The 110,069-nt window shown below is 39.7% G+C and overlaps 1 long non-coding RNA gene and 1 pseudogene across 1 annotated transcript; both read left to right on the top strand.

Annotated features, from left to right (window-relative positions):
* Window positions 1–16,485: 16,485 nt before the first annotated feature.
* On the top strand, window positions 16,486–91,730 carry LOC148522673 (uncharacterized; annotated as a pseudogene).
* On the top strand, window positions 84,081–90,751 carry LOC148522674 (uncharacterized). Its single transcript, XR_015878531.1, has 3 exons — window positions 84,081–84,163; window positions 87,722–87,880; window positions 90,673–90,751. It is a non-coding gene; the product is annotated as an uncharacterized LOC148522674 (long non-coding RNA).
* Window positions 91,731–110,069: the final 18,339 nt, after the last annotated feature.

Raw genomic sequence — 110,069 nt, 5'->3', positions numbered from 1 at the left:
GGCTGAAGGAACATCCTTCTGCATTTGCATTTTAAAAGGACAGAATTGTACAGCCGCTTGCATGCGGCTGTGCAATTCCGTCCACCTCTGAATCGCTGTATGTCTATTGTGATTAATTAGTGTGTGGTGACCAGTATCACATATTTAATAGAATCAGTAAAAACACAGGGTGACTGGTCAGGAACACCCCAAAAACCAAAATATTTTTTTTAAATGATTAATCAATTGCATTATTTTGATTTTACACTATATTAGTGGACAGTGTTTAAATTGCAAGTTAACTGTCCTTCATATTTAGCTATCACCTGATGTAATATCGAGTATCTTTATGCCTGTTGTCAATCATAGATCAGTCTATGGAACAGGAGCCGCCCAGTACTATCACTGGCAGTAGTAGCAATGTTCCACCCTCTTTTATTTAAAGAATATATTTTTGTGAAAATTTCATAAAGTGCACTCCAAATCAAAACAGTGTTGATAATCTCAAAGCAGATCTTAGCTCTTCATTTAAGTCATCAGTTAAAGTTACTGGTTAATGTGTTGATTTGTTACAGAAATGAAAATGGCTAATATACCTTACACCATTGCATTGGGATGGTGCGGCAGTTGGAAACATAAATTTGGACTCATGTGCTGGTCTGATGACCACAGCCTGTGTTCCTTTGACTAAGCAAGTCTTTTCTTATTTCTGTCCTACAGTAGTACTTTCTTTGCAGAAATTCTACCATTAAAATCAGATTTAGGACCCTTCGAATAGTTAAAGGTGAGATCTGTATACTCCTTTTCCACTGCCTAAAAATCCAGTGTAATTGCTATGGCTACTGACCCAGGATTTGTTCTCCGCTATTGAGCAGGGTTTTAGCAGGTAAAACTGGTAACACTGCAGTGGATATGGGAAATGGACCTCAGACTGCACACCTTGAACATATATATATATATATAGTTGGAGGTGCTACCTGTGGAGGCAATTGATATATGCACAAAAAAATAAGTACAGGTGCTCAACTCCAAAATAACTTAGTGTATATAAATAGATACATTTTGCAATGAATACAGGTTTTTAGCATAATCTTGGCCAAGGTTATGGGCCTACCCATCGCATCTGGGTTACCTCTGTCGGGTAGGTCCCTTACATACTAGGATTCAAATCCAGAGCGCAGGACACCCTCAAACTAGCCAAGCTAAGCTGCCCCAGGGCACCGCCATAGTAAGAAAAGTGCAGTGTAAAAGAGATAGTTAAGAGCAGACTAGGTTGCATATAAAGAATGAAAATAAAAAGTGAAGTACATATATAATAATCAAACTGTGAAGGGTTAAAATTTGTTATAAAGGAAAAATTTATTATAATGTGGTGCCCTGAAACAGATCAGCCAAAGCAATCCAGGGGGACCCACGCCCCAAAAATGAACCAAAGCAGCAAAACACAGTCTAAATATTTGCAGGACTTACCTATATTGTGCCTCTGACTTGTGTGCATATTACAATGCCAGACTCCACGCTCTAACCAATGTAATAATGGTGCTAGTCTGAGTGGAAAGTGTCTCAGGCTTTCCAGGTGTGCAAAACAATGCACCGATTGAGTTTATATCGGAAATTTGCCTCAGACTGCTCACCTTGAAAACACACACACATATATATATATTTGGAGGTGCTACCTGTGGAGACAAATGATATATGCACAAAAAAAGAAGTACAGGTGCTCAACTCCAAAATATCTTAACTATCTCTTTTACACTGCACTTTTCTTACTATGGTGGTGCCCTGGGGCGGTTTAGCTGGGCCAGTTTGGGGGTGTCCTTTGGTCTGGATTTGAATCCTAGTATGTTAGGGACCTACCCGACAATGGTTACCCAGATGCGGTGGGTAGGCCCATAACCTTGGCTAAGATTATGCTAAAAACTTCTATTCATTGCAAAAATGTATTTATTTATATACAATCATTTATTTTGGAGTTGAGCACCTGTACTTTGTTTTTGGGCAACACTGCAGTGGAAACAGCTCTTACCTGGGGTTTTTGACCCAGGTAATTGCATAAACTGCTGATTGGTCCTTTCAAGGTGCTGGCTGCTGATGTAATCACCCAGAGACCAAAGGAGATGCCTAAATACATGATGTCATTAAAAATGTAATAAAATAAAATAATTTATAATAAATAAATAAATAGAAAAAAAAATAATAATAGGAAGAATTTAATTAAATAAATAATACAAATGAAATGCAAATAATAAATAATAAAGGATGTCATTAAAAATGTAATTAAATGTGAATGTCATTAAAAATTTTCTGAATAAAGGTAATTTTTAAAGACATCCATAGATTTTGCTAGGCTTACAATCTTTCATTTGAAATGTAGATGACCCGGGAAAAAACCCAGGATGAGGATGCAGTGGAAACAGGGTCTAAATCCTTAAACAAACAAAGGATTTTGGTGGAAAAGGGGTATCAGTTTAGCATTTGCTTGGTCTATAATCTATGATGCTATGTGATTTCTAATTGTGGTGAAACTAATAAATGTATCTACTGCTCTGGTGTTTCTCATGGGAACTTGTTACTAGAGATGTGCGCCGACCCCTGTGTTTTGGTATTGAATATCCCCTGGTTTTTGATCCATGTTTTGTTTTCGTGTTTTAGTTTTGGATCTGGATTTTTTCGTAAAAATTTAAAAAAAAACAGCTAACATCACATAAAATGGGCCTTTTTTGGTTCCTAAAGTATAAATAACCTCAATAACATTTATTTCCACTCGTTTCCAGTCAATTTTGACCACCTTTCAGCTCACAATATTGATTTGTTCATCTAGTTTAGGCCCAAACTTTGCACCAAGACAGCTGGCTGACTAAGCTAAGCTTCAGCAGTGGGCAGCACAAACACATGGCAGTTCAACTTCAAACATGGCACATTAGGATACACTATTATTCAGCAGAGGCCTGAGGGAGTTGGAGTATGTATGTAGTTGAAGGTAGGGCAGGGACAGGAAGGGTTGATTGGTAGTAAATTTAATTTCATTTTTTGATTCCAAAGAAAATGTATGATTGAGAAGGGGAGGGGAGGAGGCATTTACAAAAAAATGTGATACAGTACTTTTACATCAGTCCTTGCCACAGAAGAATCCTTGAGCATGGCTACTGCTGCTTGGAGTTGTTTTATTTCATCCCAGAAGGGGACCAGGAAGCGTGCTTTCCAAAAATAAATAAACAATTGACTTAAATAATGCTTTGCAAATCTTCTCTAAAGGCATTTCCCAACCTGTACATGGACATAAAAAAAACATAGTTAGTTAGTGGCCTTCAAACTGCCATTGTTCCCACTGTCCACTTAACCATATGAGATATTGTGAACAAGCGAAACAGAGCAGCAAATGCAACATTTCAGACTTAAGATTTAAGTATTATGTTATGTCTTTCTTGGGAATTCTTTCTTGAGCACCATGCCTGCTTGCTAGTAGTTGATTTTTTTCATCCCAGAAGGGGACCAGGAAGCGTGCTTTCCAAAAATAAATAAACCAATGCCTTAAATAGTCCTCTGCAAATCTTCTGTTCTGTAATGGAATTTCCCAGCCTGTACAGGGACATTAAAAAAAAGTAAGTTAGTGGCCTTCAAATTGCCATTGTTCCCACTGTCCACTTCTTAGATATGTGAATGTTAGAATGTAGAAGGCCAAAAATTGGGTGGACCACACATGGTTGATTGATCAACCATGGCGACTGGGTTAGTGTCATAAGGAAGAGGAGGCTGCAAACTGGGTGTCATGTTATGAGTTGCTGTTAATGGATCAGGCTGGTTATCATCAGTGGACACATTATTATAGTTGTTGTTATTTTGGGTTGCCATCTCCTGATTGTGTTTACCAACAGACAGAGACTACCTACCTATCAGCTCAGGCATAGACACTTCCTGAGGAACAGAGCTCTGTTCTCTGGAGGGATGCCAAATAGGTGGGAGACCCTGTTCCAACCTCTGAAGCTCTTATCTCTACACATCATCTATTATAGAAAAAAAAATGTCATCAGGGACATCTAGCTCCTCTTTCTGTACCCTGCTCACCCTTTTTGGACAGGAAGTCCAGGATGGATGGTTTAGAAGAAGAAGGCTTAGCAACAGATGGGGATGGTCATTATCAATACCTGGTCCCCCAGTGGATGTAGTCTGGGAGGTATTGGTTGGCATGCTGGCAGCAGAATAACAAAGGCCTCCATGTTGTCTGTGCTTACTATTCCATATTTCAGTTTGCGATTCAGGTAGGAATAAAGTCAGCTACAGAACACAGTGACAGAATCACTGGATGTCTTAGTGCATTCAGGCCAAATACGATCCATGAATTCCCAGACAGATTCCGGACAGATGAACCCTTTGCTTGTAATAATCTTTGGTAATTCCTGGCAAAGGTGGGTGTTATAGCCAGACATTTTGAAGGCTGTAACTTTGAACTGCTTTATAGAAAACATGTGAATGAAACCTTTCCACACTGCAGAGCATGATGGAGAAATCCCTTGAAGTTCAGCACCTAGAGCATCTTTTTTCATGTTCTCTGATGCCTCTCCTGACTTTTGTTTTCATTTCTGAATAGAACAGTTTTAGAATTTATGATGTCTACTCTATATAGGTTTGTAAATAAATATAGGCTTTAGTTTTTTAGAGCATATAACTTTATAATCTGTTAGGATAAAATTTCTGCTATGTTTAAGATTAAAAAAACAACTTTTTGTAACCCAATAACTTAAAAAAAAGTTTTCATTGCAATATTCATGCAGCCCCTTGACAGACAGCAGCACAGCACCCCTGTGCAGCTACACCAATGACAGGTGTGGCTAACATGCATACAATAAAAATTGTTTATTTATTATTTTGGGCAGCAGCCCCTCGACAGACAGGAGCACCGCACTCCTGCACACCTACACTGATGACAGTGAAAGCCAGGTGTGGCTGATATGCACACAAAATTTTTTTTACAAAAAAAGACAATATATTTTAATTTTTTTTTACCACCAGAACTTGGGCCCAGAGCACAGATTAATCACAACTGGAGTTGGGCAGCACTAGGTTTCAAGTTGCATTGCTGGCTGGATACATGCACACACACAGACAGTTAAAGTTAAAGATAAAAAAAAGATAATTGATTTTAATTTTTTTATGCTTAAGAACTTGGGCCCAGAGCACAGATTGATCACAACTGGAGTCAGGCAGCACTAGCTTGCATTGCTGAGTTGCTAGATCTTGTGCGGCTAAGCCTAACGCGCACAGACACAAACACAATTATTAGAAAAAACAGAGAATTGATTTAAATTTTTTTATGCTCCAGAACTTGGGTCCAGAACACAGATTGATCACAACTAGAGTTGGGCAGCACTAGCTTGCAACTTGCATTGCTGGCTGGATCTTGTGTGGTACTGCGGTTAAGCCTAACATGCACGCACACACACAGAAAAATATAAAAGACACTTTGATTGATTTTTTTTTAGCATGACTGGAGTCGGGCAGCACTAGCTTGCAACTTGCATTGCTTGCTGGATCTTGTGCGGTACTGTGGTTAAGCCTAACATGCACGCACACACACACACAGAATAATATAAAAGACACTTTGAGTTTTTTTTTACTATATATATTTTTTTTTTATTTTTTTTTTCAGTCCAGAACTTGGCCCCAGATGGACACAGCACCAGCCCAGATGTATCTACATTTCTGCACCAGCCCAGATGGACACAGCAGACTAGAAAACCACCAGTCCAGGACATAGCAGACAACACAGATAGCCCAGATGGATCATCAACAGCCCAGGTGGACACAAAAGACAGCACAGTGACAGCACCAGCCCAGAATGGATCAGCAGTCACCAGCCCAGGACACAGCAGACAGCACCAGCACCTCTCCCAGTCCTTCACTACCCAGCCTCCCTGTTCAGTCTCCACAGCCGGAGTGAAATGGCATCTGTTGCGTGGTCCGTCAAAAACATTGATCATAGAGACAAAAGCTCACGAACCGCGAGATTTCAGACTATCATTTTGGCTCGGTTTCGAGATCCAAGTCAGGTGGGAAACTCCAAGCCTACTTGGATCCGACTCGGTTCTGTTAAATTCGGGTGGGTTTGGATCTCTGGAAACCAAACCCGCTCTATCTCTACTTGTTCCATGACATTGCTTTATGCAGTTTGCAGCTGCACTTGATGAAACTTGATGAAACTTTCAAAGTTGTTGCAATTTCCCAGATAGTCCAACTTTAATCTTTTAAAATAATCATGGATTATCTACAGTATCTGTGCTAACATGAACTGTTCTTGACATATTATGGATGTCTACATCAAGAAAATATGGTGTTATACAAATTTAATACCCCAAAATCCCATTCATAGTACTATTAATTGGCATTAGGCTTTAACAAACAAAAGATATGATTAAATTAGTGGTTCCCAAACTTTTTTGAACTACGGCACCCTAGAGTATCAGCATTCTTCTCACCGTACCCCTAAGCCAAAGTTTTTTATTAAGAAATTCAGAAATAAATTAAGTAGTAAAGTGAAGTAAATTGTGCTGACCTGTCATCCTTAGGTTCAATTATTTGGTGGTGGATAGGTTTGCACTTCTGTTTATCCATATATTTAAATTACATTGACCATCAATAATTTGATTTGGTGCTGAACCACCAACCTGAGGCATCCCTGCAAGTGTCCTAATGCACCCCAGGGTGCCGGAACACACAGTTTTGGAACCACTAGATTAAATCATTGTGGCTCAACGTTTTCCACCTATAAATTTGAATCATGTTCTAAATAAAAACTACTTGTTGGGGTGCATTTGAAAAAAAATGAAATAAATGTTTACATAGACACACCTTCACTATTTATGTAATAAAGTTATATCAATTGTTTATATCACAATGTCTTCAATAATCAAGTTTATGCAAACTTTTGACTTATACTATACATATATCTATTGATATTATTTTTTAAAGAAATAAATTGTGAGGTTCCTGCTGATATATAGAACAGATCTTTCTGCTAAAACTCTTCCCAGACAATAGGTGATTCCTAAACAAAAGGTCCCTGTGGTGACATAACAGGAGGCCAGAGGCTGCTGTGATATAATTAGAATACAAGGTGTTACCCCTGCCAAGGTGCATTTAAAATTTCCAATAGAATTAAATTACTTTAGGAATATTTACACCTCATGTACAAGACAAGGAGCTAGGCACGAGAAGTGACTTTGATATATAAATATATACTGTAAATATGTTATTTTAGCCTAATTTACATGTCACCTCTAGGTGTAAGAATTCTGACTGGTCATCCTGGGAACTACTGGAGAGAGATGGGGAGGAATGACTATACATACTGTATCAGGCTACTGACAGCTGATGGAAGAGTTGCTGGTTTAGTTGCTGGTTGGAGAGCTGGATGGATGGACAATTGAGAAAGACACAGATGGGAGAATCTCCAGAGTAAGGTAATTACATCATACATCAGAATATATTGATACATACATAGGTATTATTTTGTAGATTGTTATCTTGTTATCAATACTTAAAGGGTTTGACCTAAGCAATAGTTATATAGTTAGTGTTAAAATATTTTTTTTATTTAAAGTGTTACAGTACTATAAGCTTTTTATACTGTATTTTTCATTATATAGTAACAAATATTGAATTGCAAATAAAACATTTAAAATATCCAGATATTACACTGTATATTGTATAATTTCACATTTTCCTCTGGGTGACTGATGTTAGATAAACATGAACTAATGTAAAAAATGAATAATATAATTTCGTAATAAATAAGCAAAAATATTGTTGGGCACTTATATTCTGGCACATAAATGGTAGAACAGTGAAATATTAACAGTTGCACAAGAATCATTATTTCTCAAATGAAGAGAACAATGGAACCCTCATATTACATATATAAAGTTATTCAAAGAAATCTTTTTAATTGAGGGCTGCTACCACTGACACATATATCATATATACAGTAAAAGAAGGATAGAAATGAAATGTCATATGTGGTGCACTATTTATTACAACTTAACTTTTATTTTTTATATAAGTTAATACCCAATTGGGAAAAAGGAGCAGTGAAAAATTGTTTAAAAATTAATAAAGTGTGTCACAAAGAAAGTAAAATGTGATTAAAAATGAATTGCGGTGCAAGTATCCTGACCTACTGTATCATAATAAAGATATGACTGACACCTGTATGTGACTCTGTGTCTAATTGGCTCAATACAAATGTTCAATTGCCTATTTAAAATTTATAAAGACACATACAAGTCATACATAGTCCATCTAATATCAGATGCTCTCAAAGTTCAGTCACTTGATTATTGAGTGTATTAAAGTTGCTTTCGAGGGTATTGCCATATCCTATGGTCATGTATTCACACACAGAGAATCCTTATGCAGGTTCTCTAATATATTATTTGCCCACCAAGTCACAGGGCTCATTATATATCAACACATTGGAATACATGTCTTAATTCAAATCGTTCTATTATTCCACATTAGCTTGAAATCAACTATAAGGAGTCATTTTCCTTGTACACTCTTATAATTAAAGTGTATATTATTCTAACTAGAAAAATACCTGCCAGAGCATTGTATGTAGTAATAGTTGGTTGATCACAGTATCTTGGGGAAATAACCGTTTAATAAATCAGCTATTACTATTAAATTATTATTTAAAAGGAGATCGCTCCTATTGTGGCCAGCACTTGTGGGAGATATGCAGATATGGCAGTGTCAGCATGAATGCTATCACCGTCCCTCATCAAACACACTTATCAGTCACAGTTTCTTTCCCATTTTTAGAGATTACTTCATTGTATAATTACACTGATATCAGTAATAACATCATAATAGACAAATGGTCGGATCACACATGCCGCTGCCAATGCTGCATTTCGCTAACCAGCTTTATCAAGACAAGCCGAGTCAAACATCGGGGTATCCTTATATACCCAGATGCATCATCCTGCACCAATCGAAAGATGTCCCAGTTAGAAGTGTTCAATCATATCCAGCCACGTCCCGGCAAGCACCACCCATTCCTCTATGATTGACTGCCGGGGGCTCCCAGAGAGAGCAGTGACATCTGGTCAGATCGTTCATTCATTGAGAATAGTCAGACTCAATTAAAGGATTGCTGATCCGTATATCGGATAATCACTATAAATGAGGATTAGCATATAGAAATGATCATTGTATCTCTCTCTCTGCAATACATGGATCATAATTATTTATCTCATTTAGACAGATGATTAATTATTCTATATCAAAAGTATAATATAATATTTAGATTCCTCGGTCATGTGACCTCCTCATAATATTAAGTATAGGAATTCATCCAGACTACCATAATGAATATCTCATTTAACCGATGCTCTCAATTAGCTATATGCAAAACCCTTCAAATATCCTACAAATGAACCATAATAAAGACAATGGAATATATCCAAAGTTATGGATCGATATTTATACATGTATACACATTTCCTACCTAGTCAATGTAATAGAAAAAGTTATTATTATCTTTATTTTAAAAAATAGAAGAAAAAAATAATAAAAATAAAAAAAAATAAAAAATAAAAAAAAATTAAAATAAAAAATAATTTCATATATAAATGTACATATAAACCATTCATATGAAAATGTGAATATATAATATAATTTATAAATCACAATTTCTCCATGTGCAGTGTTGTGGCAAAGAGATATCCTCATATTTCATCAAAATACCAAATACAAGTGATTATTTACTATCAAAAATAAATCTGCATGATGTAATAAAAAATAAAATATGTGCATATACATATTCGTGATTAGTGTTGCATACAAACAATACAAAACTCAAGGTGATGAAAACAAAAACTGACAAAAAAAATTAATAAGGAAAACATCTAAGAGAGGCCATAGGGGTCTCATATTAAATAAGTGTATATGATTGCAAATAGAACATGAAATTAATGTAAATACATGAATAAGACATGAAATATATAAGTTTTAGTGAACTATACAAAAAATAAAGTGTTGATAATAAATTAAATTAAAATATACTACATAAATTGTCATTATATAAAGATTAAATATAATAAATATATATGGGTACTCTCAAAGCATATTCCAAGGCATGATTTCCATAGTAAAATCTAATTCTTACATTCCCATGGGTATAATATCTAGGATGGGTTAAGACTCCATCCCTAAGGATCTTTGTACCTATATATAGGGTAGATTTATTTGTCAAAAAGAAGTGAATATGTGTGAACATAAACCATAAACAAGATCATTATTATTCACCAAAAGAGTAGAAAGAATAATTCTAAGGATAAATTCTTCATTTAATTAGTCCATAGTTTCACTTCAGAAAAACTGTATAATTGTTCTCTTCATTTAAGCCTTTAGGTGTTAAGGTATCCATGAGGAAAATTAGTCTGGTCTCTTGTTTAAGGAGTTCACAATCCGTGTCTCCTCCCCTAATATTAGTTTTAATATTCTTCATTCCATAAGTCCTCAAACCTACAGGATTACCCTCATGGTACCTTAGAAAATGTCTCATTACCGATGTCAATGGTTTAAAGAGCAGTTGGTCACGTTTGGCATTTCTTATATCTCCCAGATGTTCTAGAATCCTCTTCTTGAGAGGTCTAATTGTTTTGCCATTATATTCTGCCAGATTTTGTTATATCTGTCCCTGTATACATAAATGGTTGAAGCCAGAAATAATTCTGTTGTCCTATAATTTTACATACAAACCTTTTACTAAACAATTATTTAAATGTACCCCCAAATTGTGGGATCCTATGTGTAGAATAGCTACACATTCTCTATCAGTGCTAATGTATCCTTTGTTTATATTGTAGCTATATACAGGGGTGCTGAGAGGAGGGGGATTTAGAACTAATTAAATGGACTCAGGCTTGTTAGAAGGGTCTGGGTCTGCCACCACCCCCTTCCCTTTTACCTGTCAGCAGCATTTCTACCTCGCCCAGCACATGCTGCTTTGTGATTTACTGCAGTGGGGCCAGGAAGGCTGTTGCTGCTGGGTACAGCAGTCACCTCTGTCTGTGTGGAGGTGGGAGATAGCAAACACACTGATTGCACCCTCCCTGGATTTGTTACTGGCTAAGGGGCTCATAGCACACCCCTGTTTCGTGCCCAGCAAATCTTTTTTCTGATTTTTTCTTAGGGGATGCCTTCAGCATTTAGGTTATGCCCCACACCCCCAAAGTGTTAGGGCCCGAATCCCATCACTGTGGAACCCGCTGTGTAATATATCTTTTGTCAGTACTTAGGGATCTATCTATCATATATCAATCAATCTATTGATCAATTGATCATTATATGTTCAACGTCTCTATCATACTGTAGTAGCATGTAAATTATATCCCTTTATTCTTGTATTCTGTCAAATTACTAAATATTCTTTATCAGTATGAATTCAAGTATTCAAAATATTTCTTGTTTTATTTATATAAATAAAAATCATAACAATATCTTTGATTTAATTATTCTCAATCATCTCCCATAGGAGGTGAGCTAAATTTTTACAGAACTTTTGTATATATAAATGGGTATGTAGGAGGCAGATTCTTCATTTTTATCTTACATATTACTATGTGCATCAGGTTAGAATATATAAAGGGGTATCTAGCTGGCAGCTGCATCATAGAATCTTACATATTACTCTGTGCATCAGGTTAGTATATATAAAGGGATATCTAAGTGGAAGCTCCATCATAGTATCTTACATATTACTTTGTGCATCAGATAAGTATTTATATATAGGGATATCTAGGTGGTAGCTCCATCATAGTATCTTACAAATTACTCTGTGCATCAGGTTAGTATATATAAATGGGTATCTAAGCTATAGGCCATCTATCGGGGGTCACTCCAATAAATTGTGACTGGTACTAGTTGCCTTTACCACTGTGTTAAAAACACCAGCAATGACACCTTGCCCCCCTCATGACCCGCTCCAAGCCATAATTTGCATAATTCTGCTCAAAATCCTATGGAGCACCTCATTGTCACGATGACTTGTACCAGTGAGCAACTCATGTAATTGGATTGAGTCCATAGAATATTACAGATTACCCTGTACAAAAACAGACAAGGTGACATCTGCAATGGTTAGGAATTTAGATTATGTGATAGTATTAGAACTTACAATTTCTGTAGTACATAGTCGCTAAAATCAATATTTGTTAGATTGGTGGTAGACCCTAAAGTCAATATATTCACATTGTGTACAAGAGAGAGACTCTTTTTGTGGCACTTTCATAGTCATAGAGAATTAATCGTAAATATGTCCCTTCTATTTAATTTTCTTTTAAATAGATAAAGTAATTAGGACAGACAAGCAAAGAAAAGCACTCTTGAAATTAAAAGGGACAACTCTTAGTAAGTGAGGGCATTATTAATGTAAAAACATATTGACACTTGTATATATTTTCTTTTGAGTCAGATAATGATAGGTGCTTAATAATTCTGACACTATTGGTTCAAACACAAGGATTTCATCCTGTTACTGTGATCTTTGAAAATTCAATAAAATTATCCTGGTTTAAGTGTGTCTATATTAGTCCTAATTGGTTTAATGGTTGAAAAAATACAATCTTTCAAAGGAAAGATCCACATAAACACCTTCTAAGCTTGAACATGGATAACATCAACCAAAAGAGAAGAACATATATATATATATATATATATATGGTCCTTCTATCCCCAGGTTACTCCTACCAACTCCTACCCACTGAACCATCCCTTACATTCTCTACATTTGAGAATCATGCTATACGGCTCTTCCAACCAGTACATCTGTGAGTAGCTGTCATTTACCATCCCCCTGGCCCTCCCTCTAAGTTCCTAGACAACTTTGCTTCCTGGCTCCCTCACTTTCTCTCCTCTGACCTCCCCGCCATTATCCTTGGTGACTTCAATATTCCAATTGATATCCCCACAGAATCCTCTGCCTCCAAACTCCTTACCCCCACATCTTCATTTGGTCTCTCCCAATGGACCTCCCCACCCTCACATGTGTGTGGGCACTCACTTGATCTAGTCTTCACTCACCGCAGTAATGTTTCTAATTATTCCAACTCCCCATTCCCCCTTTCTGATCATCAACTTCTCTCTTTTAACCTATCTCTCTCTCCCTCCTCTCCTCTACCTCCAATGGCCACCATCACTAAGCGTAACATTGAGGCTATCAATGCCGTTTCTTTATCTTCCCTGCTTGACTCGCTCCTCTCCCCTATCCTCTCTCTCTCCTGCACTGAACAAGCTGCTTCCCTATACAATACCTCCCTTACTTCTGCTCTGGACTCTGTTGCGTCAGCAATTACTACTCACCCTCACAGATCTTCAATACCACCCTGGCATTCCAAATGCACCAGATATCTGCAAAAGTGCTCACTCTCTAAGGCAGATTTTCTCGTTGCCCTTTCCCTATCTAAACAGTCCTCTTTCAAGAACCTCATTTCCTCCCAATCCTCAAATCCCCAGCGTCTCTTCACCACCTTCAACTCCCTCCTCTGTCCACCTCCTTCCCGCCTCCTCTCCTCACTCACTGCCATTGACTTTGCCACCTACTTTACATCCAAAATTGATTCCATATGTAAGGACATCACATCCCACCAGTCCTCATGCTCTACACCTTCATTCCCTGATCACCCATTTCCATCCATTTAATCGACTCTGGCATCCTTCTCCCCTGTATCTGGAGAGGGTCATGGCTCTCATCTGGTCCTCCCTCCTTTCTACCTCCCCCTTGACCCTACCCCTTCACATCTCCTCTGCTACCTCTCTCCTTGTGCCTGTTCCCATCTTGCCCACCTCCTCAATCTCTCCCTCTCATCTGGCACTGTTCCTTCTGCATTCAAACATGCGATAGTCTCCCCCATTCTTAAAAAACCTACCCTTGATCCCAACACTCTCTCCAACTACCGTCCCATCTCTCTCCTCTCTTTTTCCTCCAAGCTCCTTGTGCGTGTTGTTTACAAACGCCTTACCACCTTTCTTTCCTCCCACTCCCTCCTTGATCCTTTTCAGTCTGGCTTCTGTTCTCTCCACTCCACTTAAACTGCCCTCACAAAAATCAGCAATTACCTCCTTGCTGCCAAATCCAAGGGCCACTACTCTCTGCTTATATTCCTTGACCTCTCTGCTGCCTTCGACACTGTTGACAACCCTCTCCTGCTGCAAATCCTTCACTCCCTTGGTTTATGTGACACTGCTCTCTCCTGGCTGTCATCCTACCTTTCAGACAGGTCCTTCTCTGTCTCTTCTCATGACTCCTCTTCCCCACCACAGCCTCTTACAGTAGGTGTTCCCCAAGATTCTGTTCTTGGACCTCTACTATTCTCCCTCTATACGTCCTCTCTAGGTGAACTGATCAGCTCTTTTGACCTCCATTATCATCTCTATGCTGATGATACTCAGATCTACCTTTCCTCCCCTGACTTCTCCCCCTCTCTCCTCACTCGTATCTCCAACTGTCTCTCTGCTATTTCTTCCTGGATGTCCAAGCAATTTCTTAAACTTAATATGTCTAAGACTGAGCTGATCATTTTCCCACCCTCCAACATAACCTCACTTCCCACTATTTCTTTAACAATTGATGGCACAACTATCTCTTCTAGCCCCAAAGTGCGCTGTCTTGGAGTTATCATGGACTCCTCCCTCTCCTACAAACCACATATCCAAAGCCTCTCACAGTCCTGTCATTTCCATCTCAAAAATATTTCCAAGATTTGACCCTTTCTCACCCTGGATGCCACCAAAACCCTCATACTTTCACTGGTCATATCCAGATTGGACTACTGTAACCTTCTCCTGTCTGGCCTCCCCAACTCCCATCTCTCTCCTCTCCAGTCTGTCCTCAATGCTGCTGCTCGACTCATCTTCCTCTCCAAACGCTTTCCATCTGCTTTCTCTCCTACAAACCCTCCACTGGCTCCCCTTCCCTTTTAGAACCCAATTCAAGGTTCTCACACTTGCTTACAAAGCCCTCACCCATTCCTCTCCCATTTATATCTCTGACCTCATCTCCCTCCACTTTCCAGGCCGCCCCCTTTGCTCAACTAATGCATGCCACCTCTCATGCCAACTGATTACTTCCTCCCACTCCCGCCTCCAAGATTTTGCCCATGCTGCTCCCGACCTTTGGAACTCTCTCCCTCTCCCTATCAGAATCTCCTCTTTACAGTCCTTCAAGCGGGCTCTCAAGACCCACTACTTCATCAAAGCCTTCCAGCTCCCATCCTAACTTGCAACATGCTCCTTCCTCCATTTACCCGATCTGTGTCACACCTGTTTGTCTACCCCTCCCCTTTAGAATGTAAGCTCTTCTGAGCAGGGCCTCTACCCTCTTGTGCTTCTCCTTACTTTACTGTCAACTACTTCTTAACCCCCACCAGGGCACCTAACACCTGGTTGCTTACGCTATGTTGCATATCTAGGTGTTATGGTCACTTATGAATCAATGTATATTATTCATGTGCTTGTCCAATTTTGTACTGTAAGTCAGTTGACAAATTATTTCTAAATGTACTTTGTAAGGTACCGTGGAACACTTGTGGCGCCATATAAAGAAAGGATAACAATAACAATTATATATATATGCTAAATTTCATGATATATAATCGATACTTGTGCCGTCACTAGGTGGAGCTCTTGCACAATTTGCAGGAGTATAGAGTCTGCATGTCTGAATCATAACAGGCTATTTAATTTAAACCAATATGGTCCAATTATAACTGTAAGTCTCACATGTAGAGGTAGTATTAATCCTATTTTTGTTATTTTACATTCTCCTCAGATATATATATAGGTTCATGCAGGTAACAATCATTGGTATTCTACATAGTTTTTATTTGTTTAACCCATGAACCAAAACAGTATAACCAGTAGATTGGGGATATAGCTGACTCAGCACTGGCAGGTGAGTAGGGGGGGTGCCTTTGTTGTTGAAAATTCTGTGTAATGTTGCTAGTAGTCAGTCAATCCAGGAATGGTGCAGAGTGGGCCTGGTAAGGGCAATATTTGTGTCTATTTGGGGGCCCCCAATATGTGACCCCATCCTCCCCACCTTTAATCCAGCCCTGTCCTGTTGCATCAGCTGACAGTAGGTGTGACAGAATTAGTAGCATGTGTTACCCATCTATGGTTAGTGCAGGGGATGAGTAAATAGCTAAGTCATGTTTGTTAGAGTATTTAAATATATATCATGTTTTGTATATAAAATTACACTATTACTGTCGTTTTACTTGGGTAACATTTATGCTGTTAAATATAATCTTTTTTACTTGCAGGACAAATAAAGAGCAGTATCCCCACGAAGACTATTAGAAATTATAGTGGTAAAGGGACATTGTTCTCTGAACAAGCCAACTAAAGACGCTATTTCTTCTTACACCTCTAAAGGTATCCCAAAATCTATTCTCATTTTCTGAGTAAGAGAAACCTTTTACAGCTAATTTGTTTCTCATCTAAAACATGATGAGTCTCACAGGAGAGAAACCGCATCTGTACTCTGAGTGTGACAAAAGCTTTACATATAAATCACATCTTATCTCACATCAGAGGAGTCACACAGGAGAGAAACCATTTACATGTTCTGAATGTAGTAAGTGTGTTCCTGAGCTCAGACTACTTGTTTTACATCAGAGGTGTCACATAGGAGAAAAAACGTTTAAATGTTCTGCATGCAATAAATGTTTTTCCGATAAGTCAAATCTTGTTAGACATCAAAGGAATCACACAGTAGAGAAATCATTTACATGTTCTGAATGCAGCAAATGTTTTTTCCGTAAGTCATCTCTTGTTATACATCAGAGGAGTCACACAGGAGAGAAACCATATAAATGCTGTGAATGTTGCAAATGTTTTACTAGTAAAAAAACACTTATTAATCACATGAGTAGACACTCTAAGGCCCTGAATGTATAATGTGTTTCTTAAGTATTTAAATTGTATCACTTCAATATATGTACAAGTGAGGACATATTTGTTTTCTGAATGTGACAAGTGTTTTATATAAATCAGTCCTGTAAAAGACTGGAGAGGAGAATATTTACATTTTATATGCTGCGTATATGGGAAAGATTTCTGGACTGCACAACCTGACTATATATATATAATGGGAGGTGCTACCTGATGAGACTAATTGCAGGCACATAAACAGACAAATCTCAGGTGCACATACTCCAAATTATTAATAATATATATAAATGCAATAAAATTTTGCAATCAATAGAGGTTTTTAGCATAATCATGGCCAATGTTATGGGCCTACCCACCATATCCAGGTAACCTCTTTCGGGTAGGTCCCTAACATACTAGGGTTCAAATCAAGAGTGCAGAACACCCCCAAACTAGCCCAGCCAAGCTGCCCCAGGGCACCACCATAGTAAGAAAAGTGCAGTGTAAAGAGATAGTTAGTAGCAGCTGCAGCTGCATATAAAGAATGAAAATAAAAAAGTGAAGTACATATATATTAAACACACACAGTGAATGGTTAAAATGTGTTATAAAGGAAAATGTGTTATAATGCGGTGCCCTGAGACAGATTAACCAACGCAATAAAGGGGGACCCACACCCCAAAAATGAACCAAAGTTGAACTACAGTATATAACTTTTAGGACTTACCTAGAATTGTGCCTAATACAGTATGCATATACATTACCATACTCCATGCTTTGAAACCAATAAGGAAGGGTGCTAGTCCAGAATGAGGGCATCTCCTTTCCCTCAGAAGTGCAATAAATCACAGTAAATGGAGTATATGGGAAAGATTTCTGGACTGCACAACCTGACTATATATATCATGGGAGGTGCTACCTGATGAGACTAATTGCAGGCACAGAAACGGACAAATCTCAGGTGCACAACTCCAAATTATTAATAATATATATAAATGCAATAAAATTTTGCAATCAATAGAGGTTTTTAGCATAATCATGGCCAAGGTTTTGGGCCTACCCACCATATCCAGGTAACCTCTGTAGGGTAGGTCCCTAAAATACTAGGGTTCAAATCCAGAGCGCAGAACACCCCCAATCTAGCCCAGCCAAGCCGCCCCAGGGCACCACCATAGTAAGAAAAGTGCAGTGTAAAAAGATAGTTAGGAGCAGCTGCAGCTGCATATAAAGATTGAAAATCAAAAAGTGAAGTACATATATATTAAACACACACAGTGAAGGGTTAAAATGTGTTATAAAGGAAAATGTGTTATTATGCGGTGCCCTGAGACAGATTAACCAATGCAATCCACGGGACCCACACCCCAAAAATGAACCAAAGTTGCACTACAGTATATAACTTGTAGGACTTACCTAGAATTGTGCCTAATACAGTGTGCATATACATTACCATACTCCATGCTTTGAAACCAATAAGGAAGGGTGCTAGTCCAGAATGAGGGCATCTCCTTTCCCTCAGAAGTGCAATAAAGCACATTAAATGGAGTATATGGGAAAGATTTCTGGACTGCACAACCTGACTATATATATAATGGGAGGTGCTACCTGATGAGACTAATTGCAGGCACAGAAACAGACAAATCTCAGGTGCACAACTCCAAATTATTAATAATATATATATATATAAATGCAATAAAATTTTGCAATCAATAGAGGTTTTTAGCATAATCATGGCCAAGGTTATGGGCCTACCCACCATATCCAGGTAACCTCTTTCGGCTAGTTGACAACAGTATGGGTATTTAAGAAGGCCCAGTCTCACTGATAAAGGAACAAGGGTTCGGAAACGCGTTGGCATGAGAGAGGATCATCACTGTTAAGCCAGTTTGTTTGAAGAGAGTGGATCTACAGAATTTGGGAATCTGGATCACCTCTCTGTATTTAACATCTTTGCCCATGATCTTCATCTTTCTGGTAAAACAGCCATCTGACTATATAGTCACCGAGCTGAACTTTTTCTAATACATGTGTTATATTTGATGTGATGTTTTGTTATATGTTCCATATCATTAAATAGTGTATCTATTTTTACCACTGCATTTTATTACTGCATTTTATGGTAATATACCAGACATTGATACATAGCTTGGTGTACATTCATACACTGTTCAGCTTTTTTAGGTATCAGGAAGACACCCACATTGAGCCATCCCCTATCCCTCAAAGTAGCGCTCTGCTTCATGATTTAAATTTTTGGTTTTATTGCGATACATATAATTGACACTGGGTACACTGCCGAATGAGGGGAGGAGAGTCAAAATGGATCAGCTGGACTGGAGCCATGATGGTGCAGGGGGAGGAAGGTCGAATGCAGTGGAAGTTGGGAAGGTCCAAGAAAATATATAATATATATATACACATACAATATATATATATATATATATATATATATATATGATTTTGGTGGGGGGTATTTAAATATGTCATTTTATGTGAATGCTCATTCTGCTTGTCCATGACAAGGGGGTAACACCCGAAACATATTATTAAAGGATATTTTTTACTTACTATTTAAAAGTCTCCAGAGTGCCTCTCAATTGAATTATCTACATGTGGCTGTAATTTACAACCTTGGATAGTACTAGAGTGTTTGCTGTACATTAAATGGAGTGCCGGGTTTTCTGGATTTCTATATGGGATATTCATTGCTGGAAGTTTCTGAGTGAGTACTCTCACCAAGGCACAGCATGCGGCAGTGGAGTGGAACTGGTATGTGGATGTTTAATGTTGTGGTATGTGACTCGGCATCTGTTGTTTTATTGTAGGTGGGTTTTATACCTTAATTAGGGGTGGGATGTTTGTATGGGTGGGGTATATTAGAAGCATAGGGAGCCTTTGGCTTTACATCTTGACAAAGATCCATGGGTGGAATGAAACATCGATGTAATAAACATTCCCTTTTGAAGCTGGAATAAAAACCTTTTGAAACTTTCAAGTCTGGTGAGTGCATCCCTTACACTTATGAAACTTTATGGATCCCTTGGCTACAAGGATTTGGAGCAGCACCCCTGCAGATGTTCATGGAAATGGAGTGAGTTTGGACCTGTAGGATTGTATGTATATATATATATATATATATATATAGTATATGTATAGCCAATAAATACAACATGATTTAGGATTTATCTCAGTGTAATATCAGGTGGCATCACCAGGCTTGGCCACAGCTCATGCATATAAATCAGGAGATAAGGATATGTAGTTCTACACACTACTGATGCCCCTGATATTGTAGCACAGGGTAGACAATCTTAAAGTTGCTGTGAAGTTGCCCTGGAGGGTACTATGTGTCAGTACTGAGTGTTGTGCATGTAGCAGGATGATGACACTGTGCAATGTTCATCAAACCTGCTCACTACCGCAGAGTCACAATAGATGACTGCACCAGCAACAAGATCCCTGGAGTTCTGCACCTAAGTCCCAGGTCAGCACTTTAAAGGCGGTCCCATGGTCAGCACCTACCTGCAGTTCTTATAGTTGCTCTCTCAGACTCTAGGTACTGTGCAGCTGGACTGTAGGCAATGCGGCTATGGGTGCCCGGCATTTGATCCTTCCCTCCAGCAGCACCAGCACACACAACTTTCTGCACCACACATTCTCCATTTCATTACGGAGGGTGTAGAAGATCTGGAGGTCAGCTGTTCCCCTGCCCACAATACTGCAGATGCCAGTGCCTAGAGAGGGGCTCTAGGACACACTGCCCCTTGACCTAACACCTGCTGCTGCTCCTGTGATCAGAGGTGCAGTTGTCACTAGTATTGTGTGGGAGAGAAAACCGAGGTGCTGCCAGTAATGGGGTGGGAATCAAAGGTGCAGGTGCTGCCTGTATTGGGGAGAGAATCAATGGAGCATGCACTGCCGGTATTTAGGGGGAATCAAAGGTGCAGGTGCTGCCAGTATTGCCTGGAATGCTGCTGTCTCTCTCCCTGCAGCCAGCACACAGCTCTTGCCTGGGGAAATGGGAGCTAACACAACTAGCCCTCCATCAATCCTAGCAGTTCCCAGGCCAGAATACAGAGAAGCAGCAGTAGCATTGGTACTGGTGGCACTCCAAGTAGCTATAAGAGGTGAGTGTAACAAAAGTAGGCAGGCACTGATGGCCAGTGTCTTCTCACTTATTGTTCAGTTGGGGGGAACTTTGCTCCTAAACTAGAACAATTAGTTGGAAAAAACATTTTGGACATTTTTGGTGTGTGGGAGCAAACAAATAAATATAATTTGCTCCCATACACTAGACCATAGGTTCTCAAATTTGATCCTCAAGGCTCCCTAACAGTTCAGGTTTTGAGATATCCATGGTTGAGCACAGGTGGCTTAATAAGTACCAGCCTTTTAAAATTTTTATGACATCCTTTATTTATTAAATTAAATTAATAATAATAATAAAAAAACAGTCTAAATAATAAATAATAATAAGAATAATTAAATTAAATAAATAATAAAAAGACATAAATAATAATTATGTACAATAAAGAATGTCATTAAAAATGGCCTGAATAAAGGACAATTTTAATGACATCCACAGGTTTAGCTGGAGTTACCCAGGTTTTAGAGGAAATGGAGGCGACCCGGGAAAAACCCAGGATGAGGATTCAGTGAAAACAGGGTCTAAGCTGAGTACGACCCAGCAAAATGCTGATTTAAAAATCCAAGGACAGGCCTGAGCTTTTGGTGTAACAGTATCGGTTTAGCATTTGTTTGGCCTATAATCTAATATGCTATTAATATGTGATTTCTAAGGGTGGTGACACTATTAACTGTATCGTCTGCCTCTGCTTTGGTGATTCTCATGGGAACTTGTAACATGATAGCGCTTTATGGAGTTTGTCGCTGCACTTGATGAAACTTTCAAAGTTGTTGCAATTTCCCAAATTGTCCGACCTTAATTTCTTAAAATAATTATGGATTGTATATCTCTGCTAAAGTGAGCTGTGCTTGACATACAGTGTTATGGACTTCTACGTCAATGACATATTTACGAACAAAAGATACAATTAAATCATTGTGGCTCAACATTTTCCACCTCTAAATTTTACTCATGTTCTAAATTAAAACTACTTGTTGGTGAGCATTTAAAAATAAAAATGTTTTTAATTGTTTGTTTTTTAGAAATATTTAAACAGACACACCATCACTATTTATGTAAGTCTAAGAAACTCATATTAAGTGTTTATATCATAATGTATTTAATATTCAAGTTTGTATAAATTTTTGACTTATACTATACAATATTCTATTGATGTCATTATTTACAGAAACTCGTTTGAGGTTCCTGCTGATATGTAGAAAAGGTCTTTCTGCTGAAACTCTGCCCAGACAATAAGTGACTCCTAAACAAAAGGTCCCTTTGGTGACATAACAGAATGCCAGAGGCTGGTATGATCTAATTAGAATACAAGGTGTTACCTCCTGCCAAAGTGTAATCAGCATTTCCCATTGTAATAAGTAACCTTGGGAATTTTTACACCTCATTTACAAGACAATGAACTAGGCACGGGAAGCTGCTGTGTTTATGTGTCACCTCTCAGTATAAGAATTCCTTCTAGTCATCCTGGGAACAATGGAGAGAGATGGGGAGGAATAACTATAAATAGGCTGTATCAGGCTACTGATAGCTGAAGGAAGAGCTGCTGGTTTAGTTGCTGGTTGGAGAGATGGATGGATGGAGGAGTAAGAAAGAGACAGATGAAAGAATCCCCAGAGTAAGGTAATTATATTATACATAAGAATATATTGATATATACGCAGATATTTGTAGATATTATTTTGTAGATGTTGTCTTGTTATCATAACTTACAAAGTTTCACTTAAACAATGGTTATATATAGTTAGTGTTACAATATTTTTATATTTAAAGTGGTACGGTACTATAAGCTTTATATACTATATTTTTCATTATATATTAACAAATATTGATTTGAAAACAAGGTTGTGTGCTGTCTTTATTTGTCAGTATATTGATTTAGATAATATGTGTTCTTGTAACAAGAACACATATTATCTAAAACAATATACTGACAAACAAAGACAGTACACAACCTTGTTTTTTAATCTATTTATTATTTTTTCACGTAACATTTTTCTTCTATCACGTTACTATTTTGTTTAATAAAAATTAATTTTAATATTTCGATTTTTGAAGCCCTATCTCAAGGGCATATAAGCAATTTTGTGTAAATAAAATAATATTGGTGCAATAAATAGCACAAATACAGTACAGTGATATTCATATTTAATAAGCAATTATCAGTATTTGTATATTATATGTTATAAAGCCAGATTGGTTTTTAATATATCTAATAAAGATTGAAAAATGTTATTGTAAGAAGAGATCTGAGTGCACCCACAATAAAGTTGATTCCTTTCCTTCTACGTAAATATAAGATTCTTCATAGTATCTTACATTTTACTCTGTACATCAGGTTAGTATATATAAAGGGATATCTAGGTGGCAGATCCATTTTAGTATCTAACATATTACTCTGGGCCTAATTCAGACCCGCTCGCGAGTGCTGAGTGCTTGCAAGCGGGTTGATATTGGCCAAGTGTGCATGCGCACGATGGAGGCGGCTCCATTGTGCGCATGCGCGAGACCCGAATAACAATGTCCAAGCCATCGCTATGGGTCTCGCACCAAAGGGGGCATGCTGTTGATGGTGAGTGACAGCACGCCCCCTTTGGTGGGTATACTGGGGGCGTGGCTACCCAGACGGATGCGTTCCCATGGGAATGCCTTCCATCTGGGGCTGGCCCCACTGACATCACAAGTGATGTCAGTGGGAGTGCTTTTTGCTCTGATAGAGCCAAAAGCACTCCAGGGCTTGCGGCAACAAGACCCTACTGCAAGGGTCTCGTCGCAAGCCTGATGGTTGCAATGGTCTTGACCATCGCGACCATCTTTTTGGCCACCCACAGCTTTGCGAGCGGCCAGTAGGCCACTCTAAAAACTAAGAGGGATGGCCATGATTCAGAGCGAGCTCTCTGTCAGAGCGTCCAGCTCTGAATCAGGGCTCTCTGCTCACAAGGGGGGAAAAGAGAAGAAATAACTCTCACCTTTTTTGGGGCACACTTAGTAGTTAATGTAAAATGTAACTTTTATTAAATTATGTTTAAAAATGATAAGTCAATACTAAGACAAACAACTTGAAAATAGACAGATATTAAAGTATAGGCAATAATACAGCAAATATTTAGAAATTATTCAAGTCTCAATACTTAGTGATTAAAGCAGCAGTCTTTATAGTCTATATACACAAGACATTGTATATACAGCATCCATAGTATGGTTTAGAAAAATTATACGTCATAAATTAGTGAATAATTTATATATCACTAAACATACTAGTGCTCGATGCTAATGTATACCAGCATTCCCTGCAGCCAGCATAGAATAAAATAAACAAATTATTAGTGTAAAGAAAAGCAGATAAACCAGTACTATGTGTTTTCATTAAGTGATCTATAGTCATCTGCTGATTTCCACATATGTTCATATACCATAAATAGAGTAGTTAATTATCACACTCCAATGTGTGCAATATGCAATATGTGGTTGAGAGAGATTTGTAGGTGACAAGAGGAAATTATAGTTGCCTGTCACAGAGTATTTAAGCACATTATCTGTGAAAAGAGAGGCACATAAACCAGTACTATGTTTGTATATATAAAGGGGTAATTGCATTAAATACACCAGCAATGACACCTCGCACCACTCACAGCTTGCTCCAAGCCCAAATTTGCATAATTTTGCTCAGAGCCCTATGGAGTGCTCATTGTCATTATCCCTTGCACCCGTGAGTACATCTCAGTCATGTAATTGCATTGAGCCCATAGAATCTTACAGATTACTCTGTGCAAAAACAGACAAATTGACATATGCAATGCTTAGGAATTAAAATTATGTGATAGTATTAGAACCTACAAATTCTACAGTATATAGTCACTAAAATCAATATTTCTTAGATTGGTGGTAGACTCTAAAATCAGTATATTCATACTGTGTACAAGATAAATTATCTTTTTGGGCACTCTCGTAGTCGTAGAAAATTAATTGTGAAAATGTGCTTTTTATTTAAATAATTTTAAATGGATAAAGTAATTAGGACAAACAAACAGAGAAAAGCACTCTCAAAATTAAAGAGGATAACTCTTATTGAGTGAGGGAGTTATTAATGTAAAACAATATTGGCGCTTGTATATAGTTCCTTTTGAGTCAGATAATGATAGGTGCTTATTATTCTGACACTATTGTTTCTGACTCATGGATGTCATCCTGTTATCGTGATCTTTGACAATTCAATAAAATTATCCTGGTCAAGTGTATCTATATTATTCCTAATTGGATTAATAATTGAAAAATACAACCTTTTAAAGGAAAGACACACATAAACACTTTCGAAGCAAAAACATAGATAGCATACACCAAAAGAGAAAAAAAAAAAATATATATATAGATATATATATATATATATATAAATATGCTAAATAGCATGAGATATAATTGATGTTTGTGCTTTGTGTATAGAGTCTGCATCAGGGGCATTTCTAGAGAGGATGGGACCCATGTGCAGTCTTCAACATGGGCCCTGTCATCTCCGTCTGGTGGCCAGCTGCGGACTGAGCGGTGTGCGGCCAGCGCCACACTTATAGACTGTGGGCACTGTGGGCTCTAGAGTGTGCCCAGAGTCTATAGTGCATACACAGGTCACTTAGAAAATGGTTGCGCGGCCATTTTCCCTGTATGGTGCATGTGCAAATGATGGGAAAATGGCCAATGAGGCCATTTTCAGTCATTTTTACAGGTGCAGACACCCGAGATTGTAGAGTTTCTCTCTGCCTAACTCTCCCGAGCAAGCAGCTTGCACATATCAGTGAGATATGTATAAACTGCTTGATTCTTGTACCTGTAAAAATCGGGTTAAATTAAATGAAAAAAATTATGAAGGTTCCCCCACAAAAGCCTAACCACCCCAGGACTTGTCAGAAAGGCCTGGTTCCAAAAATTTTGAGGAAAAAAATGAGTAGGGTTCCACTATAATTTAGGAACCAGTCTTGGTTTTAAATAAAGGGGGAAAAATGCGTAGGGGTATCCCTATATTTAAAACAAGCACCAGACCCAAACCATCGGGGGTATAATGCCACAACCAAGAGACAATATTACTGGTTCTCCAGGGCCAAAGCATTCTCACCCCAAGCTAGTCAGGCCAAGCCAGGGATCTCAGGGGTGTCTTCCCTCTCCAGAGCACCCCAGGTTTGGACTGAAGCCCAGGGCTATTCCCGCACCACTGGAGCAGTGGGTATGGGGGTAATACATGTAAAATAGAAGGAAACTATTGTATTTTACAGTGGAACTATAAGTGACAGCATGCCTGCCCTTTTACACTTGTGGAACTACAAGTGAAACTGGTGTCCAGCACCCATATCTCCACTTTAAAATAAATAGTTAAATAAAGACACAACACACACCATTGATAGTACAATTTTAATACACACATACTTCAATCACACATACTTACCGATACCAGCCATTACATCCACTTGTCCAAAGTAGAAATCCATGTGTATGGACCTGCAAATACGATCCTATACTCACCTACATCCTGGCGCTGCTCTCCATAGGATCCAGGGTCTTGTTAAAGCAACAAAGCGACTTACCCAAACCATGCCAAACAGAGGCAAGTATACATTGTTACATATACTTACGCCTCTCGAAATAACAAATGACCGAAATCAGCTGTAATTTTTTATGGGCTGCTAGCCAATCAGCGGCCGCTTTACATGTAGCTGCCACTCATTGGCTGGTTCGACGTGAGTTCCAGCCAATGTGGTTAGATTTGTGTATGTTTCTAATAATCTCGCAGCTTATCTTGATTCTTGGTAAATTTGAGAGATGTATATTTTAGGTGAAAAGTACTTCCAAATTGGCCCAATGGTGATTTAAGTTGATTTTGCTATCTCACCTGATTTGAATGAAATTGATTGAGACATCTCACCTGAGATGGGCAAAAGTAAATATGAGAGAAGGAAAAAAAGGACTAAATCACCCAAGATTGTCACCTTGAGCAATCTCGATTGTTAGTAAATTTATTTCTTAGACTCACATGTAGAGGTAGTTTTTATCCTTTTTTTGGCATTTCATAATCTTTTTAGTTATATATAGGTTCATGCAGGTAACTATTATTGGTATTCTGCATAGTCCTGATTTGTTAAACTCATTAACCAAAACAGTATAACCAGTAGATTGGTGACATAGCTGACTCACCACTGACAGGTGAGTAGGGGGATGCCTTCATAATTGAAAATTCTGTGCAATGCTTCTGGGAGTCAGTCAATCCAGGGATTTTGCGGAGTGGGCCAGGTCAGGTCAATATTTGTGTCTGTGTGGGGGCCCCAATATGTGGCCCCATCCTCCCAACCTATAATCCAGCCCTGTCCTGGTGCATCATCTGACAGTAGGTGTGACAAAATCAGTAGCATGTGTTACCCATCTATGGTCAGTGCAGGGTGTGAATAAATAGCTAAGTCGTTTTTATTTTATTTAAATATATATCATGTTCTATATATAAAATTACACTATTACTGTAAAAGTGATCTTATTTGTGTAACATTCATGATTTTAAATATAATCTTTTTTTCTTGCAGGACAAATAAAGAGCAGAATTCTCACAAAGACTATTAGAAAACATAGTGGTAAAGGAACATTGTTCTCTGATCAAGCCAACTAAAGATATTATTTCTTTTTACACCTCTAAAGGATTCCCAAATTCTATTCTCATTTTCAGGATAGGAGAAATCTTTTACAGTTAATTTGTTTCTCATCTAATACATGATGAGTCTCACAGTAGAGAAACTGCTTCTGTGCTCTGAGTGTGACAAATGCTTCACATATAAATCACATCTTATCACACATCAGAGGAGTCACACAGGAGAGAAACCATTTACATGTTCTGAATGCAGCAAGTGTTTTGCCCATAAGAAACATCTTGTTTTACATCAGAGAATTCACACAGGAGAGAAACTATTGACATGTTCTGAATGCAGCAAGTGTTTTTCTGATAAGTCACAGTTTGTTATACATCAGAGGAGTCACACTGGAGAGAAACCATTTACATGTTCTGAATGCAGCCAATGTTTTTCCCGTAAGTCACATCTTGTTTTACATAAGAGGAGTCACACTGGAGAGAAGCCATTTACATGTTCTGAATGTAGCAAGTGTTTTTCCAATTTGTCAAATCTTGTCACACATCAGAGGAGTCACACTGGTGAGAAACCATTTAAATGCTCTGAATGCAGCAAGTGTTTTTCCCATAAGTCAGATCTTGTTATACATCAGAGGAGTCACACAGGAGAGAAACCATTTACATGTTCTGAATGCAGCCAATGCTTTTCTCGTAAGTCACATCTTGTTATACATCAGAGGAGTCACACTGGAGAGAAACCATTTACATGTTCTGAATGTAGCAAGTGTTTTTCCAATTCATCAGATCTTGTTAAACATAAGAGGAGTCACACAGGAGAGAAACCATTTACATGTTCTGAATGCAGTCAATGTTTTTCCAGTAAGTCTCATCTTGTTTTACATCAGAGGAGTCACACTGGAGAGAAACCATTTACATGTTCTGAATGCAACCAATGTTTTTCCCGTAAGTCACATCTTGTTTTACATCATAGGAGTCACACTGGAGTGAAACCATTTACATGTTCTGAATGTAGCAAGTGTTTTTCCAATTCGTCAAATCTTGTTATACATCAGAGGAGTCACACAGGAGAGAAACCATTTACATGTTCTGAATGCAGCCAATGTTTTTCTCGTAAGTCACATCTTGCTATACATCAGAGGAGTCACACAGGAGAGAAACCATTTACATGTTCTGTGAGCAGCCAATGTTTTTCTCGTAAGTCACATCTTGTTATACATCAGAGGAGTCACACAGTAGAGAAACCATTTACATGTTCTGAATGTGGCGAGTGTTTTTCCAATTCATCAGATCTTGTTAAACATCAGAGGAGTCACACTGGAGAGAAACAATTTACATGTTCTGAATGCAGCAAATATTTTCCCGAAAAGTCAAAGCTTGTTATTTATCAGAGGAGTCACATAGGAGAGAAACCATATAAATGCTGTGAATGTTGATGCTGTGTTAGTAGTAAGAACACTTACATGAGAAGACACTCTAAAGCCCTGAATGTATAATTTGTTTCTTAAGTAAGCTAAATTGCATCACTTCAACATATATACAAGTGAGGACATATTTGTTTTCTGAATGTGACAAGTGTTTTATGTAAATCAGTCCTGTTAAAAACTGGATAAGAGAATTATCTACATCTTATCCTCTGCACCAGTGTAATGTAATAAACAATGTGTATGGTTACACCCCCAAAATTGTCTGAAATTATTATTTATTTTAAAAATAAATTTTTACAATATTGGCATAAAGCGGTGCCAGTGGCATCACTAGGGGTGTGTGCAAAGTGACACTGTCTGAGGGGGTGACACAACAATAGCAGAGCTGCTCTGATATTTTGTTGTCATGCCCTCAGATGGTGTCACCAAGCAGCGGTGATAGATGTGTGAATGCTCATGTCATCCACACTGTTCCCAGAGAGCTGCAAGCAGAAACAGACAAATGCAAGTACACACTCTACCTTGCTGAACCTAAGAATAATAATACAGCTAAATTTCATAAGAGTTTCTTGGTATAATAATGGCCATTATTATGGGCTTGCCCACCGATTCCAGGTGACCTCTATCAGGCATGTCCCTAACACTTCTATGGAACAAATACAGGGCACGGGACCCCCCAGGCCAACCCAGCAGAAGCACCCCATGGCATGTTTTTAATTAGCAAGGAGTCCTTGCACTCCAGACTGCACAACTAATGAGGCACACTGAGGGTAAGACCTAACATATATATATATATATATATATATGTATATATATATATGCTGTCTGTTAGTTTTGGGACTGTCATTGGGGTGTGGGGCTCTCTGGGCTGGTGTGGCTGGACTGCTTCATGGCATCATAATGTACACTTTTTCACTTATTTAGTTTATTTTTTATATATGTAGCACTTTATACACCATTTTTTATAACCTATGTAGAACTTAACACAAAAGCTTTCTTATTCTTTAACCCTCACTTTAAATCTCATTCTATTGTGATGCCATGGGTTGATTCTGCTTGGTTGGCCTGTGGGGTCCCGTGCCCTGTATTTGTTCCATAGGAGTGTTAGGAACCTGGCTGATAGAGGTCACCTGGATGTGGTGGGCAGGCCCATAATTATGGCCATTATTATGCCAAGATCCTCTTATTCAATTTAGCAGTATTATTATTAGGTTCAGCATGTTAGAGTGTGCACTTGCATTTGTCTGTTTCTGCTTCCAACACTACAAGTCTTAGCAGGTAGCACCTCACATTTTGCTTAGGGTGTGAAAGCTAGGGCCCCTCCCTCAATATGTTCTGTTCCCAGAGAGGCTGTGCAAGACCCCGGTGTGATGTGAACGGGGGTATAACACACTGTCATGTCCCCATAATGTCATACAACTGGGAGCATCACTTTATGAGCGTAAGGCAACACTCCCTTCTGCAAGTGCACATGCCTTGGGCCTGCACAGAAAAAGATACAGGGATGTCAGGCTGGCATAGGCACACTTGGTGGTGCTAATAATAACAACTAATACATTAGTATACAACAAACGAGAGAGATTTTTCTTGGTTTAGTGCAGCATTTCTCAAACTGTGGGTCATGGACCATCTAAGCATGGAATCACAACTCTTCCAAGTTTAATACCCCGGAACAGTCCTGAGTCCATGGCACCCACTCCTGTGATGATCCGCAGCAGTGTTTGCACCAGCAGCCCCATGCTGGCTCCTCCTACCGCCCTTCACTGTGATTATCATGCATATGATGTCATGACATCCGAATGTCATGATGTCCGAGCATCATGACATCACCCCTTTTCAGTCACAGTAAAAGGAGCCTTAGTACAGTCTGCGTTACTGTAGTAGTAGTAGTAAGACAAGAGCTGGTTCTCTGCTGCTCCAGCTACTGGCAGCTTTAAGTATTAAAAAACAAGAACATTTATTTTATAGTAAGTAAAATCGAGAACTATGGTCATATTTTAAAGTAAGGTGATGTGTATAAAATTTATACACTTTACCCCCATTGTCCATTTTCCCTTTATTTGTTTAATGACCAACATCTTTTTTATATATTTTTATTCCATAAAAATATCTAAGGAAGATGATGGACAAGGAGGGGTAATGTGCATACATTTTATACACATCACCCCCTTACCTCCATGCCCATCATTTTATATATTTTGATGCCCATCATCTTTCTTATATATTTTTATGGCATTCAAGCATAAAAGAAATATGATGATCTTAAAAATATATAAGGAGTATAAGGGCAGATTTATTATAGCAGCACGGATCGTACTGCTATAACTCTTCCTGTTTTGCCTCATTACCAATGTTAATCAGGAAGCACTAATGATAAGATGCAAGAACATCTCATCTCCTGGAGTGGTGGTGTGAAAACTCCCCCCTCCAGTGTTTCTTTCCTGAGTACACAGCAAAGCAGCCTAGAGCTGATAGACTGTGTCTCACTCCTGGCTGGCTCCAATGGGTATGTGCAGGATCTTGAAAGCATTCTGAGATCCCATGTGCAGCCCCCGGAGCTGCCAGCCCCCACTGCAAGGGACAGTGCTGTCACTGCTAAGGTGATAGGGCAACCACTTCTTCCCCATATTGTCAGTTAATCCATGTACCCCATAATGGCATAAAATAGGAGGGGGATTATGAAGCATAAACTGTATGTGTGTATTACCCCCTCCTTGTCCATCATCCTTCTTAGATATTTGTATGCCATTATATAAGAAATATAATGGACATAAATAAATATATTGAAGACGATGGGCAATGGGGGGTGATGTACATATACATTTTATGCCTCACCCCCCTTTGCCCATTATCCTTCTTATATATTTGTATGCCATAAAACTACAGAAGGGTGGTACAATAAGTTAGGTAAAAAGACCTCTTACATGTGTTATGTTCACTAATTCATTCTAATTTACCACCAGGCCAGAGCAGGTAGGCCACTGTTTCCCTTTATATCCATTAGACTGCACCTGATATCAATCATATTGTTCCAACATTAGTTGCAAGATAGTGGGGCTGGGGGAAACATGGTCAAACATTGAAGTGCATAGTGTGATCAGATTTCTTCATCTAAAAGTCACATCAGAAGATGAAACTCATCTCCAACTTGTGTACCATGATAATGTCTTGTCATAGAAACTCATCTCCAACTTGTGTACTGTGATAATGTCATGTCATAGAAACTCATCTACAACTCTGTACCGTGATAACGTTATGTCATAGAAACTTGTCTCCAACTTGTGTACCGTGATAACGTCATGTCATAGAAGCTCATCGCCAACTTGTGTTCTGTGATAACGTCATGTCACAGAAACAGGTATGGGTTTGGTGCACCATCTTTTATAATGGCAGGACAGATGTTAAAGATGAGCAATGCTGCCATTGGGAAGTACTGGACCATTCTCCCTAAAGCCCTGACCTTACACCGAGTGATTTCCATCTCTTTGGACCATTGAAGAAGCACCTGGGTGGAAGGCACTTTGCAACCAATGGTGAAGTTCTTTAAGCCGTCATGTCCTGGTTTTAGGCATTTTACACTGATTTCTTCTATACCGGGATAAAAGCATTGGTACCATTGGAACAAATGCTTAGACAAGTATGGGGACTATGTGGAAAAATAATCTGTACCAAGGCCATACTATTGATTATAGGTATATGAACGAGTTGAATGAATTCATGCAATGACAGGTTGTTACCTTATTTACTAAACCACCAGTTGGTTGCCAGTAGCAGCAAAAGATATGCTGCCAGTGATGATTCAAGAAGTAATAAAAAGGCAAGTATCCGGAAATATGATCCAAAATATTTGGAATATGGTTTTACTTGGGCTAGCTCAGAGGAAGCACCATGTCCACAGTGTATGGTGTGTGGCGAAGTTCTTGCTAAAGAGAACTTAAAACTATCCAAAATGATCATACACCTCGAGACAGAACAAAGTTCTCTGCAAACCAAACTGCTTGATTATTTTAAAGGGAAATTAAGGGAACTATGCAGCCAAAAAACTGTACTTAAAACAGCAGCTACAGTTAATGAGAAATCATTTGAGGCCTCAATTGTGGTGTCATACTGGGTAGCCAAAATGGGTAAAACACACAACATTGGAGACAGCTATTTTCTACCTTGTGCCAAGGAAATGGTTTATATTATGCTTGGGCAAAGTGCTGCTACTCAGCTTTATTTGATCCCCCTTTCTAAAGAGACTATTTCTGGGCAGATTCACAGCATGGAAAGAGATGTGACAGAGCAAATTACCACCAAAATTAAGCAAAGTGCTTTTTTTGCTATTTAGATTGATGAAATGACAGATGTGTTGGGGGCTGCTCAGATGCTGACCTACATAAAAATTAAGAATGATGAGAAACTAATTGAGGAATTTCTGTTCTGCCAGCCACTACCACAACATGCTACAGGGGAACAACTTTTTTTACTTTTGGATGCTTTTGCCTCTGATTCTGGTATGGAATGGCTGCACTGTATTGGAATTTGCAGTGATCGTGCTCGGGCAATGACTGGAAACAACAGCGGGTTAGTGACCAGAGTGCAAGCTGTTGCACCAGAAGCAGCCTGGACTCACTGCATTATACATAAACAAGCCCTAGTTGCAAAAACAAATGCCACCTGCTCTAAAACAAGTTCTTGATGAAGCTGTACACACAGCCATCTTTTACTAAGAGTAGTTCAACAAGTCTGTTTAGAGTTTTGTGTGAGGAGATGGGAACTGAGCACCATCAGTTACTTTATTACACAGAAGTATGCTGATTATCACACGGAAAAGATATTCAATCATTTGCTAGAGCTTAGGGAGGAAGTAAATTTTTTTCTTTCAGCCAGAGATTCTCTGCTGGCTGAAAATTTTTTAGATGCCAAGTGGCTTGCTATGATAGCTTACCTAACAGACATTTTTGAATGGTTAAATGCACTAAATATCTCCCTCCAAGGATAAAAAATGACAGTTTTTTTCACCCACTGACAAGGTTGAAAGTTGGATCTAGAAGCTGTCCTTGTGTACCCTCATGTGGAAAGTGGCAATTTTGAAGCATTTCCTTTGTTGGATGATTTTTTGCATGACAATGATCTTCCAAAACATGATGTGCAACCTATTATCATCAGCTATTTGGAGAGCCTTAAACAACAATTTTATCAGTACTTTCCTTAGAAGGATGGAAAAGCAGAAGGGTGGATTAGGAATCCGTTAAGTGCTAAAGCAACTGCAAGTGGTTGCTTGCCACTTTCACTGGATGAAATAATAATTGACCTCTCCTGTGATGAGACATTTAAGCTGACATACTCTAAACAACCTCTTGCAAACTTCGGGATATCGGTTCAACAGGTATTCCCATAGCTGTCATCTTCTGCTCTGAAGGTACTGATCCCTTCATGTCTACTTACCTTTGTGAAGCTGGATTTTTAGCTTTGACTTTACTGAAAAATACTTACGGATCCCGTCTTGCAGTTGAAGATGACATCTGCCTTTATCTTAGTCACACAAAGCCCTGTTTCAAGGATTTGTGTTCAACACTACAAGCTCACCCATCTCATTAACTAAAAAATATATATTTTTTATATTATATAAATATGTTCTAGTTTTTGAAAAGTTTCATGTTGTTACACATAGACACACCATGTTAGTTTACAATTAATCTGTCTGCATTGATCTGGTTATCTTGCAGTCTTGATGTTTTTTCTTCATGTACAATTGCCTGAACATTCAAAATAAATAATTATTAGAAAAAAAAAATATTCATGTTTTCTCCATATTTCATTTTGCATGGTGAGAAAAGTCACAATATCTTCAAAAAAGTTTGCTAGTTATAAATATATAGGGGCATTTTTTGGCAATAACTTGCTGGGGTCCCATAAAAAATTGTTTTGTCAGATGGGGTCCCAGTGCAAAATAGATTAAGAACCCCTGGTGTAGTGCACTGGTTTAATATATAACTTATTGAATTTTCATAAATGGAAGATTATCCAAATTAAAAAAATTTCAGTGAAATATAAAATATAGTAAGGAAAGTTACAATTAGGTATAATAATGTGATATACATATCATTGGGGCTGGTGCAAGTGATGATGATGCAGCTGATCTCTATAATATACAGCTGCTCTGCTCATGCAGGGGCTGGGACTAGTTGAGGAAAGAACATTTTATCCAGTAAAGATTTCCAGCAGCTCCTCTCAGTACTGGGATTTCTGTTATGTGGTCTATTCAATTACATGTGACTCTCTCTTCCATGAGTAAGCGCAGGTATATGCCACACTCACAGTAACACAGGAATCATGGATTTTGTTTGCATGCACTCAGGTCTGCGTAGAGAAATCGAAGAGTCCAGGGTGAGATTGGGCTGCAAGGGGGGTGTTGTGGTGCATCTGATAGAGATTACATGCTGTTGTAATGACAGTTCACAAACCTCACATCTAATTGAATTGGCCCTATGAGATTTGTGTTCTGGATATTTCTACAGGAACCTTACATGCTGCCCTGTATCACCCTACAGGTCTCCTTTCTGATCTCTATTATCCCTCCTTATTATTCCCTCATACCTTTCTATTGCTGTCTTACTGTACCTTCCTTCTACTGTATTATCAGTACTCTGCATTATATTGTAACATGGTGCAACTAAGCCTCTGGTTCCCTGTATCCCATAACAGTATATAAAATAATTAGGTATAGGCGGGATCAGAGGTTACCCTATAACTGCAGCCTAAAGAGAAAATAGGGTTTCCCAGACCCTTATGTGCAGATAGATATATAAAGAAGGATTCTATTGTTCTGAAAGACGGTCATTTATATATATATAAAACAAAAACCAGCGGGGGTGCAGCACTCCTTGCTGCTTTGTGAAATAACAAACTCTTAGGGCGGCGCGTAGTATGGCAATGTCACAGTTCCCTTTATTGAGGCACATTCTTCAGGCACTTTTCAGAGCCTGACGAAAGTGCCGCAATAAAGGGCACTGAAATGTTGCCATACTATATGCCGCCCTAAGAGTTTGTTATTTCACAAAGCCGCGAGGAGTGCTGCACCCCCGCTGGTTTTTATTGGAAATTTCATTCTGTGCAGGCACCTGGCGCCATTGATCTAAACTGGGAGAGCCGGACATGCTGGTCTATTAATATATACAGGTTGAGTCTCCGATATCCAAAATGCTTGGGACCAGGGGTATTTTGGATAACGGAATATTCTGTATTTTGGAATATTTGCATATCATAATGAGATATCTTGGGAATGGGACCCAAATAAACACACAGAATGCATTTATGTGTTATATACACCTTATACACACAGCCTGCAGTTCATTTTATACAAGATATTCAATAATTTTGTGGCTCAAACAAAGTTTGTGAACATACATGAAACATACAATGTTTCATATATACACAGCCTGAAGGTAATTTTATACAATATTTGTAATAATTTGTGCCTTAGACAAAGTTTGTGTACATTGAACCATCAAAAATCAAAGGTTTAATTTTCTTAGTCAAGCCAAAAACATTCCGTATTTCGGAATATTAAGTATTTCGGAATATTTGGATATGGGAGACTCAACCTGTATATATATATATACATATATATATATATATATATATATATATATATATATATATATATATATCCAAAGGAGGGCACTAAAATCTGGGGTTGTTAAATTGCAATGGTGCTCAGCATCAGCATACAAACAGCATTATATATCCCATGTCGCAGCATTCATCTGGACTGAAATAAACAGATCAATAAATCCTTGTTGAGCAGTGTTTCTTTCAGTCCAGATGAGTGCTGAGACATGGGATATACATATATATATATATATATATATATATATAAACATACAAATAATTGACACTGGGTGCCAAATGTGGAGAGTTGAAATGGACCAGCTGGACAGGAGCAGTGATGGTGCAGGGGGAGGGTGGCCAAATGCAGTAGAAATGAAGAAATGAAGATGGTCCAATAAAATATTATATATATATATATATATACATATAGTATATATATCTATATATATACAGTGCAATGTCAATAAAAGGACACTGCACATCTGCGCATTGAAAAAGCCGCGTGGTACCAAAAGAAAGGGACGTGGTCACATAATAGTGTTCCCAATACAAATAATGCATAAATATAATGGCACAGTCATGCCCTAATATTAAGGCTGAATCTAAGAAAATGGAAATCTCCATAGAGAATTTTGGAGGTGGGGCATGGTGATTAAGGGGCTACACCTCAAAAGCTATAGGAGGTACTGAGGTGAAATTTGGCACGGGCAGGTAGAACTATCATTCGGTGCTGCATCCAAAATTTCAGGGCAAAAAACTAAAGAGATTTGGGAGTAATATAAAGTTCCAACTGTCAGTTTTTTCTGACATTATCAGTCGGGACAACTTTTCTGCTGTTCTCTATGGGGGATTTTGGGAAGGCATAACTCAGGTTAGGGGGCAAATTTAGCCTTGGGGTTTGTTTTATTAGGTAGCTGTTGTGCAAGGTAGGCACTCTTGGGGTTTAGGTAAATTAGAAAGTTACAGTTTTAAACTATTACCTCTAGAATCTGCCTTTGTAGAGATAGGAAGTTTTAACTTTTTGTGCAGCCTCAGTAGGACCCCAAAGCAGGTGTACTCACTGTGTATTCATTTGGGTACACAAAGATAGCTGTTCTCTTCACATGGTCAAGGGGCCATGACCAGGGGGAAGATAGCCAGAGTTTGCTGTGGCCAGGACCCTGGGGGAGGTAGAGGGCCTTAGCAGTGGCTAAGACCCAGGGTGGAGAAAGCAGGCAGCTGGGGCAGCAGTGTGGCCATTAGCATCTAAGGTTGGGTGAGCAACAGGCAGTTGGGTCTGGGGGGGTAGTCAGCATCAACAGTAGATGCAGGCTTGTGAAACCTGCATCTGTGTGTAAAAAACAAAAACAAAATGGCATGCTCCTTCCAAAAGAGCAACCAGCACCGGGCTTTTAGTGTGTAAAATATGGAGGACAAATGACATAGGGGTCTCCCGTCTTAAGCACAACCAGCACCAGGCTTATCTGAAACAGTTCTGGTTGCCAGAATCTGGGGGACAAACAAGGTAGGGGTCCCCTGTATTTAGAGCAAACAGCAATGGGCTCTAAGCCAGTCCTGGTTCTGGAAATATAGGGAAAAAACTTAGTAGGGTCCCATGTATTTTCCAAAAACAGCAGTGGACTTTTTCTAGTGGGTGGCTGATGCCACAGCCAGGGGAACCCTTTCACTGGGCCCCACAGCCGAAGCATCAACCCTGACTACTAGTCAGCCCAGACTGGGTTTCCCTGAGGAGCTGGGGACCCCCTAATAAATAGGTCCCCCTCTCAAGGGCAGCCCAAGCCTAGGCTGATAGCCAGGTGCTATCCCCGGTACCCCTTGGAGGTGGGTGGTGGGTTGATTGTGTAAATGTGGTGTAAAAATAGAAGTTCAATATTGTCTGTTGCTGTGTAATTACAGTTTCCAGTAAGCATACCCTTTGCCGCATGTTGATACTTGGAGAACTACAAGTACCAACATGCGGGGCATTACGGGCCCGCTGGTACCTGTAGTTCTATGGTAAAATAAATATTAAAAAAAATACAGGACACACACCGAACAAAGTCAAAATTTATTAAATATACATGCACACACACATGTACACACATGTACACATTCTCACCTATGTATCCCTGTAGCTATCGGTCCCCTTCTCCAGTAGTTTATCCATAGGGTACTTGCAAAAAAATATCCATACTCACCTTCTCTCATGATTTGATCAGTCCTCTTTGATCCAAATCAGGCATCCCTTGGCTTGGCAAAACAAAAATTGATCAATGCAGACCCTCATACATTAGTACTGTCCTACACAAATGAGAGCTTAGTGGCAGGATTTCACTATGGAAATCCCACCACTGAGTGCTCATTGGCTGAGAGAGGTGAGCCTTCCACCTCTCAGCTAATGAGCAGTTCTAAACATTGACTTCAAAATTAAGAACCACAATGTACATTTCAAAAATGGCGCATTGGTACCATTTTTGAAATTTAAAGATGGCCAGCGTGAGCCAATCACAGCTCATGACAACATAGCCCTGCCCCCTGAACTGGCATTTATAAAGCCAGCATGAGGCTATGTCAGGTTAGTCCATCAACGGTAATGCAGCGATGAAGAGCAGCGCTTTCCTGGTGAAGTCGCCTTTGAAGACCTGGGGCAGGCAGCAGCCATGAAAAACAGCTTTAAGGATGCCGCCCCCAGGTGAAGGTGCAGCACAATTAAATAATAATACAAAATGGTGTCTGTTGTTTTTTTAAATATTTCTTTTACAGATGTACTATAGGTACCAGTGGGCTATCAATGCCCCACATGCTGGTACTTGTAGTTCTCCAAGTACCAGCATGCGGGGGAAGCTTGCTGGAACCTGTATTTCTACTGCAAAAGAATATATTAAACTTTAATTTTTTTTACAACACAGTACACTATCAACCCAGCACCCACCGCCCCATGGGTGCTAGGGATATCCTCGGGCTATCAGCCTAGGCCTGGGGTGCCCTGGAGAGGGTGACTCTTTTATTGGGTGGGTCCCCAGCTCCCAAGGGATTCCAAGCCTAGGCTGGGGGGCCCGGTGAAAGGACTCCCTTGGCTGTGGCATCAGCTCCCTGCTAGAAAAAGTACATTGTTGGTTCTGGAAAATACAGGGAGACCCTACTTATTTTTTTCCCCTGTATTTCCAGGACCAGATCAGAGCCCAGTGCTGGTTTCGCTGAATACAGGGGACACCTACATAATTTGCTCCCCATATTCTGGCAACCAGGACTGGTTCTGATTAGCCTGGTGCTGGTTGTACTTAAAACATCATTTGTCCTCTGTATTTTGCACAACCAGCACTTGGTCACTTAAAGTCCAGTGCTGGTTGCTCTTTTGGGGTGGGAGCATGCCATTTTTTTATGATACAAGTTTTACACACAGATGCAGGCTTCACAAGATTGCATCTGATGCAGGCTTCCTCCCCCGGGTCCTACAGCATGCCACTCACCCTGCCTTGTCCGCTAATGGTGGCACAGCTGCCATCTCCACCTACTTTCTCCCCCTTTGGTCTCAGCCACTGCTAATGCCAGCTACCTCCCCCAGGGTCCTGGCCATAGCAAACTCTAACTTCCTCCCCCCCAGTCACTGCCCCTGCTACAGCCACAGAGGACAGCCATCTTGATGCACTCAAGTGAAGCCACAGTGAGTACAGCTCCTCAAGGCTCCTACTGAGGCTGTAAAACAAGTTAAAACTTCCTATCTCTACAATGTCGGATTCTTGAGGTAATAGTTTAAAAACTGTAACTTTCTAGGGATACATAGGTGATTATGTGTACATGTGTGTGTATGTATGTTAAATAAACTTTTACTTTGTATGGTGTGTGTCCTGTGTATATTTTATTATTTATTTTGCTGTAGAACTACAGGTACCAGTGGGCCCATAATGCCCCACATGCTGGTACTTGTGGTTCTCCACATACCAGCAAGTGGAGGAGGGGAGCCTAGTCCTTTGGTGCCCTGGAGAGGGGGACTTCTATATTAGGGGGGTCCCCAGCTCCCCAAGGATCCTCAATCTGGGCTGACTAGCAGTCAGGTTTGATGCTGCAGCTGGGGGGCCTGGTAAAAAAGCTCCCCTGGCTGTGGCATCAGACTCCCACTAGAAAAAGTCTGGTGCTGGTTCTGGAAAATACAGGGGAACCCTACAAAAAATGTTCCCTGTATTTGCAGAACCAGGACCAGCTCAGAGCCCAGTGCTGGTTTCTCTGAATACATGGGACCCCTACGTCATTTGCCCCCATACTCTGGCAACCAGGACTGGTTCTGATTAGCCTGGTGCTGGTTGTGCTTAATTCGGAGGACCCCTATGTCATTTGTCCTCCATATTTAGCACAATCAACACTGGGAAACTAAAAGCCTGGTGCTGGTTGCTCTTTTGGGGGTGGAATGTCATTTTGTTTTTGTTATTTGACACACAGATGCAGGTTTCACAAGCCTGCATCTGCCGCTGATGCTGGCTACCATCCCAGGTCCTACTGCCCACCACTCACCCCACCTCAGCTGCTAACAGCTGCACCTCTGCCACCACCACCTGCTTTCTCCCCCCTGGGTCTCAGCCACAGCTAAAGCCTGCTACCATCAACAGGATACTAGCCACAGCAAACTCTAGCTTCCCTCCCCCAGTCAAGACCCCCATGACCATGTGCAGAGGGCAGCCATCTTGGTGCACCCAAGTGAAGCCACAATAAGTACACCTGCTGGAGGCTCCTACTCAGGCTGCGCAACAAGTTAAAACTTCCTATCTCTACAATGGTGAACTCTTGAGGTAATAGTTTAAAAATTTTAACTTACTAATAAACCTGAACCCCAAAAGCACCTATCCTTGAATATAAGCTACCTAATAAAGTAAACCCCAAGTCTAAATTTGCCCCCTACCCTGAGTTATGCCTTCCCTAAAATCCCCCATAGAGAAAAGCAATAAAGTGGTCCTAACTGAGAATGTCTGAAAAAACTAACAGTTAGAAATTTAGATTACTCCCCCAAAAAACTGACATGCAGGACCGAACAACAGTTATACCCACCCATGCCAAATGTCAGTTTGGTGCCTCCTATAGCATTTGAGATGTAGCCATTCAAACACCATGCCTCCCCTCCTGAATTCTCTATAGAGATTCCCATTTTTTCTAATTAGCATGATGCTGGTTGTGCTAAATACAGGGGACCCCTACGTTGTTTGTCCTCCATATTTTAACAACCAGGACTTGCAGTGAAAAGCCCAAGGCTGGTTGTGTTTGGGGGGGAGATTGGTCTTTTTTAATTTTTATTTTACACAAATTCAAATTTTAATACAGATGTATAGATGGATCTCACTGATTCATCCATGCATCTGTGTATTATTTTCTTAGATGCATGCCCAGCTCCAGTGAGCACCACTGATGCCCATGTGCACTGCTGCCACTGGTCCACAAAAGCTGCTGCCCTGCACTCCTGCAGCCCGCTTCTACAGCCATCTCACCATGTGCATCCCCAAAACACCTCCTGTGTGCCGGCCTTCCTACACCTGCAGTAATGTACCATTTGGTTGCCCTTCTCCCATGCAGGTGGCCCAGTTTGCTCCTCCAAACCCTGATAGCTAACACATTTAAAAAAAGAAATGAAATTCCAGAGACAAAAAAACTTATGGTTTCACATATCCCATTAAGGCTTCTTAGACATGATCTGAAATTTCATAAAACCTATTGAATTTCTGCCACTCAAACATCAAAAAGCAATGAAATTATGATCATTAAGGCTAACGCCTTAATGGACGTGTTCCTTGCATAATATATATATGGTAAGGCATCAGAGTGAGATTTCTGTCACTCACAAAATGATGGAGCTGCTTATGCACAGAATTGTGTGCTCATTGGATTACACACATGCAGTCTATGTAACTAGGGTCTAAACAGTTATATAGCACACACATCTCACTCAGTGCCCACAATATTCCCATTTAGTCACCACAATAATCCCACTGTGCTCCACATCCTTCTCACTCATTATACACATTCAGCTACTTACTTGCTAAAACTATCATACTCTGTCTATGCATTTACACTATCTTCACCTCCATGCTGCTATAACTTCTCCAATCCCTACAGCTGTGTGTTCTCCCAACTGTGCTAGTCTGCATGCCTTCGTCCACAGCAATTTTTCTTTCCCCTTGTATACTGCTCTGTCTTCCTGCATCTGTGCCACTGTGTTTGCTTCCATCTGCACAACTGCCTTGCCCCCAGCCACGTCACTCTGTCTTCCCCTCATCTCTACCATTCTCTCTTCCTCCATTTGCACCACTCTGTTTCCTCCAACAGCACCACTATGTCTTCCCACCATCCACACCAATCTGTCTTCCTCAATCCCTACTGTTGTGTGTTCTCCAATTGTGCCTGGTAATTGAACTTTCCCACCTGCAGCACCAACACACATACCTTTCTTCTCCATACATCCTCTATGTCACCTGGGAGATTGTAGAAGATCTGGAAGTGAGCTGCCCCACTGCCCACACTATTGCAGATGCTTGTGCCTGGAGACAGGCTCCTGGACACACTGCCCCTTGTCCTGACACATACTGCGGCTCCCATGATTGGATAAGCAGGGGCCACTGGTATTTGGTGGGAGAGAAAATGGAGTTGCTGGTGCTGACAATATTGGGATGGGAATCAGAGGTGCAGGTGCTGCTGTTATTGGGGGGAGAATCAGAGGCAAATGTACCACTGGTATTGAGGGGAAAGCAGAATTGCAGGTGCTGCCAGTAATGCCTGAGATGCTGCTGTGTCTCTCCCTGCTGATAGCACATAGCTCTTGTCTGGGGGGCTGGGAGCCCACAACACTAGCCCTTCAATAGTCCTAGAGGTTCCGGGGCCAGAAAACAGAAAGGCATCAGAAGCAGAGATACTGGCGGCACTCCAAGGGGCTATCTGAGGTGAGTGTAACAAAAGAAAACAGACACTGCAGAACAGTGTCCCCTCACTTATTATTCAGTTAGTGGAACTGCCCCATTTACTAGAACAATAAGTTGAGAAAAATCAAACATGTTTGATTAACCCAACTAGTATGAACACCTGTTTTGGCCACTTTTTGGTTTGTGGGAGCAAACAAATAATTATTGTTTGATTCCACACACTAGACCAGAGGTTCAAAAATGTGGTCCTTAAGTCTCCCCAACAGTTCATGTTTTGAGATATCGATGGTTGAGCACAGGTGGCTCAATTAGTACCTGTCAATTTGATTTAACCACCTGTGCTCAACCATGGATAGCTCTAAAATCTGAACTGTTGGGGAGCCTTGATTACCACATTTGGGAACCTCTGTACCAGATGATTATCATTCCATTTCATGGCTGGTTGGAACAATATTGTCCTGGTGTAGGGCCTGCATAACACTGGCAATAGGAAGCAGACTGAAGCAGGCCATACATCAGACCAAATTTCCTTCAACACTGTGTCTTAGATTTGGTTTGCTTTATTATATATGTGTATAAGGATATATACACATTTTTTGTTATACATTATGTGCCTCTATTAAAAGATAAATTACACAAGCACTTGTTTATACCTTTGTGATGCAAAAAAATCTCAAAAAATGAAATGCTTTCCTAAAAATAGCTAAGAATATCAATAAAGCTAAAAATCCAGTTGCTTCATCCTCTTTGTACTAATTATATATCTATTGTGATTGGTTAGTGTGTGGTTCCCAGTATCACATATTTAATAGTATTGGCACATATACAGGGTGCTGTGGGTGACTGATCAGGCACACAACAAAAACAAATCTGTTTAAAAAAATAATCAATTGAATAATATTGATTTTACAATATATTGGGGGACAATGTTTGTTTTAACCGTCCTTCATATTTTGCAATCACCTGTTGCAATATCAAGTATCTTTATGCCTATTTGTCAATCATAGATCAGTCTATGGAACAGGAGCATCCCAGTACTATCACTGCCAGTAGTAGCAATGTTCAACCCTCTACTATAAAAATATATATTTTTGTGAATCTACTTGTTAGGGAGCATGTGAAAAAAACATTTCTTTTAAATAATATATTTTTAAAAGAAATGTGTGCATAGGTACACCATCACTATTTATGTAAGTCTAAGGAACTCATATTAAGTGTTTATGTCACAATGTCTTCAATATTCAAGTTTGTACAAATATTTGACTTACTTTATAAATATATCTATTGATGTTATTATTTACAGAAACTCATTGAGGTTTGTGCTGATATGTAGAACATGTATTTCTGCTGAAACTCTGACAATAGGTGACTCCTAAACAAAAGGTCCCTGTGGTGACATAACAGGATGCCAGAGGCTGCTATGATCTAACAAGGTGTTACCTCCTACTAAGGTGTAATTAGAATTTCCCATTGTAGTAAGTGACTTTAGGAATATTTATACCTCATTTACAAGACAAGGAGCTAGGCACGGGAAGCTGCTGTGTTTATACTGTATGTTTCCTCTTAGTGTAAGAATTCCTTCTAGTCATCCTGGGAACTACTGGAAATAGATGGGGGAGGAATGACTATAAATAGGATGTATCATACTACTGATAGCTGATGGAAGAACTGCTGGATTAGTTGCTGGTTGGAGCTGGATGGATGGAGGCGTAAGAAAGAGACAGACAGAAGAATCTCCAGAGTAAGGTAATTATATTATAGATTAGAATATATTGATACATACACAGATATTTGTATAAATTATTTTGTAGATGTTGTCTTGTTATCAATACTTAAACAGTTTCACCTTAACAATGGTTATATAGTTAGTGTTACTATATTTTTATATTTAAAGTATACAGTACTATAAGCTGTATATTGTATATTTTTATTACCTATTAACAAACAATTGAATTACAAATAAAAACTTTCAAATATCCAGATATTACACTGTATATTGTATGATGTCACATTATCCTCTGGGTGACTGATGTTAGAAATATATGAACTATTATGAAAATTAATAATGTATTTTCATAATAAATGAGCAAAAATATTGGAGTGCACTTATAGTCTGTCATATAAATGGTAGAAGGCGGATATGTGCGTCAGATGGCAGTAGGTGTGACAGGATTGGTACCATGTGTTACCCGTCTATGGTCAGTGCAGGAGGTGAGTAAATAGCTGTCATGTTGTTTAGTGTATTTAAATATATATATAATTTTCTCTATATAAAAATACACTATTATTGTAAAAGTTGTTTTACTTGGGTAACATTTATTTTTTTAAATATAATATTTTTTTTCTTACAGGACAAATAAAGAGTGGGATCAGCACTAAGACTATTAGAAGACATAGTGGTAAAGGGACATTGCTCTCTGATCAAGCCAACTAAAGATGCTATTTCTTCTTACACCTCTAAAGGATTCCCAAAATCTATTCTCATTTTCTGGATAGGAGAAACCTTTTACAGCTAATTTGTTTCCAATCTAATACATGATGAGTCACACAGGAGAGAAACCGCATCTGTGCTCTGAGTGTGACAAAAGCTTTACATATAAATCACATTTTATCTTACATCAGAGGATTCACACAGGAGAGAAACCATTTACATGTTCTGAATGCAGCAAGTATTTTTCTAAAAAGTCAAGTCTTGTTATACATCAGAGGAGTCACAGAGGAGAGAAACCAGTAACATGCTCTGAATGCAGCAAGTGTTTTTCCAATAAGTCACATCTTGTTATACATAAGAGAAGTCACACCGGAGAGAAACCATTTAAATGCTGTGAATGTTGCAACTGTTTAAGTAGTAAAAGATCACTTATTAATCACATGAAGAGGCACTCTAAGGCCCTGAATGTATAATGTGTTTCCTAAGTAATTTAAACTGTATCACTTCAATATATTTACAAGTGAAGACATATTTGTTTTCTGAATGTGACAAGTGTTTTATATAAATCTATCTTGTTAAAGACTGGAGAGGAGAATTTTTTAGATCTTATCCTCTGCACCAGTGTAATGTAATAAACAATGTGTATGATGAAAACCCCCAAATTGTCTAAATATATTATTTATTTGAAAATAAAATATTTCACTATAATGGCATAAAGCAGTGCCAGTGGCATAACTAGGGGGGTGCACAAGGTGTCACACCCTCACATGGTGTCATCAAGCAGCGGTGATAGTTTTATGAATGCTCATGTTACCCACACTGTACCCAGAGTATAAATATAAAATATAAAATAGAGTAAGGAAAGTGACAAATAGGTATAAAAATGTGATGGAAAAATCATTGGGGCTGGAACAAGTGATGATGATACAGGTGATCTCTTTAATATACAGCTGCTCTGCTCATACAGGTGCTGGGACTAGATGAGGAAATAACATTTTATCCAGTAAAGATTTCCAGCAGCTCCTCTCAGTACTGGGATTTCTGCTATGTGTTAGATGCAATTACATGTGACTCTCTCTTCCACCAGTAAGCGCAGCTATATGCCTCACTCACAGTAACACAGGACTCATGGATTTTTGTTTGCAGACCATCAGTCCTGCATTGAAAAACCCAGGAGTCCAGGGTGAGATACTAGTCTAACAGTTACTCCTTTATTGTTTGCTATGTATAAATTGTACCACACTGACCCAGCAAGTCACTGAGTTTAGAAGGAAAGCCTTGTGTTGGTGCCAACCAACCACACATCCACATTGTAAGGGTGGTACTCTTTATATTTCTTTATGGAAATAAATATTTTTACTTTGGATATCCAAGTAAGCTGATCAGATTTCACCATTATGTTACTTTAATAGAGGGGAGGAGATTTGAAATGGATTGGCTGGTAAGGATCTGTGATGGTGTGGCGGTTGGGTGGCTGAATGCAGTAGAAGTTGGGATGGCCCAATAAAATAATATTAATATATATATACATACAGTGTATATATGTAAATGTATATATATATATATATATATATATATATAATGTGTATATATATATATATATATATATATATATAAATACATATATATACTAGCAATGGACCGGCACTTGAGCACACAATGGACCAGCACTCGAGTGCAGCAGATGGTTAAAAGTGCCTGTGTGCCTTCCTATAATGATGTATACAAATTCTTCCCTATAATAGAAGCAGGCGGCACCCCATCGGACTTATTTCAGGGAGTTTTAAAAAGCTTTTATTTAGCCATTGTTTCAAAGCCTCAATGGCTTTTTCATCAGGATGTGAAAAGTAATAAAAGTGCAAGTGCTTATCCTTTTATATGGTACAAGTGACAAACACACATAAATAAATATGTATATACATATGGCCAATAAAAACTACATGATTTAGGATTTATCCCAGTGCAATATTAGGCGGTATCATCAGGCTTGGGCCCTGCTCATGCATATAATTCTGTAGATAAAGATATGGGGCTTGTGGGACCACTACTTATGCCCCTGATCCTGCAGCACTGGGTGGACAATCTTAAAGTTGCAAGGAAGATGTGTCCTGGAGGTTACTATGTGTCAGTACTGAGTGTTGCACATGTAGGAGGACAGTGACACTGTGCAATTTGCATAAATCCTGCTCAATTCCGCATAGTCAATATCCATGATCATAAAACTCATAGTTGACTGCATCAGCAACTAGATCCCTGGAGTTCTGCAACTAAGTCCCAATTCAGTACTTGAAGTTGTTCCTGGGGTCAGCACCTACCTTCAGCTCTTATAATTGCTCTGTTGGGCTTCAGGGACTGTATAGCAGGTCAGGGGGAAATGCTGCCATGAGTGCCCAGAATTTGATCCTTCACTCCTGCAGAACCTGCACACACACCTTTCGGCACCATACATCCTCCATGTCTGTAAAAGATCTGGAGGTGAGCTAAGCCCCTCTCCACACTACTGCAGATGCTGGAGAAGGGCTCCAGTACATAGTGTCCCTTGTCCTGACACCTGCTGCTGCTCTCATGATTGGAAATGCAGGTGCCACTGGTATTGGGTGGGAGAGAAAATGTAGGTGCTGGTGCCACCGGTATTGGGGTGGGAATCGGAGGTGCAGCTGCCATCGGCATTGGGGGGAGAATCAGAGGTACATGTACGCCGGTATTGAGGGGGAATTGGAGGTGCAGGTATTGCCAATACTGCCTGGGATGCTGCTGTCTCTCACCCTGCTGACAGCACACAACTCTTCGGGGCCCACACCACTAGCCCTCCATCAATCCTAGTGCTTCCAAGGCCAGGATACAGAGAGGCAGCAGTAGCAGAGGGACTGGCGGCACTCTGAGGGGCTATCAGAGTTGAGTGTAACAAAACTAGGCAGACACTTATGGCCAGTGTCCGCTCACTTATTGTTCAGCTGAAGGGAACTTTCCCCCTACCCTAGAACAATTAGTTGGGAAAAATCAAAGATGTTTGATTTATCCATCCAGTTTGTTTTGGCCATTTTTTGGTGTGTGAGAGCAAAATTTATATTACAGTGTGATGGTTTCCTGACTACTGAAATCCTTGCGCTAGTGTAAATAAATTATTTAGTTTTCCTACTCACAGCTGCTAATCCAATCAGCCAGTACCAGCTGGCTAGTTAGTTCTCAAAACCAAATAGACCCAAAAGATTATTGGATTGTGCTTCAAAGTGAAGTTTATCAAAATTTACTACAATGTATTAACCACTTGATTTTGAAACAAAATATTTAGACAAGGCTTCTCTTTAATATACATAATAAAAATGTAGCAATATTGATACATATGAGATATAACAAATCTACCACATAATAAAACATACATGTATTAAATAGTGGACCTCATTCAGAGGCGGTCGCATGGGAGCGATAGGTCGCACCCAAAGTGATCAAGAATATGCAAAACAAGCGCTCAGTCGCAACGCACATCATAAGCGCGGAAACACCAACAACAATGAAAGCACACCTCCTATCTCTACGGCCTAATTCAGAGTCGGTCACAGGCGGCAACCTATGTCAGCATGATTAACACCTCTTAAATTGTTAATTGCCTACAGATATCGGTTGAGGCAGAAACCATCGCCAGCACTCGCAATGCTTAAGGTAGACCCTGGGTTACCCTTAGCTCTGTGAGCAGTAGCATCGTTATTGCAACGAGATGATGTGTGTGATGACTTGCTCAGTAATAAATGCATGCCCTTAAAATGCCCTTTTTAAGGTCAACCATGCCTGCGTGCACACCACCACACCCCCGTTCACAAGCACCTTCCCCTGTAACCACCCACAAATGGCACGAAATGTCAATCACAGCTATGACCTCATAGTGACTAGCGAGCAAGAGGATTGCATTCGGGAAGACAGGCTTGCGCACATGCACTGCCATGTACATGCATGCACAGTTGAAAAAAACATCTCTCGCTATGACAAATCTCTCCATGCGACCGCCTCTGAATGAGGTCCAGTGTCCCTTGGACTTAAATTGGTCCTGGTATAAAACAATGTAAAATATGAAACCAGGTAACTTGAGTATAAATCCTCACTAATGAAATGCAATTAGTCACAGTCTCCTGCATAGTTTAGTTGCATAGATATTATGTAGTATGCAATGCTCACCAGTAAGTTGAAAATCACAAATTGGGATTCCTTTAGCTTGGGTGTATGGGATCCAAAGGAAATGCTTACACCCAATATTAGTGTCTGCCTCCCGATATAACTTGTGGAGGATGGCGGCAGTACGTCTCCACTGTATGGCTCTCCTCCTGAATCTGGGGAACCACAGTGTCTCTGTTTACAGTGGCTGGTGTGGTAATCCAGCACTGATTGCACTGTGTCCTCCCCATGGGGATCACTTGCCGCTGGTTACAGCTGGTAACAGATACTTGATATTCGATGCACACTGATGGACCTTGGTAAAAATAAAGTCCTCCAAATAGTACAAATCCACACAATGTCACAGAGCAGGTATATCTGGATTGCCTGGATGCAGTTTGTGGGCACGATTATCCTTTTGACGACTGGTTTTGCTACATTCAGGGAGCTTTATCAAGACCTGTGTGGGAGCAAAACAATTTTTTATCATTTGCTCCCATACACTAGACCAAAGGTTCTCAAATGTGGTCTTCAAGGCTCCCTAAAAGTTCAGGTTTTGAGATATCCATGGTTGAGCACAGGTGGCTTAATTAGTACCTGTCAATTTGATTTAACCACCTGTGCTCAACCATGGATATCTCTAAAACCTGAACTGTTTGGGAGCCATGTGGACCGTGTTTGGGAACCTCTGCATTTGAAGATTATCAATCTGTATCATGGCTGGTTGGAACAATATTGTCCTGGTGTATGGCCAGCATAACACTAGGGTAGGAAGCAGATTAAAGGAGGCCATACATCACACCAAATTTCCTCTGTGTTTTAGATTTTGTTTTACTTTACTATATATGTGTATAATAATATATACACATTTTTTTATTATACATTATGTGCCTGTTTTAAAAGATAAAATCACATGAGCTCTTGTTTAAACCTTTGTGACATAATAAAATCTCAAAAAAATTAAATGCTTTCCTCAAAATAGCTAAAAATAGCAAAAAAGCAAAAAATCCAGTTGCTTCAACCTATTTGTACTAATTCTATCACATATTTATTAGTTTTGGCATAAATAAAGGGTTCTGTGGGTGACTGACCTGGCACACAACAAAAACAAATCTATTTTATAAAAAGATTAATATTTTTTTTTATTTTACACTATAATGGGGGACAATATTTGTTTTATCTGTTCTTCATATTGTGCAATCACCTGTTGTGATATCAAGTATCTTTATGCCTATAGTCAATCATTGATCAGTGTATGGAATATGAGCCTCACGGTACTATTAATGGCAGTAGTAGAGACTCTTTTAAAGATTCTATTTGGGACAGTCTCATAGTTGTAGAAAATTAATTGGGAAAATATCCCTTTTATTTATTTATTTTTTTAAATGGATAAGGTAGTTATTACAAACACACAAAATAAACCACTCTTAAAATGAAAATGGATAACTCGTAATGGGCCAAATGTACTAAGCTCTGAAAAGTGGTAGAGAGTGATAAATGACCAGCCACTCAGCTCCTAACTGTCATGTTATAGGCAGTAATTGAAAAATGATAGTTAGTAGCTGATTGGCTGGTCAATTATCACTCTGCAGTTTATCACTTTTCAGAGCTTAGTACATCTTCCCCTATGAGTGAGGGAGTTATTAATGTAAATAAATATTAGTGCTTGTATATAGTTCCTTTTGTGTCAGATAATGATAGGTGCGTAATAATTCTGACATTATTGGATCTGACTCAAGGATTTCAACCTGTTACCGTGATCTTTGAAAATTCAATCAAATTATCCTGGTTAAGGTATGTCTGTATTATTCCTATTTGGTTTAATGGTTGAAAAAAAGCAAATCTTTAAAGGAAAGATCTACATAAACACCTTCTAAGCGAAAATATCGATAGCATCAACCAAAGGAGAAAAACACATACATTATATATATATATATATATATATATATACAACAAATATATGACAGGCACTGAACTCTCTGAGTGACCACAAAAGTGAGTGTAATAACAGTTCACAATCAATAAAACATATATGTAGAAACACTAGAGTCCATATGAGAACCGCAGCTCCCCTTCTGTAATGGAATGATCCCGAATCCATCAGGATAAATGATCTAGAAGAAAAAGCACAGAAGAGGGCGCTCCATGGTGCATAAAACAGTTTATTTGAAACACACAGTACTGGTCATCAATGAAATAGCAACGGTATGCTCGTACCAAAAGGGATGACTCTGTGAGCTGATTACCACATGGTATAGAGATGAAACATCATCCAGACAAAACTCCCATCATCCTCTGTACACCACCGGGAACCTGCACCACACGCCATGAGACTCCAAGAGGCAGCAGCTTGTCGGGAACACCGTGAACCAGAGAGACGGGGGAGATGCTGGATGGAACAGATGGAGCATCAGTAGGCCATGCCCTAACGCATTTCATCACCAGACTTCATCAGAGGGCTGGCCTGCAAGATGCATGGATGGGTATTTAAATCAGCGGCAGCCAATCAGCGTGCAGGGGGCATTCAGTTACAAACATCAACAAAACACGCCTACTGTGGAGCCGATCTCCATCGGGCTATAACTTAATGCCATTTTGCACAGGACATGCTAGACACTGAGGCCATAGACATACAATTTTAAAAATCATATAGATAAGATAATGGTACATAAACTTAATATAAATATTAAAACATACAATTTGAATAAAGTGCGGGTACAGCAGTCAAGGACATAATTCATAAATTAGAAAAGCAAATCACAGATAAAAAATGGAAATATATAAAAAAGTAATATATAAAAAATAGCTCTTTTTTATGCTGAATGTTCAAGAAACAGTGGCAACCTGAAGAAAAAGGTTATAAGTAGATTACTAAAATTAAAAACTGAGGATACAATGGACTTTTATTCAATAAAGGGTGTAATTCCACTACTGTGTGTTTCAAATAAACTGTTTTATGCACTATAGAGTGCCCTCTTCTGTGCTTTTTCAAATTGGGATTCCTTTAGCTTGGGCGTATGGATCCAAAGGAAATTCTTTCACCCAATATTAGTGTCTGCCTCCCCATATAACTTGTGGGGGATGGCGGCAGTACGTCTCCACTGTGTGGCTCTCCTCCTGAATCTGGGGAACCACAGTGTCTCTGTTTAGAGTGGCTGATGTGGTAACCCAGCACTGATCGCACCGGGTCCTCCCTGTGGGGATCACTTGCCGCTGGTTACAGCCAGTAACAGATACTTGATATTCGATGCACACTGATGGACCTTTTTAAAAATAAAGTCCTCCAAATAGTACAGATCCACCCAATTTGACAGACTAGGTATATCTAGATTGCCTGGATGCAGTTGGTGGGCACTATTATCCTTTTGACGACTGGTTTCACTTTCTTCAGGAAGCTAAATCAAGACCTGTGTGGGAGCAACACAAATTTTTATTGTTTGCTCCCATACACTAGACCAAAGTTTCTCAAATGTGGTCCTCAAACCACCCTAATAGTTCAGGTTTCGATATATCCATGGTTGAGCACAGGTGGCTTAATTAGTACCTGTCAATTTGATTTAACCACCTGTGCTTAACCTTGGATATCTCTAAAACTTGAACAGTTTGGGAGCCATGTAAACTGCATTTGGGAAGCTCTGCATTTGAAGATTATCATTCTATATCACAGCTGGTTGGAACAATATTGTCCTGGTGTATAGCCAGCATAGCACTGGGGTAGGAAGCAGATTAAAGCAGGCCATACATCAGATCAAATTTCCTCCAGCAATGTGTTTTAGATGTTGTTTTACTTTACTATATATGTGTATAAGGATATATACACATTTTTTTGTTATACATTATGTGCCTGTTTTAAAAGATAAATCACATAAGCTCTTGGTAATACCTTTGTGACATAATAAAATCTAAAAAAAATTAAATACTTTCCACAAAATAGCTAAAAATAGCAAAAAAACAAAAAATCCAGTAGCTTCATCCTATTTGTACTAATTCTATTTCTATTGTGAATGGTTTGTGTGTGGTGCCCAGTATCACATATTTATTAGTTTTGGCATATATAAAGTGTACTGTGGGTGACTGATCTGGCACACAACAAAAACAAATCTATTTTATAAAAAGATTAATCAATTGTATTTTTTTTATTTTACACTATAATGGGGGGACAATATTTGTTTTTCTGTCCTTCATATTGTGCAATCACCTGTTTTGATATTGAGTATCTTTATGCCTATTGTCAATCATAGTTCAGTCTATGAAAAATGAGCCTCCTAGTACTGTCACTGGCAGCAGTAGAGACTCTTTTAAAGGGGATGCAATCGGGAATCCAGCTGTCTTAATCCCAACAACCAGCTTCCCGACTGCTTTATCCTGGCAAGGGTGAAATGCCCTGCATCTAGACGTAGACGCTGCTCATTTCACCGATGCTGGGAGACAGGCACCCGGCATCCCGATAGAAGGGATGCCGGGCCCTGCGAGCGGACAGCTGCGGGGGGGGGGAGGGTTAGGTTTAGGGCACCCAGAGGGGACTTAGGGTTAGCCCCCCCCGGGAGGGTTAGGGTTATGCTAGGGGAGGGAGGGTTAGGGTTATGCACCCCCGGAGGAGGCTTAGGGTTAGGCACCCCCCTGGGGACTTAGGTTTAGGCAGCGGGGAAGGGGGATTAGGGTTAGGCACTTGACAGGGAGGTTAGAGTTAAGCACCCCTAAGGAGGGTTAGGGTTAGGGGGTTAGGTTAGTTTTTATTTACCTTAGGGACAATCAGGATTTCCAGTGCTATCGGGCTTCCGCTGCTAGGAACTCTGCTTCTGACGGCCTCCCACTGCCTGTATTCGAACTGCTGGCAAGAGGGCCGGCGGTATTTCATACCGATCCCTTTTAAAGATTCTTTTAGGGGCACTCTCGTAGTTGTAGAAAATTAATTGTGAGAATGTCCCTTTTATTTATTTATTTTTTAAATTGATAAGGTAATTAGGACAAACACACAAAGTAAACCACTCTTAAAATGAAAATGGATAAATTGTAATGGGCCAAATGTACTAAGCTCTGAAAATTGGTAAAGTAGAGAGTGATAAACGACCAGCCACTAAGCTCCTAACTGTCATGTTATAGGCAGTAATTGAAAAATGACAGTTAGTAGCATTATTATAACACTACCCACAATATTGTGCTTTTTGTATTAGTGATCATATTGTATTGTTAAGTGCTTTGTCTATTGGTATGCACTGGTGTCTTCTTTTGTATGTTTATTGTTTCCATGGTGTTGCAGCGCGACTTGCGTCCCATTGCTAGGGTCACTGCCATCTGTGTGTGCACTGCGTCTGACGACATTTTCATCGGATGCGTGTGTCAAATGCATGTGCTCAGTCTACTGGTGGTGTCTGGTGGTTGGGGTCTCTGTGTATATTCACTATATAAGGTAATGTATTACTGTTATTCTCTGTTGTTGCCTTGAAGAAAGATGTAATAAACATCTGAAATGTTGCTCAGTTAAACAAGCTTTTGTAAGTGTTTTATCTGTGGAGTGCTGCCCTTATTGCCTGTGTTATTTTGAGTACCTTGCCTCTGTGCTGAGCTCCATTTGGAGTTAGTGCACCCCAACTATTGGAAATATCGATGGAGTGCCGATCCCTGGACTGTATGAACTTACCACAGATAAGCATCATATGAATTCTTTCAAGCTATTCCAATATATTTTAAAGCAATTTTAAAAAACTTTTAGAAACGTTTTCTTAAAGTGTTTAGTTGTTTATTATTGTTCATCTGTGTGTACCCTCCTGTGCTTTTATTTCTATATCTATATTTATACTATTAATTTACTCTCATTGTATATGCCTAAAGGTCGTCTTTTTAAATATTTATTAGCACCATCTTTGCACTTTATATATAATATTTGCACATATGTGTCTATATATGAGTTATTTGGCTAATCCCTGTGAACATGAATAAGACATATATGAGCAGTAATTTTTTTTGGTGTGTTTACATATTTTATTATTTAATTGAGATATTTTTTAATATATTGTCACAGTACATATTTCATACATTTTATTAATTTATTTATTAATTTGTTTATTTATTTATTTATTTATTTATTCATGCATCATTTTTTGCACGTTTGCACAACACTGGTTATAATGTATACGTCAGTCGCTTAAGACCTGGTATATTCAAACTATATATATATATATATATATATATATATATATACAGTCACACACTGACTGGCACTCTCCTGTCTGAAACAGTATAACCAGTATATTGGTGACATAGCTGACTCACCACTGGCAGGTGAGTAGGGGGACTCTATGTAGTTGAAAATTCAGTGCGATGCTGCTTGAAGTCAGTCATTCCAGCAATGGTGCAGAGTGGGCTGGGTCAGGTCAATATTTGGTTCTGTGTGGGGACCCCCAATGTGTGATCCCATCCTTCCCAACTATCAGGGGCTGGCTGGCAACTTTTAGCATGGGGGGCAAATGCATGCAGGTGGCCCTGGCAGAGGAGTTGCATGTACCCAGGGTGCCCAAAGAACATGCATGCTATGGCAACCCCTTCAAGTGTTATAGGGAGGAGGCGGGTCCATACGGGATTAACGTAAAGTAAAAATAAAGGGCAGCCCCTATCGTGGTGCCCATATGCAGTGCCCCAGGAGAGGACCCCCTTATGCAGGCATCCAGTAGTGCCCCCAGTAGTGACCCCTCTATACGGCGCCCCTTATACAGTGCCCCCAGTAGTGGTCCCCCCTGTGCAGTGCCCCTTGTGCCCCCAGTAGTAAGCCCCTTATATAGTGCCCCCAGTAGCAGTCCACCCCATGCAGTTCCCCCAATATTGATAACCCTTATGCAGTGCCCCTTAAATAGTGGCCCCAGTTGTAGTCTTCCCCCTATGCAGTTCCCCCAGTATTGCCCTTTATATAGAGCCCCCAGCAGTCGTCTCTCAATGCAGTGCCCCCAGTTGTAGTCCCCTCCCACCTATGTAGTGTCCCTAGTAGTAGTCCCCTCCCCCCATATGCAGTAGTCCCCTCCTTGTAGTCCTCTTAGTAGTAGTAGTCCCCCCTTGTAGTGCCCCAATTAGTAGTAGTCCCCCCCTTGTAGTGCCCCCAGTTGTAGTAGTCCCCAGTAGTAGTAGTCCCCCCCTTGCAGTGCCCCCAGTAGCGGTCTCCCATTTGTAGTGCCACCCCCCCCCAGAAGACATACGTAATTAAAAACAAAACAAAAAAACACTTACCTGAATACCCGCTCCTACCACCACCACCATCCGGTCCTCTGTCTGTACTCCCGGTCCGGGCCGCTCTGCATTATGGGAGAGACATCATGATGCCTCTCCCATTACCCACTGCAGGAGCTTGAAGATGGAGCGGCTCCTGCAGTGGGTGCAGCAGCAGCTAATGAGAGTCTGTCAGACTCTCATTGGCTGCTGATCAAAACAAACACACAGCTGCTGGAGCTGGCGGCTGTGTGTTAGTCTAGTCAGTGTATCGCTGATGGAACTCCATCCGGTCAGCGCTACACACGCGGTGCAGCCTGTGTCACAGAGATACAGACTGCCCGTGGCCCGCATGGCACTGCGGCCTGGGGGGCACATGGCCCCCTGCCCCCCGGCCCAGCCTGCCACTGCCAACTATAATCCAGCCTTGTTCTGGTGCATCAGTTGACAGTAGGTATGTCAGGATCAGTAGCATGTGTTACCCATCTATGGTCAGTGCAAGTCATATTATTTAGTGTATTTAAATAAATATGTTCTGTATATAAAATTACACTATTACTGTAAAAGTCATTTTACTTGGGTAACATTTATGATTTTAAATATAATCTTTTTTCTTGCAGGACAAATAAAGAGCAGGATCCCCAAAAGGCCCGTATTCAATTTGAGGCAAAAAGTCTGGACTTTTCACCTGCTAGACTTTTCACCTACTTTGCAAACAGGAAAAGTATCACACGTGTGCCCGCTTATCCTCGTACTCAATTACTTAGGATGCGGAAATGGGACCTGGCGAAACTGGAACAGGCAAAAAGTCCTATTAATTTTTAGGAAATCATCCTTGTACCCCCCTAAAGATGTCCTGACATGTGGGATCACTATGGGAAGTCGGGTTTTTAAATAGCTGCAGCAGGTTCATAAATGCGGCTTTGAATAAGGTGATGAAGAATAGCATTTGTAATTTTTTTGGGGAAAAATAACTATGCCCATCAAATTTGAGTGTGCAAGCATATATTTAAGTCCCTAAAATGATTTTTAAAAATTCTTCAAAAATGCACCTGCCGTTACCACATGCAATGAAGAAAACACCAGCCGCATTATTTTGAAACCCTCTGTATTCAATTTCACTACAATAGGATTTTGTTCCCCATATTTTTTTTATTTTTTTTTTAACGCCAAAATGAAACTTAACTTCTTGGGGTTCCCGATTATTGTTTTAATTTTTTTGACAAACATTTCCTTTAGTGGACATTTCCTGGGGTGCAGGCTATATTTTTTAAGCCTGCACCTCTAAACCCCAATTCTGCACTTTTAACAATGTAACAGGTGTTAATCGTGCTGACGTAGGTTACCGCCTGCGACCGACTCTGAATTAGGCCGTAGAGATAGGAGGTGTGCTTTCATTGTTGTGGGTATTTCCACGCTTACGATGTGCTTTGCGATTGAGTGCTCATTTTGCATATTCTCAGTCACTTTGGGTGCGACCGATCGCTCCCGAGCGACCGCCTCTGAATGAGGTCAAATGACCCTAAGCACACAGCCAAGATATCAAAGGAGTCACTTCAGAACTACTCTGTGAATGTCCTTGAGTGGCCCAGCCAGAGACCAGACTTGAATAGAATTGAACATCTCTGGAGAGATCTGAAAATAGCAGTGCACTGATGCTTCCCATGCAACTTGATGGCGCTTGAGAGGTGCTGCAAAGAGGAATGGGCAAAACTGATGAAAGATAGGTGTGACAAGCTTGTGGAATCATATTCAAAAGACTTGAGGCTGTAATTGCTGCCAAATGTGCATCAACAAAGTATTGAGCAAAGGCTGTGAATACTTATGTACATGTGATTTCTTAGTTTTTTTTTATTAAATTTGCAAAAATCTCAATAAAACTTTTTACATTATGTCATTATGGAGTATTGTGTGTAGAATTTTGAGGACAAAAATTAATTTATTTCATTTTGGAATAAGGCTGTAACATAAAATGTGGAAAAAGTGAAGCGCTGTGAATACTTTGTGGATGCACTGTAGGTGGCAGCTCCTTCCAACTATCTTACATAGAATATTTTACTTTACACCGTGTTATGATGATATTAGGATAAAAGAGAAAAGTGAAAAAATGTGAATAATTATAAATACAATATACTTAAAGTGCCTCTTATCCATCTATATTAAATGTGACAATATTAAACTAGTATTCTGTCTAGTCTTTTAATCCAACAATGTGTGTCCCCTATTGGGGATATTAGTATCCCACTGTGGTAATAAAATATTATTTACAAATAAAATTGACACTTATGATAGTATCCACTAACAATTTTTTTTAATTAACTAAGTGCTGTGAAATAAAAAAAAAACAACAACTATAATAATGTGATAATCTCAATTACACCTTATGTATATCTCTCTCTTTAAATTAAACCAATGTATACATACTAAGATACATTTTGTAAGTCCAATTACTCCAATAAAATATTGTAATTAATAAATTCATTCAACCCCATTATTTGAAGACCATCTAACAAAAAAGGCCAGTGGCTTTCTTGCTTTAACAGTTCCTTTGTGAGATTGCCACCCCTGATGCCTAAAAGTATTTTTTTCAATGCCGAAATCCTTAAACCATTTGGATTCATTTGATGTTTCTCAAGGAAGTGTCTCGCAAATGATGTAAGTTGTTTGAATCTTTCCAGGTTCTGTTTTGAGTTCCTTATGGGACCTACATGTTCCAACATCCTCTTCCTTAGAGGTCTAGTCATCATACCAATGTAACTTTTTTTGCTATAGAAGTGCCCACTCTCAGCCAATCAGCATGTCCCAATAAAATAGTATGATATTAAATATATGTATTATTTTTTTGCTAATATACTACATTATTGGTGACCCTTTCGTGTTTTGTATCATACGTGTTTTTTTTAGGTCCATACTTAGAAGGAACTACCAAGAGGATCAGCTGGTTGTTTACTTGATTATTTTTTCAAAAACAACTTCGGCATGACAATTGGACATTTACTTCTAATTAGAGCAGGATATAAAACCAGCATAAGCCCAGCACTTGCTATATGATAGGTGATACATTACCCGGTTGCCCTCTTCTCAGCATGTGACAGTACATGTAGATAAAGAAACAGGTTCAACAAGCGGCATTCAGGGATTCAAAGAACATGACAGACACCAACCTGTTGCAACAGGCTGGTATCTGTTAAGTTCTTTGAATCCATGAGCAGGGGTGTATCTAGGGGTCTGAGAGCCCCTGGCAAGCTAAGGGAGAGCGCCCCCCCCTCTCTCTTGCATTTTCCCCTACCACACAGTAGGGGGGGTGTTCAATAATTATATATATATATATATATATATATATATATATTATATAGACATACACACAACATGCTTACAAACACACACAGCATACATACACACAACATACATGCATAACATGCTTGCAAACACACACACACAGCATACATACACACATGACATACTTCCAAGCATAAATACACACATAACATACACACATGACATGCTTACAAACACACACAGCATACATACACACATAACATACAGACATGACATGCTTACAAACACACACAGCATACATACACACATAACATACACACATAAAATACAGACATGATATACTTACAAACACATACACAGCATACATATGCACATGACATACTTACAAGCATACATACACACATAACATATACACAACATACTTACAAACACACACAGCATACATGCACACACATAACATACACACAACATACTTACAAACACACACACAGCATACATACACACACATAACATACACACTACATACTTACAAACACACACAGCATACATACACACACATAACATACACACTACATACTTACAACACACACACAGCATACATGCACACACATAACATACACACAACATACTTACAAACACACACACAAGAAACTGACCTGTTAACACAAACACACACACCCCCACCCAACCAACACTAACAATAGACTGTCACTGACCTGTTAATAACACACACACACCACCCCCTACCCTACCAACACTAACAAGAAGAGACTGACCTGTAACCTCACAGTGCTGTGCCGCGCCGAACAGCTCCTTGATCCCTTGCACTGGGAGATGAGTCACTGGACCATGTGGGAGCTGAGGGAGGCAGAGCAGAGCTCACAGCAGGGTTGTGGACAGATCCCCTTCCATAGATGTACCTACTGAAGGGGATCTATATAACCAACCCTCACAGCAGCAAGTGAGGACAGCCGAGTGCGCCGCTGATATACACCGCAGCGGGCACCCGGCAAACAAAACTTGCAGCAGTGGCTGGGTCAGCATTCTGTGCTCAGTGTGGCTGTGGCCACCTGCACCCTACCTACCTATCCTTTCCAGCGGGTGCCGAGCACACCATAACCTATCTGTCCACAGCACTGCAGAGCGCATCTATTGCTATGGTGACACTGCCAGGTGGTGCCCCCCTGGCAGCCGGCGCCCCTGGCAAGTGCCATCCTGGCCAAAGTATAGATACGCCCCTGTCCATGAATGCTGCTTGTTGAACCTGTTTAAATATATATATATATATATATATATATATATATATATTGCAAGGGCACAGTCATGCCCTAATATTAAGTCTGAATCTAAAAGAATGGAATTTCAGGGCAAAAACATAAAATTTTAGGATTTGGGAGTAATCTAAAATTCCAACTGTCAATTTTTTCTTACACTCTCTATTAGGACCACTTTTCTGTTGTTCTCTATGGGGGATTTTTGGGAAGGCATAACTCATGATAGGAGGCAAATTTAGACTTGGTTTTTTTTTAATTAGGTAGCTATTGTTCCAGGGTAGGTGCTTTTGGGGTTCAAGTTATTTAGAAAGTTACAGTTTTCAAACTATTACCTCTAGAATCTGCCATTATAGAGATAGAAAGTTTCATCTTATTGCACAGCCTCAGTAGGTACGGTACCTCCAGCAGGTGTTCTCATTGTGGCTTCACCTAAGTACAACAAGATGGCTGTCCTCTGCAAGCGGTAGGGGGGCCGGGACATGGGGGAGGGAAGAAGGAGGGTAGTGGGGGTAGCAAGCATTAGCTGCAGCCAATACCCAGGGATGGTAGTGGTCATTAGCAGCGGCAGGACACAGGGAGGTAGCAGCACACATCTGCAGGCTCAGATCTGAAAGATCTTTGATATCCACATCTATGTTTAAACAAACCCAGAAGCATGGATGGTATCAGTAAGACCCGTCTATACTTCTATGTTTAAAAAAAAACATGTGAAAAAAAAATAAATGGCGTGCCCCCCTTCCTAAAAAAACAACCAGCACCGGGCTTTGGAAAGCCAGTATTGGTTGTGCTAAATTCAGGTAACAAATGGCATAGGGGTACCCCATATGAAGCACAACCAGCACCAGGCTTTTCAGAACTAGTCCTGGTTGCCAAAATATGGGGGGGAAATGACATATGGGTCCCCAATATTTAGCACAACCAGCACTGGGCTCTGATCTGGTCCTGATTCTGGAAATACATGGGGCAAAAATGCATATGGTTCCACTGTATTTACCAGAACCAGCAATGGACCCTTTCTAGTTGGGGGAGGGGTGATGCCACTGCCAGGGGAGCACTTTCACCTGGCCCCATAGCTGAAGCATCACCCCAGACTGCTAGTCAGCACAGGCCAGGAATCCCTGTGGTGGGTAAAAACCCCCCCAGTAAAGTTGTCCCCCTCTCCAGAGCACCCAAAGCCCCAATGTGTGCCGGGTTGATTATGTAATGTATAGTGCAAAAAAACCCCTAAAATATTGTCTTTTGCAGAAGCAGTACAGGCCCCAGCAAGCCTCCCCAGCATGCTAGTACATGGAGAACCAAAAGTACCAGCAGGCAGGGCATGAAGAGCCAGCTGGTACCTAAAATACCCCTGTAAAATAAATATAAAAAAATCATAAACCAATTATTTTAAAACTTTATTTTTCTGCACCTTCACCTGTGGGTGGCAGCCTTTAAACACTTTTTCATCACTGCCACTTTCACCAGGACTTACAAGGCATCTTCACCTACAGAGTGGTGGCCTTTAAGCTCTTTTTCATGGCCGCCATCCATTCAGGACTTCACCTCTGTCTTCTTTCTTCAGCAGGTCTTCTCTCCTGCCTTTCATCAATTGGACTGTCTTGCCGTTTCCTTGAACTGGCTTAGATATGCCAGCTGAGGGGGTGGGGCAATGACGTTGTGAGCCGTGATTGGCTCGCAGTGGCCATCTTTGAATTTAAAAAATGGCATGTGTATTTCCTCAACCAGGACCAGCTTAGAGCCCATGTGTGTTTTCCAATGAGCACACAATTCTGTGAAATAGCAGCACCACCATTTTGTGAGTGACAGCAATCTCACTCTGTGAGAGTGCTGAATCTGCAGTTAACCACATGGTGTCATAGCATACCATATCTGTATTACACAAGGAACATGTCCATTAAGGCATCAGCCTTAATGTTCATAATTTCATTGCTTTTTGAAGTTTGAGTGGCAGAAATTCAATAGGTTTTGGGAAATTTCAGATCAAGCATAAGAAGCCTTAATGGGAAATGTGAAACCATAAGGTTTTTTGGCTATGGAATTTCATTGCTTTTTAAAAATGTATTTTCTATCAGGGTTTGGAGGAGCAAAACGGGCCATCTGCAGGGGCAAAGGGCAACAAAATGCTACAATAGTGCATGTGGAGGAGGTGTTTTGGGGATGCACAGGGTAAGACACCCGGTAGGGGCGGGCTGCAGGAGTGCAGGGGCAGCAGCAGTGTGCGGACCAGTGGCAGCAGTGCACAGGGCCATTAGCAGGTGCCAGAGGTGTTTACTGGTGCTGGGCATACATCTGATAAAATAAGACACAGATGAATGGATGAATTAGTGAGATCCATCTGTCTATCTGTGTATATTTGAATTTGTGTAAAATAAAAATTTCAAAATGGGACATGCCACCCCCAAACACAAACAGCCCCAGGATTTTCACCACCGGTCCTGTTTGTGAAAATACAGGGGGAAAATGACGTAGGGGTCCCCCGTATTCAGCGCAACCAGCACTGGGCCAGTCCTGGGGGTAAATTTACTAAAGTTCAATTTGAGATTATTTTTTATGAATCTCTTAATTCTCCTGAGATTGAATTGATCTTGAACAGAAAAATCCTTAATAAACCTCAAATTTACCAAGAAGGGATTTTGCTTTCGATTTTCAACTCAAATTCGATATTGTTTCAGTTTAAGAAGGGATTTGCTGTTTGAATTTGCATGTTCATGTCCAAATCAAACTGCAAATCCCACTCCAAAACAAACTTCCAAGCCCCAAATGAATAGAACTACTTCATGCTTTCATTTTCAGCATGATCAGTTCAATTTCACACAGATACATGTATACATCAGTGAGAAAAATTACATCGGGTCCTCCCTAAATACATAACCAGCCCCAGACTTTTTATAGCCAGTCCAGGTTGTGTAAGTACAGGGAAAAAATAGTGTAGGGTTCCTCTATAATTAGCACAACCAGCACTGGACTCTTTGTAGCAGGTGGATTAATGGCACAGCCAGAGAAAACTTTTCATGGGTTTCCCCGGCCAAAGAATTACTCCAGACCGCTAGTCAGCCCTGGCCGGGGATCCTTGGGGAGTTGGGGACCCCCCAAATAAAGGGGTCCCTCTCTCCAGTGCACCACAGGCCTAGGCTGATAGCCCGGGAATATCCCTGCCACCCCTGGGGGGTGACCAGTTGGCAGTGTAAAAGTGTAGTGTAAAAATAAAATAATAAACATTGTCTTTATGAGTAGAACTGCTGGTCCCAGCAAGTCTCCTCCACATGCTGGTACTTGGAGAACCACAAGTACCAGCAGGTGGGGCATTAGGGGCCCGCTGGTACATGTAGTTCACTGATAAAGAAATGTGGAAATAAACACAATAAACACACACCATGTCAGTATAAGTTTATTACAAACATACACACTTACACAAACTCACCTACATTACCTGGACTGGTCCCTTTCTCCATGTAGGGATTCAAGGTTCTCCGTATAATCTTCCAGCAGGTGTACTCACTATGGCTTCACTTGGGTGCACCAAGATGGCTGTTGTTTGCAGGCATTAGGCTAGGGGGAAGTAATCATCCATTAGCTGCAGCCAGGACCCAGGGGGAGGGGGCATTAGCAGCAGCAGTGCTGGCGACAGTGGCGCAGATGGTAGGACCCGGGGAGGTAACAGCACACAGATGCACGCTTGGACCAGAAAGATCTGTGATACCTGCATTTGTGTATAAATAAACACAAAATCACCGATGGTATCAGTGAGACCTGTTTGTGCTTCTGTGGTTTAAAAAAAAGAAACCCTGTGTAAAAAAATTGTATGACACCCCCCTCCAAAATAACAACAAGCAGCACTGGCTATACCCGACACCCCTGGACATTGGGCACCAGGTTGATTGTGTAATGTGTGGTGCAAGTAAACAGTTAAAATATTGTCTTTTACAGTAGCACTACAGGCCCAAGCAAGCCTCCCCTACATGCTGGTACTTGTAGAACCACAACTACCAGCATGCGGGGCATTATGGGCCCGCTGGTGCCTATAGTACCCCTGTAAAAGAAATATAAAAAAAACAGAAACCTTTTGTTTTAATAATTTATTATTCTCTATCTTCACCTGGGGACATCTGCCTTTAAGCTCTTTTTCATGGCTGCTGCCTGCCCCAAGACTTCTATGGCAGCTTCACCAGTAGGGCGGCAGCGTTTAAGCTCTTTTGCATGGCCACTGCCCATCCAGGACTTCCTGGCATTTTTTCTTTCTATGTCAGGTCTTGTCTCCTGCCCCTCCTTCGAAGGACTGAAGAGCCACTGCCTTTGCTGGCTTATAAAAGCCAGCTGAAGGGGGATGACGCCACGAGCCATGATTGGCTCGAGCGCCATTTTTTAAATATGTACAGGCGGTTCTCACCATTGAAATCAATAATGAGAACCACTCATTGGCTAGGAGGTGGAATGCTCACCTCTCACAGCCAACGAGCACTACCCACCTGGAATTTCTGTACTGAAATCCCACAGCGGAGTTCTTAGAGAACACTACTAATGTTCGTGGGCTCGCATATTTGCATATTTTTTTGCCAAGACCTTGGATTGTCTACTTTGGAATGAAAAGAGGAATGATCCACACATAGGAGGAGGTGATAATGGATTATTTATTACAGGTACTCCATTGGATTATCTACTGATGAAGAGAGCAGATGGGCTACTGGGATACATATGTGCATATGTGAGATAGTGTGTGCATGTGTGTGCATGTATGTTTAATAAAATTTTACTTTCCATGGTGTGTGTGTTCTGTTTTTATAATATTGCTTTTGCTTTGGAACTACAGGTACCAGCGGGCTCAAAATGACCCACATGCTGGTAATTGTGGTACTCCAAGCACCAGCATGTGGAGGTGGCTTGCTGGAAACAGTAGTTCCACAGCAAAAAAAATATTTTTATTGTTTACTTGCACCACACTTTACATAATCAACCTGGCATCCATCAGACAGGGGTGCAGGGTATTTCCTTGGGCTATCAGTCTTGGGTGCCTTGGAGAGGGGGACTCCTTTATTGTCTCCTGCTTTCACTGACTATTGGTAAGGGGTAATGCTTCAATTGGGGGACCCGGTGAAAGGGCATACCTGTCTGTGGCATCACCCCCCACTAGAAATGGTCTGGTGCTGGTATTAGTACATACAGGGGGACCCTACACACTTTTCCCCCTGTATTTCCAGAACAAGGACCATATCAGTGCCCAGTGCTGGCTGTGCTCAACATGGGGGACCCCTACCTCATTTCTCCCCCATATTATGGCAACCAGGACTGGTTATAAAAAGCCTGGTGCTGGTTGTGTTTTATATGGGGGACCCCTACATCATTTGGCCCCAGTATTTAGCAAAACCAGAACTGGAATTCCAAAGCCCGGTGCTGGTTGTTGTTGTTTTTTTTTGGGGGGGGCACACCATTTTTTTTTACTTAGGTTTTCCATTTTTTTTTAAACAGAAGTACAGACAGGTCACACTGATCCTGTCCCTGCTTCTGTGTTTATTTATACACAGATCTTGGTATCAAGGATCTTTCAAATCCAAGCCTGCATCTGTGTGCTGCTACTTTCCCCGGGCTCTAACATTTCCACCACTGCCCGCAGTGCTGCCCGCACCACAGCCACTAACACCAGCTAGCATTCCCTGGTCATGGCCACAGCTAATGCCCGGTACCCAACTACTCCTTTCCCCCTGGTCCTGGCTGCAGCTAATGGCTGCTTCTTTCCCCCGAGCCCACCACCACTAACGCTCACAAATGGCGGCCATCCTTATGCACCCAAGTGAAGCCACAGTGAGTTCACCTGCTTGAGGCTCCTACTAATGCTGCACAACAAGTTGAAATTTACTATCTCTTCAATGGTACATTCTTGAGGTAATAGTTTAAAAATGTTAACTTTCTAATTTACCTGAACCCCAAAAGCACCTACCCTGGATCTATAGCTACCTAATAAAACAAACCTCAAGTCTAAATTCACTCCCTACACTGAGTTATGCCTTCCCAAAAATCCCCCATAGAGAACAGCAGAAAAGTGGTCCTAACTGAGAGTGTCACAAAAAACGGACAGTTGGAAATTTAGATTACTCCCAAATCCTAACATTAACCCTGCTAACTGCCCTAAACCTAATGCTCCCCACCATTGCTAAGAGGATGGGCACCCTGGACTTACCTCATTCGGGTCTGTGTCATCCTGGAGTCTGCCATTGGAATTATGATAGGCATCGGTATTTCGATGCCTATCATGAATCCCTAGCCAGCTTTCTGCCATCGGGACTGTGACCAATACATTTCACTCTGTGCTTCAGGTTAGTACATATAAAAAAGGTATCTAGGTGGCAGCTCCTTCATAGTATCTTACATATTACTCTGTACATCAGGTTAGTATATACCGTATAAAGGGGTGTCTAGGTGGCAGCTCCTTCATAGTATCTTACATATTACTCTGTGCATCATGTTAGTATATATAAAGAGGTATCTAGGTGGCAGCTCCTTCATAGTATCTTAAATATTACTTTGTGCATCAGGTTAGTATATATAAAGTGGTATCTAGATGGCAGCTCCTTCATAGTATCTTAAATATTACTTTGTGCATCAGGTTAGTATATATAAAGTGGTATCTAGATGGCAGCTCCTTCATAGTATCTTAACTATTACTCTGTGCATCAATGTAACAAATAAAGAGAGATACTATGATGGAGCTGCCACCTAGATACAACATATTACGTGTGTATAAGGTTAGTATGGGATGTAGTCCAGAAGCCAATGCTTGAAATGCCGACCGCCGGCTTCCTGACAGTAAAAGCCCAGCTTGGGACTAGTCATTAACCCCACACTGAAATCCCGATGTCTGGCATACCAAATGTAGTTAAGCCAGGTGTCGGGAGCTCAAAGTAATGGGGGAGGTGGTTTAGGTTTAGGTACTCCTGGGGGTCTTAGGGTTAGAAACCCCCCAGGAGGGTTAGGTTTAGGCTAGGGGAAGGGAGGGTTAGGGTCAGGTACCACCTGGGGGAGGTTAGGTTTAGTTAGTTTATATTAATATCTAGGTATCTAGGTGGCAGACCCATAATAGTATCTTACATATTAATCTGTGCATCAGGTTAGTATATATAAAGGGGTGATTGCATTAAATACCCCGGCAATGACACCTTGCACCCCTCATGGCTTGCTCCAAGCCCAAATTTACATAATTTTGCTCAGAGCCCAATGACTTGCACCCGTGAGTACATCTCATGTAATTGGATTGAGAGCATATAATCTTATAGATTACTATGTGCAAAAACAGACAAAGTGACATCCACAATGGTTAAGAATTTAGATTATGTGATAGTATTAGAACCTACAATTTCTGTAGTATATAGTTGCTAAAATCAATATTTGTTAGAATGGTAGTAGACTGCAAAGTCAGTATATTCATATTGTGTGCAAGATAATGACTCTTTTTGGGGTACTGTCGTAGTCATAGAAAATTAATTGTGAAAATGCTCCATTTTTTTTTTTTTTTTAAATGGATAATGGAATTTTCCCAGAAGTCAACTCTTGTTATACATCAAAGGAGTCACACAGGAGAGATGCCATATAAATGCTGTGAATGTTGATGCTGTTTTAGTAGTAAAAGATCACTTATTAATCACACGAAGAGACACTCTACGGCCCTGAATGTATAATTTGTTTCTTAAGTAAGTTAAATTGAATCACTTCAATACATTTACAAGTGAGGACATTTTTATTTTCTGAATGTGACAAGTGTTTTATATAAATCAGTCATGTAAAAGACTTGAGAGGAGAAATATCTACATCTTATCCTCTGCACCAATGTAATATAATAAACAATGTGTATGGTGACACCCCCAAATTTGTCTGAAATTATTATTTATTTGAAAATTAAATTTTTCACTACAATGGCATAAAGCGGTGCCAGTGGCATCATTAGAGGGGTGCACCAGGTGTCACCATCTGAGGGGGTCACACCAAAATATCAGAGCTGCTCTGCTATTTTATTATCATGCCCTCAGATGGTGTCACCAAGCAGCAGTGACAGATGGGAGAATGCTCGTGTCATCCATACTGAGAGGCTGAGGGCTGCCTGGGGAAGACCCCAGTATGATTTGAATGGGGGTATAACATGCTGTCATGCCCTCATAATGTTATACATCTGGGAGCATCACTTCATGATTATGGGACCTTGCCCCCTTCTGCAATCACACATGCCATGGGCCTGCACAGAAATAGATACAGGGGTGTAAGGCTGGAATAGGAGCACTGGGCAGAGCTATTAATAACAACTAAAACAACAAATAAGAGAGAATTTTCTGGGTGTAGTGCACTGGTTTAATATATAACTTATTTTATTTTCATAAAAGGAAGATTATCCAGATGATAAAATATCAGTGAAATATAAAATAAAGTAAGGAAAGTGACAAATATGTATAATAAAGTGATATAAAAATCATTGGGGCTGGTACAAGTGTTGATGATGTAGCTGATCTCTATAATATACAGCTGTACTGCTCATGCAGGGGCTGGGACTAGATGAGGAAAGAACATTTTATCCAGTTAAGATTTCCAGCAGCTCCTCTCAGTAGTGGGATTTCTGCTATGTGGTCTATTCAATTACATGTGACTCTCTCTTCCATGAGTAACCACTGCTATATGCCTCACTCACAGTAACACAGGACTCATGGATCTATGTTTGCAGATCCTCAGGCCTGAGTAGAAAAATCCAAGAGTCCAGGGTGAGATTGGGCTGTTAGGAGGGTGTCGGGGGCAGCTGATAGAGATTACATGTTGTTATAATGACAGTTCACAAACCTCACATCTAATTGAATTGGCCCTATGAGATTTACATGCTGCCCTGTATCACCCTACAGGTCTCCTCTCTGATCTCTCTTATCCCTCCTTATTCTTTCCCTCATACCTTCCTATTGCTGTATTACTGTACCTACCTTCTACTGTATTATAAGTACTCTGCATTATATTATATAATGGTGCAACTAAGCCACTGGTTCCCTGTATCCCATAACAGTATGTAAAATAAATAGGTATAGGCGGGATCAGAGGTTACCCTATAACTGCAGCGTAAAGACAAAACAGGGTTTCCCAGACCCTGAAGTGCAGATAGATATAAAAAGAAGGATTCTCTGGTTCTGAAAGAGGGTGATTTATATATATATACATACATATAATTGACACTGGGTACACTGCCTAATGAGGTGTCAAAGTCAAATAAGAATACTGAATGAAATACAATAACATACAACTTTATGTACGTTAAAATTATCTTTTATATTTTTCATATACTTAAATATTGCTTTTCAATATCACGCATTGTTATATATTAGTGTTTATATTATTTACGAATGTCAGCACTTTTGGGGGTCCCAGGGTCAGCACCTACCTGCAGCTCTTATAGTTGCTCTCTCGGGCTCCAAGCTGTGCAGCAGGACAAGGGGCAGTGCTGCTATGAGTGCCCGATAATTGATCCTTCACTCCCGCAGCACCAGCACACACACCTTTCTACACCAAACATCCTCCATGCCAACCTGGAGGGTGTAGAATATCTGGAGGTGAGCTTCTCCCCTGCCCATACTATGGCAGATGCTGGTCCCTGGAGGAGGGCTCCAGGACACTGATTCAGAGCCGGACGCTCTGACCAGCGTGCTCGGTCTGAATCAGGGCCCTCCTACCTGAAAATGGTGCAGCCTCTGGAACGCTCGCATCGCATGACCATCGCAACCATCGGGCTTGCGATGAGACCCTGCTGTAGGGTCTCATTGTCGCAAGCCCTGGAGAGATTTTGGCTCTATCAGAGCCAAAATCACTCCAACTGACATCACTAGTGATGTCAGTGGGGCCAGACCCAGACAGTAGGCGTTCCCATGGGAACGCCTCTTTTTGGCAGCCACGCCCCTGGCACGCCCACAAAAGGGAGCGTGCTGTCAGTCACCATCGACAGCACGCCCCCTTTGGTGCGAGACCCATATTGATGGATGGGTGCATGCACATTTGGGTACAATTGACCCGCTTGCGAGCATCCTGCGCTCACGAGTGGGTCTGAATGAGACCCACTGCCCCTTGTCCTGACACCTGCTGCTGCTCTCATGATTGGAGGTGCAGGTGCCACAGGTATTGGGTGAGAGAGAAAACAGAGGTGCTGGTGCCACCAGTATTGGGGTGGGAATTGGAGGTGCAGGTGCCTCTGGTATATTGTGGGGAGAATCAGAAGTGCATGCACCACCAGTATTGGGGGGGAATTGGAGGTGCAGGTTCTGCTGGTACTGCCTAAGCTTTTGCTGTCTCTCTCCCTGCTGCCAGCACATAGCTCTCACCTGGGTTGGCTGGGAGCCCACACCACTAGCCCTTCATCAGTCCTAGTGATTCCCAGGCCAGGATACAGAGAAGCAGCAGTAGCAGAGGTACTGGCAGCACTCCAAGGAGTTATCAGAGATGAATGTAAGAAAAGTAGGCAGACACTGATGGCCAGTGTCTGCTCACTTATTATTCCACTGGGGGAAAATTTCCCCTACACTAGAATGATTAGTTGGGAAAAATCAAACATGTTTGATTTACTCTACTAGTTGGAACTAGGGATGTGCGCAGACTAGAGATGTGTGCCAACCCTCTTGTTTTGGTTTTGGTTTTGGATCTGGATATCCCCTGGTTTTGGATCTGGATTGGTTTTGCCAAAACCTCACCTCCATGTTTTGCTTTTGTGTTTTGGTTTTGGGTCTGGATTTTTCCTTAAAAATTAAAAAAAACAGCTAAAATCACATAAAATTAACCTTTTTTTGTTCCAACAGTATTATAACCTCAATAACATTTTTTTCCACTCATTTCCTGTCAATTTTGACCAACTCACAGCTCACAAGGCGACCAGGAAGTGTGCTTTCCAAAAATAAATAAATAATTGACTTAAATAATGTTTGCAAATCTTCTATAATGGCATTTCCCAACCTGTACAGGGACATAAAAAAAACATAGGGCCTGATTCAGACCCACTCGCGAGCGGCTGTCCGCTCACAAGTGGGTCGATGTTGTGCACTGAGCATGCGCATGATGGAGGGAGCTCCGTCGTGCGCATGCGCCAGACGCGACGAGCGAAGGAAAGTCCTTCGCTCGTTGTGTCTGATCAAAGGGGGCGTGCTGTCGATGTTGATTGACAGCACGCTCCCTTTGGTGGGTGTGCCGGGGGTTTGCCTCCCTGACAGGGGCGTTACTAAGTGAACGCCTACCATCAGAAGCCGGCCCACTGACATCACTAGTGATGTCAGTGGGAGTGATTTTGGCTCTGATAGAGCCAAAATCACTCCGGGCCTTGCGGTTGAAAACCTCAACCGCAGGCTCCAGCTCGCAGTTTCGATGGTCGCGATGGTCAAGACCATCGCGGCCATCAAACTGCACGCTCGTATAGGCTGTGGGTGGTGACCCACAGCTATACGAGCATCCAGGAGGACGCTCCATAGTTATGGAGGACTGCCCTCATTCAGAGTGTGCGCTCTGCTCAGAGCGTACAGCTCTGAATGAGGGCCATAGTTAGTTAGTGGCAGTTGTTCCCACTGTCCACTTAACCATGTGAGATATATTGTGAACAAGAGGAACAGAGCAGATAATGCAACATTTTAGACCTAAGGTTTAAGTATTATGTTGTGTCTTTCTTGGGAATTCTTTCTTGAGTGCAATGCCTGCTTGCTGGGAGTTAATATTTTTCATCCCAGAAGGGGACCAGGAAGCATGCTTTACAAAAATAAATAGACATTTGACTTAAATAATCCTTTGCAAACCTTCTGTTCTGTAATGGAATTTCCCAACCTGTACAGGGACATTAAAACAATAGAGTTAGATAGTGGATTTCAAATTGCCATTGTTCCCACTGTCCACTTCTCTTAGATATGTGAATGTTAGTATAGAATGTAGAAGACCAAAAATTGGGTGAACCACACATGGCTGATTGATCAACCATTATGACTGGATTAGTGTCATAAGGAAGAGGAGGCTGCAAACTGTGTGTCATGTTATGAGTTGTCCATATGGGTATGTTGCTGTTAAGGGATCAGGCTGGTAATCATCAATGGACACATTAATTTATTATAGTTTTTGTTATTTTGGGTTGCCATCTCCTGAAGGGTGTTTACCAACAGAGAGACTACCTACCTATCAGCTCAGGCATAGACACTTCCTGAGGAACAGAGCTCTGTTCTCTGGAGGGAAGCCAATAGGTAGGAGCCCCTGTTCCAACATCTGAAGCTCTTATCTCTCCACATCATCTATTATAGAAGAAAAAAAAATTCATCAGGTACATCTAGCTCCTCTTTTCTGTACCCTACTCACACTTTTTGGACAGGAAGTCCAGGATGGATGGTTTGGAAAAGAAGGGTTAGCAACAGATGGGGATGGTCATTATCAAGACCTGGTCCCCCAAGTGGGTGTAGTCTGGGAGGTATTGGTTGGCATGCAGGCAGTGGAATAACAAAGGCCTCCATGTTGTCTGTGCTTACTATTCCATATTTCAGTTTGCAACTCAGTTAGGAATAAAGTCGTCTACAGAACCAATGAAAGAATCACTGGATGTCTTAGTGTATTCTGGCCAAATACGATCCATGAATTCCAAGACAGGTTCCGGACAGATGAATCCTTTGCTTGTAATAATCTTTGGTAATTCCTGGCAAAGGTGGGTGTTATAGCCAGACACTTTGAAGGCTGTAACTTTGAACTGCTTTATAGAAAACATGTGAATGAAACCTTTCCACACTCCAGAACATGATGGAGAAATCCCTTGAAGTTCAGCACCTAGAGGATCTTTTTTCATGTTCTCTGAGGCCTCTCCTGACTGTGAAGAAAGATTATCCACACTGTAGTCTTTCATTGTGACTTTTTAATGGTGATTTGAATGTTGTCCACTGGCTGAGATCCATCTCATCTGAGGGTTGGTTTTTCCCCATGCAAATGAGACAATTCACAACCAGAAGGTAACTCTTATGTTTAGCCGTGGTGTCAGTCCCTCTTTTGGCAGAATTAGGCTTTAGTTTGTTATAAATATAGGCTTTAGGTTTTTAGAGCATATAACTTTATAAGCTGTTAGGATAACATTTCTGCTATGTTTAAGATTTAAAAAGAGAAACATTTTTGTAACTCAATAACTTAAAAAAAAGGTTTTCATTGCAACATTCATGCAGACCCTTGACAGACAGCAGCACAGCACCCCTGCGCAGCTATGCTGATGACAGGTGTGGCTGACACACACACACACAAAAATGTTATTTCTTATTTTGGGCAGCAGCCCCTTGACAGACAGGAGCACAGCACCCCTGTGCAGCTACGCCGATGACAGTGACAGCCAGGTGTAAAATTGATAATAAATTAATTAAAAAACAATTCACTGGGTGCAGCCCCTGGCAGTTAAATTGTTCATAAATTAATTTTTAAAAACAATTAATTGGGTGCAGCCCCTGGCTGTTAAATTGATCATAAATTATTTTTAAAACAATTATTGGGTGCAGCCCCTGGCTGTTAAATTGAACATAAATTAATTTAAAAGAAATCATTGGTTCCTTAACCAACCATAACATGAATTTAAAATGTCAGGCAGCAATGCCCCAACCAGCACATAATGGAAAGGAAAAAGGTGCAAGATGGAATAGTCATTGGGCCCTCCCACCCATCCTTATGTTGCATACGAAACAGGACAGTTTAACAAACCAATCATTTCAGCAACAAGGACTGCCAATTGTGGCTGAAATGATTGATTTGTTTGGACCCCGATAAAACAAGCTGCCAATGTGCATTGGACATGGAAATTAAAATGATTCCATACACAAACTGGCTTCACATTACAAGTTGTCCTCGTCCTTGTCATCCCCATCAGTGTGTACATCCTCTTCTTCACACATTATTAATTCATCCCTGCTGGATCCACCATAGCCGCATCTGTAATTTTTTTATGTATTTGTTGATAGAGGATTTCCTCGTGGAATTTGTAATTCATTTTAATGAACATCATCTTTTCCACATTTTGAGGAAGTAACCTCCTATGCTGATCACTGACAAAGTTGCCAGCTGCACTGAAAACTCTTTTGGAGTACACACTGGAGGGTGGGCAACTTAAGTAATGCAAAGCTAGTTTGTGTATGGGACTCCAACTTGCCTCTTTTTCCTGCCAGTACTGAAAGGGACTGTCTGACATGCCTATTATGATGTTATCTCTGAATAGTCCTCCACCATTCTGTGAATGGAGACCATATCACACATAGTCACGGTAGAAGACATGTCACTAGTAGGCAGTTCTCTCAGGCCGACCAGATGTCATTTTTGGTGACTGATCTGCATGACCAGCAGGCATTCTGTAAGGAAAATTTTGTCTTTTCCTGGCAGCTGCAGAAACTAAAGGAGGAGATGATGATAGCGTTTCACGTGCGGCTGCAGATGACAATTTTTTACCAACATCTCTTTGCACAGTTTTAGATTTTTGTCTGTTGGAAAAAAACTCACAAGGTAGGACTTAAACCTAGGATCCAGAATGGTTGCCAAAATATATTTTTCAGATTTCAAGAGATTGATGACTCTTGGATCCTGGTGAAGTGAATCAAGGGCTTGATCCACCAGTCGGACATACTTTGCGCAATCACTCCGTTTCATCTCCTCCTTCAGTTTCTCCAGCTGTTTTTGCAAAAGTCTGAATAGGAGAATGACCTGACTCAAGCTGGCAGTGTCTGCACTAACTTCACATGTGGCAAGTTCAAAGGGTTTGAGAACCATGCACAACACGGAAAATTGTTCTCCACTGCACTTGAGTAAAGTGCATTCCCGCTCCATGTCATAGGCCATTGTATATGCCTGGATGGCCTTTTGCTGTTCCTCCATCCGCTGAAGCATATAGAGGGTAGAATTTCACTGAGTTACTACCTCTTGCTTCAGCTAATGGAAGGGCAAATTTAACAGTATCTGCTGGACATGCAATCTTCGACAATCGGTCGCCGAATTACTAAAATGCCCAGATATTTTCTGGGCCACCGAGAGCATCTCCTGCATGACCATGTCAGTTTTTAAAAAACGTTGCACCACCAAATTAATTGTGTGAGCAAAACATGGGACATGTTGCAATTTGCCTAGATGTAATGCTCTCACAATATTTCTGGCATTGTCCAAAATCACAAATCCTGAGAAGAGTCCAAGTGGGGTAAGACATTTAGCAATGATTTCCCTGAGGTTCTCAGCAGTATGCCTCTTAGTGAAACCAGTTATACAAAGAGTAGTCAGCCTCTGAATCAGCTGTCTTTTGGTAGATGTTGCTGCTGCTGTCGCTGTTGTAGGCAATACCCAGTGGGCTGCCACAGTCATGTAATCCTTAGTTTGCCCTGTCCCCCTTGTCAACATATCAGTGGTCAAGTGGACAGTGGGTACAACAGCATTTCAGAGGACATTAATAAGGTTTTTTAATGTCCTTGTACAGACTTCGAACTGCTCTTCTAGCAAAGTGTAATCTAGAAGGGATCTGGTAGCAAGAACACAGGACCTGAATTAACTGTTGAAAACCCACTGCAGTAATGGTGAATACTGGATGCACATCTAATACCAGCTTAGCTGTTATGGCATCAGTAATCCACTGTGGAACTGTGTGATTGCTGTCATACCTGTTTACCCTTGTAAACGATTGTTTGACAGTTAATTGTTTTTTGGAGGATACACTACAAGTAGTCTTCCTCCTGGTCCCCTTATGGGATGAAGATCCACTAACAGCAACAGCAGCAGCAACAGCACCAGGCATAGTCATCAAGGATCCTTCTGAGGAATCATGGATAGGAGAGGAGTCAATCATGCTTCGAATACCAACATTGGATGCAGCAGGACTACTTGTGATGACGAATGAGGATGTTGATGATGCAGGTGTTGGTGTTGGAGATCGAAGGTGCTTGGATCTCACAGAGAGGGAGGAGGTAGGTGACACTGGACTTGTTACATTTTGAGTTTTGGAAATTGGCGACATACACTTTTATATTTGATGAATGCACGCCAAGTGACGTAATAAGGAGGAGGTTCCTCGGTGGTTTAGGTCCCTCCCTCTACTCACTCTTGCATGGCAATGGGCACATATGGCTTGACAACTGTTGTCCGGATCGGGATGGAAATAATTCCACATGTGAGAAGTAGATTTTTATGTCTTTTGTCCCGGTATGACAACAATGGGCTTTGGCTTTTTCAAACCATGGGCAACAGCTGTTGCCTTACTTACACAATGTCCATCCTTGGCATCAACATCCTCATCACCAACATCTTCATTATCAACATCCTCATCATCCTTAGCACCTTCATCCACCAAAATATCCTCCTCCTCCATGTGCAATTCCACAGAAGCATCCTCAATGACTACATGTGCAAGATGTTCACTGCCCTTCCCCACATTTACAGAGGGCACACAAATGTTGGAACTTGGAGGATCCTCCAATACACTAGTATTTAAGTTGGGCTCACACATGGCAACCGCAGACACACTTGAACTCTCCTTGGGACTTTGTGATTTAGATTTCTATGGGCACACAGTTGGTTTTTCCGGAGCTGTCTTAACAACTTTCACATTTTTAACTGGACCACCACCTCTACTACTACAAGCAGAAGGGCTATCAGCAGTCTTCATAAAGAAAGGCCAAGGCCTTATCCTTTCCTTTCCACTTTATGTAGTGAATGGCATAATGCCAATGTTTTGTTTATCTAAAGGAAAATATCGTTTTAATTTTTTTCTTAATTTCAGTAAACCTTGCTTTACCATATCATTGGTGTGACTTAAGCCCTGGGGCATGGACCTTCCTAGAGGTCGAGGAAGTTGACGGCCTTGCACTGCTGGAGGTAGCTACAACATGTGGTTCTTGGCCTTGCTCTCCTGTCATGTGACAGCTCTCCACATTTTTTCTGCAGTCTAGATGCAGTGTCACAATCACCAATCGTGTAACCAAGGAGCGGTTACAAAATTCACAAATGTGCAGTCGTGCACACACACAAAAATATTAGAAAAAAAGACAATAGATGATTTTTATTTTTTGTCATCTCCAGAAGAACTTGGCTCCAGAGTTTTTTTGGAGCATGACTGTAGTTGGGCAGCACAAGGTTGCAACTTGCATTGTTGGTTGGCTCTTGTGCTCTACTCTGGTTCAGCATAACACCCACGAGCACACAGAAGAAAAATATGACACTTTAATTGGTTTTTTTTTTGATTGAACATGACTGGAGTCGCTGGATCTTGTGCGCTAATGTGGTTAAGCCTAACACCCACGCACACACAGAAGAAAAAAAAATTTTAGACACTTTAATTGGTTTTTTTTTGATTGAGCATGACTGGAGTCACTGGATCTTGTGCTCTAATGTGGTTCAGCCTAACACCCACGCAAACATAGAAGAAAAAAATATAACTATATAAGACACTTGTATTGTTTTTTTTTGATTGAACATGACTGGAGTCTCTGGATCTTGTGTGCTAATGTGTTTAAGCTTAACACCCATGCACACACAGAAGAAAAAAATATATAATAAAGACAATTTGATTTCTTTTTTTTTCTTTTTTTTTTGGAGTCAGAACTTGGGCCCAGAGATGAACACCGCACAAGCCCAGGACACAGAAGACAGCCCTGATGTATCAGCAGACAGCACAGTGACAGTGACAGCACTGTGACCAGAATGGATCAGCAGACAGCACAGTGATAGTGACAGCACCGTGACCAGAGACCTGAATGGATTAGGACTCAGGAGACAGCACAGTGACAGGGACAGCACCGTGACCAGAGACCAGAATGGATCAGCATCAGCCCAGGACACAACAGATAGCACCAGCACCTCTCCCAGCCCTACACTACCCACCCTCCCTGTTCAGTCTCCACAGCTGGAGTGAAATGGCGTCTGTCACGTGATCCCTATATACTACATTCATCATAGAGACGGAAGCTTGTAAACTGCAAAATTTCCATCTCTATGGTTTTGCCTCGGTTTCGAGAACCGAGTAAGGTGGGAACCTCCAAGCCTGCTTAGATCCGACTTGGATATGCTAAATTTGGGTGGGCTCATTTCTCTGGGAACCGAACCCGCTCATCTCTAGTGCAGACCCCCATGTTTTGGTTTTGTTTTCGGTTTTGGATCTGTATATCCTTCGTGTTTTGGATCTGGATCTGCTTTTGCAAAACCACCCTTGCGTGTTTTGGTTTTGGTTTTGGATCTGGATCTTTTTTACCAAAAAATGATAAAAACAGGTAAAACCACATAATTTGGGCCTATTTTTTGTTCCTACAGTATTATTAATCTTAATAACATTTATTCCCAGTCATTTGCAGTCAATTTTGACCACCTCACAGCTCACAATAATTATTTTTTTCATCTAGGTTAGGCCTAGGGACAAAATATTGCATCCAGCTAGCTGGCTGACTAAAATAAGTGACAGCAGTGGGCGGCACTAACATGTGGCTATGTTTAAAAAATGAAAAGGGCATACAGGAGATGCTGAGTGTGGCCATTACAATTTCAGGATATTCATAAACAATCAAATTCAAAATGTCAGACAGCAATGCCCCAAACAGCAAATGCAGAGAAAAGAGGTGCATGATGGAATAGTCCTTGGGCCCTCCTACCCACTTTTATGTTTTTATATGAAACTGAACATTCACAGTTTAACAAACCAATCATTTCAGCGACAGGGACTGCCAATTGTGGCTGAAATAATTGGTTTGTTTGCGCCCCCATAAAACAAGCTGCCAACTTGCATTGGACATGGAAATGAACCCATACACAAACTGGCTTTACATTACAACATCAAATGTCATCATCATCATCCTTGTCATCCCCATCAGTTTGCACATCCTCTTCTTCACACAATTTTAATTCATCCCCGCTGGAATCCACCACAGGTACCTCTGTATTTTTTTATGTAATTGTTGGTAGAGGCCTTCCTTGTGGAATTTGTAATTCATTTTAATGAACATCATCTTTTCCACATTTTGAGGAAGTAACCTCTTACGCCAATCACTGACAAGGTTGCCAGCTCCACTGGAAAATCTTTCCAAGTACATACTGGAGAGTGGGCAACTTAAGAAATGCAAAGCCTGGGTGTGTATGGGCCTCCAAATTGAGTCTTTTTCTTGCCAGTACTGAAAATGACTGTCTGACATGCCTATTTGGATATTATCCCTAAAATAGTAATCCACCATTCACAGGCACTCGCAAGAAGCGAGCACTCATTATGAATGAGGGTGGCAGCTTGTTATTTTGTTGATAAATTCAGTGGTGTCTTTGATGTGCGACCTCAGGGAGCACACCCTGGCCTGGAGAAAAGAGTCAACATAAAAAGAAAGATTAGAGGTAAAGGAATTGATGCCAGAAACAATAGGTCTCCATGGGGGTGAGGTAAGTGATTTGTGAATTTTGGGTAGGCAATAGAAGGTTGGGACAGTAGGGAATGGAATAAGTAGAAACCTGTGCACCTCTCTGGAAATGACGCCTGTTGAGACTGCCATATCTAATTGAATCTTCAGAAGAGATGATATTCTGTAGTACGGTCCTTATGGACTTTGGACAGCTTCAAGTGTACTTAATTGCACAGCCCCAGTAACTGCAATCATGCTAATAGGACTGTTCCACTGCTACATCCAACTTTGGTAATTATCACTGAGTCCATACATTCAGTCTTTGGGAAGCCAGCCCCACTACTATTCACTCTCCCAAGAGGGATAAACAATCCACAGGTTGCCCTATGGGACATTTTAATTTGTTGTCATATCCTAACACCTTTTAATTCAATTTTATGTCAATATGGTACAAAACTTTTTTGTTATATTTTGGCACATCTGTTTCTCCATATTTATTAATTATTATTGGTCATTATATAATTATTTATATATGTATACAGTGCCAGTTCCTTTTATCATTTGTACCTTTGCTATTTCTCTAGGGACTGACAATCCCTGACTGGCTGCTACCTGGTAGCACACTATATTGCCTTGTTTACAGGACCACTTTTCTGCTGTTCTCTATGGGGGATTTGTGGGAAGGCATAACTCAGGGTAGGGGGTGAATTTAGACTTGGTGTTTCTTTTATTAGGTAGGTATTGTTCCAGGGTAGGGACTTTTGGGATTCAGCTACTTGAGAAAGGTACAGTTTTCAAAATATTACCTCACAAATCCACCGTTATAGAGAAAGGAAGTTTAAATTATTTGCACATTCTGAGTAGGAGCCTTTAGCAGGTGCCCACTGTGGCTTTCCACTGTGGGCAGAAGCCGGGACCAGGGGGAACCAAGCTGGTATTTGCTTTGGCCAGGACCCAGGGGGATATAGCATGCCTTAGCTGTACCTGACACATGGGGGAGAAAGCAGGCAGCAGTGCAGCCATTAGCTGCCTAGGCAGGATGGGCAGCAAGCAGTAGGACCCATGGGCAGATAGCCAGCATCAGTGGCTGGTGCAGGCTTCAAGCCTGCCTCTGTGTGTAAACATTTTTTAAAGTGTAAAAAAATGGCGTGCCCCCCTAAAAGAGCAACCAGAAATGGACTTTTAGTGAACCAGTGCTGGTGTTGCAATATATGGAGGACAAATTAAATAAGGGTCCCCGTATTAAGCACAGTACCAGGTTAATAAGAACCAGTACTGGTTGCCAAAATATGGGGGACAAATGATGTAGGGGTCCTCCGTATTCAGCACAACCAGCACTGGGCTTTAGCCAGTCCTGGTCCTGGAAATACAGGGGGAAAAATTAGTAGAATTCCCCTGTATATTCCAGAACCAGCACTGGACCCTTTCTAGCGGGTGACTGATGCTACAGGGTTCTTTCTGCTGAAGTAATCATACAGAGACAAGAGGAGATGCCTGAATAAACCATGTCATTAAAAATTTAAATAAATTAAATTAATAATAATAATTAAATAGCAAATAAAATAAATAATAAGTCTAATAAATTAAATAAAAACATAAATAAAAATTAAAATACAATAAAGAATATCAATAAAAATGGCCTGAATAAAGTCCATTTTTAATGCCATCTACAGGTTTTGCTGGACTTACCTGGGTTCAGTTGAAATGGAGGCAAACCGAGAAAAAACCCAGGATGAGGGTGCAGTGAAAACAGGGTCTAAGCCGATTACGACCCAGCAAAATGATGATTAAAAAATCCCAGGACACACCTGGGATTTTGGTGGAAAATGTGTATTGGTTTAGCATTTGTTTAACCTATAAACTAAGCTGCTATTAATATGTAAATTCTCAGTGTGGTGACACTAATAAATGTATCTTCTGCCTCTGCTATGGTGATCTCCATGGGAACTTGTTACATGATAGTGCTTTATGGAGATTGCTACTGCACTTGATGAAACTTTCAAAGTTGTTGCAACAGATTGCCCAAACTTAATCTCTTAAAATAATCATGGATTGTCTATCTGTGCTAACGTGAGCTGTTCTTGACATATTATGGACTTTCACATCTAGAAAATATGGTGCTATACAAATTTAAGACTCACCAAACCCTTTCATAGCACTATTGTTTGGCATTAGGCATTAACAAACAAAATATATGATTAAATCATTGTGGCTCAACATTTTCCACCGCTAAATGTTACTCATGTTCCAAATAAAAACTACTTGTTGTGGTGCATTTGAACAAAACATTATTTGTAATTTATTTAAAAAAACTGTACATAGACACATCTTCACTATTATTGTAAGTCTAAGAAACTCATATTAATTGTTTATATCATAATGTCTTCAATATTTAAGTTTGTGCAAACTTTTGACATATACTATACATATATCTATTGATGTTGTTATTTGCAGAATCAATGTGAGGTTCCTGCTGATATGTAAAACAGGTCTTTCTGCAGAAACTCTGCCCAGACAATAGGTGACTCCTAAACAAAAGATCCCTGTGGTGACATAACAGAGGCTGCTATGATCTAATTAGCAAACAAGGTGTTACCCCTGCTAAGGTGTAATTAGCATTTCCTATTGTAGTAAGTGACCTTAGGAATATTTACACCTCATTTACAAGACAAGGAGCTAGGCATGAGAAGCTGCTTTGCTGAATGAAAATTAACTAATGTTAAAAGGACCTAATTTACATGTCACCTCTCAGTGTAAGAATTCCTTCTGGTCATCCTGGGAACTACTGGAGAGAATAGGAGGAGGAATGACTATAAATAGGATGTATCAGGCTACTGATGGCTGATGGAAGAGCTGCTGGTTTAGTTGCTGGTTGGAGAGCTGGATGGATGGAGGAGTAAGAAAGAGACAGACGGAAGAATCTCCAGAGTAAGGTAATTACATTATATATAGGAATATACTGATACATACAAAGATATTTGAAGATGTTGTCTTGCTATAAAGTTTCACCTAAACAATGGTTATATAGTTAGTGTTCCAATATTTTTATATATAAAGTGGTACAGTACTTTAAGCTTTATATAATATATTTTTCATTATCTGTTAACAAATATAGAATTGCAAATAAAACCTTTCAAACCAGACATTACACTGTATATTGTATGATGTCACATTATCCTCTGGGTGACTGACATTAAGATGTACATGAACTATTATGAAAATAAAAATGTAATTTCATAACAAATGAGCAAAAATATTGGTGGGTACTTATAGTCTGTCACATAAATGGTAGAAGCCAGATATGTAGCAGCAGAAATAATTCAGTTGTCCCATAATCTTACATACAAACCTTTTGTTAATCAATTACTTAAATGTATCCCCAAATTGTATGATCATATGTGTGACATAGCTATACATTCTCTATCAGTGCTATTGTATCATTTGTGTATAATGTATCTATATACAGGGGTGAGGGGGGATTGAGTACTAATTACACAAACTCAGGCTTGTTACTCTCCTCCCTATTACCTGTCAGCAGCATCTTTCCCCAGCCCAGCACATGCTGCATGTGCTTTGCTGCAGTGGGGCCAGGAAGGCTGCAGCTGCTGAGTACAGCAGTCACCTATATCTGTGTGAAGGTGGTGAATAGCAAACACACTAATCGCACCCTCCCAGTATTTGCCCCTGGCTAAGGGGATTACCGCACCCCACTTTTCTGTGCCCAGCAAAACTTTTTTCCTATTTTTTTCTGAGGGGACGCCTTCAGCAATTAGGTCACCCCTCCCCACCCAAATGATCAGGTCCTGAATCTCATCATTGAGGGACCCAGTGTGTAATCTATCTATCTATCTATCTATCTATCTATCTATCTATCTATCTATCTCTAGTGTAGCATATAAACTATATCTATTTATTCTCTATCAGTATTGTGGGTCCATGGGTGTAAATTTACTAATTACTCTTTAACAGTATGGACAAAAGTATTCCAAATGTTTCCTGTTTTATTTGTATAATTAAAAATCAAAACAATATATTTGATTTAATTATTCTCAACCATCTCCCATAGGAGGTGAGCTCACTCTTTCCTTTTTCTTTAGTATATATGATGGGGAATCTAGATGATAGCTCCATCATAGTATCTTACATATTACTCTGTGCAACAGGTTAGTATATATAAAGGGGTATCTAGGTGACAGCTCCTTCATAGTATCTTATATATTACTCTGTACATCAGGTTAGTGTATATAAAGTGGTATCTAGGTGACAGCTCCTTCATAGTATCTTACATATTACTCTGTACATCAGGTTAGTATATATAAAGTGGTATCTAGGTGGCAGCTCCATCATAGTATCTTACATATTACTCTGTGCATCAGATAAGTATATATAAAGTGGTATCTAGGTGACAGCTCCTTCATAGTATCTTACATATTACTCTGTACATCAGGTTAGTATATATAAAGTGGTATCTAGGTGGCAGCTCCATCATAGTATCTTACATATTACTCTGTACATCAGTTTAGTATATATAAAGTGGTATCTAGGTGACAGCTCCTTCATAGTATCTTACATATTACTCTGTACATCAGGTTAGTATATATAAAGTGGTATCTAGGTGACAGCTCCTTCATAGTATCTTACATATTACTGTGTACATCAGGTTAGTATATATAAAGTGGAATCTAGGTGACAGCTCCATCATATTATCTAACCTTTTATTATGTGCATCAGGTTAGTATATATAAAGAGGTATATAGGTGGCAGCTCCATCATAGTATCTTACATATTACTCTTTATTTTAGATTATTATATATAAAGAGGTATATATGTGTTAGCTCCATCATATCATATTATATATTACTCTGTGTATCAGGTTAGTTTATATAAAGAGATATATAGGTGGCAGTTTATTCATAGTATCTTACATATTACTAGGTGCATCATGTTAGTATATACTTTTTTTTAATTGAGTCATTTTTATTGATACTTTTAGACATACATAAACAAATAAGGAAAAGTAAATAAAATAAAATATAAGAATATGCTCATCGAATATAGGACAGATATGAAAACCAAACATATAAAATTTTTAGCATAAACATAGTGTAATATAAGAGATTACAATATGGTATATAGATATATATAACAGTATATTTTAAGTACTTTCTGATGTAAGTTTTTATAGCAGAAAGTAGTTGAAGGCGCCATTCGAGCACATGAATATGGAGATAAAAGAAATACAATACACCCTTAAATGATACATATATCTCACCATAGGCAGCTCTGGTATAAAAATCACATATCAGAATATCAAAGAGATCATTATAATAAAATATACACATCTGTCCAAATAGTAATACCTAAAACTAAACTAAACAATTACACCCAAAGCAAAACCTCCCTCATAGTCCCCCACCCTGTATAACCTAAAGTTTCAATAGTGAAACAAAACAATACTGTAGATTCTAAAGTATTAATCAGGCCAGGTTTCAACCTCTTGTGAACAAATACAGAATAGAAATGTCTCTGATAGCAAGTCCCCAATCTTCATCAAAGTAGATAGGAAAGGAGAACAGATTTTAGCAAGAATTGTTGTAGATTCAGAGAACCCAACAACTGAGGATTCCTCAAACTTGAATATATGCACAGGGAGTGAAGAAGATAAGTCCAAAAATCGGATTCGAACAGGTATATTTAGATTTACATAATTGGAAAATGAAGGAGACGAAACATCATCAGAGCAGCCATCAAGTGCAGCAGAGGATAACCAATATGCCACTTTCTGAGACTTAAAGGAGATCGTCCGATCAGTACCAGGTGTATCACCTCCTTCCAAAATGAGAACATGAGTCTCCATTTCAGGACACTGAGCCACATCTCATCACTCATCATCTTACAATCTCATCACTTGAGCCGCCAGCCTTGCTCCAGAGTCAGCAATAGCTTTGAGGAGATGATCCATAATATACAGATGGTAGTACAGGACTTCAGGAGATATGAACCAGGATATGCAGTGCAGTATATATAGATATATCACTGGGAGATTTATATGTCCCACTGCACAAAAATACCATACAGCCCAGCAGCTAATATCAGCAAGGCAGAGATAGTCAGAAACCACAGGAAAGTTATATCAGCAGGAATATCATAAATGCATCCACCTCAGGAAAGCAGACAGAGCAGGCAGAAGGATCTTCAGACACATATATAACTTCTCTTGTACAGGACCAGAAATCCAAAGGATGACCAGATTAGATAGCGCAAATCCTGGTTGATTCTCCCTATTTTCAGTTGCAGTCTGGGAAATTAGATCTCTGTAATCACAGAGATTCTCAGGATAAGAATAATAGATGCTTGCAAATATAAGCACCAGATAGAACTAATCAATGTTGATTACATTGACTCTATATGATCCAGTGTCTAATAGTAAAAGCAAGCCAGCAGAATTGCAGCAGTCCACAGCATTGACTCCCACCACCTTATATTAGCAGGATTGGAACCAGGAGACACTGTAGAGTCTGTGGTGGAGCCAGGATTAGCCAGGATTGAAATACAAGATGGCGGCCATCACCAGAGTTGTGACAGAGGAGAACACACAGCTCCCAGCAGTCAGCCTCAGGGACTCCAGAATAGCTTCAGGAAATGGAGGGGTAAGTAACACAGCAGATACCACTGTCAACTCATGAGTGGGAGTCTCAGGATGTTAGACAACAGATATAAGGGCCAGAGATCTATGGAGTTAACTCCTACACCATGCCCGTCCTGGCCATGCCCATGTTAGTATATTTAAAGGGGAATAAAAGCTATAGGCCCTTTTCAGAGATCAATCCAATTGATTGTGAAGGGTATGAGTTTCCATTGCCACAGTGTTAAAAACACCAGTAATGACACCTCGCACCCTTCACAGCCTATTCCAAGCCCAAATTTGCATAATTTTGCACGGAACCCTATGGAGCACCCGTTGTCACAATGACTAACATCTGTGACTACATCTCATGTAATTGGATTATGCCCATAGAATCTTAAAGATTACTCGGTGCAAAAGCAGACAAACTGACATCCGCAATGGTTAGGAATTTAGATTATGTGATAGTATTAGTAGCTACAATTTCTGTAGTATATAGTCACTAAAATCAATATTTATTAGATTGGTAGCAGACCCTAAAGTCAGTATATTCATATTGTGTACGAGAGAAAGTCTGGGGCACTCTCGTAGTCAGAAAATTAATAGTGAAAATGTCCCTTTATCTATTTAATTTTTAAATTTATATGTCAATTAGGACAAACAATGAAAGAAAAGCACTCATGATTAAAAGGGATAACTCTTAATGAGTGAGGGAGTTATTAATGTAAGAACATATTTGCGCTTGTATCTAGTTCTTTTGAGTCAGATAATAATAGGTGCTTCATAATTCTGACACTATTGGTTCTGACTCAATGATTTCATCCTGTTACCATGATCTTTGCAAATCCAATTAAATGATCCTGGTTAAGATGTGTCTGTATTATTCCTAATTGGTTTAATAATTGAAAAAATAAAACGTTTTAATGGAAAGATCCGAATAATCACCTTCTAAGCAAAAACATAAATGGCATCAACCAAAGGAGAAGAACATATATATATATATATATATATATATATATATATATATATATATATATATCCAGGCAAGGAATAAAGAGTTCTCAGTTTACATTATATATGTTTGTTACACCCAGTGAATACATGCTGACTGCCAGAGTGGGACCTCCCTCTCAGATCAGACACAGCTTGATGATGTCATCACTGCAAGAATCGCAGTGATGACACAGTGCACCCATCACCATAGTGACAGCTATAATAGAATGCAACAGTTAGTAAAAACTATAGACTACTCTAATATCTATAGTATGAATAGTAACAGGAGAATCTGGCAATACAAACATAAACATAAACCTGATATATATAATATAATAATAGCTAATCCTCTCATGTAAAGATCTATAATAACATAATCAATTATTAATAATCAGTAATCTGTTACCGTGATCTTTAAAAATGTAATAACATTATCCTGGTTAAGGTGTATCTGTATTATTCCTAATTAGTTTAATGATTGAAAAATACAACCTATTAAAGGAAAGATCAACATAAACACCTTCTAAGTGACAATATAGACAGCATCAAATTGCATGAGATATAATTGATGCTAGGTGCTGTCACCGGGTGGAGCTGTTTGACAATTTGCAGGAGTATAGAGTCTGCATGTCTGAATTATATAACAGGCTATTTCATTTAAAAAAATATAGTCCAATTATAATGGTTAGACTCACATGTAGAGGTAGTATTTATCCTATTCTTGGTATTTCACATTCTCCTCAGATATATATATATATATATATATATATATATCTCAAGAAAATGTACTAATAAAAGTGCTACACCAGTAGTTAATGCTGTATGTCCAATGATTAATCCTTATAGATTTATTTCACTCAACACTCCCGTGTTCACGGTGGCAGCTTTCGATTTTCTCCAATGAGACCGTTGTTGTAAGGTCCCTCAAAAATTATGTAAAACAAAAGGTGAGAAAGAAGCGCCTCATAGTGTGGTATTTCAAAAAAATAAATGAATGCTGATGCAGGGTAATGTATATGCATACCGTATGTGGTATTATACCATGCCCATAATGATTTGCTTTGTCCAGAGGTGTCTTTTATCTTCACTTCCCCCTGGATATATGGTGGTTTATTCCTTCCAATTGGTCACATACATATACTTATGGAGAGATTGCTTGTAGTCTATTGCTGGCCATACAAGCAATACTGCAGCCAAAAGTATGCAATATGGCAGTGATTCTCAAACTCGAGACACCCCTGGACAAAGCAAATCATTATGGGCATGATATAATACCACACACGGTACGCATATACATTACCCTGCATCAGCATTCATTTATTTTATTGAAATACCACACTTCTTTCTCACTTTCTGTTATATATATATATATATATATATATATAGGTTCATGCAGGTAACAATCATTGATATTCTGCATAGTCCAAAATAGTATAACCAGTAGATTGGTGACATAGTTGAATCACCACTTGCAGGTGAGTAGGGGGGATGCCTTTTTAGTATAACATTCTGTGCGATGTTGCTGGGAGCCAGTTAATCCATGGCTGGTGCAGAGTTGGCTGGGTCAAGGCAATATTTGTATCTGTGTGGGGGCCCCTTATGTGTGGACCCATTCTCACCCAACTATAATCTAGCCCTGTTCTCATGTTTTGCATGTGTTACCAATATATGGTCAGTGCATGGGGTGAGTAAATAGCTAAGTCATGTTTTTTAGTCTATTTAAATATATATCATGTTCTGTATATAAAATTACACTATTACTGTAAAAGTCATTTTACTCGGGTAACATTTATGCTTTTAAATATTATATTTTTATTCTTGCAGGACAAATAAAGAGCAGAATCCCCACGATGACTACTTGGTAAAGGGAAATTGTTCTCTGATCAAGTCAACTAAAGGCGATATTTCTTCTTACACCTCTAAAGGATTCCCAAAATATATTCTCATTTTCTGGATAGGAGAAACCTTTTACAGCCAATTTGTTTCTCATCTAATACATGATGAGTCTCACAGGAGAGAAACCGCATCTGTGCTCTGAGTGTGACAAAAGCTTTACATATAAATCACTGCTTATCACACATCAGAGGATTCATACAGGAGAGAAACCATTTACATGTTCTGAGTGCAGCAAGTGTTTTTCCCAAAAGTCACATCTTGTTATACATCAGAGAAGTCACACAGGAGAGAAATCATTTACATGTTCTGAATGTAGGAAGTGTTTTTCCCATAAGTCACTTCTTGTTATACATCAGAGGATTCACACAGGAGAAAAATCATTTTCATGTTCTGAATGCAGCAAGTGTTTTGGAAATATCTCAAAAATTGTTATACATCAGAGAAGTCACACAGGAGAGAAACCATTTAAATGTTCTGAATGCAGCAAATATTTTTCCCGTAAGTCACTTCTTGTTACACATCAGAGAAGTCACACAGGAGAGAAACCATTTACATGTTCTGAATGTAGGAAGTGTTTTTCCCATAAGTCACTTCTTGTTATACATCAGAGGATTCACACAGGAGAAAAATCATTTTCATGTTCTGAATGCAGCAAGTGTTTTGGAAATATCTCAAAACTTGTTATACATCAGAGAAGTCACACAGGAGAGAAACCATTTAAATGTTCTGAATGCAGCAAATATTTTTCCCGTAAGTCACTTCTTGTTACACATCAGAGAAGTCACACAGGAGAGAAACCATTTACATGTTCTGAATGCAGCAAATGTTTTTCCCATAAGTCACTTCTTGATACACATCAGCGAAGTCACACAGGAGAGAAACCATTTAGATGTTGTGAATGTCGCAAGTGTTTTCGAAGTAAAAGTTCACTTATTAATCACATGAGGAAACACTCTAAGGTCCTGAATTTATAATGTGTTTCTTAAGTAAGATAAATTGTATCACTTCAGTATATTTACAAGTGAATACATTTTTGTTTTCTGAATTTGACTTGTGCACCAGTGTAATGTAATAAAAATTGTGTATGGTGAAACCCCAAAAATTGTCTGAAATTATTATTTATTTGAAAATTAATTTTTCATTATAATGGTATAAAGCGGTGCCAGTGGCATCACTTGAGGGGTGCACCAGGTGATACAATCTGAGAAGGTGACACCAAAATAGCAGAGCTACTCTGTTATTTTGGTGTTACGCCCTCAGATGATGTCACCAAGTAGCAGTGATAGATGTGCAAATGCACATGTCATCCACACTGTACCCAGAGAGGCTGAGGGCTGCCTGGGAAAGACCCCAGTGTGATGTGAATGGGGATATAACACAAAGACATGCCCCCATAATGTCATACAACTGGGAGTTTTGCTCTGTGAGCATGAGGCCACATCCCCTTCTGCAATCACACATGCCTTGGCCCTGCACAGAAATATATACAAGGGTCTCAGGCTGGAATAGGAGCATTATTGTTGTTAATAACTAATACAATTGTTACAACAAACAAGAGAGAAATTTATTGGTGTAGTGCACTGTTTCAATATATAAATTATTGTATTTTCATAAAAGGAAGATTATCCAAACTAAAAATTATCAGTGAAATATAAAATATAGTAAGGAAAGTGACAATTAGGTATAATAATGTGATAGAAAAATCATTGGGGCTGGTGCAAGTGATGATGATGCAGCTGATCTCTATAATATACAGCTGCTCTGATCATGCAGGTGCTGGGACTAGTTGAGGAAAGAACATTTTATCCAGTAAAGATTTCCAGCAGCTCCTCTCAGTACTGGGATTTCTGTTATGTGGTCAATACAATTACATTTGGCTCTGTCTTCCACAAGTAACTGCGGCTATATGCCACACTCACAGTAACACAGGACTCATGGATTTATGTTTGCAGATTCTCAGGTCTGTGTAAAGAAATCCAAGAGTCCAGGGTAAGATTGGGCTGTGAGGGGAGTGTTGTGGGGCAGTTGATAGAGATTACATGCTGTTGTAGTGGCAGTTCACAAACCTCACATTTAATCAAATTGGCTCTATGAGATTTGTGTTCTGGATATTTCTACAGGAACCTTACATGCTGCCCTGTATCACCCTTTAGGTGTCCTCTCTGATATATCTTATCCCTCCTTATTATTTCCCTCATACCTTTCTATTGCTGTCTTACTGTACCTTCCTTCTACTCTATTATCAGTACTCTGCATTCTATTGTAACATGCTGAAACTAAGCCACTGGCTCCCTGTATCCCATAACAGTATATAAAATAAATAGGTTTAGGCGGGATCAGAGGTTACCCTATAACTGCAACCTAAAGAGAAAACAGGGTGTGCCAGACCTTTAATTGCAGAAGTGTAGATAGATATAAAAAGAAGGATTCTCTGGTGCTAAAAGAGGGTCACTTATATATACATACATATAATTGACACTGGGATGTTCTAATATAATAAAATATATATATACACATACAGTGTATATAATGTGTGTATAATATATGCTCACACACACACACATATATATATATATATATAGCAATCCCAATGGTCCTGCACTCTCCATACAACCAGTAACTGTGACCGCTGCCCTCACAGGTAAAGACAATAGAGAACAAAAGGTGCGGCACTCGGCTCCATAAATGAACACAACTACACGGGTTAGGTCAACAACCTGTGTAGTTGTTAATTTATGGAGCCGAGTGCCGCACCTTTTGTTCTATATATATATATATATATATATATATTTTTTTTTATATATATATACAAATTTATATATATATATAAATATGAGTCTAGATACTCGGCACTAGAACCTAAATAATTGCAAATGTGGCCAATACCTCCCTAGAAACATATAGATAGATATAAAAAGAAGGATTCTCTGGTGCTAAAAGAGGGTCATTTATATATACATACATATAGTATAATTGACACTGGGATGGTCTAATAAAATAAAATATATATACACATACACTTATTTATATTAGTCCAGATACTCTGCACTAGAACCTTAATAATTTCAAATGTGGCCGGTGCCTTCCTCCAAACAAAGGTATACCCACAGCTTAGCGAGCTGCCAGGAGGCCGGTTTTCTTAAAAAAAGCTCCCGCCCTGATTCAGAGCGAGCACTCGCTTTTTGCAATCGGCTCTGAATCAGGCCCTTAGTCTTATGGTACGAGCACTTATACTTTAATTGTGGTTGAAGTGATTTATTTATTGAGAACATTTTTTCCAGACTTTGAGTGTGGTTCCAAAGCACAAAAGTTATTATTCACATAAAAAGCATTTAGTTACATGCTTTGATCTAAATACAATTAGAGCAATAGATGATACATTAACAAGGTATAAACCAATACTTATGCATGTACACTGGCCCAGTATGCAGTATTTCAATCCTGAAACTGCGGTCACCATCACCCAAGGATATGGAGGAAATGACTGCCTACTGCCCCAGCTCACAAGCCTATATTCGGTACAGGTTTCAGAGACAACAAAGGCACAGAATAACAGATGTTCATTGGTTCTTGCTTCAGGTCACTCTGTTCATTGGTTAGTTCATATGGTGTCATCAGAGCTATGGATCAGCTTTCCAACTGCTTCTTTTTGTAGGTTTCCCTCTGAAGAACTAATAAAGAAACACTACATACAGAAATACATTCTAACCTATAATTCATATCTTGCAAATGCCTGCAGCGATCTCCTTGGCGATAGAACCGAAAATCTGCAAATAAACAGAGTTTTAGAATGGTACCAAACATGACATGTCTACTAGCTTCTATATCTTAAATATAATATACATACATTTCACAACATAAGTATTCGCTAGTAAAACCTCTAATATTAAGCTTTTAATGTGGATGAACTTTTTCATAAGTTTTGGTATGTGTAAGTATGAGAATATTGCATAGTTTCACTAATATGTGTGGTGTATTTATGTGTTTTGTGATTTGTTAAACATCGGAACTGTGCGCTGTGCATCTAGTATATTTATATTTTATTTAATGTGTGTATGTATGTAAGTCTATGTGTGTGTTATGTAATTTAGGATATTTGTGATGGATTAATATATATATTATCTATGTCTAAAATATTTTAACATTCAAGCATTGCCTGGACCAATTATAAGGTGTAAATGGAAGTTTATTTCTAAAAAGGGGGGAGAGAGTCCCACAGCTGCTTGCAGGTGCCACATACTCTGGTCAAGTAATTAAAATGTAGATGTTCATTTCTATGGACCAAAACAGCAATGAGCAATAGTTATACAACTGCTAATGATTTGCAAGTCCATGATAGTAATTTGTAACTTTACATTTAGACCACTTCCTTTGAGAATACTAGTCGATGTGTACATTTTAATGGGTAGGATGTGGGATCTCATCGAACCTATAAAGGAAGTCTGAGGAAATAAGACTACATTATCTAGGATTTTTAAAGGAACATTTACAATAATTATTATTATACATGACTTTGCCTGTTCACGTATTATTATCTGTAGGCACATTCAATGTCAGGGTTGTAATGCAATCCTGCACTATATTAGGGTGTGTGTTAATGTATGTTGATCATACAGGTGGTACGAGAGAAAATTCAATTTGAAGAGAATCATAACAATGTCATTTTCATAGTTCTAAAAATCAAGAAAACTTATGATTGTTCTTATTATGTTATCTTCGCCCAATGGGGTGAGGGCACGCTTCTGGATGATCCCGATTATTTCAATCTGTGTCTCTTCCGGTTATCTTCATCATCTACCAAGAATATCATCTGTCCACAGCTGGGCCTTGTCAGCATCTAGAATAGGAAATTTGAGATATCAGTCCTCTAGAATGTCTCCATCTTTCCTACCCAATCTGACATCTTCCACCCGATCCGTCTGCAGTCTTCAGATATCCTGCTGTTGACTTGATTTGCCTACATGGATGAAAAACAGATTCTTCGAGCGTTAGTAGTCCCCCCCCACTGTGACAATTTAGAATTTTGTTGGCTCCATATTGGTGTTTCAAACCCCCCCCCACAATTTATTGACATTGACGAGTGTTTACAGACTCAACTTTACCTCGTTTTCTCCACTAGGTGGCAGTCAAGATCCTACAATGCATTTTCCTTTCTCACTTTTTATGAAAATCTCCAAACAATTATCACTAATCTAGGAAATTCTAAATACATTTTGACCTGTATTCCGATGTTCCGGGGAACTAGAAAAAAATGTTGGTATACATCATACATGTATGTCAATATGTAACTAATTCTTATCTATTCTAGACATACAAACTGTTAATAGAGTATACCCAGTTCATTTAGCAATAACAGAAAATTATCCTGTGAAACCTGTTTAAATATAAGACCAATTTTGGAACAATCCAAAATGTATTTTTCTCATTGAAAACCTCTAGTATTTGCAGGCCTTACCACCTCTGCTGGGAAATGGATGTATATTTTCTCCTTCTACTCCTCCTCCTCCTAAGACATGTGAGTGTCACTACTGGTCTCAAGAGATAAAACATCAAAATTTACAACAGGTGTTTTTGAGAAAAACTTACATTCTGATGAGTTATTGTCACTACAACACTTTCATAACAGTACGATCATATGCATATTTTTATGATCTATGACAATCCTCCTGTTCTGGTGGATGAAACCTTCACTCTTTGGTTATCCATAATACTTACTTTACAATTTAACTAGGTTTTACAGGGATATACATACATAAAGATATCACATTTGTATCTGCTACCAACAATCACTGGAGATCTCTAAAACCATTCTGTATGAACTGTTACCACTTATAACAACTTTGGTGTCATTTACCACAGTACATTGCATCATGAGATATACACTTTATGTTTAGTTATTAATCTTTCCAATATCTTACAAACCAAACTTTGTATATCCAACTTCCAATTCCTATAAAGTTGGTCAGGGGTTGCAATACTTACCTATCATCACTATGCAATTTTAGAATCCTCTTCTCTCCGATATACATTATTATACTTTTACCTGAACACAGTAATGAGAATAATGGCATGTACCATAAACATTTTTATAGGCATAAAAGTGAAATCCATTATCACCTGTAATCAGAAAACATACAGACGTCTTCTTATGTACTGCTGAAATGACAAACCTAGATTTCCTTACCTCTGCTTTTCATATGATATCTCTACTTCTAAGGAATATCTCATGTCCAACATTATGCACATCACATTGTTTCCCACTATCTATAATATTACATATAGTGCTATCTTAACAATATACTTCTCGCAGTCATAGTCACCTATACTTACCACCTGACCAGTTTACATATAGAAAAACAATGATTCTGTGGTATCTTAAATTAAATTATCCATTTTTACCTTGTTTACAGACTTTGATGACCTGCGGTTCAGTCTTTTCCAACTCCATTCTGCCCACCAGCATACACAGAACAACCACCACAGGACTCATTGCAAACCCACCACATGATCCAATCAATCACACCCTGCCCAGCAATACATAACCTGATTTTAAGCTTCACACCGGTGTCACCTATATTTGTTACAGAACTGAACAAATGGGTTAAACACATATACCTCCTTTTGCAAGTTGGTTAAACTAGGGAAAAATTCACATTTTAGTGTGACGTTATGATGTACATTGACTGTGTTAGTAATCTGTGTGATATCCCTCTGCGTGTTGCATGGAGATGTCCACAAACCTTTCAGGACTGGTGCACTCATTTTACAGACCTGGTTTTCTGACCCCACCAAAATCGCTACTTCCGGTGTTACCAGCCAACCATTGTGCATGGTCTGCTCATAGTTCCTACTGCGTCGCCAAAGCAAGTAACCCGCAATACATCTTTTAAAGACATTTAAATAACGGAATACCTTCAACAAGAAAAATATAATTGTTAATCACCAGAATTCCAGCCACGTTGAATACACAAACCCGTAACTTCCTCAGTTATTCTCAAGAATCTGTTATCTATAAGTTATGCCTTCTACCACTGTAACTAGACAGAGAGTCCCAGCTGTTACACATGATGCGTCCCAACCAGGAATCCGTAGGAGTGACCCACGTGACTCCACCCTTTGACCGAGCCTTTTATCCAGATATCACAAACACTTCATATAAAAAAACCATCAAGTATCTGAACCTGTTCAAAAATGTGCATAACAATAGAATGCCTCCAATAATAAAAATAATAATTGCTAATTACCGCAATATTCATCACATTGAAAAATTACGAGACCCGTGATATTTCAGATATTCTTAAGGATCTTATAGCTATTTTTGCCCTTATATTTAAATCAGGTTCATATTATCAATTACTAACAACAGTCTATCCTTGACTTAACCATACTATATTATGAGTGTATACAAACTATGAAAGACATGCCTCTATAGGAAGTAAGGGTTAGAACTGAAACAACAGAATATCCTACATAACAACAATAAGTGTTTTTACCGCTACATCTCAGATATCCTGCATTACCACAGACCCCAGACACTGGGTCATCCCCATTGCACCACATGTGTACAGCAATCAAAGCCTCCCACAAACCAAACCTGTCAGCCTTCACAGGGCCCATAACCACCCCCATTTCCCTGACAAGACATATCCAGCAACTGGATCATCCCAAACACCGCACCATGCACATCTCCGCAACCCCTTGAATCATATTCAGAACTGAATTCCGTAACCTAAAACAAATCTACAAACTACTGTATTTACAAGGAAACCCTCAGAAGTACATACAAACTCCACACACAGATGAGCACATACAATCACATACACAGAAAACCAAGATCATGTTAGCACACACAAACCACAAACCTCTGCACTGCATGTGTGTACCCAGAAACTCCACACATCATACAGATCCTTATCATCCAAGACTGCGCGCAAACCCATACAAATCACAACTCACACCAGTGCCGTACTCCATCTCCGGCACAAATCAAGGCCACTCACAACAGACATCTCAAAACTTGCTAACTATAATGTCCGTGACATCCCCAGAACACCCCACATTGGAACAATCCCTAAATATGTATCACATTCTAATATGTAAAACGAAATTATTTTATCATCACTAAAAATATGAATTTCCAGCTACATTCATTTGCTTCAAATATATATATATATATATTGCCAAAACTGGATTATTGGCTGAGACAAGATCAGTTTAAAATTGAATCGCAGCGATGCCATTTTGCGAAATGGCTGTCTAAGCACCATTTTAGATAAACTCACACTTTAGTACATGTGGCGATAATATTATTAGCATCATGCAAATGCATCTGTGACCATGGCCATAAGTCACAGTGATTCACCAAAAGCCTATTTCATTACTTTACGTATTATAAAGGATATATATTTCAGAAATGGCTTTATAGTATGCCAAAATTGCATTGCATTAGCTGAATAGAGCAAATGGCCAATTGACAACTAGCTTGTGTAGATAAGCTTCCTGGAATAATGTCTGCTCTCACTCTAGGTGGTCCGGCTAGAATACACACCTTACATTGGCAGGCATCCTGCAATGACATGATTTCAAAGACTAGAGTGTCATCTTAGGTCTGTCTCTTGTAGCTGGCCTATTTGCATTTCACACAAGAGACTGGGAGAATAAAGAGTTTTTTCTTTTGAAGCCTGGGACAGGTGGTCGGGACTGCTGACAGAGTGGGCATGTGGAACTATTTGTCTCAGCATGTCACACTGCTAAGATGTTCACTTAGTGAGAGTTAAGTGCACCCTTCCTCATACACACATTAATACGTCTTTATATCAAACCCCGAATACTCACACATTACATATTCACACATAAGGTTTAATAAGCTTTAAAGTATATGATTTAAGTTGGTTCAGTTAGTTTAAATGCTGAGAAATAAATATATTTGATAACTAAGGGTTTATACATGCTAAGAAAGCCGTGTTTGGTTTCGAACTGATGCGTACTCTTTCAACTGACTTCCAGTACTATCGGTGTGGAGATCGCATCATGCATTCTCAACTTATGGACCGCAGAAACTACAAGCAACAAAATGTATATTTTATGAACAACTGTTAGGGTGCAGCATGGGAAGGCAGGAGCGAAAAGAACCTCAGTTGTTAGAGGCTGGGTGAGTCTGTTTGAACCAGCCTGTTAAATGCACTGCAACATATGCTTCTCCGCTGGGAACCAATGGCATAAGCAAGAAACTTCTCTATTGTCCTGTCTATTCTGGGGGGTATAAACATGTGTGCTCAAACACTGGGTCTTTAGTCTTCTTGCTGAATGCTGATAGATGGAGGTTTTCTCTCTGAATGTGGGGATCTGGTCCAGAGTGCATGTGTATGTATACTGTACTTGGGGTCTGTATAATTCATTTGCATCTAATTGTGTATGGATCAATAGCGTGTAACTGACTGTACTTTTTATTTGAATAATACTTTGTGCTTCGGAATCACACGTTCCAAGTCTGGAGTCTTTTATTTACTGTATGACGGCGTACACAAATTGGCGTCACCCTTAGAGGTTTATAGGTAGGATTTCAGAAGGTACAGGCAGGGGTTTTTAGAGGTTCAACTTTAATATCGTCAATATATATATATATATATATATATTAGTCATATCTGTGTTGGCTGCAATTACTTATGAACTCCCCAGTACTTTAAAACAAACATTGTACATGTGTGACTTTAAGGCCCAATTTTCACTGTAAATATGCTGCCAGGTGAAATAAATAGAATAAATGTAGTGATATACCGTGAATGAATGTGTGAGACGTGTACATGTGTGTATGTATGGGGGATACATACTGTATGTACATGTCTAAGGGACTGTAAATTATTCATCTGCACTTCTGGCCTGACTGTTAGTCTATAGATAAAGTTTGGAGAAATATCTATCAGAGAAAATAATTATAGGATGCGCATGATTTGTGTTGTTTTGAATGGAATGGTAAGGCCCCGGCAATGCAGCCACGAAGGTATAAAGAGGTCTATTGTACCAAGTGGGAGTGTGTTATTACAGATATGATATAGGCACTTACAGTCAGGGTTAATACAAGATACCTTTTGAATAACCAGGAATTACCATTTCTTCAACAATAGAGCCAGTTTTTCCTGTGTGACTCCAGTTCTGTAAAAACACTCCTTTTTGGAAGGAAACTATTATATCTTGTATACCATAAAAATGAACATACATAAGTTTATAATAAGTACTATGAGAATTTAACGCTGGAGTGATAGTCTTATTGAGACAGCCACCTTATAACTTAAGTTCACATTATATCTATTGTAATTTAGAATCCCAATTTTTATTTTTTGTTAATACTAGATCAAAGTAAATCTCCTATACAACAAAAGAATTTACTGTCTGGGCTTCTAAGAAGTTTCCAGGGAAAAAAAAACTATTCTTATTAGCATATGGTAATCATTCTGAATTGAATTCCCAATGTCAACATTTACTGTAACCACAGACAACTGCACAATGATAAAAACTGCCTTCACTTAAAATACAATACATTCCACCTAACATGAATAACCACCTAAAAAAATATATTAATGACTGCTCTATTTCAAACCGTTACTTTTTTTTATATACATTAATCTCACCAATTTTCAGTCATGGCTGAATTTACAGTGGATTCATTTTCTTCCTTAGAAACATTACCTTAAAGTGGCTAACCATGGGGGAAAAAAAATACTTGTTACATTTTATTTTTTTGAGATTGACTGTACCTTCGCCTGCACTAATGCCTGTACCTTCGACAATGCTACTTTGCCATGCATACAAGTTACGCCGCCATGTATTCCCCTCGTGCTGCCACAACTTCAAGCAATCATTAAACTTTACCCTTTCTTCAGAGACTTCACTAAACATATACTGACTCTGAGATTGTTCAGAACCTCTGAATCAAAGCTAACAATCTTAGGAAAAGGTGTTCTACATTTCTTGGTCATTTTGACCCATATGTCACAGTATGCAGTAGTGTACGCACCATACTTTTTAAACATAACATACCTGGCCAACCCAAGCGGCCCTTCCACCAGCAGCACATCATCGACCATTACTAGAGATTGTTTGCACCCATCTGAGAAAACGCTTAGCAAATTCTAGAGAATTTAAATTGGTGAACGATTTTCAAAGAGCTACATTCATGCACTCCCTTCCGTTATACACAGCAGACCCCTCTGGCATTACAGTCGGCTTGCACAATGAGGGGCAGAATAACCACCTGTTGCAAATTATCCTACTTGGAACGATATTAACTCAAGCTTCCGTTGCTCGCTTCCTAATTAGAGTTTACTCCCGCTGGTAGCATCTAGAAGTTCCAATAACTCATAACCTTGCCAGCAGTTTTACTCCCACGACAACCCACTTCACAATCACAGTTTATATAACCATGTGGTTTTATCGCATTGCCCAAAGAACCTAACTGATCTATGGACTTTGCGATTAATGGGTGCAGGACCAAGAAACCCCTTCGTTTCTCGATAACCTAAACCACAATGTACCTGCTTTGTACACTGGCCCAGTAGTTTGTACGGCCCTGTCAGGCACCTACCGAGTTTCTACTGAGGTTTAACAGATAGTAACCTTCACTATTTAGGCTTAACATACAGTTGCCTTTACAATCACACATTTCAATTACACACCTTCCCTAAATAAAGCAGTATAATTCAGAGGTTTTTTTTTAACAAGCAATCATGCTATGAATACAATGACCGTTTGAACATGTGTCAGCAATACAGGAAATATGCAGACGCTATTGTGCGACTTACCTCCTAACACAAAACTTTAACAACAAATGAAAACACTCTTTTCCTTCCTCATCCCAGGTTCTAATCAGCGCTCCTTGAACTCACGCAATAACAGGTAATGGTCTATCAGCAACAAAGTGGTAGCAGGTATTCAAAGGCAAAGCATACAAATAATACCAGTGCTCAAATATGATGACATAAAAATGTAAACCGTTTTAATCGAAAAAATAAAATAAAATATACACATAAATTACAAATAGTAAAACCAATACACTGTATGAAATTGGTAAAAGAAAAATATGCGTTCTGGGCAACAAATGGACATGGAGTTGGTGTTCTTTCCTGCTTATGGTGCTGTCCACCCTTTTGGTGAGAGACCGATAACTGGGTGATACCATGTAAATTGGTAGCATGATTTCACTCGATGAGCCCCCATTTATGAATTCCTAATAACCTTTATAGCCAAAATATTGCTGTTTAGCATAGCGTACGCATATGAAATAATCACTTTCCAGACTTTGATTGTGGTTCCAAAGCACAAAAGTTATTATTCACATAAAAAGCATTTAGTTACATGCTGTGATCTAAATACAATTAGCGCAAAAGATGATACATTAACAAGGTACAAACCAATACTTACGCATGTGCACTGGCCCAGTATGCAGTATTTCAATCCTGAATCTGCAGTCACCGTCACCCAAGGATATGGAGGAAATGACTGCCTACTGCCCAAGCTCACAAGCCTATATTTGGTACTGGTTTCAGAGACAATAAAGGTACAGAATAACAGGTGCTCATTGGTTCTTGCTTCAGGTCACTCTGTTCATTGGTTAGTTCATATGGTGTCATCAGAGCTATGGATCAGCTTTCCAACTGCTTCTTTTTGTAGGTTTCCCTCTGAAGAACTAATAAAGAAACACTACATACAGAGATACATTCTAACCTATAATTCATATCTTGCAAATGCCTGCTGCAATCTCCTTGCCTATAGAAACGAAAATCTGCAAATAAACAGAGTTTTAGAATGGTTCCAAACATGACATGTCTACTAGCATCTATTCCTTAAATATCATATACATACATTTCACAACATAAGTATTCGCTAATAAAACCTCTAATATTAAGCTTTTAATGTGGAGGAACCTTTTTATACGTTTTGGTATGTGTAAGTGTGAGAATAATGCATAGTTTCACTAATATGTGTGGTGCTTTTATGTGTTTTGTGCTTTGATAAACATTGGAACTGTGCGCTGTGCATCTAGTAAATTTATGTTTTATTTAATGTGTGCATGCATGTAAGTCTATGTGTGTGTTATATAATTTAGAGTATTTGTGATATGTTAATATATATCTTATCCATTTCTAGCAAATTTTAACATCCAAGCATTACCTGGACCAATTTTAAGGTGTAAATGGAAGTTTATTTCTAAACAGGGGGGGGGAGACCCACAGCTGCTTGCATGTACCACATAGTCTGGTCAAGTAATTAAAATGTAGATGTCCATTTCTATGGACCAAAACAGCATTGTACAATAGATATACAACTACTAATGATTTGCAAGTCCATGACAGTAATTCGTAAATTTACATTTAGACCACTTCCTTTGAGCATACTAGTTTCTGTGTACATTTTAATTAATTTGTTACAGAAACAAATACACATTTGTGCAGCAATCAGACTGAGCTGAAGCAGAGCATCGTCCAACTTGCTCCTCAACAGACCATCGACTACCAGATCGGCAGATAATAATCTGCACGATGATCATAACCAATTATTTGATTTTGACAGAAGGGTTATTTCAGTACTGCACAGAAATAATTTATTGTTTATTAATACACCTTATTTTTTGTTTTTTATCCCCTTTTTTTGTGGATTGACATATTTAAATATCCCCCTTTGGAATCCTTTTGGGGAAAAGAATGGAATGCATGTGTTAGCCATGATTTGGATGCGTTTTGGAATTTATACACTAGATGGCGCTACTGTTTCACAACATTTGAAATGTCTTATTGTGGACTTATTGATCAACGGTCCTATTTTGGAGACATTGAGAGCTGCCACTCACAAATGAGAAGTGTTTTTTTCTTCTTTGTTATACAGGTTGAGTCTCCCATATCCAAATATTCCAAAATACGGAATATTCCGAAATACGGAATATTTTTAGCATGACTGAGATAGTAAAAACTTTGATTTTTGATGGTTCAATGTACACAAACTTAGTTTAAGGCACAAAATTATTAGGTGTATATGACACATAAATGAATTAAATGAATTTCATGTATGTACACACACTTTGTTTGAGGCACAAAATTATTGAAAATATTGTATAAAATGACCTTCAGGCTGTGTGGATAAGGTGTATGTAAATAATAAATGCATTCTGTGTTTAGATTTGTGCCCTATACCTAAGACATTTCAATATGGTATACAAATATTCCAAAATACGGAATATTCCGATATACAAAATACCCCTGGTCAAAAGCATTTTGGATATGGGAGATTCAACCTGTATTGAACATTGAAAAATAAAACCCAGTCTTATGACAGTTAATGATCAGAATCAAACAGACTGGGATCTCATTCTCCATGACTGTTCAATTAAATTAATGAAATTGATTACACCTGAAAGAAGGAGAAAACTTGACCAATCAGAAAAATAAATAAAAACAAAATAATTTTTTTAAAATTATCTAAAAGCAGTGAGGACTTTACAGCTAACAAAGTGGTCCTGTGTAAAAAAATAGATGAGATCATTTACACTAAAGAGAAGAAGTTTCTTCGTGACAAATCAGATTACAATAATGATAAAATTAAACAATGGAATAGAAGTAATACAAGGCAAAACAGTAGAAAGGAACAAACAAAGGTGAAAAAGTACAGTGAATGGACTACGGTGCCTTTCAAACCTAAAAGAAATACTGATCAATATGGAACAGCACCAAGAATAAAAACACATAATAGATTTACAACATTGAATAGATTGGGATCAGACACAGACAGTGAGTTTTTTTTACCTGTCACTCCATTCGTAAGGAATAAATCATATCCCATGCTGAGAGAAAATCAGCACAAAACATCACCTTGAAGAAGAGGCTACACAGAAGACGAGGAAATAGAGGAGTAAGGAAAAAACTACAACATAAAAAGGAGAAGGAACATGAGATATCATTAAAGGAAAAAGACCCTCAAAAATATGGTATTTTTAACCTTTCTGACCAATGTCTGTCGATCTCAGACCTATCTCTTCTAAAAAGGGTTAAACTTATGCACCAACTACATCATTAAATACATTTCAAATGTTTATTGATTTAAACAAATGTGTTTGCAAATTAACCCTAAAAGGAAATTTTGCTAAAAAAGAAATAGGGATTTTAAAAAATTATGATAATACCTCCAAGTCTGGTCTAAAACCAATATCCAAATACTGTGCACAAGAATCAAGAAGTAGCCATATAGATACATTTTGCGAAATGGTGAAAAAGATTTGTGCACAGATAATGTTAAGAGATATAGGGGTCTATTTGCTAAGCAGTGTAAGGAGAAGTGAAAAGTGAAGAGTGAAAAGTGATAAGGTACAAGCCAATCAGCTCCCAACTGTTATTTTTCAAACAGCCTGTGAGATGGCAGTTGGGAGCTGATTGGCTGGCACCTTATCACTTTTCACTCTTAACTTTTCACTTCTCCTAACACTGCTTAGTAAATAGACCCCAAAGTAAGAACAACTTGAGGAAAGAACATTTTATCCAGTAAAGATTTCCAGGGGCTCCTCTCAGTGCTGTGATTTCTGCTATGTGGTCTATTCATTAATATGTGACTCTCTCTTCCATAAGTAACCACTGCTATATGCCACACTCACAGTAACACAGAACTCACAGATTTTTGTCTGCAGACCCTCAGGCCTGTGTAGAAGAAAACAAGAGTCCAGGGTGAGATTGGGCTGCGAGGGGGGTGTCACATCTAATAGAATTGGCCCTATGAGATTTGTGTTCTGGATATTTCTATAGGAACCTGACATGCTGTCCTGTATCACCCTACAGGTCTCCTCACTGATCTCTCTTATCCCTCCTTATTCTTTCCCTCATACCTTCCTATTGCTGTCTTACTGTACCTTCCTTCTACTGTATTATCAGTACTCTGCATTATATTGTAACATGCTGCATCTAAGCCACTTGTTCTCTGTATCCCATAACAGTATAAAAAATAAATAGGTATAGGCGGGGTCAGAGGTTACCCTATAACTGCAGCCTAAAGAGAAAATAGGGTTTCCCAGACCCTTAAGTGCAGATAGATATAAAAAGAAGGATTATCTGGTTCTGAAAGAGGGTCATTTATATATACATACATATAATTGACACTGGGTACACTGCCTAATGAGGTGCCAAAGTCAAATTCCAAATCTGAATGAAGTACAATAATAAACAACTCTCTGTACATTTAAATAATGTTTTATATTTTTCATAAACTTAAATATTGCTTTTCAATATCACACATTGTTATATATTACTGTTTATATTATTTACGAATGTCACACAATTTCCTTTATAACTGTGTGTAGATATCACACTGCAATTCCATGTATGAAAATATATTTGATTTTATAAGTGGTCACAGCTTTGCAAACATTTGTTTTATTCAAGGTTGCTTGTAGTTACAGCTTGTTTGGTTAATGCATATGCTTCCCATAAGAACCTGTTTTTAACTATAAACTGTTAACTGCTACTTTGCCACACTGAGTGGGGAGCACCTGAGGACATAAGCAGACATGGATACAACAATGATGACAAGCAAGAGGTTACCACGATTCAGGAAGACAGTTGAAAGCTGGACCAGTTGCATTGTCTTTATCTGTAACCTATTGTGTAGTGATCAGTTTGTCTAAACTGTAATATGTGTTACTAAGGTTACTCCTATATTGTTTGCTGTGTATACAATGTATAACATTGACCCAGCAAGTCAGTGCATTCAGAATTGTAGCCTTTTGTTAGTGCCAACCACACATATGCTTTGTATGGGTGGTAATCTTTATATTTCTTTATACAAATAACTATTTTGGACTTTGGAACACCAAATATGCTGATCGGACTTCACAATTATTTTACTTTAATAGGGGGAAGGAGATTCTAAATGTATGGGCTGTGATGGTGTGGGGGAAGGGAGGCCAAATGCAATAGAAGTTGGGATGGTAAAGTAAAATAATATATGTAAGCATAAAATGTATATATACACGCACACATAAATATACACATATACATACATAAATATATATACATATGGCAATAAAAATGACATGATTTAGGATTTCTCTTAGTGTAATATAATCAGGAGATAGAGATATGGGGTTTGTAGGACCCACTAATGCCCCTTATCCTGTAGCACAGGGTGGACAATCTTAAAGTTGCTATGAAGTTGCCCTGGAGGGTACTATATGCCAGCACTGAGTGTTGCACATGTAGCAGGATGGTGACACTGTGCAATGTGCATAAAATCTGCTCACTCCCGCATACAGTAGTTACAATCCTTGATCAGAAAACTCATAGGTCCCTCGAGTTCTGCAACTAAGTCCCAGGTCAGCACTTTAAGGGGGTCCCAGGGTCAGCACCTACCTACAGCTCTTATAGTTGCTCTCTCGGGCTCCAGGCACTATGCAGTGGGACAGAGGGCAGTGCTGCTATGAGTGACAGACATTTGATCCTTTGCTCCCACAGCACCAGCACACACCTTTCTGCACCACACATCCTCCTTGTCACCCAGGAGGGTGTAGAAGATCTGGAGGTAAGCTGTTACCCTGCCCACACTACTGCAGATGCTGGTTCCTGGATAAGAGCTCCAGGACACACTGCCCCTTGTCCTAACACCTGCTGCTGCTCTCACTTTTAGAGGTCCATTTGCACCACTCTGTTCCCTCCAACAGCACCACTATGTCTTCCCACCCATCCACACCAATCTGTCTTCCTCAATCCCTACTGTTGTGTGTTCTCCAATTGTGCCTGATACTTGAACTTTCCCACCTGCAGCACCAGCACACATACCTTTCTTCTCCATACATCCTCTATGTCACCTGGGAGATTGTAGAAGATCTGGAAGTGAGCTGCCCCACTGCCCACACTATTGCAGATGCTTGTGCCTGGAGACAGGCTCCAGGACACACTGCCCCTTGTCCTGACACATACTGCGGCTCCCATGATTGGACATGCAGGGGCCACTGGTATTTGGTGGGAGAGAAAATGGAGTTGCTGGTGCTGACAATATTGGGATTGGAATCAGAGGTGAAGATGCTGCTGTTATTGGGGGGAGAATCAGAGGCAAATGTACCACTGGTATTGAGGGGAAAGCAGAATTGCAGGTGCTGCCAGTAATGCCTGAGATGCTGCTGTCTCTCTCCCTGCTGATAGCACATAGCTCTTGTCTGGGGGGCTGGGAGCCCACAACACTAGCCCTTCATTAGTTCTAGAGGTTCCAGGACCAGAAAACAGAAAGGCATCAGAAGCAGAGATACAGGTGGCACTCCAAGGGGCTATCAGTGGTGAGTGTAACAAAAGTAGGCAGACAGTGTTGGCCAGTGTCTTCTCACTTATTGTTTAGTGTGGAGGAACTTACCCCCTACACTAGAATGATTAGTTGGGAAAAATCAAACATGTTTGATTTACCCTACTAGTTGTAAACTGTTTTGGCCATTTTTCGGTGTATGGAAGCAAACAAATTATTATCATTTGCTCCCACACACTAGACCACAGGTTCTCAAATGCGATTCTCAAGGCTCCCTAACAGTTCAGGCTTAGAGATATCCATGGTTGAGCTTACTTAGTACCTGTCAATTTGATTTAACCACCTGTGCTCAACCATGGATATCTCTAAAACCTGAACTGTTGGGGAGCCTTAAGAACCATGTTTGGGAACTCCTCCAAAAGATGAAAGACATTTCTTGGCTGGTTGGAATGATATTGTCCTGGTGTATGGCCAGCATAATAGTAGGGATAGGAAGCAGACTAAAGCAGGCCATACATCAGACCAAATTTCCTCCAGCACTGTGTGTTAGATTATGTTTTACTATACTATATATGCAGGGCCAGTGCTTCCACTAGGCAAGCTTAGGCAGCTTCCTAGGGGCACCAGCCACTAAAGGGCACCCGGCCCTCCAATCACTCCCCCATTTGCTGGATGCCCGCTAAGATTGTGTTAACAGCTGGTACCTGGCACTTTCTCTACCCCCCCCACCCCCCCAAAGCCAGTGCTGGTGGCACTGGCAGCCAGAGTATGGAGCTCACTCTTGATCTTCATCTTCCGGGGCCCACTGGAGTGGGTTTTAGGTAAGTGTTGTAGTTTTTATGTGTGTATGTGTGTTCGTGGGGGGGCTTACTACAGGGGGCACTACAGGGTCCTTACTATTGGGTACATTACAGGGGCCTTATTATTGTGGGCACTACAGGGGCCGTACTATTGGGGACACTACAGGGGCCTTACTATTGGGGGTGCTACAGGGGCCTTACTACTGGGGGCACTACAGGGGCCTTACTACTGGGGGCACTATAGGGGCCTTACTACTGGGG

This window comes from Taudactylus pleione, unplaced genomic scaffold, assembly GCF_031769625.1.
Source record: "Taudactylus pleione unplaced genomic scaffold, aTauple2 ptg000145l, whole genome shotgun sequence".
Taxonomy (NCBI): domain Eukaryota; kingdom Metazoa; phylum Chordata; class Amphibia; order Anura; family Myobatrachidae; genus Taudactylus; species Taudactylus pleione.
Note: the sequence above shows the minus strand (reverse complement) of the source record. Positions and strands in the feature narration are given on the sequence as shown.